Source organism: Amblyraja radiata, chromosome 13 (genome assembly GCF_010909765.2).
Source record: "Amblyraja radiata isolate CabotCenter1 chromosome 13, sAmbRad1.1.pri, whole genome shotgun sequence".
In the NCBI taxonomy this organism is placed as follows: domain Eukaryota; kingdom Metazoa; phylum Chordata; class Chondrichthyes; order Rajiformes; family Rajidae; genus Amblyraja; species Amblyraja radiata.
In genome coordinates, this window is record NC_045968.1 from 5436365 (window position 1) to 5563914 (window position 127550).

Here is a 127550-nt window from a genome sequence, read left to right on the forward strand (position 1 = left end):
GTCTCTAACAGCAGCACAGCATCTGATTTTGGCACCGTCGGTCAAGAAAAGATTGTGTAGAAAGAAACTCCAGATGCTGGTTTACACCAACGATAGACACAAAATGCTGGAATAACTCAGCGGGACAGATGAGAAGGAATGGGTGACGTTTCGGGTCGAGACCCATCTTCAGACTGAGAGTCAGGGGAGAGGCAAACTAGGGATATTGAAAGGCACAAAGAGAATGTTCTGAAGTTCTGAAAAGGACAGATCATAGCAGACAGTGATCAAGGAAATATACAACGGTTCATTGTTGGCTGAGGGGAAGTTGACAACGAGGCAGACAAACAGTAAAATGAATCAGGAGGACTGTGAAACTAGCCGGAGAACTCGGGTGGGGGAGGGACAGAGAGAAAGAGAAAGCAAAGATTATTTGGAGTGAGGGTTCCTCCAATTTACATTTGGTTCACACTCTGACAGTGGAGGAGGCCCAGGACAGAGAGGTCAGTATATGAATGGGAAGGGGAGTTAAAGTGTTTGGCAACTGGGACCATAGGCCCAGGCGGACTGAGCGAAAGTGTTCAGCGAAATGATCGCAGAATCTGCGCTTAGTCTCGCCGATATATAGGAGTCCACACACACAGAGGAACAGGAGAACTCCCTGTTTGTTTTATATTGTTTAATACAACAGTTCCTTAGTATTAAGGGGATGTGTCAGTGAGTTAGTCGATCTTGAACCCTCACCTTTTTGGCAGAGAACAGTTGATCAGGAACAGAAGTGGACAGGCATTTGTATTTGTGTTAGAGTTTCACATGACAAATGATCTCGGACTCTGGCAATCCCAGAGCAAACCAGCAAGCTCTCAATTTCGCAGGGGTACGGCATTGTGAAGGTTGAACCAATGACCACATTAACCCAAAAGTAGGCCAGATCGGAACTCTCAAGCACAAATTTGAAACCCAGCCAAATCTGAAACCCAACCTAGACAGTTCTCCCAGCTGTAAATTTGATACAGATAAATATTCAGTTTTGAGAGGAATTAGATTCTTGGATCAGATACTATGGTGTTTTCTTCATTTTAAATACTCTGTCACTTGAAATCAAATGAGAACACATTTTATTCTTTCCATTTTAAATGGAAATTATATCAATTTTCCCACAAGGTTCTCCACATAATTCCCATTGAAATTGACAATGAATGCCATGCATTTGTGAATGTCATCAGCATTCTATCAGTGGTGTTAAGTCAGACATTTGAGAGTAAACAAGGAACATGTCAAGACTTTCCAACTATTTAAAGAGGTGGCTGGATTTAAGGCATAGGTTTAAGGTGAAGGGGAAAGATTTGATAGGAATCTGAGCAGTAATATTTCCGACCAGTGGGTGGTGGGTGTATGGAATGAGCTGCCGGAGGAGACAGTTGAGCAGGGACTATCGCAAAGTTTAAGAAGCAACAGGTTCAATGATAGTCCTTATGGCATTAACATTGAATTCTCCCAATTTGGCTAGCCCTTGCTGTCTCCTCCCCTTCCTTAACCCTCTAGCTGTCTCCTCCCACCCTCCCATCCGCCCGCCCTCGGGCTCCTCCTCCTCCTCCCCTTTTCCTTCTTTCTTTCCCCCCCCCTCACCCCCCGTCAGTCTGAAGAAGGGTTTCGGCCCGAAACGTCGCCTATTTCCTTCGCTCCATAGATGCTGCTGCACCCGCTGAGTTTCCCCAGCAATTTTGTGTAGGTTCAATGATAGGACAGGTTTAGAGAGATATAGGTTAAACACAGGCGGGTGGGGCTAGTGTGGATGAGACATGTTGGACAGTGTGGGCAAGTTGGGCCGAAGGGCCTGTAGCGACACAGTATATGACTCTCTATAACTGTAGTTAATTGCAACAGAGGTAATTCACTTGATACTTCTGAAGATACTCTGATAAAACTACACATGTGAGCCATCTAGGAAAAAAAGCTAGAGACACAAGGAACTGCAGATTTGTGTTTACAAAAATTGCACGATGCGCTGGAGTAACTCAGCGGGTCTGGCAGCAAACATGGATAAATGAAATCAGGTTGGGTCACTTGTTCAGACCCGAACTCGAAATGTCACTTCTTCAGACTTCATGCTCTCCAGAGATGCTGCCTGACCTGCTGCTGAGATACTCCAGCACTTTGTGTCATTTTCTTCAGAAAAAAGTTATTTGTTAGTGAATTTTTTTTTAAATTAATCTGTAAGATTTGAAGACTAATGTGTTAATAAGAAACAGAATGTGGGGTCGTATTTGAGGATAATGATGATGTTGCTTTGTACTTGTTGAAAGTGAAATTGATTTAAAGAAAACTCTGATGTAAAACATGTGGATCAAGCCAAGCTTGAGTAAGCAATACTATCTGCAGTTCCGGAGGAGGCGCTGTCCTGAACGGCTGCCTGTCCTGCAGCTGTCCGTTTTTTCCCCTTCTTTATTTAGTTTGTTAAGTGTACAGTCAGGGGGTCTAAATCTTTTTATGTGTGGGGGGTGGTGGGGGGGAAGCGGGAAACTGCTTTTCTAAGTCCCTACCTGGTCGGAGGGGTTACCTTCCTCCGAGCAGCGTCTTCGACCTGTCCTCACGGCCTACCAGCAGGTCCTGGAGCGATGTTTCCCTGAGGGGACCTGGCCAGGACATCGGCTTTGGTGGCGGCGCAGAACATCGGCTTTGGCGGCGGCGCAGAACATCGGCTTTGGCGGCGGCGCAGCACTGGAGCGCTGTCGTGGAGCGGGCGATGCCTTTCCTGGGTCGCCGCGCTGGGACTCCAGTATGCTTGGTACCGCCGAGGAAAACATCGTGGAGCCGCGGTTCTGCGGAGCGGCCAGCTGCGACGTTGAACTTACATCTCGCCGAGATCACCAGTGTGCGGAGCTCCGTCTGGCGTGGTCTGTTGGCTTGGAAGCCGCAAGCTCCGGTGGGAAGGTGGCCGTTCCTGGCACCCCAAGCTGCTGAGGGTTCTCCCGACGCCGGAGTACCATCACCCGGCGAGAACATCCGGCGCCGTGGCGGCGACTGTGGAGGCCTCAATTGGCCCGACTTTGGGTGGACAAGGGGATGGGGACTGGACTTTGTGCCTTTTGTTTTCATATCCCTACATGACCTTCATGAGAGACATCATGGAAACAGGCCCTTCAGCCCATCGAGTGTGCGCCAACCCTGTACATTAATTCTATTCTACACAACAGGGACAATTTAAAGAAGCCAATTAACCTACAGAACTGCACGTCTTTGGGATGTGGGAGGAAACTGGAGCACACGGAGAAAACCCATGTGGTCACAGGGAGACCGTAAAAACTCCGTACAGAAAGCACCTGCAGTCAGCTTCGAATCTCGGTCTCTGCTGCCGGAAGGTAGCAACTCTACCGCTGCGCCACTGTGCCACCTTTGTGGTTCAAATTCTGGCCTGCCCACCTAGAGAGAGTACAGAGGAGATTTACTAGAATGTTGCCTGGGTTTCAACAACTAAGTTACAGAGAAAGGTTGAATAAGTTAGGTCTTTATTCTCTGGAGCGCAGAAGGTTAAGGGGGGACTTGATAGAGGTCTTTAAAATGATGAGAGGGATAGACAGAGTTGATGTGGACAAGCTTTTCCCTTTGAGAATAGGGAAGATTCAAACAAGAGGACATGACTTCAGAATTAAGGGACAGAAGTTTAGGGGTAACATGAGGGGGAACTTCTTTACTCAGAGATTGGTAGCGGTGTGGAATGAGCTTCCAGTGGAAGTGGTGGAGGTAGGTTCGATGGTATTTAAAAATAAATTGGATAGGCATATGGATGAGAAGGGAATGGAGGGTTATGGTATGAGTGCAGGCAGGTGGGACTAACGGAAAATAATTGTTCGGCACGGACTTGTAGGGCCGAGATGGCCTGTTTCCGTGCTGTAATTGTTATATGGTTATATATGGTTAATTAAACCAGGTCACCATTGGCTACTGCCTTTAAATTCACTAGCCCCTTTACTCTGAAATCCCTTCCCTAAATCACTCTCCCTTTCTGTTCTCACGTTAAATATCATGCCTCTGACTAATCTCTTGCTCATCCGTTCTAAGTTCTTCAGGAGGCTCAACAACAAACTTTGTTTGAAATTGCTGCTGCAGAGTGCCCCAGTAATACTGTGGTGATGAAGGCTCTATGAAAAACAAGGCATTAGTGGTTATGAATATTAGAGAAAGAGCAACATTTGAAGTCATAAATGGACTAAGGCTTGGTTGATGGGTTTTCAATGTAGGAGTAACCAATGGGATATTGAGAGACAACCTTTTATAAGATGATTCCATGGCTGTTTATGTGGTGAAGAGTGCTTAATTGAGGGCCCTGATTGTCTCTCTCGTAATGCTATCTTCTGAAATGTGGTATTATTATTTACCACATGTTTTTCTGATACTTTTTATTCCTTCACAGTTGCTAAAATTGAGCTTCCAAGGACAAATTGCAAGTTGAACGAAAACTAGGTTTCAGCAACATTACAATAGGGTCAAAGTGGGTCTAACGTGGTGGAAACGCTGGAGTGCAGGAGATCTCACTGACATTTGCCTGCACTGCTGTTTCCATGAGAAAATTGGCCCCTGCATGTTTTGCCTATTCATCATGTACTTCCGTTCTCTCAGCAGGCTGGCTGTCTCAGAAGATAGTTCCAGACCTGCATCCTGAGTTTACTAGGAAGCTTAATTGACAAAAGGCAAAGACTATAGTGAAATCTAGGGGTCCAGATGATGCACGCCCAGATTTACTGAAGAAGTCTTGAGGAGGTAGGTGCTCCATGAAGGGGGGTAATGGGCAGCTTCCTCGAAAGAAATTCCAGAGCAACCATTGAAAACCTGAGGAAACCTGTCAAGATAAGGTTAGTACGGACACCAACTAGTTATCCAGTGTATGCATGTCATGGTCTTCATTGTTCCCAAATTCTTCACACTCCTAAAATGTTCTTTTTCCATTGCTTTCCAAGTACTCAGAATTATGGCTATTTGAGTGCTTAGCAAAAGTTCACGTTAAAGGAGCAGAATTAGGCCATTCAGCCCATCCAGGCTACTTCATCACAATCATGGCTGATCTGTCTTTCCCCATTCCCCTCTTTCCCCAACCCCATTCCCCTGCCTTCTCCCCATAACCCCTGACATTCATACCAATCAAGAATCGGTCGATATCCGCCTTAAAAATAGCCATTGACTTGGCCTCCATGAATTCCACAGATTCACCACCCTCTGACTAAAGTCATTTTTCCTCATCTCCTTTCTAAAAGTATGTCCTTTAATTCTGAGGCAAGTATGGCCAAGCCATAGCAAGGCACAAATCTAACTTACAACTAGAGTCTTGGTCTCACTGACTTGCATTTTATTAATTGCAGACTAAAGGATCTTTAGGATTATTTGGACACAAGGAACTGCTGATGCTGGTTTTCAAAACAAAAGACACGGAGTGCTGAAGTAACTCAGCAGGTTAGGCAGCATCTCTTGAGAACATAGATAGGCAATGTTACAGGTCGGGACCTTTCTTCAGACTTATTGTAGTGGGCGGGTGGGGGGGGGGAGAGGTGATGGGTAGCTTCCCCGATAGAAAGTGGGGGCGGGGCAAATTCGAGTGATGGGTGGATACAGGTGAGGGAGTGGTTTTGATTGGCAGATGGTGAGGGAGGGTGGGGTGGGTTGATTGGCCAATGGTTGGGTAAGGGGGGTTTTGATTGTCTATATTTGAACCCCCCCCCCCCCCCCCTCTCCCCCTTCACCTCCGCAGTCTCTGGTCACATGTGGAGCAAGAGGTGCCTGATGTGGAAGATATGTACCATGTGAGGGAAATCGAGGTCCTCATTGCCATCCCCAAATCTCTTTCCCAATCTTGAGAGGGATCAGAAATTCCCATGAAATGTTGGAATGTTACAATGTTCCAAGGAAGCTTTGAAACTGGAGGCCAAGTCCGGATATTTTTAAGGCAGTGATAGCTAGATTCTTGATTCGTACGGGTGTCATGGATTAAGGGGAGGAGGCGCGAGAATGTGGTTAAGAGGGAGATATCGATCAGCCATGAACGAATGGTGGAATAGACTTGATGGGCCGAATGCCCTATTTCTGCTCCTATCACTTATGAACTTATGAAACTTCATAGTCACAGAGTCGTACAGAGTGAAAACAGGCCCTTCGGCCCAAGTTGCCCAGGCCGACAAACATGCCCCATCTACACTAGTCCCACCTGCCAGCGCTTGCTCATATTCTTCTAAAACCAATCCTATCCATGTAACTGTCCATATATCTCTTAAACGTTATATGACCTACAAAATTGAATCGCTTTCTTCATTATCTCTTGTAAACACACTTCATATCTTTGGATCTCTTTATGTAACATCTTTTAAATACCTGTTAACCATATAACCATATAACAATTACAGCACGGAAACAGGCCATCTCAGCCCTACAAGTCCGTGCCGAACAACTTTTTTCCCTTAGTCCCACCTGCCTGCACTCATACCATAACCCTCCATTCCCTTCTCATCCATATGCCTATTCAATTTAAAGGTGTTACCTGTTAAAGGTGTTTTATATATATATATGCAACCTTTTAATTGTTAAATTTGTTTGATACACCATCCGATTCAGAAGATATTTGTTTAGGAAAGAATGCACGTTCTTTTGGAATGATTTTATTTGCATTTAAAATAAAAGTACAATGAATGTTCAGAAAATCCTTTTTTTTTAGCAAATATTAATTTCACAAACAAAAGAAAACTGCTTGGAGCATCTGTTCCTCAGCTGTAAAAAACATGGTATATTTTCTGTGCACCTTTATCAGAGGTTGGGCTTAATGGTGTCCATGGGGATAACTACTACCAACAGTTGCTATAGCAGATGAATAAGTTCCCTCCCCTGAGCTGGAATAATCTTGTACTCATATAATTTCCATCTGAAGTAATCACTTTTTATTTCACCAGTTAACCTCATCGTGAAAACAGCCAGGACCCTTCTTCAGACTCGACTCCAAACGGCACCTAGTCCTTTTCTCCACAGATCCTGCCTGACCTGCTGGGTTACTCCAGCATTTTGTGTCCATCTGCAGTTCTTTGCTGCACATAAAACAGGCATTCGGTTCAACTCGTCTACGATGATTTTTTTTTAAAAACAGCAAATGCTGGATTTCTGAAATTAAAAATAGAAAACATCGGATACAGCTAGCAAGTCCGGCATGGAATAAAGTTAATCAGGCTTCAGGTCTGGACCAGGTCGAACTGGTCAGAACTGGTAGGGTCTATGATGATGTTCATTGTTGATTTAGATAAACAGCTCCACCTCCAATGGTTTAGGTTTGTTATTGTCACATAAAAGACAAGATACAGTGAGAAATATTGTTTTGCGCGCTGTCCAAACACGTCAAGAGCTGCTGCCTCAGAGTGCCAGAGACCCGGGTTCGATCTGGGCCTGGCCTTGGGTGCTGTCTGTGTGGAGTTTGCACGTCCTCCCTGTTGGATTCCTCCGGGTGCTCCGGATTCCTCCCGTATCCCAAATATGTGCATGTTTGTAAGGGTTAATTGTCCTCTGTAAATTGCCCCTAGCCTGTAGGGCATGGATGAGAAAGTGGGGTAACATGAGACTAGTGTTAACGGGTACATACACAAAGAACTGCAGATGCTGGTCTACACAATAAGATACTATCTAACTATCTATCTGTCTGACTTTGATCCCAATGAGGTAGAGGAGTTTCTATCATCTGGCCCATGAAGTGCTCGAAGGGCCGAAGGGCCGAATGGCCTACTCCTACACCTCTTTTCTATGTTTGGAATTTTCTATTTTCTATCTGTGGAATTCTCTGCCACAGAAGGTAGTTGAGGCCAGTTCATTGGCTATATTTAAGAGGGAGTTAGATGTGGCCCTTGTGGCTAAAGGTATCAGGGACTATGGAGAGAAGGCAGGTACAGGATACTGAGTTGGATGATCAGCCATGATCATATTGAATGGCGGTGCAGGCTCGAAGGGCCGAATGGCCTACTCCTGCACCTATTTTCTATGTTTCTATCACGGTAACCTTTCGACCTTATGTACATATCCACCCTACCCTTAAAGGCGTCAACCAAAAGGCTGTTTTTCCCCAACCTATGCCCACGGGATACAGTCACACGCTCCGTTGCTGGCTCTCCACGTCTTCAATCTGCAGTTTACTCAGACTTCCACTTCACGAACCGTGAGGAAATCCAGACCATCGGACAGGAGGAGCCGCTGCTGCCCGGCTCTGTGGACAATAGGGCTGGCGCGGAGCCAGGTTGAAAGTCCCTGTTGCTTTGCTACGGGGATTTTTTTTTTAAACAGACTCGTCTCGCCGGAGCTGAAGGCAGCGTGAGATCCACCTTAACCGTGGATCATTTGCTTTCCCGGAGCCTACGTTTGGAGAGCACACACACACACACACCATTGCATACATTGAATGATGGCTTATTTCATCCCGTCCTTGCAAGATCCTCGCCTGGTGGCCAGTTTCCAGCGAGTTTGTGGTCTGTTTCTTCAGGTTGAAGACGTGGGCTCCACCAATAACTCTTGCGGCAATGGTGCTGGAGCGGACAGTGAGCAAGTCCTCCGGACAAGACCCAGCATGAATGGACAATGGAGACACACAGCCGAAGAGGGATCACTACATCTGCAAGGACAGGTTAGTAAGGAGGCTCCTGGAGTAAATGCATCCACATTAACAGTGAGACTTGTAGTTACTGTATAGTATTTATTTCATGTAAAGATCCGATTAGTCCGGGTGACAGGGGTTATGGGGAGAAGACAGGAGAACGGGGTTAAGAGGGAGAGGTAGATCAGCCATGATTGAATGGCGGAGTTGACTTGATGGGCCGAATGGTCTAATTCTGATCCTATCACCTTACGAGAGACTCCGGAAACCTCAGTCATTTGTATAGAAACGTAGAAAATAGGTGCAGGAGGAGGCCATTCGGCCCTTCGTGCCAGCACCGCCATTCATTGTGATCATGGCTGATCGTCCCCTATCAATAACCCGTGCCTGCCTTCTCCCCATATCCCTTGACTCCACTAGTCCCTAGAGCTCTATCTGACTCTCTCCAGCTCCATCTAACTCATAATCCGAGGAGCTCTCTTTCCCCCAGACCGTGTTTAAAATAAATCCTGTTTGGACTTTGGACCTAGGAGTATTGGATGTGAAGGCGTACCTGGGCATTCTTTAGCCCGGGGAACAGCTCATTCCAGTCAGTCAGGTTTAACAAGTGGAGGGAGGAAGTAAAAATGTCGTGGGAGGAGTTGAACAAGCTGAGCAAGTGCAGGATTTATTATTCACTCACCCAGTGCCAAAGCAATTTAGGTGATCGTCCACAAACGGTGAACCACTGATTTATATTCTCCGACAATATCGGAAGAATTTTTTTAGTTTCTATATTGTACCTTTTGTTTTACATTGAATAAAGTATATTTTTGATTTTTTTCTAAAAGATCCTGCACACCTGTGCGCTGTCACTGCCGGCTAATGCTGGAAGGAAAACAAGCGCAGGACCAATCTCATGGGGATTATGCCAAATGAAACATAATGAACAGTCAGTTCAAGTTTAAACCAAAACTGCCACGACATTTTATATTGCATTTTGGATTGGAATGCTGTTTTCTTAAACGGTTTGGTTAAAAAAAACGTCCATATTTTAGTCTGATATGCCAGTCTAATGAAGGGTCTCGACCCGAAACATCACCTATTCCTTTTCCCCAGAGAATTACTCCAGCATATTTTGTCTACGACATTTTATATTGTATATTACATTAGCTCGTTTTTTTTCTTAATTGGTTTGGTATAATATTGTCCATACATTAAAAACCCGATTTCGGTAAATTGCCCAAAACCTAAACGCCCATTTTAGGTAGATTCGTCGTTACTTCGGATATCAAGCCAAGTTGCATGGAGCAATATTGTTTTCCTCTAACGGATAGACTGGGATCTGTACACGTACAAATTATATCGCCAGCGATGAATATGTGTGCGTTCTCACTGTACTTTTTCCAGTATTTTGCCAGAAGCAGAGACCACGTTAGTCATTATAATTTCCCATCGAGGTTGGCTGCAGAGGTTTTGCAGGGCAATCGCTCTACAAAGCCTAAAGTGCACTGGGCATCAACGGAGTGGCGAGGAGAAAGGCCATCAAGAACACCACAGAGGCAGCGGAGAAGGCCTCGAGATGGCTCTGGATCAGGAGAGGATGTCCATGGGGAGGAGTGAATGCCACCTGAACACAAGTCGTGGTCTGATCAACCACGGCTGGGTCACCTGGGTGAGGGTGTCTGATGTTGAAAGACCTGAAACACCCAATGACCCCAGGTTACATCACTGATGATGTGTTCAGGAGCATCTATCGATGTATTTGTTTCAAAGCCCACCGAGTTCATGCCGACTAGCAACCCCCACACACTAACACTATGTTACACACAAGGGACGATTTACAACTACACCAAGCCAATTAACCTACAAAACTATACGTCTTTGGAGTGTGGGAGGAAACCGGAGATCCTGGAGAAAACCCACAGGGTCAGTCCGTACAGACAAGCAGTCAGGATCAAACACGGGTCTCTGGCACTATAAGGCAACAATTCTACTGCCACCCTTGTGCATATGATGAACAACTGACTCTTGCTTCTACTTCCTATGTACTTCTGCACTTATTATATAAGGTTATGACAGCACTTATCCTGGAGATGGAGAGCATTGTCCGATACTCATTTACTGGGGTATATAAGCACTGATATCTACAAAATGCGAATAATTTCACATTTAACATAATCACACACTCGACTATTTCGGTTCAAGGTCCAAATGATTAAATTGAATGCTAATTAAAATGGAGCAATTTAATATCTTTGCTTTAATCACCCACATGCAACAGTGTTGCAAGACCTAAAGTCGTGCATTCATTTCAAGAGCAAGTTATTTTACTTCTTGGAAACATCCTCTAATTTGTGTGCTTAAGCAGTTAATGACCAACACCCATAATCGAGCATATGTTGGATGTGCGAATTCGCTCAAATTGTGCACTTTGTGCATTCGATGGAAAATTGCACTGTGAAATGTAAACATGATAAGCTGAAAACACAGAAAGAGTTGGTCAGTAACTATGTTACCAAAAGCCAGATGAATGTTGAATGTGTTGGCCGTTTCTTCAAAGTGAATTATACTGTATTCACAACCTAAGTTGTAATTATAGAGATGAAATTTAATGCTGATTGTCTTTTATTTATCAACATTAGGTGAGGTCAGTTTTTTCGTAAGTGTGAGGTATTGGGAGCTTTGCTGAGATAAAAAGAATTAGGAAGTGTTATATAAAAACTACGAGCTTCATTATATGAAAAATCAATTGTGTAAATGTGTAAGGAAAGGCTAACAGTTAATGATTCTCAAGTATCCTAGCTGTAGCAACCATTAATTGATATATCAACATTTACTGAGGACTCCTAATTTGGTGCTTTAATTAAAATAGAAAATTAAAATGTACAATGTTGTTAATCATGGAATTATGATTGGTAAATTAATTTCAACATAGATAAGAGTGAAATGATACATATTGGTAAGGAAGCTAAATAGACCATAAAATAACAGGTGTTGGATGGAACTGCAGATGCTGGTTTAAACTGAAGATTGACACAAAAAGCTGGAGTAACTCAGCGGAAAGGCAGCATCTCTGGAGAGAAGGAATGGGAAACGTCACCCATAAAATAAGAGGTGCTTTGGTGGAGTGAGAAGAAAAGTTGTAGCTGGGGGTTTAGGTCCGTAAACCACTCAAGGTAGTGATGCAGGTTAATAACCCTGTGATGAAACCAAAGACAGTGCCAGGCATCATTTCTGGAGAAAAAGCACAGAAAAGCAGAGGTTACATTAAAGATGAACAGAATGTTTGGTCACTACATTTGCAATACAGTGTGTGGTTCATGTCTGGAAATAAATTGTGGTCACTGGAGATGGTGCAATAAAATTACAAGACAGTTATTCATGTTCAAAATAAAATTCAGAAGAAACTTTGTCGGCCAGATAATAAGTACATGTCATTAGCACCAACTATCATTAATACATGAAGGGGGAAGCTTGGTAAACACATAAGGGGAAAGAGTTATGAACATAGCCCCTGACTCTCATGCAAGTCAACTTCCCTTCCATTTACTCCATCTACACTTGAAGCTGCATCAGCAAGGCCACCAACATAATCAAGGATCACTCCCCGGTCACCCCCTCTTCTCCCCTCTTCCATCAGGCAAAAGGTACAGAAGTTTGAAAATGCATTGCTCCAGTTTAAGGGACAATCTCCTCCCAGCTGTTATCAGGCAACTGAACCTTTCTCTTACCAGCTAGAAAGCGATCCTGACCTCCCATTTACCTCATTGTACTTTATCTTGCACAAAACATTATATCCCTTATCCTGTATCCGTGCACTGTGGATGGCTTGACTGTAATCATATATGGTCATTTTGCTGACTGCATAGCAAGCAGCAAAAGGTTTTTTACAGTACCTTGGTACACGTGACAATAATATACAAAACTAAAACTCTATTTTGTCACTGTTCAGACTACCATCCTTTAAAGATGAAAATGTTGAGTTAGCTGGGGAAGGGCCAGGCTACTTTGGGTTGTAAACACCAGTATGAACCTGCTGCTTCACGTTTATGTGGCATGTTTATCCTAATAATATATCATCATAAATCTTGTTGAACATGCAATCACACAGTGATAACAATATTGTTATGTATTATATTAATGGTGACATAAAATAATATAACATTCACCAAGGCCCAACAAAACGGCTTCTGAGTATTCAGAAATTCCTCAGTTGCTCTTACTGTTGGTGGCGTAGTGGTCGAGTTGCTGCCTCAAAGCGCCAGAGACCCGGGTTTGATCCTGACTATGGGTGCTATCTGTACGGAGTTTGTACGTTTTCCCTGTGACCGCATGGGTTTTCCCCGGTAGCTCCGGTTTCCTCCCACACTCCAAAGACGTACAGGTTTGTAGGTGAATTGTCTGGGTAGCATTGTAAATTGTCCCCAATGTGAGTAGAATAGCATTAGTGTATGGGGTCCGCTGGTCGGTGCCGACTCAGTGGGCTGTTTGCGCGCTTTATCTCTAAACTAGATTATACTTAACTAAACTAAACTAAAGTGAACTTAACTAAATACTGATGTAGCAAACATTCAGTGGAAATCTCAATGACACTTGCACACAGGTTTATTGCACCTTTCTGGAGAAATAGTGCTGGTGAAATGGGAGCAGCTGTAAGGAATTTCTTGGTTTATGGATTACAGTTGCCGTCTACACTTCATTTCCTCTTTAGCACCTTGTTGAATTTAGTCAAAATCAAATTTGTTTCCAATTCATTTAAATTAGTAAAATAAAAATGATCTTACTTTAGGTTGTGTGTTATTTTAACAAAAACATTTTTAGATAAACTGGAACAAATTTAAATCTTATCACATTAACCTTTGTAATATTCGGCAAGCTACGTTAAACTCAATACTTAGAGTCCAAAAGAAACTCAATACTGTACTGTATATTTGATCTATACTTTCTTTGCCTGTGTCACCTTAATTTCCTTTAACTACTCATTTATGAAGTATCTCTTTGGAAAAGACAAGTTGAGATGATCGGATCAAATAATTTTCGTGTTCACTTGAGCACCAAGATGTTAGAGACATCTGTAGAATTTGGGACATGGGCAAACTCTACAACCTAGAAACAGAGAATGAAGCTCGGAGATTCATGGAGTTTTACATTTTCACAGGGAAAGCCAAGATACGTTGTGAAGAACTATTTCTTTTACTACTTGTTCCGATTTGCTGCTGCCTTGGGTCAGGAGATCTTTTACATCACTTTCCTCCCATCCACCTACTGGAATTTTGACCCCTATGTTACCAGGAGGCTGGTTGGTGTGTGGGCAGTAAGTACCTCCAAATTTCTATACTATTTCAGTGTAACTGTGACAAGCAGAATACTCCAAGGCAACCACAATGTTTTTTTCTCAATCGGCTTTGGAGTTGCTACGATACTTTAATATTGGTGATTATCTTGGTGAATATTGGTGTGTACTAAATAATTTCTGTTTCACATAATATGAGTTGCACATGATAGATCAAAATTACAACTGAACCCATCCTGAAGTGAAGATAGATACAAAAAGCTGGAGTAACTGAGCGGGAACAGGCAGCAACTCTGGAGAGAAGGAATGGGTGACGTTTCGGGTCGAGACCCTTCTTCAGACCTGAAAGGTCACCCCTTCCTTCTCTCCAGAGATGCTGCCTGTCTCGCTGAGTTACTCCAGCTTTCTGCGTCTATCTTTGGTTTAAACCAGCATCTGCAGTTCCTTCAATAGACAATAGACAACAGACAATATGTGCAGAAGTAGGCTATTCGGTCCTTTGAGCCAGCACTGCCATTCACTGTGATCATCCACAATCAGTACCTCCTTCCTGCCTTCTCCCCATATCCCCTGACTCCGCTATTTTTAAGAGCTCTATGTAACTCTCTCTTGAAAGCATCCAGGTAATTGGCCTCCACTGCCTTCTGAGGCAGAGAATTCCACTGATCCACAACCCTCTGTGTGAAAAAGTTTTTCCTCATATCCGTTCTAAATGGCTTACCCCTTATTCTTAAACTGTGGCCTCTGGTTCTGGACTCCCCCAACATTGGGAACATATTTCCTGCCTCTAGCGTGTCCAAACCCTTAATAATCTTATATGTTTCAATAAGATCCCGTCTCATCCTTCTAAATTCCAGAGTATACAAGCCCAACCCCTCCATTCTATCAACATATGACAGTCCCGCCATCCCTGGAATTAACCTGGTGAACATGTGCTGCACTGGTGAAGTTTGCCTCCAAATGTGCCACTTGTTTTTTTCCCATTGAACATTATACAAGTCAGTACATTTTCACTCTGAATTTAACTCTACGTGGACTCTTCAGATAAAATGTGGTTGTTTGGAAAGTAGTAATTCTGCTCGGTCTTGCAGCAGGATTTTACTTTCAATTTTAAAATCAAAGATTCTGCTCCTCATTTATAGAATACATTGATTTTTTTAAATCATTAGTCAATGTGCACTGCTGCTAGATTTGAAGAGTTAAGACATGAAGTCAGGGAAATAAATGTGCACCAAACTACCTAGGCCCATTATGTTATGGTTTACAGATTGTGTGTACCATTTTAATAGGAAGATAGACTCAGCAGGACAGGCAGCATACCTGGATAGAAGGAATGGGTGACATTATGGGTCGAGACTCTTCTTCAGTGAATCAGGGGAGAGGGAGATACGAAGATAAGAATGTTTAAGGTGTGAAAATGAGTCAAAGAGGATGGAGATCAAGGACAATAGATCATTGTTAGCAAGGAGAAAGTAACAATAAAGCAAAAACAGAAATAAAATGTAATCATTGGTCGGCAAACTGGGAAGGGAGGAAGGATGGAGAGCGAGGGAAAGCAAGGGATACTTGAAGTTGGAGGTCAATATTCATACCGCTGTGGTGTAAAATGCCCAAGCAAAATATGAGGTGTTGTTCCTCCAATTTGCACTGGGCCTCACTCTGACAATGGAGGAGGCCTAGGACAGAGAGGTCAATGTGGGAATGGGAGAGAGAGTTAAAATGTTTAGCAACCGGGAGATCAGGTAGGTTTAGGTGGATTGAGCGGAGGTGTTCAGCGAAACGATCGCCGAGCCTGCGGTTGGTCTCGCCAATATATAGGAATCTGCTCCTGAAACAGCGGATACAGTAGATGAGGTTGGAGGACGTGCAAGTGAACCTCTGAGTCACCTGGAGAGACTGTCGGGATCCTTGGACGGAGTCAATAGGAAGTGTATTGTGGCCCATCATGGGGTAGGGATTTGCAGATGGGCAGCTGATAGCGCAAGGAACCATGCAGGAAAGGTTGATCTCAGCAATCACTGCACAGTGCTGTGGAAGAAGGAACTGCAGATTCTGGTTTACAACGAAGATATACACAAAATGCTGGAGCAACTCAGCGGGTCAGGCAGCATCTCTGGAGAAAAGGAATGGGTGCTGTTTCGGGTCGAGACCCTTCCTCAGGGTCTGAGGAAGGGTCTCAACCCGAAACGTCACCTATTCTTTTTCTCCAGAGATGCTGCCTGACCCGCTGAGTTACTCCAGCATTTTGTGTCTATCTTCACTCTACAGTGCTGATTTGGCTTCATTGCTGGATGGACTGAAAGTTGTTGCGTGTGTGTATTTGTACATGTGCGGATTTGTAACTGACGCATTAATGTTTGACAAACATCCTCTGGCCTTCTGCCAATATTTGACCTGTTCACTGCAAGTGTGCGGTGGAGTCTCTACAACACACTTCCTTATGCCAGAAATGAAAATGTAGGGCCTGCAAGAGTGCCCATTAATTGAGGCTAAATGTAATATAAAGATTAAGTCCTGACTAATGAGATTGTGAATTAATATCAAAATAACCATTTTCACTGAAACCCACCTATCATCTGCAAACTTTAAAGTAATAATGTGGCAAGAAGGGCAGGATCTATGTTGATTTGATATATTGTTAAGCAGTAATAATATTGCCCGACTATCTGGAAACCCGAAGCGGGTAGCGGTGGGGAGGGGGGGGGGAAGGACCAGGATTGGAGCGGTTAGCAGCGGGAGGGGCTTGACTTCACTCTCCGCGCAGGCCGTGAGGATAAAGTTCTTCAAAAGCTCGAGAGTGCTGGTGACCTCCGGTGATCTCCGGTGACCTCGGGATCTGTAGAACTTGCTAGCTCTTTCTGCGCCTTTTGACGGGGGGGGGGGGGGGGGCTGGACCACGAGCCAGGTGGGCCACGAGCAAAGGCATTGTGACATAATCAGCTGGCCAGCAGTTAGATTTGAAAATAAGTCAGATTTGTGAAGAACAGTTTTAGTGAAGAACAGTTTTAGTAAAGAACTTGGGAAATAATGAACCAAATTTACAGATGAGGGGCTTTTTGAAAATATGAGGCAAATCTCTACCAGAATATGTAAAGGTTTCACCGTTTGGCATCGCGTTTTCGAGAAGATGTGACTCAAAGGCAAAATCTCACACACACACACACACACACACACACACACACACACACACACACACACACACACACACACACACACACACACACACACACACACACACACACACACACACACACACACACACACATACACACACACACACACACAGAGTTTTAATAAGTACTAGACCAAGTGCAGTCCCGTTGGGTCTGTTCCCCCAACGCACATTTGCGAGGGGAGGGGGGGAGGCGGGGCAGCACGCAGCATCACACACACTAACCACCCCCGCACACACACTAACTACCCCCCTTGATATTATATTAATATAGTTCATTGGCTCCTTTTACCCCATAACCGCCCTATCCACTGACGCATAGCCCCCAACTCGCAGGCATGTTAGAGAGGGCGGGGGGGAGGGTAGAGATTGAGGGCAGAGAGAGAATGGGGAGAGACAGAGAGAGAGGCAGAGACAGAAGGGAGAGGGGAGGTGGGTGAGGGGGGAGGGTGGGGGAGGAGGGGAGCGAGAGATGAGAGGAGAGAGAGAGGTGGAGAGGTTATCAGGCAACTGAACCATCCTCTCACTGACTAGAGTGTGGTCCTGACCACAGATCTACCTCATTGGAGACCTTTGAACTATCTTTAATCGGACTTTACCTTGCACCAAACATTATACCCTTTATCCTGCATCTTTACACTGCCGACGACTTAATTGTGATCATGTATAGTCTTTTTGCTGACTGGATAGCAAGCACCAAAAAGTGTTTCACTGTACCTCGGTACACATGACAACAATAAACTAAATTGAACTAAAATTATCTACAGACTTGAAGGTAATATCAGGAAGGACATAAGATCGAGACCTTGTCCCTCTGCTTTTCAAACCATCCTTTTCCAACGGGGATGTACCTCACCTTATGCACGTAGTGCATGTTATTGATTGCCTAATGATAGCACACAATCCATGTCTGTAATTTAAACTGTTGGGAATCACAGATCCAAATATAGAGCTGTCAATATCTGAAAAATTGAATATCAAAAATGAAAGGCAAGTGGGACAGGGCTTAATCCTGTTTTAATATTCATGTGTGTGTAATTTTAAGAATTAGTGTGAATAGCTGACAAATTCATCTAATTTCAGTCAGTTTGTGAAGGTGAGATGTCGAGAGGTGATGAGGTGTCTTTGTGTGAAAAGATTATGTAAAACTGGTGAGAGCATTCGGGAGTGAAGAGCCACATGGCTGGAATGGAAGAATGGCTGACCGGGGCCTGTAGAGGGAGCAGCCGAGCCGGCTCCTGCTCGTCCTGTGGTGACGATGATGGCGTACACGAGAGTAAGGGGCTGGTGAGAGAGTGAACCGGGGTCTTACCTTCAAGGTCAGCTGTGGGAGGCGCCGCCGAGGCTGAAAATGGCCGGGCGAGTAGAGGGCCGATGGTCCACTGGACGATCTGAACAGAGGCAGTGGATGGAGGCCCTGCAGAAGCCTGGGACTCGCCTGGATCGGACTCCGCTCCAAGGGGACCGAGCCCAGGGACTGGACTGGACTCTGAAAATAGCGCCAAAAACCTGGTGCTAGCATGCAGCGGTCTCAATGGTCTTTGCTCTTCTATGCTCTTTGTACTAATCAGGAATTGTGCTTAGGTATGGCACTACTTTACTGAACCATATACAAAGAAAGAATTTCACCGTACTTGTGACAATAAAAAACCATTGAACCATTGAAAAGCTTCTGCTGCTGTAAACCTATTCGAGCAGATCAATGGAAGTTAATCTTCTACTTGGGGATCGACTGAGATCCAAAGAGGTCTGAGGAAATAAGAAAATAATTTGCAGCATTGGAGGAAATATATATTTTCATACAAAAGGCATCCAAGGAAGTTAAATATTACTGATTTGGTAGTAGCTATAGCATTTCACATGTCTCTGGCTCTGACTCACCTGGACTCGACAGGGCACATCCGTGAGGATGCTATTTGTAGACTACAGTTCTGCTTTCAATACTGTTATCCCCACCAAGCTCACTTTCACACTACACCAGCTAGGCCTCAGCTCATCACTATGCAACTGGATCCTGAATTTCCTGTCAGAGCTTCCTCAGGCAGTGAGACTGGGCCCCCACCTGTCCTCCACTATTACTCTGAGTACTGGCACACCACAGGGCTGTGTACTGAGCCCCATCTTCTACTCCCTCCTCACACACGACTGTGTTCCTGCATTCGCCACTAACACCATCGTTAAATTTGCGGATGACACAACGGTGATCGGGCTGATCTCCAATGGCGATGAATCAGCCTAGACAGCGGAGGTGCGGAACCTGGCGAGCTGGTGCTCAGAGAACAACCTGTCCCTAAATATAGCTAAGACCAAGGACCAAGATCATCAATTTTAGAAAGTCACAGGATGATGAGTATGCTCCAGTCTTCATCAACGGGGACAGAGTGGAGAGAGGGTCCAGCTGCAGGTTTCTGGGCACACACATTTCAGAGGACCTTGGACACGCTAGAGGCAGGAAACATGTTCCCGATGTTGGGGGAGTCCAGAACCAGGAGCCACAGTTTAAGAATAAGGAGTAATCCATTTAGAACGGAGACGAGGAAACACGTTTTCTCACAGAGAGTGGTGAGTCTGTGGAATTCTCTGCCTCAGAGGGCGGTGGAGGCAGGTTCTCTGGATGCTTTCAAGAGAGAGCTAGATAGGGCTCTTAAAAATAGCGGAGTCAGGGGATATGGGGGGAAGGCAGGAACGGGGGATGATCAGCCATGATCACATTGAATGGCGGTGCTGGCTCGAAGGGCCGAATGGCCTACTCCTGCACCTATTGTCTATTGTCTATTGACCTCACGTGGTCCAGTAACACCGCTGCACTGGTCAAGAAAGCGCAGCAATGGCTGTTTTTCCTGAGGATGCTGAAAAAAGCTGGACTGCCCCAACAGATGCTGTTGACTTTGATGGATAGGAGTCATCTCCAGAGCACAGAAGATCATTGGGAAACAGTTCCCAGCCCTGGAGGACATCTACAACGCACGCTGCCTCAGAAATGCCATCAGCATCCGCTAGGACCTCTCACACCCATGCCATCGTCTGTTTGAACTTCTTCCATCAGGCAGATGTTAGAGGGCCTTTTACGCCCACACCTCCAGACTGAGAAATAGCTTTATTCCCTAGAGCTACAACTGCACTGAATCAGTCTGCTAAACGTCCCCCATAATCTGTCTTTGCCCCCATAGTCAACTGGCACAACTGACATCACAACACAGTGACAGCTGCTGTAATGTTTAACCTCAGTGTACATGGATTTTTACCTTATTTATTTTATAGCATCGATACGGAGGTTGCAATCTTAATCTCGTTGTTCTTGCACAATGACAATAAAGATTTATTATTATTATTATTATTATTATTATTATTATTATTATTATTATTATTATTATTATTATTATTATTATTATTTAAGCTCATGTCATTAGAGCAGTTAGGCCATTCAGCCCATCAAGTCTATTCCGTCATTCAATCATGGCTGATCCGTCTTTCCCTCTCAATAGTATTCTCCTGCCTTCACCCCATAACCTTTGACACCTTTACTAATCAAGAAACCATTGCCAAGGACCAATCCACTCACTCTTCTGTGTGCTGCTTTGGGCATTATTTACTACCAATGTGGGTCAGGGGTAGCAGAGTTTACAACTTGGAAGTCAGGGTTGCACAGTGGCACAGCAGTAGAGTTGCAGCCTTACAACGCCTGAGACCCGGGTTCAATCCTGACTACGGGTGCTGTCTGTCCGGAGTTTGTACCTTCTCCCTGTGACCGCGTGGGTTTTCTCCATTTTTCCAAAGACGTGCCGGTTGTAGGTTAATTGGCTTCTGCAAATTTCCCCCTGGTGTGTAGCATAGAACTAGTGTATGGATCACCTCTTCTTCTTCTTCTTCTTGCGTATGGCGTGCACAGCCTAAAGTTGTAGGACAACTTGTTCTATTTGATCTTATTTGATTGTGCACGGCAGGTAGATTGCATTCGTTGAAACAGGGCGGACCACGTGAAGGTTGCAATCTCACACCCCTACGGATCACTGGTCAATGCAGACTCGATGGGCCAAAGGACCAGTTTCCACACTGTATCTCTACACTAAATTGCTGCCTAATAGCTGGAGTGATCCGAGTTTGCTGCTAACTAGGGTTGCTGTCTATGTAGTTTATGCATGTACTCTCCGTAACCATGCAGGTTTTGGATAGGTGCTCCAGTTTCTTCCCACGTCCCATTGACACACTAATGGGTTAATTGGCTGCAGCCAGTCATTCCTTAATGCAGCTCAATGAGAGAAGGATATGAGAGGGAATGAGCTACAAGTGAACAAGAAATGGCCTCCTTCTGTGCTATAATAATCAGCTTCATCATGTATGCCCAGCTCTATTTTCCCTCCATCTTTCTTTACCCCCCCACTGTTTCAAACAGCTTGTACATCATCGAGCTGCTCGTACATCATCTAAAACTGTTTCTTTACTGCATATCGTAAAATCTATCAATACCAGTGACCAAACAATTTCCCTCAGGCTTCTGTTTGTAATTAATACTTCTTAATAAAACTGCTTATGACATCTGATGCCAACATCCTGGAAATCTCTGTGCAAACTGTAGTCACATACCCCTCCAGTCAGAAAGCTACTGAATTGGTGCCATGCAATGCTCATCTTAATACATATCAATCACATTTTCCACATGCAACCTATCTATTGTTAAAACAAATTAAGAAATGTTACGTGCAATATTCACAAGTCATTATAAATTTGGTCAAACATTCAATAATCTTTCTTTTTTTTTTTTCTTTTTTTTTTTTTTTTTTTTTTATTAAAAAGATTAGAATAAGAAAAAGAAGTTAGATTGTAAAGGATAGAAAGATGTGAAATATATAGTGTGTGAAAAAAGAAAACGAGTAAATGAAGAAAGTTGAGAGAGAGAATAGAGAAAAGAAAATAAAATAAAAAAGAAAAGGAGATCATTATTTATAATCTTGACCAACCCTCGCCCAGTCCTGAAACAGTTATTTTTTACAATTGTGTTGCACCATATGATTCCAAAAAAACGACGAATGGAGACCAACTCGTTATGAATTGGTCTGATTTATCCATAATCTTTCTAAATTATATATAAGTATTACCGTGCTGATACAAATTTGACTGCCAAAAATCTGTTCAAGGTAATTCAATGTCAGTGAGAGCTTAAGATCAGACAGCCTTGTTAAAGCAATTCTAAAGCTTTAAAATAAAAAGTCATGACTCTTTAATTGCTACCAGGAGATCATTTAAATAAAGTTTACAATTAATTTATCAAAAATTTGTTAAATGATATGCGACAGTTAATTTGAATGAATGATTGATGGTAAAAATGTACTTTGCCCATTGATTTTTGATCATTATGAACAGAAACAGCAAGTAAGGATTTTTTAAGAAAGCACAAATTGGTTGGCTGCAGTAGATTGTTCAATGTGTGATGCTGATGCCAGTTAGTGGGCTGCCTATTGTTCAACAGTGTCATCGATTATCTTGTTATCGTCCAAAATTGCTTGAGTTTAGAGATACTGGTGTAGTACAAGTGGAAATAGGCCCCTAGTACTACACCGACCATTAATCACTCTGAGAAAAGTTCTATGTTACCCCAGTTTGGCATCCTACACACTAGGGGCAATTTACAGAAGCCAATTAACCTACAAACTTGCACGTCTTTGGGATGTGGGAGGTAACCAGAGCACATGGAAAAAACCCATGCGGAGAGCGTGCAAACTCCACACAGATAACTTGGAACTGGTGTCTTTCTGCTGCCTGGTTAACATGCAACAAAAGCTTTTTACTGTACCTCGGTACACGTGACAATAAACAAAACACAACTAAACCAAACTCAACAGATAGTTACTTGTTGTCCGGATTGAGTCTCAGCCTTTGGCGTTGTAAGGCAGCAGCTCTATTCAATATTAATAAATTAATTGCAGACTTCTATGGAAAGTTGTTGATCATGTGAGAGAATCCGTTACTGTCCAAATGGTTGACGGTCATGTTTCTATGATAAGTCTGTAAGAGTTTTCAGTCAGAGTCAGATCTGGAGCCAGCAGTTCAAATCCCCAATGTTATTAACTATTATGTGGACACATCGAGGTGAGACTGACCTCCCTTACATTTGGAGACAAAGCACACTGATTGTGTTATTTTCTGCAAGTATGAGGAGATTGGAGAATACGTTTAAAGTATTTTACCATATTGAATTCATTCACCTGTTTTGTTCAGGCAGACTGTGTGTTGGGCTCATGTCTGAGTCTTGGTCTGGTGTGTACCTTTTAACGCCAAGTGAAAGATGCATGGCTTTCCATAATGCATCTCAGTCACCCAATCTGTCTCAATTATAATCCCTAATCATCCATATTGGAACATAGAACACAGTTTAAGGATAGAGGGGAAATCCTTTAGGACCGAGATGAGAAAAACATTTTTCACACAGAGAGTGGTGAATCTCTGGAACTCTCTGCCACAGAAGGTAGTTGAGGCCAGTTCATTGGCTATATTTAAGAGGAAGTTAGATGTGGCCCTTGTGGCTAAAGGGATCAGGGGGTATGGAGAGAAGGCAGGTACAGGATACTGAGTTGGATGATCAGCCATGATCATATCGAAGGGCCGAATGGCCTACTCCTGCACCTATTTTCTATGTTTCTATGTTTCTATAAAACAGTACAGCACCGGACAGCCCCTTCGGCCCCGAAAGTTTGTGCCAAACATGATGCCTAGTTAGACTGATCTTATCTATCTGTACACGATCCATATTCCTCTATTCCCTGCACTTCCATGTGCCTCTCTAAAAGCCCCTTCAATGCCACTTATTGCATCTATATTCTTCAGACAGATGCTAAATAGATTACCAGGCTAGCAAGGCCCACTAACTGGATAGGCTGATAAAAGTCTGCCTTGATGTTAGTTTCATACAATCTTCAGTTGTATAAACTGTTAAATTGCTTTGTTTTCGATTCCCTCAGTCAGTCAGAGGCTGCAGCCAAATGTGAAAGATTTCCAAATTTCTGAGACTGGGATTAGAATGTGAATTTTCTCATTGTGAATTCACACAGTCTTGTAATTTACGGAATTCTTCTTCCTAAAACGGAATGTTTTCATTCCCCGGCACTAATTTTGGCATTTAAAATAAAACATAGATAAATAATCAGATGATCAAGCCTGCACTGTCCCATTTTGCACAATCAATTGCGATAAGCATGCTGTTTGATTAAAAATAATAACACAATCATTTTAAAGCAAACAAATTGAAGCACATTTTGAATATAAATTGCCGCTAAATCAAAGTTAAACCATCCAATTGAAGGCAATGGGACAAAGGGCCTAATGACAGAGGTATTTTCTGTTTGTAGACAGCATCGCCTCATGATCATAAGTATATTTTTTCTTTCCTTTTCCTATGAGAACAGATAACAAAATTATTAACTGCAGCCTGCCGATTGATGGAAGACTAGGCATTATTAATGAAAACAGCAAGGTTGTTGCTAGGGCTGGTCACATGATATTAGTTACAAGACTAAAGTCAATACTCCCTTGGCAGCATACTTTCTGGTTCCATCTGGTTTTGTTAGCCAACTCCTAAGCTGTAGAGTGCTCTCAAAGTCACACAAGCGAAAATGTTTCTAACCCCTTGGGTCATCTCTAATTCAACCCCGTTCAAATCTTCTCACCACTATCCGTCTGAAGAAGGGTCCCGACCTGCAACGTCACCTAACCATGTTCGCCAGAGATACGCTTGACCCGCTGAGTTACTCCAGCATTTTGTATCTTTTTTTTTTTGTAAACCCGCATCTGCAGTTCTTTGTTTCTCCATTATTCAGGATATATCTGGCAATTCTTTATCTCATATTTTGGAATTTAAAAGACTATTTAGCTTTCCATCTGGCATTTGTGGATATTTACTATCCACTAGGCTAGTTACCAAGCCTAGCACAAAAGCCAATGTTGGTGGCTCTTATCCAATTTGTAGCAAAGTTCCACAAATATTTCTCTTCTTTTGATCTTTCAAATCAGCTGAGCAGTAATATACCAGTGTCCCCAGGATAACATATGTGAATATTGTTATGAAGGAAGGTGAACTGAAATTAAGTTGACATCAAATAAAGTGAAATCTCACGATAGCCATGACCTGGAAACTTTTTCAGTCGATTGAAATAGCAGCTGCAACATACTCCCTTCCATTTACTCTATTTACACCTCACGCTGCCTTAGCAAGCTCACCAGCATAATCAAGGACAAGTCTCACCCCGGTCACTCCATCTTCTCCCCTTTCCCATCAGAAAACACACACCTCCAGATTCTTTTTTTTTTTTTTTGTATTTTTATTAGAATCAATGCACAGTAGTATAAACCGTGGCATAAGACATAATACATTTCATGTACAACTTCTTGTTTTAAATTTAACAATAGAAAAGTCACAGAAGAAAGAAAAAGAGAGTATCCCGCTTGGAGTGCATACTGTCGTTGTGTCCTTGGGCAAGACACTTCACCCACCTTTGCCTGTGTGTGAATGTGTGTGAGTGATTGGTGGTGGTCGGAGGGGCCGTAGGCGCAGATTGGCAGCCACGCTTCCGTCAGTCTGCCCCAGGGCAGCTGTGGCTACAGAAGTAGCTCACCACCACCGAGTGTGACTGAGGAGTGAATGAATAATGCGATGTAAAGCGCCTTGAGTATTAGAAAGGCGCTATATAAATCCCATCCATTATTATTATTATTATTAAAGAATGGAAATAGTGAAGTGTCGTTTGTAGAAGAATAGAGAGAAGAAATCCCATAGAGTTGTGGAGAACGGAAAAACAGAAAAACCGAGATGGGATATACCTGCTTCATATTTTTCCACACCCCTCACCCAGTTCAGAAACGGTTAATTTCCAGTTGTGTTGCACCATATTATACGTAATAAATCGATGAAAGGGGACCATATCTTTAAGAATTGCTCTGATTTTCCTGCTAGGACGAATCTCATATCTTCAAGATGTAACCTCCAGATTCAGGGACAGTTTCTTTCTGGCAACTGAATCATTCTATCCACAACTAGAGAGCGGTCCTCAGCTACCATCTACTCATTGGAGACCTTCAGACTCTCTTTAACCAGACTTTACTGGACTTCATCCTTCACGAAACATTATTCCTTTATCATGTATCTGTACACTGTGGACGGCTCGATTGTAATCATGTAATGTCTCTCCGCTGACTGGTTAGCACACAACAAAAGATTTTCACTGTACCTCGGTACACGTGACAATAAACTAAACTAAACTAAATTCTGGGATGTCCTGAGGTTGGGAAAGATGTTAGCAAAGTTCTGGATCTATATTTTGTTTTTTTTTAAACTGTTTTAGGTTTAGGTTTATTGTTTGTCACATACCCAGATACAGTGAAAAGCTTTGCTTTTTTTCAATGCTATCCAAATAGATCAGATAAATACTGTACATCTGCACAATCAGTTCAAACTCAAGTACAATAGATGGAACAAAGGGGATGATACCAAGTGCAGAATAGAGTCTTCATTCCTTAGACAAAGTCCAATGTCCCCAATAGCATAGAGGTAAATCAAACGGTACTTAGTCTAGTGTATGGATTGAACATTCAGAAGCCTGATAACACAGGGGAAGAAGATTTCCTGACTCTGTTGGCGCGCTCTTTCAAACTATGGTGCCATCAGCTGGACGGGAGCAGAGGGAAGAAGGAATGACCGGGATGGGACAAGTCTTTGATTATGCTGACTGCATTTCCGAGACACCGTAAAGCACGTCTGACCAGTGCGATGGACTGAGCTACATCTGCATCTCTCGACAATTCGTTCCCAATGGGTTTGCAAATGAAAAATTAACCAGTGCAAAGAATATAGCAGAACGCAAGTACACTTAATAATGAAATGTATTGTACCTTCATGAACACGTGCATCTTATCTTTCTGTAACTGTTGTGACAGATCGTTATGTATTTGGGTCAGGCTTCCAAAGATATCATCAAGTGGCCACGTCCATTATCCCCGCCCGTTGTAAAGTTGGAGACGAGAGTCGACGCGGAGTATGGAATGCCATCAACCCATGCCATGGCTGCCACTGCCATCTCCTTCACGTTCCTCCTTGCCACAATGTACAGATACAAGGTAGGTCATACATTCAATGTACGTCTGAAGAAGGGTCTTGACCCGAAACGTCACCCATTCCGTCTCTCCAGAGATGCTGCCTGCCCCACTGAGTTACTCCAGCTTTTTGTGTCTATATTTGGTTTAAACCAACATTTGCAGTTCCTTCCTACATAATACATTGAATGCCAGGTTCAAAATTACACAAAATATAACATCAGAGCAGGTTAGTTGAAGGGTTCACTTTTTCTTCAAAGGGATTCCTGGCTTAGTTTTATGATCTTAGTTTAGTTTAGTTGAGTGGTACGGTGCAGAGAAGGCCCTTCGGCCCACAGAGTCTGCACCAACCCACACTTTAACTCTATCCTACACACACTTAGGACAATTTATACTTATTCCCAAGCCAATTAACCTACAAACCTGCATGTCTTTGGAGTGTGGGTGGAAACCGAAGATCTCGGAGAAAAACCGTTGCGGTCATGAGGATAACGAACAAACTCCGTACAGACAGCACCCCTAGTCAGGGTCGAACCTGGGTCTCCAGCGCAGTACGTGCTGTAAGGCAGCAACTCTACCGCTGCACCACCTCTGTGACAGGTAATGAGACAAAGGTCATCCCACAAGATCACTCTAGAGATACAGCATGGAAACAGGTCTTTCGGCCCATCAGGTCCATGCTGACCCGTTCACACTAGTTCTATGATATTCCACTCCTTACATACTAGGGATGATTTACAGAAGCCAATTAGCCTACAAACCCACGCGTTTTCACCTGGAAGAAACCCACGCAGTCACAGGGAGAACGAGCCATTCCAAATACCTGTCAGAACACATTAATATTTTTTGACACCGTATTAAAGGATTTAATTATGATCAAATTTCATTCTATTTACTTAAAAAGTGACCCTTTTTAAAAACTAAAATGCCTCATTATCCAATGCCAGTAATAAATGGTTAAATTAGATTAATACGATTAACGCTTACTAAACTATTACTGATTAGACACTGGCGAGTAGAGCAATCATTACAAAGGCACTTTGTAACTGACTAACATTTATTAAACAGTTAACAAAAGCACAGTCATCTGCTTAAATGAGTAGCAGTGATTTGAATTGTGATTCTTAAATATATTTCAGATTTGTACTATATTCAATATTCCATAGAATCAACACCCAGGTCTTTTTTTTAAGGGGAAACACAAATTGTTAATATTTTTGTCTGCATATAAAATATAATCACATTTTATATTTTAAGGAACTGTCAGAACCTGTAGAAATTCATGAATGTTGGCACTTGGCTGTACACAATGACTTGCAGATCCCAAGGTCATTCATTTTTTATCATCGCTCCATCAGACTCTGCAGTAAGACTGGTTTATCGCAGTGTTTTTATGGCAAAGGGTCAAAATGTTAAGCCATCATTTGGAAAGACTAATTGAAAACACTTTGTTTTTATTAAAGTATAATTATTCTAAAGAAGAATTTGAAATGTTGCCTGCAGGAAAATATTAAGCAGAGCAATAAGCTGTCATTTCCTTTTGTTTGCATCTAATACTGTCATATTAATTTAATAAACATTTATGTGATAAACGTCTCCAGGTCGTGCTTATTATTGATACCCACTGAATAAACAAATAGGAAGAAATACCAACCATACAGTGCTGTCCCTTTCTGCATAGGATTATTAAAGTGTTACATTTAAATAAATGCTGAACCTTTATTAAGGAACCATTCAATATTATAAAGTGCTGGATCTCTTGAAGGAATAAAAAGATGGTGTCTTCAGGTCCATACCCAAAATGTCGACTCTCCATTCCCTTCGCCGATGCTGCCTGACCCACTGGTTTCCTCCAGCACTTTGTGCTTTCAAAAGATTCCAGCGTCTGCAGTTCCTTGGGTCTCCATTCAATGTCACACATGTTAACAAGTTAAAGTACAGTATTTGAATCAGTGACACCATTTTTCCTCTGTTACATCTTTTCTTAAGGAACAGATAACTGACATAATCATCTTAAACAAAAGCAGCAAATGCTGGTACCACTCTTCAGGCCAGGCAGCACTTGTGCAGAGAGAAACAGAGTCAATCTTTTACATTGATTAGCTTGGATCCTGTAGCGGCACCTGCTGGTGTCCGCGCGCGGGTAGTCGAACCCTACGGTCGATTACTTCCGTCATGTGACTGTGGGGAGGGGTTGTGTGTTCGCACGCTTTCCGGGCGATGTCCATTTTGACGACCGTTGTGGTTAGACCGTTTTGTTGGCTGTGTTGTAAAGAGCCATTGTTTTCATCGCTTCGTAAATAAAGCTCGTTTTGAAATCAACCCTCGTCTCAATCCGCCAAAATACATTGTAAATCCATCATGTTTTAAGCTGCAGGGAAGTTGGTCAGGGGTAGGGGGAGGATAGCTGGTGACCGAGGAGTACAAAGGGAATGTGTGTGATAGGGCGAGCTGATGGCTGATTTGTTAATCTTAGCCGATCTCTCTTGAGCACACAAAATGTGTAGGAAGGAACAGCAGATGCTGAATTACACCGAAGATAGACACAAAGCGCTGGTGTAACTCGGCAGGTGGGACAGCATCTCTGGAGAAAAAGGATGGGTGAGGCATCGGGTCGGAACCATTCTGGACTTGAAACGTCAACCATCAGTTTTCTCCAGCAATGCTGCCTGTCCCGCAGAGTTATTCCAGCATAGATGTAGATGCAACAAAATGCATAAGGACAGAGTAAAGATAATAATGAACACAATGCAGAACCTGGTGATGCAAACGACAGCAGTTGCTGGAAATCTGAAACTAAACAGAATTCTGGAAAAATTACAGCAGGTCAGACAGCATCTGTGGAAGGGAAAAATAGGGTGAACAAACTTGAACATTACAAGTTAGTGACATTTCCTCGGAAATGGGAAGTTCTGATACCAAGCGGAAAAGCTGGTTAAATGAATGCTCTGTGTCCTGTGCCCATCCGGAAAATGAGGTGACGTTCCTTGATCTTACATTGGGCTTCTTTAGTACAGGGTTGGATGCTGAAAGGCTCGTGGGACAAAGGGCCTATTCCTGGACTCAAGGCTCTGTTCTAAGGCTGAAATAAGGACTGACCAATGCATCTCAGAAAGACATGGGCCAGTTGCACCTATGCCGTTTCTCCCCTTTGATTTTACGAAATTAGTGGAATTAAAGGAGAAGAAAATGTTCAATCTGATGAAGGACTTGGGAAGGGGATTAGTCCCCTTAGTGGAATGAAATAAAATGTCATTACCACAGATGGCTGCGGAGGCCAAGTCATTGGGTATTTTCCAAGGCAGAGATTGACAGAATCTTGCCATGAAGCAGTGATAAAAAATGAATGACCTAAGGGTGTCAAGGGCTTCGGGGAAAAGGCAGGAGAATGCGGTTGAGAGGGAACGATAGATCAGCCATGATTGAAAGGCGGAGTAGACTTGATGGGCGGAATGGCCTATATCCACTCGTATGACTAATTAACTAATTGGGGATTTGTTCAAAGAATAAGCAAAGTACTTTCATGCCATCGCACCATGAGATAGAGGTGTAGATGTTTTACAATTTAATCTTGATGGGCCGATTGGCCTAATTCTACTCCTATCACTTATGATCTTAAGATCTTATTTTGGTTCGCGACACACCAGCGCCATATAGTTGACTAGCTTACTCTCTGACGGCAACAGAATGCCAAACAACCTAGAATAACTATGAGTTTGATTACCACTGAACCATATTAAATATTTCCAATAAATTATTCATTGTCATTACTAATTATATTTGCTGGCAAACCCAAGGTCAAACTGCCTCTTTAGCCAATGTAGTAAAATGCCAAGTTGTTCCTTTCATTTTTATTTAAAGAAGAGGCATTGGGTGTGACAACTTAGCATCACAAGAGTTGCGTGAATACTTTGAACAGTAGAACATAGAACAATGCAGCGCAGGAACAGGCCCTTCGGCCTACATTTCCTTATCATGGTCTGCTTTGATCTGTCATTTTCGCACTTTACCCTTCCATATCTCTAGACTCTCTCTCCCCTGACTCTCAGTCTGAAGAAGGGTCTTGACCCAAAACATCACCCATTCCTTCTCTCCAGAGATGCTGCCTGTCCCGTTGAGTTACTCCAGCATTTTGTGTCTATCTTCCGTGTAAACCAGCATCTGCAGTTGCTTCCTACACTTCTTGACAACGTTCGCCCCATAATGTCTGTGCCGAACACAATGTGGATTTAATCTTCTTCACCTGAACATGATCTATATCCATCCATTTTCCTGCATATTTAATTCAATTCAATGCCATTCAATTTACTTCATATCCATGTGTCCATCATCAGCGCATTCCAGGCACCACTACTTTCTGTATTTTTATTTTTTCTTACATTGGCGTTCCTTCACATGAAAGTCCATGGACTTCATGTATTCGTGCAAGGGTAACTCAGCAAGTTTGAGTCATTCGTGAACAAATAAATGATTCGTTTTTCTAAAATCATCAAATATTTAATTCCATGTCGTTGCAAAGATTCCACCCTTGTTCTCTTCAGAAACAATCCAAAATGGTGATTGTGTTTACAAATTTGGTTCAAGTTATTTTCTTGGTTGTAATATCGATGTTTTTACACTAGTTATAAGGCGGAGGGATTTCTTGTTAAAACTCTGCTGCCAGAAAGATCAGAGGAAACCTAAATATTAATCACTCTTTTAAACTTGACTGTTCTGAATTATTAATTTATTTCATTGATTCGGACTTGACCTGATGTTTATTTGATTTACAGTATTCATTTGCGTTGGGACTAATGGCGTCTGTACTGATGTCTACTCTGGTTTCATTGAGTAGGCTCTACACTGGAATGCACACTGTTCTGGTAGGAGGTCAAGTCTACTTATAACTATTACCTGATGAAAAAGAACTAATAAAAGCCTGGATGACCATAAGAGCTACAAATTGTGGATAGCAAGTCAATGAGGCTTTAATCATCTCAGCCCTTATAATTTCAGCTCAGAACAAATCCTCTATTAACGCATCCTAACACAGTTTTGACATATTCGAAATGTTTCAATGTATTCCACGTTTTTCTGTCACCATTGTGCCCAAGAATTGGGCAGATTAGGAATCTGAGGGCTAACTTTTAAAAAATGTTTTAAAAATATGTGTTGGAGTTTCCTCGTATTTTTATGTGGGGGGAGGTGGGTTGGATAAGGGGGAAACTGTTTCCCAGTCACTTCCTGGATGCGACTATTCTCCGAGTCGCGTCCTCCCCCTCCCTGCCCCCCTCCCCCCACGGCCTATTCCCCCCCCCCCCCCCCGCGGCCTATTTCCCCCCCCCCACCCGCGGCCTATTCGCCCCCCCCGCGGCCTATTTCGGGTCGAGACCCGAACCGTCACGTATTCCTTTTCTCCAGAGATACTGTCTGACCCGCTGAGTTACTCCACCTTTTTGTGTCTATCTTCAGTTTAAACCAGCATCTGCAGTTCCTTCCTACACTACAGCTGTGCCACTGTGCCACCCAGTGAGGATAGGGAAAGTGCCCTCCTAGTGGAGTATAAGAGCAAAGAAAACTTGGAATTCAAATGCAGCACTGAGGTAGTTTAATTGATCATTATATTCCGTCAAAGAAATCTAATTTGTTTATGTCATTTTCAGGATGTAATCTGTGGAATTCTTCTTACTGCGGTCCTGATGGGCTTGACGTACCCGTTCTGGAACATTCTCGATGACCTCCAGTTAACCAGCCCCCTAACTCCACTCATTGCAGTAGTTTTGCCTTTTCTCATGAGCTATAATTACCCAGCGTTGGATCACTACAGCCCAACCAGGGGAGACACCACCATAATCCTGGCTGTGGCTTCTGGATGTACTGTTGGATTTTGGATGAACTACCAGTACGGTCAAACGTACGAGCCTACAGGACCTCTCCCATTTGAAGTACCTTCTATAACTCCACAAGTTGCATTGATGGCCATCGCCCGCTTTCTCGTGGGAATTAGTATCCTCGTTGCCACTCGCTTAATTGTCAAAACCATTTCGCTCAAAGTAGTATGTGCTTGGTTTCATGTTCCAGATGATATGGAAGCCAGGAAGAGATTGGAGATCGAAGTGCCCTACAAATTTGCAACATATTCTTCCATTGGCTTTGTTGCAACAGCAATAGTGCCCTTGCTGCATCAATACCTCAAACTCTTGTGAGGATTTGAGATTGAATGATTCCCGTGCAAATTTCTAGTCTGAGATGCATCCCATGTGTTGATGAGGACTTCCTGTAAAGAAATCTCCTGCAAATACTATTATGACTCAACCTGTTTAAACAATTTTGGAAGACGCAGTTGATTCTTTAATTTCGTAGAATTGTTGCAAGCCCAAAGCTCCATGACAGTAGCAACAGAAGTAGATGGAGTGGTAAAGAAGGTATTCTGCATACATCATCAGTTGTGATGTGGAGTCTAAAAGTTGGGAAAGTCATGTTACTGCTCTATAAAATGTTGGTGAGGTCGAATTAAAGGTCATTAGGTCATAAGTGAAGGAGCAGAAGTCAACTCCATCATTCATTCATGGCTGATCTATCTCTTCCTCCTAACTCCATTCTCCCATTTGGAGTATTGTGTGCAATTCTGATGCCTAGGAAGGATGTGCAGGCTTTGATTAGGGTGCTGGATATTCATCAGGATATCGCCTGGATTAGAGGGTATTATTAATTAGCTATAAAGAGAGGTTAGGCAAACTTGGACTGTTTATTCTGGAGCGTTGGAGGTCGAGTGGAGATAGAAGTATTGGTTTATTATTATCACATGTACCAAGATACAATGAGAAGCTTTGTTTGTAAGTTATCCGGTCAAATCATACTGTACATAGAAAATAGGTGCAGGAGTAGGCCATTCGGCCCTTCGAGCCTGCACCGCCATTCAATATGATCATGGCTGAATATCCAACTCAGTATCCTGTACCTGCCTTCTCTCCATACCCCCTGATACCTTTAGCCACAAGGGCCACATCTAACTCCCTCTTAAATATAGCCAATGAACTGGCCTCAACTACCTTCTGTGGCAGAGAATTCCACAGATTCACCACTCTCTATGTGACAAATGTTTTTCTCATCTCGGTCCTAAAAGATCTCCCCCTTATCCTTAAACTGTAACCCCTTGTTCTGGACTTCCCCAACATCGGGAACAATCTTCCTGCATCGAGCCTGTCCAACCCCTTAAGAATTTTGTAAGTTATGAGATGAGTCATAAACAAGTACAACATGGCCAGTACAGTCACGATGGGCCAAAGAGTCTCTTCCTGAGCTGTATTGGTCTATGTACATTAGTCTTTGGTACACAGTGATCTAGAACATGCGAGTGATATTACGAACTTATCATTATCCACAAGAAACCTCAACCTCTTCCTGTCCTTTGCCTCTTTCAACAGATATGGCTATAATGACCCACACTCCTTGATGGTACTCACCTTACAGCTGCATAACTTTGGATTGGCAGATATTGAACTTTGAAATTACTTGATGTCAATTTGTAGTTGAAAACCAATGAGGTTTACAACAAAGCAACAGTTTCACTGTCCTCCTGATACATTTTACTCTTTGTATGCCTCAATGTCACCTTCCCCATATCCAACAACGGACCATTGTACATTTCCTTGAAACATCATCTGCTTTGATCCATTCTTTTCACACCTTACATGTTCTTTGTACCCTTCCATATCTTGTTTCCCTCTCCCGACTCTCAGTCTGAGGAAGGGTCTCGACCCAAAACGTCACCTATTCTTTCTCTCCAGAGAGGCTGGCTGTTCTGCTGGGTTACTCCAGCATTTTGTGTCTATCCTCAGTGTAAACCAGCATCTGCAGTTCCTCCCAATACAAAGATATCTCAACAGTGGTTATATTTCAAATACCTCATTGGCTGTAAAATAAAAAATTAGGGATGTACCTAGCTTTTGAAAAGTGCAAGTTTTATTTTCTTGACCAAGCAGATACATCAACAGTAATCATCAGATCCACCTCACTTCCCTAAGTAGATTATTTTTGTCAATTCATTGATTCAAAGATGATAAGTTTGTACTTCCACTAGAACGTATGCAATAGTAACAAGGCTGGTTATCTGATATTGCAGCAATCTTAACGACGTTCTCTCAGAGTGCAAAGCTTTGTGTATCACAGGTATAGCTGGATTATGGCAATCTTTGTCAACCACAAAATACTAAATCATCAGAGGCACATTATTCTACACATTCCACAAATGAATCCTTCCTACACTTAGATATTGTGTTTTGTCCTGATAATTAATAGTCACAACAGCAATCGATTGCATTTATGTAGCACTCTTGACTGAAAAATGTCCCACACTGCTTCAGAGAAAGATTATTGTTGAGATGAAGACGGAGGAACAGTGACATTGTCATTCACTTATGAGTAATTCAGTGTAACTAGGCAAAGATGTAGTGACTATATTATTAATACATTTAATGTCACTATTTAAAATGGGAATATTGAAAAATAAGTTATAGTCAGAGTTATACAGCACAGAAATAGGCCCTTCGGCCCAACTCCTCCATGTCAACCAAGTTGCCCTATATAAGCTAGTCCCATTTGCCTGCATTTGGCCCATATTCCTCTTAACCTTTCCTATCCATGTAGCTAAGTGTCTTTTTAAAATGTTGTAATAGTATTTGGCCTCAACTACCTCCCCTGGCAGCTCTTTGCATACACCCACCACCCTCTGAGTGAAAAAGTTGCCCCCCAGGTTTGTATTAAATGTTGTCCCTCACCTTAAATTATGCTTTTTCCTGCAGCCCCTCTTAAATAGAGGTTCGACATTGGAGGTGGCATTGTGGTACAGCTGCTAGAGCTGCTGTCAAACAGAGCCAGAGACCTGGGTTCGATCCTGACCTTCCGTGCTGTCCGTGTGGAGTTTGCACGTTATTCCTGTGACCGTGTGGGTTTCCTTCGGATGCTCCGATTCCCTCCCACATCCCAAAGATGTGTAGTTTTGTAGGTTAAATGACCTCTGTAAATTGCCCCTAATGTGTAGGGAGTGGATGCGAATGTGGGAAAACATACAACTATTGTGAATGGGTGATCGATGGTTGGCAAAGAGCCCTGTTTCCATGCTGTGTCTCTAAACTAAAACTAAAATTACCCACGCTCCACTCATCCGGTAAAAACAGTTATTAGCAATGATCACATATAATCTTCAAATGGGCTGCACTGAAGGTATACAATGAATCCAAAACAGTTCCTCAGCAAAATATCTTCTTGATTATTTTCAAAATCAATTCTGCTCTACATACTATGAAAAAGTTATTTTGTATGGAATTTATTTACAATTTTTGAATTGTCCTCAAATAATGAAAGCATTTGTGCCTTCCGACAGAATATTGGAATATATTCAAAGATGATTCATCTATACATAGAACTTGTAAAAATATTGTGTGTTTTTTGTTTAGAATTTAAACTACACGGACCGCAGACGCAATCTAGTGCAAGACTGAACATGATCATATCTTTTCATAATTAAATTAAATACATTGTGATTCTTGCTGCATTGTGAAGTCCTTCTCACTGCATTGATCAGTGTTATCTATAACCATTGCAAGTGGTTGCAGAACTATTTAATAAATTAAGGAGAGAAATTGTATGAACAAGAAAGCCAGCATTCTGCCTGTTTAGGGGCATAAATTTAACATTTGTGGGGAAAAGGGTTGCAGAAAGGTATTTAAGGATATGGTTAGACTGGAGTGGGTGCAGAATAGATTCACGGAAATGCTGGAGTAACTCAGCAGGTCAAGCAGCATCTCTGGACAAAATGGAATAACAAGAAGATATTAATGCCCCTGTCCCACTTAGGAAACCTGAACGGAAACCTCTGGAGACTTTGCACCCCACCCAAGGTTTCAATGCGGTTCCCGGAGGTTTTTGTCAGTATCCCTACCTGCTTCCACTACCTGCAACCTCCGGGAACCGCACGGAAACCTTGGGTGGGGCGCAAAGTCTCCAGAGGTTTCCGTTCAGGTTTCCTAAGTGAGACAGGGGCATTAGATGACATTTCAGGTTGGGACAGGTCGAAAATAAAGGACAAATGGACTACTGATTGCAATCTGGGACACAGCACCTTAACAACATGCTGAATTTGCAAAGACTAAACCATGATTCTGACGCAGGCTTAAATTCAAGGGCAGGTTATTCAAGTGAGAATCAAGAAACTCTCTATATAGCAAATGCAAAATGTACCATTCTCTCGCACAAAAAAACAGTAAGCTTTCGTTCAATTCATTATTTTAAATCCATGATGGGCAAGACCTTTTGCTGGGGGAAATGTAAGTGAAGTGGAAACAAGCAATAAAATTAAGCCATTGGCAAATATTGTAAGTATTTACAACAAGCAAATAGCTGTCAGTTATTTTTAACACTAGATATCCTCCCTCAGATTGAAACAGGTTTATTCATTACATCAGGAAGCAGGATAGTCTCAGTTATCTCCGGGAAGAAAAGGTTGTCTTATCTTATTGTTCTTGCAGGTGCATGATCTGAGGCCTCATGATTTAATGATTCGTCTACGTCAGCCCAATTATTTTCCAAAGCGCCTAATGTTTTTTTATAAGTGAGCCTGCTAGCTTGGTGTGAGGGCTGTTAGCAGACAACTTAATTTTAGCTAAAGACCCTGCATTAACTCCCTACGTTAGGGCAGCGCATTGGTGCATCAGGTAGTGCAGCTGCCTCCCAACACCAGGGACTCGGGTTCAATCCCGACTCCTGTGCTGTCTGTGCTTAGTGTGCACCTTCTCCCTGTGTCTGTCTGGGTTTCCTCCGGGTGCTCCGGTTTCCTCCCACGACGTGCGCCTATGCGAGTTGCCTCTAATGTGTAGGGAGTAGATGTGATAGAACTAGTGTGAATGACTTATCGATGGTCGGCGAGGACTCGGTGGGCCGAAGAGACTGTTTTCAATGCCGTTTCTCTAAACTAAACTAAAATTATACATTTCTCTTTGCTACTAGAACAAATCCATGTGGTGTGATTGAAGTATTACCGCAGGTAAGTTACAACTGCATACGTCAACATTTCAGTTTTAATGATTTTGCTTGGTCTCATGTTATACTTATGTTGCACCTGATTGCTATTTCATATATTCATGGTTTTGGTAATTTATGCTAAAGGCCATACTACAATGTTCCAAGCAAATGAAGAAAATTACATTATGGAAACCATATTTAAGGACTAAGCAGACACAGGATCCTTTGCCTTATTAAATATTTCTCTTTACAGTTGAATAGTGTCATGAGCTGCTCTTAGTACAGAAAGGCTGAATGACACTAAAGTGTGATAAGAACTAAGGAGAAGTCTCATCCTTCAAAGAAACGGCTCAATATCAATCTCCAGCGCGGAGCAGGGCATGGTCAGTTCAAATTTGGTGATAACATCAGGGTGAAGAACTCCCAGCTTGCCTATGCTCTCACCTAGAGCAAAGATCTCCGCACAGCGACCCGGGAAGAAAGTGGAATCTATGTGAGGGGAAAGAAGAGAACAAAAAGAGTCAGTATTTCTTCACTTTCAATAACCAGCAGATGTGATTCACTTCCCTCACACTGCCCTGAAGCTGGTAACTGATAACAGCTTTAATTAAATCTTGAACAGCTTTAAATGAAAATTTATAATTGTCTTCCGCGGGTCAGAAGTAAGCTCGGCTTTGATGATGGTGGCCAAAACTCTGCTCTTTTTTCCCCCCAAGAATCTAAATGAGTAACTAGTCTTTATCACATTTTCAAGATAATTAACCATCAAAGACACAAGCTGCTCTTCACCAAAGAACCAAGCAGTATTTGCATTAACAAATAATTACAAATATGCAACCCAATTTCACATCTATTTGAACAAATATATACAACCATGGTATTCTGGTAACAATTCTCAGTAGAGTGTTTTCTACTTTATTCTATTTTGTCCTTCTTTTGGGATCAGCAAACATCCTGTTTACAACTGGGACATTAAGGAATTTAGTTGTTTTTTAATAGACATTTGAACTGTCATTGATCATTTCCACCCCCCCCCCCCCCCCCCCACACTGAAATCCTCACATTCAAGCTACAGCCTATTCCTGCACATTCATCCCTCCTGCCTTCCTTAAACCTAGGATCAGAAAAGATCAAGTAAGTAAGTTTATTAGCCAAGGACCGAGATGAGTAAATCATTTTTTACACAGAGAGCGGTGAATCTGTGGAATTCTTAAGGGGTTGGACAGGCTAGATGCAGGAAGATTGTTCCCGATGTTGGAGAAGTCCAGAACAAGGGGTCACAGTTTAAGGATAAGGGGGAAATCTTTTAGGACCGAGATGAGAAAAACAATGTTCACACAGAGAGTGGTGAATCTGTGGAATTCTCTGCTACACAAAGTAGTCGAGGCCAGTTCATTGGCTATATTTAAGAGGGAGTTAGATGTGGCACTGTGGCTAAAGGGATCAGGGGGTATGGAGAGAAGGCAGGTACAGGATACTGAGTTGGATGATCAGCCATGATCATATTGAATGGCGGTGCAGGCTCGAAGGGCCGAATGGCCTACTCCTGCACCTATTTTCTATGTTTCTATGTTTCTAAGTATTCACATACAAGGAATTTGCCTTGGTGCTCGGCATAGAAAATAAATGTATTGTATTATACACCCCAATGCTTTCACTGCTTATAAAGCTTTACATCAAAAATGTAAATTAGTTGAAAAGAATAAAAAATCCTGGTTTTCAGTCTGTGTTGTCAGCAAAGCCACTCAATACATAAGATCATACTGGCTTTTTATTTATTCATTAATATCTTTAAATATGAAAAATTAAAATTAAAAACATTTAGAGATTAAACGTCTACTACAGAGTGTACTGACATTGCACAGTGTAATGATCGCAGAAATTGTGTACAGTGAAAAGTAATAGTTTAAATTCATTTTGAATTATTCTCCCAACTTTTCTTAAACAGATCTCAAAAATCTTCCTTTGGAAATTACATTATGAAGTAATTTAAACAATATGTTTTTCAGCAATCTACAATTAACTCTCTTTGAGTATGCAGATTTTTACCAATTATTGTTCATCTCTAATCTCAGAAAAATCAGTGTTTCACGAGTACACATTTCCTCGTGTGCATATCTTTGTAATATCAATTGGTCCACTAAATTTAAACTCTTAAAACCAAGGTCCAAAACTTGTGCCAGATCAACAGACTTCCCCTGCTGTTTATTACACGTGCCCTTATTCATTGAATGTCAATGGTACGTGGGCCTGCAAATTGCTGAGCATACAAGGTGGAAATGCCATGGTGTCTGCCACAGGGCATCTGGGCGAAATGTCAAGCAACCCTGCATTACCTTTTTTTACAGTAATTTGCCAAGGAACAGAACATTATTTGGACTGTGACTGAAGAAGGAGTTCAATCTCAGTCCTATAAGTGACAGCATTATTTTACACCCCTAACCCAGTCCATGCACTACTTTGGAAAATGACGAGAAGCCATTTCTTCCAACAATACTAATTAACGGCCCTCAATAGATATAATACATTTCCCCATCAGTGCAGTGGGAGTGAATGTACAAGTACTAGATATTTAGTCACAGAGTCATGCAGGACAGAAACAGGCCTTTTGGCCCAACTTTTCCATCCCAACCAAGATACCCCATCTATGCTAGTCCAACCTACCTGCATTTGGCCCACATCCCCCTCAACTTTTCCTATATATGTACCTGTCCAAATATCAGAACATTTAAAGTTGGATAAAATAGCAACGAGTCACAGAGTGCATCGTTTCCTATTTTGAATGTAGCAAAGCTAAATTGTACTAAATAGCAAAAGTGATCCAGCTTTAGATGCACAAGTATTAAAATGGAACACAGCACAATGCTATACAGTGAACCCCAGAGAAAAGTTCAACAAAAGTGCAGAACCTCTGAAATGGACTGCACCTTCAGGAAGTTTACATTTAATAATCACTTTGACTCTTCACTTGACTCAAGTACTTATTAAAACCTTTCCCAGTAGGGAAAGCAGCAGTTTCCTTAGTGTCTGAACTGCACAGGTGTAAAGCCTCTCAGGTGGTGTGTCTAATCCTTTTACGTTAAGCACCATTTCTACACATCAAAGAACACATCAAGAAAAGTTTGACAGCTCCCAGCCAGAATCCTGCAGTTGAGAACCTGTCCATAACTTCACTATTTCCTCAGTGTTTGCTGAATCTGGGCGGATCGTGGTGTTATCTAGGGTCTGTGGTCAGTGATTATTACATTAGTTTGGTATTAATAAAAACAGTCTGTGTCCCTTCTCCCTATTTCTCTACCACACGAATCACACGACATTTATAACACAGGGAAAGACTATTTGGTTTTCATCAGTCTTCTCTCCTAACCAATCCAAGGCAACACTCAATTTTTGTAATTGAAATTCCAGATTTCTATGGCTTTACATCAGTTCTGTTTGAGCCAATGCTAAATCTTAAAAGAAAAAAGATCACATTCCAAATTCATGATGAACATTTTACAATTGGTTTATTTTTGTACCTACGACACCCAAACTAAGACTTTTTAATTCTGTCATTATATTTCCGTCAAAATCTCAAAAATCTGTTTCAATATCACCATAACCTCTATAGGCTCAATTTTTCCTTGAATATATATTATTTGTTACTGGGTCAGTCAACCTATACCATGAGTGCATTACAAGTTTAAATGATCCTTTTAATTAGAGAGTTGATGTTAACTTTCCAATTGCTGGGAAAAAAATGTCTACAACAGAATACGCAAAATATCCTAAACCCACATCCTGTTTTAGTTTAAGTAGCATTCACACAACAGGGAAAAACAATAGAAATAGACCACAGAAGAGTTTAATGCGTCATTATGGACTATTTAAAACCTCTAATGATTTCATTAACAAATCGTTTAAGGAGAACATAGTCATTTGTGAAATATGACATCAGGATAATGGGACATATACCTTGTATATATATATTGTCTAAATGCCAGGCGAGTGGAAAAATGGATTGGCAATACTGAATATTCTTTCTGAACCTTGAGAATTGCAGTTGTCTATATTGAAGTGGTGCCATATTAGATCTTTAAAAAAATGATCAATGTACTGAGCACAAATTATCTACTTTTACATATATATGCAAAATTATATCACATTGTAATTAATTTTGTTGGATTTGAAAGAATGGCTCGGCCAATTTGTGCTGGAAATACTATTGAACCACAGAAGGTCCAGGTGCATGAACAAACTTCCTGAAAAGTAAATCTTAGAACAGGGCCACCACCGGAATCTTTGGTTCCAGAGCCTTTCTGGATTATCCGTTTCCCTGGACTAACAGAGGTCACGGCCTCTCCTTGAGAGGAGTCCAATAGTAACCCCCATAACTTTTGACGGCCTTACTAATTAAGAAAGTCAAACTCCACTTTAAAAATACCCAATGACTAGGCCTCTACAGCTGTCTGTGGCAATGAATCCCACAGATTCACCACCATCTGACTAAAAATATGTCCTCCTCATCACCTTTCTGAAGGTATATCCGATTATTCTGAGGCTGTGCCCTCTGGTTCTGGACTCTCCCACTAGTGGAAACATCCTCTCCACATCCACTCTATCCAGGCCTTTCATTATTAGGTAAGTTTCAATGAGGTACCCCCTCATCCTTCTAAACTGATTCTTCATTATCCTTCTCTCCATAGCAAGGTCAGACCTGGAGGTTAAAACAGAAAACACTCAAAATACTCAGCAGGCCCAGCACTGCCTGGGAAAGAGAAACAGAAACAGAATGAACGTTTTGGGCCCAATTACCTGTTTTCATCAGGGTCATCGACCTGAATTTTTTTTCCCCCTCTCCAAAGTTACGGATCTGCTGAGTATTTCGGCAGTTTCTGATTTTACTTCGGAATTCCATCATCTGCAGTATTATGCATTTCCAGAAATGGAGATGTTTTCAACTGTTGCTGTGTTGTTACACACACAATTCTTCAGGTGATATAACAGACAAGATCACCCTATTATTTAGGGTGGGACTCATAAGTAGTCGATAATGTTCATGTTATGTCATACTGCCCATGACCACCTACAAAGGAAGAGTCTTTAGATCTCCACTTGGTATTCATTAACATTCACTGTGCCCTGGTATTGACACCCTGAGATTACTGCAGACCATAAGTATATCTGAACAAGCCATAAGGCATCTTTGGCTACCCATGCAGGACCGAGGCAAGATTTCCTGCCACCTTATCTCACCTCCCAAAGCCCCAAACCTTAATTGTATAAGAAGGAACTGCAGATGCTGGAAAATCGAAGGTACACAAAAAAGCTGGAGAAACTCAGCGGGTGCAGCAGCATCTATGGAGGGAAGGAAAAAGGCAGCGTTTCGGGCCGAAACTCAGGTCACAGGGAGAGTGTTCAAACTCCGTACAGACAGCACCCATAGTCAGGATCGAGCCAGGGTCTCTGGCACTGTAAGGCAGCAACTCGACCGCTGAGCCACCGTGCCACCCTGGATAAAGCTCCTGAAACTCTCCAGCCAATAATACTGTGACTGTAATAGTTCAAGGTATAAATTCGATGACAGCTGAGTATTCATTGCTGGTATTACCAATAAGATCCAAATTCCATGCATGAATAGTAAAAGCTCCTGCATCTTTTAAAATAGATTAATAACAAAAAAATATCTGGTAAACCAATTTATCCCAAGATTTTTGCAATTTGTATTATGAAGTTATAGGCTGACATGTGAAACCATGTTACTGTCATCAAACTGATTACATTTGCTGGAGCGAAGGAAATAGGCAACGTTTCGGGCCAAAACCCTTCCCCAGACTGCGGATGGGTTTCGGCCCAAAACGTTGCCTATTTCCTTCGCTCCATAGATGCTGCTGCACCCGCTGAGTTTCTCCAGTATTTTTGCGCACCTTCGATTTTCCAGCATCTGCAGTTCCTTCTTAAACACATGTTTACATTTGCTGCTCTACTTAAACCAAGAATGAGATAATCAACCAGTCCTACAGATGAAGCTTACATTTCCTTGCAGAATCTAACAGGGTGTTACTGTGCTTTAGGTTAACTAAAAGTTAACTTTGACAAAATACACTAAATTAAAATGATGGCGACAACATTTATAAGATGAAAGCTCACACTGTAGCAGAATAGTTTGATGTACGTTTTCAGGATTTGCAACGTAGCCTTGCCTAAAACATATGATTTTATCAAGAGACAATGGTTTTCACAATCAATTCACAAATTATGAAAAATTAATTTTCTTCACAACAGCCCCATTCTGACCAAAATAACCTAAAATACCCCAGTAAATCACGTGTAATCATTTAGTAGCACCCCATGGCGCTAATTACCTAAATTATAAGTGGAAATTCCATATTCTAACGGCAAAGCTGATTGATTTTGTGCTGTGAATGGTTATTATATTATAATGCCATTACACCTCACCGTTCTACATATAATGGACTTAGCTTCACCAGCGGTCCCAGGAGATGGTAACTGAACCAGACTTCTGACTCATGCAAGTCTGTTCTGCTACGCCTGTTTGCTAATGCTGCTGTTCCGTATCCAAGCCTTAACAGGATCACAGAATCTCCTGATGGTACACATTACTCTGAATGGCCACCTACGCTATCTCTGCTCTACTTTCCGTAGCCTGTGCGGGGGGATCATTTTTCACACACTGTCCCCACAAAGGCAAATGGCACTCAACAATTTCATCCCCATATCCCGTCATCTGTATCCACGGACAGGTGGTTCCAAGAAGGCAGCAGAAGGTCAGAATTCAGAAGCAATATGAAAGGAATGTATTTTTTCCAACCATAAAGGTCGCAAACCTTGTTTGACATAAGATAATAAGGCAGGGCGGAGAGGATGGTTAATTAAAGGATGCGGCAATTCCAAGGCAACCTTCAATTGAATTATTTAATTCAACCTAAAATGATTCGCCTCAAAATCTATGAGCACAATTTTTCCTGGCAAATGGTAGAATTTTCAACTAGCTTGGAAAATGGAAAATGTGTGAAGCAGTTACATTTATTCCTTGCAATGGAAACACATACATTAAATTTGCTCAGGTACAAAATGTAAAAGCTAGTCATAGAATTATAGAAACCTACATCCCAGGAGGACGTCATTCTGTCTGCATTGGTGCAGATTCTCAGTTCTATAATACTGCTTTTTAAAAATCCGTAACCTTTTCAACAACTTGTTCAAATCCCCTTCAAAACTATTTATGGAATCATCTATCCGCACCCCATCAGCAAGAGCATTCTCGTCCCAAACGCAAAAAATGAGAACACTTCTCCTCGTCTCACTTCTAGGCCTTTTGCCAAGGGCTCTAAACCCATAGCCCACGATTTACTGGCTCACTTGTCTACCTTCGTTATGGATATTCAAGTAACCCAGAAAACATTTTTCCTGGTTAATCAATGAAATATTTTGGAAACTACTTTTAGTTCATTTTTGCTGCAGAGAGAACACTCAAGTCTTCTAAATTTTCCTCTTAACTGAAACTGCTTATTTTTGCAAACATTCTTCATGTCTTCATGTCTTGTAGTGTTCAAAATTGAACACAATACTCATGATCAATGTCCTCTAGTGTGCCATTATAGTCTCTTTTCCTATTCCCCTTTAGCAATAATCTATTTGTTTCAATCTTCACTTCTTTGATCTCTGTTTAAAATTCCTGTCAGTTCTGCAGTCGATGCCCGACACATTTTATGTCAGAGCGATTGTTGACTTGCAAATTATACAGTCTTGTTAAAATGGTTTTGTCAATACAACCAGGAGAAACAACTGCTGCAAATGTAATTATCCTAAACATGTGCAAAACAAAACCCACATGCCAAATAATGTGTCTGAAGTCTCCCTAGATTGGATGGTTCCTCGTTAATAAACTCCATTTGATGGAGTTCTGCACAAGTGTAAAGGAATGCAAAGATAATGAACGACAGAATAGGCTACCCCCAAGTAGCTCGTGTTCAATGTAGGATCAGTGCAGGGCTAAGCGCAGGCTCGTCGATTGTTTCGCTGAACACCTCTGCTCAGTCCGCCGAGACCTACATGATCTCACCTCATATTTCGCTTGGGTAGCTTACACCCCAGCGGTATGAACATTGACTTCTCTAACTCCGAATAGCCCTTGTTTTCCCTGTCTCCATCCCCTCCCTCTTCCCAGTTCTCCCACCAGTCTTACAGTCTCCGACTACATTCTATCTATTCCCGCCCATCGGTCTGAAGAAGGGTTTCGACACAAAACGGATACTGCCTGACCCGCTGAGTTACTCCAGCATTTTGTGTCTACCTTCGGTATGGATATTAACTTCTCTAACTTCAAGTAACCCTTGCTTTCCCTCTCTCTCTCCATCCCTCCCCCATCCTAGTTCTCAGACCAGTCAGACTGCCCTCCTGATTAAATTTTATCTCAGTATGCCACATTGTCATCTTCCCCTAGCTAATAAAAATCTATTCTACATTTTCATTGACCTTTGTCCACTTTGTTCTGTTTTCACACCTCACCCTTCCACATCTCTGTCTCCCTCTCCCCTGGCTCCCAGTCTGAAGAAGTGTCTTGACCCAAAATGTCACCCATTCATTCTATCCAGAGATGCTGCCTGAGTTATTCCAGCATTTTGTGTCTATCGTAGGATCAGTGTGAAGTTGGTTCATGCAAACAAGTTCACGTTCACATTTATTGACACATGCACCAATTAGTGTACAGTGGGATTTGATTTACCCTGCAGCCATACAAACAAAAAAGTACAATACATAATAGAATATAACATGAACATCCACTACAGTGGAATCAACATTCTTCACTGAGGTGGAAGGCAGTGACTCTGTCAATCCTCCTCCTTTGTTCATCCGTGGTCAGGGCCATGAACCCTCCGCAGTCGCCGCTACGGATGACCCGATGTACAGGCCCTCTCATCGGGATGCTCGAAACTCCGACGTCGGGACGAACGGACACTTGGAGTTCCCGAATTGGCCTCTTCCTACCAGAGACCGCGGCTTCAGAATGTTATAGGCCTCAGGCCGACGGTCGGAGCTCTTAAAGTCCACACCACGCCTGCGGCTAGAAGCTCCGCAGACCACGGCTTCAGGATGTTGTAGTCAGCGGGCCAGCGATCGGAGCACTTCTTCTAGCGACCCCCGACAAGGGATCGCCCGGCTCCGCGATGGAAAGTCCGCACTGTGCCCACTGCTGAAGCTACAATGCAGATTCCAGGTTCAATCTCTGGATGGAGTGCCAAATCAGTTGTTCCCAGTGTAGTTCGCCGAAAGACTCCAGTGTCATGAATGGAAAGTTGGCTTTGAAGGTCACTCTTAACAGAAATCTAGTTAGAAAGCACAACACTGAACGGTGCAAGAATGTGTCAGTGGTGATGTGGTGGCAAGCTGCCATGAACTGCTCAGATGCAGAGCAAGGTTTGCAGTTGAGTAAGATAATGGAGGGCAGCCAGAATTCAGGGAAGGATGTGGAGAGGAGCATTTAACAGAGAACGTGCATAATCTTTCTCTTCTTCTTCCTTCCGAAGGAAATGTTTGGTTTCAGGGCACACACAATTATCAGAGAGATTTATACCCAGAGGGCAACTACACATAAATGATGAAAAATGTACACAATATTATTATTAAATACCTTCAGATATTTGCAGAAAGTATCAATGTGTCATTTACATAGAAACATAGAAATTAGGTGCAGGAGTAGGCCATTCGGCCCTTCGAGCCTGCACCGCCATTCAATATGATCATGGCTGATCATCCAACTCAGTATCCTGTACCTCCATACCCCCTGATCCCTTTAGCCACATCTAACTCCCTCTTAAATATAGCCAATGAACTGGCCTCAACTAACTTCTGTGGCAGAGAGTTCCAGAGATTCACCACTCCCTGTGTGAAAAATGTTTTTCTCATCTTGGTCCTAAAAGGTTTCCCCCTTATCCCTTTCTCATAAACTAACCAATCTGCAGTTGCAAAAACTGAACAAAATTAGTTACAAGCACACAGTGAATAAATCCCCATCAAAGTGTTTAATAACTCTCGATGTTGTCAGACGCTGATTGCCATCCAAAAATGTAACTGGAAATTTCACCATCAGCTACAAGATTTATATTAGGGATTTAGCAAATTTCCCCTTTCTTTCTCCCCATGCAAAGTAGTCTACAGACCAGTTGGCTGCATTGAATCATGGAAAATGCAAATCGATCAATGTTAGCACAAGATTAGTAGAGGTGCAATCTAATTCCTTATATTTGTTGATCAGCATAGGAAAATGTCAACACTTTGTACACAAAATGCATCAGCGTGAAGAAGCATTTTATAATATTTTACTTAATGTTCGCTTTCTTGAAACTCACTCTCGAAGCTACTTGAAACTTACTGAGGAATGTTTAAGATGTAGTTGACTAAAAGGGACCACTGTGGGTTAAATGAGTAAACATTTTTCCACAACATATCAACATATCATGCAAATGAACTTGCATCGGGACAACTGCTTATTGTAACACTACTAAGTGCATCGAATAAAGCAAGTAATTCCTGCCATCCAGAAACATTGGCGCAGCGGTAGAGTTGCTGCCTTAAGCGCTTACAGCGCCGTAGACCCGGGTTCGATCCCGACTATGTTCTCCCCGTGAGTTTTCTCAGAGATCATCGGTTTCTTCCCACACTCCAAAGACGTACAGGTTTGTAGGTTAATGTGTAGGCTTGTCTTAATGTGCGGGGGTGGCTGGTCGGTGCGGACTCGGTGGGCCTATTTTCCGTGCTGGATCTCTGAACTAAAGTGAACTAAACGGCCATGAAAACAAAGAAACACAAAGCAGTCTGCTGAAGCACTGAGTTATTCTAGTGCATATTCACATCATCTGATCATCATAAGGCCATTTCCTTGCCTTATTCAATTAGTTACGTGACTACTTTATGAGAACACAAACGATCCTTTTGGTTCACTTTATGCAACCAGTGTTTTCCTATTATACAAATGAGTCATTTAACGGAGGATAAAAAGGCCCTTGTCTTTGGTCTTCAGACGTCTCAACTTCCAAGTTTGCCGCCCCATGGTATTTCCTTCTCCTGTCATTTCTCTCTTTTTTAATTTTTGTTTAATGAAGTAAGGAAGAAAAACTCACCAACTGACCATGTTGTTTTTATGTGTATATTATTTCAGTCAACACACGTGGAATGTGTGACAAAAAGTAATATATACGGTTGCTACAAAAAAATAAATCTTAATGACTTCATTGATGGGGAACAGCCAAGCACCCCACATCACCAGTGAATGAAATCATATGCTGGAGGCAGGGAATGTTCCAGTTATACAGTATGTTTCCATAAATGTAACACCAGCTATATATTAACTGGCAGTGTACCCGACTTTGCCAGAGGGAGGTGTTTCTGGTTATTTCCTTTGTAATTACCAAGCCTGCTGCAAGCATTGGACAAAGCAACATGCCGGTACACAACCATGCTTGTTCACAGCAAATTACCGTAAAAGCATTTTGTCGGTCACCTGTGAAGTAACTTCAGGATTATAACCACACGAGATTTAATTTTAGAGATCCAGGAAGGAAACAGGCACGTCGACCCACCATGTCTGCACTGACCCACAGATCAGCTTCACACTACATTATCCCAGTTTTGCATCCTACACACTTTACACAGGGCCAACTAACCGACAAAACTGCACGTCTTTGGGATGTGGGAGGAAACCGGAACACCCAGAGAAAACCCACGCGGTCACAGGGATGACATGCAAACGCCACAAAGTTAGTATCCGTAGTCCAGGATCGAAGCCGGGTCTCCGGTGCTGTAAGGCAGCAACTCTAGCAATGCGCCACCGTGCAACCTCTGCATGCACGTGCTCCACATACTTTCAATCTCTGCATATCCATGTGTCTACCTAAAAGCTTTTTAAATGCCGCGATTGTATCTGCTTCCACTGCCAACACTGGCAGCTTGTTCCAGGCACCCAACAGTCTCTGTGTGTAAAAAAAAAATACTCCAGACAAGGGTGGCACAGCAGTAGAGTTGCTGCCTTACAGCGCCAGAAATCCATGTTTGATCCTGACTATTGGGGCGGGTGTTATACGGAGTTCATACGTTCTCTCAAATACAGCGTGGGTTTTCTCTGGGTGCTCCAGTTCCTTCACACACTCCAAAGATTTGCAGTTTGCACATGTAATTGGATTCTTTAAATTTCCCCTAGTGTGTAGGGTGCGAAACTGGGAGAACTAGTGTGTATGTGTAAATTGTCCTTCGTATGTAGGATAGAACTAGTGTATGGGTGATTGCTGGTCGGCACAGGCTCAGTGGACCGAAGGGCCTGTTTCCACACTGTATCTCCAAAGAAAGTACAAAGTTGTTTCCAAAATCTTGCTCACCCTCTGCAGCCTGCATGTAGTATCCGCTCTCCTTTCCCGGTTTCAGGTCAAGAAGTTGCATTACGCGGTCCAGCAAGCCATGGATCACCTCAAAGCCAGGATTTTTGTTGTAATACAAAGCGCAGAGTCGTCTTTCATTCTTCGCACCAACATCTGCATTGCAATCAAAAGTGTAAAGGGATGATTAACAATTTTTAAAATTATCTATGCCAGAAAATTATGCTCTTTCAACAGCAGTGAGTGCAGCAGGATAACCTAGTTCGATAGTACCTTCGAAACTCAGAAAACCTCTGATAGTTACAGCACGGTGGCTCAGCGGTAGAGTTGCTGACTCAGAGACCCAGGTTCAATCCCCGGGTGTTGTCTGTACAGAGTTTGTACGTTCTCCCCGTGACCTGTGTGGGTTTTCTCTGGGAGCTCCGGTTTCTTTCCTCACTCCAAAGACGTACAGGTTTGTAGGCTAATTGACTTGGTGTGAATGTAAAATTGTCCTCAGTGTGAGTAGGATGGTGTTAGCGTGCAGGGATCGTTGGTCGGCGCGGACTTGGTGGGCCGAAGTGCCTGTTTCCACGCTGTATCTCTAAACTAAACTAAGCTGCAACTGGAAAGGACTATAGAGGCTGGCTCGAAGAACATGATCGATTAGTGGGCCAGTGGAACTAAAGGAGTAGTGCCCTCTGCAGACAAGTACGCTGCTAGAATTTGATTGAACTAAGAAGTAATTGTACTTCCAAAATCCAGTCAGTCTTGTTAAATGTCAAATTGAGTGCCTCCCCCCCGAGCTGAAAAAAAAATCAATTTCAGCCAAAACCAAGTTTGAATGACCAAGTTTGAATCACTAAATTAATCATCTTCCCCGTTAATTACACCTGGGCAAATATGCTTTTCATTAGTTTTCGCATGGTTTATGTTTTTGACATAAACATGTGAAATAGAGGGGGCATGGTAGCACAACGGTAGAGTTGCTGCCTTACAGCGCCATAGTCCCGGGTTCGATCCTGACTGCGGGTGCTGTCTGTACACTCTCCCCGTGACTGCGTGGGTCCCCCCCCCCCCCCCGAGTGCCCCGGTTTCCCCCCACATTCCAAAGACGTACAGGTTTGTAGTTTATTTGGCTTCGGTAAAAGATTGTAAATTGTCCCTAGTGTGTAGGATAGTGCTTGTGTACGGGGATCACTGGTCGGCACGGGCTCACTGAGCTGAAGGGCCTGTTTGCGCCCTGTATCTCTAAATTGAAACTGCGCTAAACTAAACTAAACCAAACTATAATGGCATATGATTCAGGGAAGAAATTGGGGGAGATAACCTTGTGATCTTGTTGCTTATTGATAATAAAGATCTCAAGAGTGCCGGTTTATCAAATTAATCAGTGAATTAGTGCGGGTTATCTGCGAAATCCACCATGTAAATGGCCCCTGCACTCTGATCAATAAAGATATGTTCAAGTAATTATAGACAAAGATAGGTTTTTAATCCTGAAGAAGAAAGTATCCTTGAAATTAACTTGTGACTGATCTTCCACTTGATCATTATTCAGTAGCTTCTAAGTGTCATTCCTTCTCAGTATCATTCCGCCCACAAAATCAAATCATCACACACTAGACTTGGATCTTGGATTGAACCAGGCTTTGGGTTGTCAGGAGAAGAGGTGTGGTCACTTAATATACAAGTGGAGAGGACGTTTCCACTAGTGGGAGAGTCTCAGACCAGAGGTCATAGCCTCAGAATAAAAGGAGGACCCTGTAGGAAGGAGATGAGGAGGAATTTCTTTAGTCAGAGGGTGGTGAATCTGTGGGATTTGTCATCACTGAAGGCTGTGGAGGCCACAAGTCAATGGATATTTTAAGGCAGAGATAGATTCTTGATTAGTACGGTAGCAGGGGTTATGGGCTGAAGACAGGAGAATGGGGTTGAGAGGGAGAGATAGATCAGCCACGATTGAATGGCGGAGTAGACTTGATGGGCCAAATAGCCTAATTCTATTCCTATCACTTATGATCTTGTGAACTTTTTAACCTCACTTGCTTTGGTAACCGTGTAGGCTCAGGCTATCACTGACTGCCACCCTCGTCAACCCCAGCCCATTCCAAATCTGATTTTGATATAGTAAGGGACACTACGATTGGTCACAGGCGTACCCAATGCAGTAATAAGCACATTATTACTATAGAGGTTGGCAAAAATGTGCAGTTGAATTGTTGGTGCTAATGGTTTGAGGTAGCTAATGCACAGCACTTGCTATTCTAACACTGCTTTCCCCTTTCATATCCTGTTTATGTGACCTCAGCTATTAAGGCTTTTTGCAAAGCACAAATATTCTCCATGCCTAAATTAAAGCTATCGATTGTTTGAAGATGTGTGCAGGCGTGTGACGATTTTTTTTGTGAAGGAATTATATTCTTATTAATAGAAGAGTTTGTTTCCCGTAACTTAACAAGACTGCACCCTTGAAATTATCTTAAGTGACTCAGTATTCAGTGTTTTGCATTTGATCATTATCCGGTGGCCTGAAGTAGAAAATGCACTTGGTGTGGACAGGATTAGTTTCAACTGCACTGTCAGTATAAAAACACTGCTATATTCAATTTCTAAGCTAATATACAAAAAGGGGGCAAAGTGAGAAGCTGGAGAGTTGCTTAACCTTACAAAGTCACCGGCCAAATGTACAGAATAATTTGCCCTGGCCGGGGCTCAATAGATTGCTACTTAATGCAGAAAATATCAACCTGACTAAAATTCAAAAGAGGAGCAATCGAATATTCAATATTTTTACGTTTAAGGCAGGGAAAAAGTAGAAAATGTCGGGCTCTAAAATATAAATTTTAGACGTTTAGTTTAATTTAGAAACACATTGCGGAAACAGGCCTTCGTCCCATCGAGTCCACGCCGACCAGCGATCCCCGTACATTAGCAGTGTCCTACAAACTACAGTATCCTAGGAGCAGGGAGGTTCTACTGCAGTTGTACAGGGTCTTGGTGAGACCACACCTGGAGTATTGCGTACAGTTTTGGTCTCCTAATCTGAGGAAAGACATTATTGCCATAGAGGGAGTGCAGAGAAGGTTCACCAGACTGATTCCTGGGATGTCAGGACTTTCATATGAAGAAAGACTGGATAGACTCGGCTTGTACTCGCTAGAATTTAGAAGATTGAGGGGGGATCTTGTAGAAACTTACAAAATTCTTAAGGGGTTGGACAGGCTAGATGCAGGAAGATTGTTCCCGATGTTGGGGAAGTCCAGAACAAGGGGTCACAGTTTAAGGATAAGGGGGAAATCTTTTAGGACCGAGATGAGAAAAACATTTTTCACACAGATAGTGGTGAATTGCTGGAATTCTCTGCCACAGAAGGTAGTTGAGGCCACAGTTCATTGGCTATATTTAAGAGGGAGTTAGATGTGGCCCTTGTGGCTAAAGGGATCAGGGGGTATGGAGAGAAGGCAGGTACAGGATACTGAGTTGGATGATCAGCCATGATCATATTGAATGGCGGTGCAGGCTCGAAGGGCCGAATGGCCTACTCCTGCACCTATTTTCTATGTTTCTATGTTTCTAAACTAAGAACAATTTACAGAAGCCAATTAACCTACGTTGTTGGAATGTGGGAGGAAAACAAAGCACAAGGAGGAAACCCACACAGTCACAGGGAGAATGTAGAAAACTCCGTACAGACAGCACCCGTAGTCAGGATCAAACCCGGATCACTGGCGATGTCAGGCAGCAACTCTACCATTGCTCCACCATGAATTGTCTTTCTTCATTTCATACTCATGCATTCCATCTATCCTTCGATCATCTGAATCAATTATTGGTTGCAGTGCACGTTATAGGCATATTTTACCCTTGTATTCCTCCCCTGTACAGTAGAGAACAAATTCCCTCAGATTTAGGAACGTTGCCCACCCATTCTGCTCCCACGAAGAATAAAGCCGCTGCCGCTAATAAAAGAGGGGATTCAATGAGCACAAAATAAATCCTTGCTCAGTGTCAGCACAATGGATCTGACATATCAGATACTTATTCCATATCTTAGTAGTTTCAAGTAATTAAACAAAAATATTGTGGCAATGTCATGAAAGAATTTCACTGCAGCTTAGAAAGAATAAATCGTGTTTACTTAAGATTTTGAACAGATCGCTGGCAGCACGACTGACTTGAGTTTCCAATACATTAGAATTCTGTTCCATTTTTGACAGATGCAGGATATGAGACAATAATGTGGCATGCTTTGAATTTACCTTTTGGTCTACTCCTGTGATTACAAAATGTTAGTTGATTTGCTTGTTCAGCACCAGCCACTGTGTTGAGTATGTCTATATAGCAGTGACTCGATATCTTGCCACATAACATAGCCAACTCAAAATGGAAAAAAAATGTCCTACAATACAGGCGGTGCACAAGCTGAAAGTTTTAGTGAGAAACTGAGTCCAATTTTTGGTAGCGATGCTTTGGTAGGATGGATTTAAGAGAGAGTTAGATAGAGCTCTAGCGGCTAGTAGGCAGGCACGGGTTATCATAGAAACATAGAAATTAGGTGCAGTAGGCCATTCGGCCCTTTGAGCCTGTACCGCCATTCAATATGATCATGGCTGATCATCCAACTCAGTATCCTGAACCTGTCTTCTCTCCATACCCCCTGATTCCTTTAGCCACAAGGGCCACATCTAACTCCCTCTTAAATATAGCCAATGAACTGGCCTCAACTACCTTCTGTGGCAGAGAATTCCAGAGATTAACCACTCTCTGTGTGAAAAATGTTTTTCTCATCTCGGTCCTAAAAGATTTCCCCCTTATCCTTAAACTGTGACCCCTTGTTCTGGACTTCCCCAACATCGGGAACAATCTTCCTGCATCTAGCCTGTCCAACCCCTTAAGAATTTTGTAAGTTTCTATAAGATCCCCCCTCAATCTTCTAAATTCTAGCGAGTACAAGCCGAGTCTATCTAGTCTTTCTTCATATGAAAGTCCTGACATCCCAGGAATCAGTCTGGTGAACCTTCTCTGTACTCCCTCTATGGCAAGAATGTCTTTTCTCAGATTAGGAGCCCAAAACTGTACACAATACTCCAGGTGTGGTCTCACCAAGACCCTGTACAACTGCAGTAGAACCTCCCTGCTCCTATACTCAAATCCTTTTGCTATGAATGCTAACATCGATTGGGAACGATCAGCCATGATCACAATGAATGGCGGTGCTGGCTCGAAGTGCCGAATGGCCTCCTCCTGCACCTATTTTCTATGTTTCTATGCAAGAAACTGCAGATACTGGAGTCTTGAGCGAAAGACAAAAAGTGCTAGAGGAACTCAGCGGATCAGGTTGCATCTATGGAAGGAATGGTCAGATGATGTTTCAGGTCAGGAGCCTTCTTCAGACAGATGAAGTGCGGGGAAAGGGTGGAGAAAGCTGGAAAAGAGAGGTAGGGATGGGGCAAAGCCCAGCAAGTAATTGGTGCAAAGAGGTGAGGAACCAGGGGAAGGAATTGGCAGGTAGGTAAAGAAGTGGCAAAGGCTAGAGTTGTTAAGGTGACAGAAGGATGTCAGATCAGGAAAGAAGAGGCGGAATGCAATGTAAAGATGGAGGGAGTGGGCAGGAGGGGAGGAGAAAGAGGGGGGATAACAGAAAAATCTGGCATTCTGGATGGTGAATCGAGTGGTGGGAGAGAGCTTGCGCATCAGGGTGTGGGGGGGGAGCAGAAGAAAGAGTCGGCAATGGTGATTGTGTTATTTTGGATTTAATTTGTTTGCTATCAATTTATTTTTTAAGTTGCATATAATGCGTTCATTTGTTTAAACAAGCATTTCTGCTCTTTAAGAACCAGACTGGTTTCAGTTTTATTGCATAAATCAATACATGTAGTCTGCTACAGGATAAAGCAGGCTCATATTGTTCCATATATTATGAATGATTTGGTTAAAAGAATCACAGTAACGTTTTTTTGTATATTTTCCAAATATATCTGAAAAAAATGGTTCAACGAGCAGTTGTGCCAGCGTACACCATAATGATTCCAGTCTCAATGTTGGGTCATTGTGGCAAACAATGGTCTCAAGGCAGCAATGGGAAGGGGAATGAGGAAGATCTTCCCCTTGATGTTGCTGAGGGAAGGGGAAGAGCATCTATTGTCCCCATTCTGCTAGACAGACATGGGTGTGAGCATCAGTTGGGTCAACAAAAATATCACCTTCAAATGAGCAGACTGGCATGACTAACTGGGCTGTATTGGTCGAAAATGCCAGCAGTTCCTGGACCTCCATGCATAGTCATAGTCAAAGAGCCATACAGGGTGGAAAGAGGCTCTTCGGCCCAACTTGCCCACACCAACCAACATGTCCCATCTACACTAGTCCCGCCTGCCTGTGTTTAGCCCAAATCCCTCTAAACCAGTTCTATCCATGAACCTGTCTAATTCTTTCTTAAACATAGCAATAGTCCCTGCCTACTCTGGCAACTCGTTCCATACACCCTCCACTCTTTGTGTGAAAAAGTTACACCTCAGATTTCTATAAAATCCTTCCCCCTTCACCTTAAACCTATGTCCCCTGGGTCTCGATTCTCCTACTCGGGGCAAGAGACTGTACGTTTACCCAATCTATTTCTCTTATGATTTTATACACCTCTATAAGATCACCCCTCATCCTCCTGTGCTCCAAAGAAGAGTCTCAGTCTGCTCAAACCCTCAAGTCCTAGCAACATCCTCGTAAAAAAATTCTCTGCATCCTTTCAAAATTGACAACATCTTTCCTATAACATGGTTTAAACATAGAACATAGACATAGAAAATAGGTGCAGGAGGAGGCCATTTGGCCCTTCGAGCCAGCACCGCCATTCATTGTGATCATGGCTGATAGTCCCCTATCAATAACCCGTGCCTGCCTTCTCCCCATATCCCTTGATTCCACTAGCCCCTAGAGCTCTATCTAACTCTCTCTTAAATCCATCCAGTGACATGGCCTCCACTGCCCTCTGTGGCAGGGAATTCCACAAATTCACAACTCTCTGGGTGAAAAAGTTTTTTCTCACCTCAGTCTTAAATGACCCAGAACTGAGCCCAATACTTTAAATGCGGCCTCAACAACATCTTATATAACTGCAACATGGGCTCCCAACTTCTATACTCAGGTGTGAGACAAAAGGATCGAGGAGTTGTGAATTGTGAAGTTAGAGGAAGAAATGAATGTGGAAGGGGAGGGGAATGGAGGGGGAGGGGAGAGGAGGTGGGGGGGGGGGGAGATAAATGAGGGTGCTTTCTACATTCTTCCATGGGTTGATTCTTGACAGGACGTATACGGCAGGCCTATAGGTCAGTGAGATTTGGCCCATCATTGTAAATGAATAATGTGATTGATGCAAAGCTATTATTAAAAGTCTTCCGCTCATGAGTCTGCAAGACTTTCGACTTTCCTCCACATAGCTGAAGAACAAAGACTAAAAACAAGCGAAGATTGATTCCTGACATGCGCTGATTCATTTACTATAAAAGCAAAGTGAGAAAACTATTCCAATTTGAGCCAGCCAGGAAAGAAAGGGACAAGAAAAATACTCGCCAAAATTAGTGGGCAGACATTCTCACAGAACTTAATCTACAAACCCACACAGAACTAATATTACTTTGGCTGACGTCTGTGAACAAAGCATAAAACTATCACTGATCCCGAAATCTTCCTGATCTTCACTGTCCAGTTCTGCTGTGTTAACTTTTTAATAAAATTCTACAGTAATCAACTATAGCTTAATGTTATAAATTATTGTTCGAAACTCTCTCAATATTCATTTTCCTACCTCCAGTTCCCTCCCCTCTACTTCCAGTGCGGAGAAGGGTCTCGACCTGAAACGTCACCCATCCATTTTCTCCAGAGAGGCTGCCTGACCCGCTGAGTAATATTATGCCCCAGTCTCACTTAGGAAACCTGAACGGAAACCTCTGGAGATTTTGCGCCCCACCCAAGGTTTCCATGCAGTTCCCGGAGGTTTTTTATCAGTCTCCCTACCTGCTTCCACTACCTGCAACCTCCAGCAACCACCTGCAACCTCTGGGAACCGCACGGAAACCTTGGGTGGGGCGCAAAGTCTCCAGAGGTTTCCGTTCAGGTTTCCTAAGTGGGACATGGGCATTATCCCAGCACTTTTTGTCTCTCTCAGTGTTCATGCATGTTTAAAATATCATTTCAAAATCATCTTTGCTTTGAGTGTTATTGTGCAATTATTAAAACGTTAGAAAGCACCAGATGACAAAATAAACATGCTGTTTAATCAAGTGTACATACCTTTGGAAGGATCTTTCAGAACAACATCCGAAATTTCGAACAGTTTCAGAGGTAGAGGCATTTTCCTATTTGCTGCCACTGTCTTGAGCAGACCAGAGAGGAGAGTGGTGCGAGCTACCTGAATCAAATTCAAAGGCAGATACAGTGAGGGCTGTTTTCCAAAACATCATACACAAGATCCATCACATAAGACAGGAGTCCCCTTGATCACTGAAAATGCTGCTAGCATCATGAAGCTGCAGCGACTGCAAGAACAGAGACCACATCGTCAAAATGGGGAAAAGATCCTCATTCACAATATAACGTTTTTTAAAGATAATAAAATGGAACAGAGCCTCAGAACACTCATTAACAAATCTTTTGCTGGTTAATAATCACAAGAGAAGGTAGACACAAAGTGCTGGAGTAACTGAGCGGGTCAGGCAGCATCTCCTGAGAGAAAGGATGGGTCGGAACCCTTGAAGTAGGTATGTTGCAAAGCCTACCTGAAGCGTCCTTGAAAATCTGCCGTTGCGGGTGTGCGCGATTTTGGCGCCGTTTAGAGGGGGCGGGTTTAAAACGCGATTTTCTCTAAGCTGTTCCAATCGAAAATGTTCAGCCTAGTTAATTATTAACGAAAAATCGCTGGAAGACCCCGTCGCAAAAGCTATTATTAGGTTTAAAGGCCTTGAATAATAGTTATAGTAGTTTAAAAATCAATCTCTAAACCCGCGACCGCCAGCAACCGCAGGGTCTCATAAAGCAAATAGCAGAAGTTAGGTTGTATATTTTTACATTAAAAAGGGCTTCTAAAGATCCCTTTATACAAAGTTTAATATTGCGAGTAGCTCAATTTGGGCCCATTATATCCCGCAGTATTTTTCTCGGCATTTGAGGCACAAATCTAGCGCAATGTGAACGTTCTAAACCAGCGCGTTCCACAGGGACCCACTGGAAAGCTGATTTAAATGGGCATTTATTTACAGCAATTAAACACTAAATTCCTTCCATTTGGCCTATAAATTAATGTAAATGAGATTTAAAAATCATGTTTTATTGTGAATTATTTGTGAATATTATTTGGACATTTAGGCTATTTAAAAATGTTAATCATTTATTAAGAAATGGATAGATGTTTAGATCTAGTAATTGAAGTCTGAAATTAGCTACAATTAGGTAACTAACTAATTATATGCTTTAATTTCAGGTCATCCAAGTAAGATTATTTTATATTTGTTTCAGAATGCTTCAATCTATGATAACTGAAAATTTCATTCAGTTCTCTTAATTTTTAAGAAAGTTATGGGCTTTTGACTGTTCACGATCACAGCTTTTTTGTTATGTCCATAGAAAATCAATAGGGAACAAGATGCTAATTTCCCAGTATGAAAATGGCCATAACTTTTTAAATACTTGAGATATGAAAGTGAATTAGGTGTCAAATTAAACTTATTTTTATGCTTTATCTGATGGGATAAATTACAGACTTGATTTTTAAAATCTCAAAATTTTGTAACATTGCTACTTGAAGGGTCTGAGTTACTCCAGCACTTTGTGTCTATCTTCAGTATTAATCAACATCTGCGGTTCCTTCCTAATCACAAGACACTTGGCTGAAGGGAGTTCTGCACGGCTGGAGGCACTGTCCTTCTGATAAGATGATGAGTTCAGTGATACAGCATGGAACCAGGTCGATTTGGTCCATGATAAACTGATCACCTATTCACATTGCTTCAATGTTATCCCACTTCACCCTCATCGACTCCCAACACATGCAATTTTACTGAGACTAATTAATCTACAAACCCACATGTTTTGTAGGGAGCTTGTACGTTCTCCTTGTGACCATGTGGGTTTTTTTCGGGTGCTCCAGATTTCTCCCACACTCCAAAGACAAACAGGTTTGTACGTTAATTGGCCTCTGTAAAATTGTCTCTCGTGTGTAGGATAGTGTTAGTGTACGGGGATCGCTGGTTGGCGTAGACTTGTTGGGCGAAGGGCCTGTTTCCACGCTGTATCTCTAACGTCTAAATCACTGGTCATAAATGTCCAGCGAGAGAAATAGCTCAACTACCTCTGCTGTACTGTTCTAAGTTCACCCCCATTCCATACAAATATTACTATTAAACAAAAAAGAAAAAACTCTGATTAACACTCTTTCTGAAGATAAGCACTGCTTCACAAACCATGCGCTATTTAGTACATTGTCGAACTACTAATTCAGCTTAAGAATCAAAAGTGTAGCAACATTTCAGCAAACATTAATTCTCATCGCAGTGAAAGAATTTTGAAACGTGAATTAACGTCGCCACCTTGTGGCCTTCTGAAATAATTTCACGGACAGAAGCACATTAAAGTGAAACATCATCTCAATGTTTAAAATTAACTAAATTGCAGTCCATCGATCATAATTATTACAATTATAAACTGAAAAAGTAGAGTTAAATGGTCAGGTGAATGGCACAAAATCATATTTGAGACAAGACTCCACCACCAGTTATAATGCACCGTGTAGTTTGATATTCAGGTCTCAACTGGATAAGTCACCTGTTCATGTTCCCCAGAGATGCTGTCTGATCTGCTGAGTTACTCCAGCACTTGGTGTCCTTTATTTAATATTGCTAAGCATTTGCTGACTGCCCTGCATTGGACAGTTTGACACGGCACCATTTGTACAAATACAAATTGCCTTTATTGTCATTCAAACAACAGAAGTTGGAACGAAATTTTGTTCCCTGCAGTCGTAGCAGTAAAATAAGCATAACACCCAATTAGCACAGTTTCACACAAATATCCATCACAGTGAATCTCCAAACACCTCCTCACTGTGGTGGAAGGCAAAAGTCTTATCTCTTCCCTGTTCTTTGTTCTTCTCCCGAGTCGAGGCGATCGAGGCTCTTGACATTAAAGCCCCCGGCGGGCGATGGTAAATCCCGCAGCCGATTAAGCCGCGCCGGGCGATGTAAGTCCCTGCGACGGGCCGATTCAAGCCCCGCGATTCGGGGCGGGCGAAGTTGCCGTTGCGGGAGTTCCCGAAAATTGGTCCCCCACCAGGGACCTGCGAGCTCCCGATTTTACCGTCCACAGAGCCTGCTGCCGAAGCCTCCGAAGCCCCGCAGTCGGGTCGCCGCAGCCACCACAGCCTCCGAGTCGGCCAGCCCCACGATGGTAGGTGAGCCCCCAGGTCGATTCCGGTTGGAGGCCGCTCCACCATGTTAGGCCCAAGCGAAACGGAGACACGACAAGGAAAAGGTCGCGTCTCCATTCAAGGAAGAGATCAAAAAGTTCAAAAATTCCCCCCCACACACACACACAACAAAAAATAAACCGGAAACATACACCTAACAAGACAAAAACAAAATAAAACAAGACAGGCGGACGGCAGGTGAGACGCAGCCACAAGGTGCCGCCACAAGAACTGTATAACCAACCATTGCAAAAGGTAAAGAAATGTGAAAACGCAGACCTCCTGAATCAGGGAAACTATGTCCACGCCAACCAGCGATCCCTGTACACTAATAATAATAATAATAATGGATGGGATTTATATAGCGCCTTTCTAATACTCAAGGCGCTTTACATCGCATTATTCATTCACTCCTCAGTCACACTCGGTGGTGGTAAGCTACTTCTGTAGCCACAGCTGCCCTGGGGCAGACTGACGGAAGCGTGGCTGCCAATCTGCGCCTACGGCCCCTCCGACCACCACCAATCACTCACACACATTCACACACACTCACACACATTCACACACAGGCAAAGGTGGGTGAAGTGTCTTGCCCAAGGACACAACGACAGTATGCACTCCAAGCGGGATTCGAACCGGCTACCTTCCGGTTGCCAGCCGAACACTTAGCCCATTGTGCCATCTGTCGTCCCAACTAGCACTATCCTGTACACCATGGACAATTTACAATGTTTTACCAAAACCAAATTAACCTACAAACCTGTACGTCTTTGGGGTGTGGGAGGAAACTGGAGCACCCGGGGAAACCCCACGCGGTCACAAGGAGAACGTACAAACTCCATACAGACAGCACCCGTAGTCAGGATTGAGCATGGGTCTCCAGTGCTGCAAGGTGGAAATCTTCCCCAGAACTCGAGAAACACATCGAAGGCCCATAAAATAAGATTTGTATCACAATTAGGATATAAATCCAGTGAATTCACTTAGGTTAGTTTAATGCATTTCATTCAGATGTAATCCAGATACATCCTGCTCAAAAGAAAAAACGTGAACTGTAATGGTAAACTTGTAAATAATTAATCATCAAAAAGAAAATTCCATGATAGTTAAGTCGCATGACAGTTATATTTTGATATTTAACCAACCTTTGTTTTCAGATAAAATAAAGCTTCCTTAAGTATGGTGGACAGTCAAGTAAATTTATTTCAAATACCTGAGCAAAAAATATCTAGCTTCTTACCTGAAATTCAGCCGTTTTGGGATTGGCTATGTGTACTGCTCTCGTCTTTGCCAGATCCTTGCTCAGCTTGTCAGCAATGTCATCCTGAGAACACTGAGGTAATTAAAAACAACACTGTTTATAGAGGCAATGGCCAAACCATCATAGGATCATATGTTCTAGGAGCAGAATTAGACAATTCAGCCCATCAAGTCTACTCTGCCACTCAATCATGGCTGATCTATCTTTCTCTCTCAACCCCATTCTCCTGCCTTCTCCCCATAACCCCTGACACCCTTACTAATCAATTATCTGTCAGTCTACGGCTTAAAAATATCCATTATCTTGGCCTCCATGGCTGTTCGTGGTGATGTATTCCACAGATTCACCACCCTCTTACTAAATAAATTACTCATCTTCTTTCTAAAGGTACATCCTTTTATTCCGAGGCTATGGCCTCTGGTCCTAGACTCTCCAACTAGTGGAAACATCCTCTCCACATTCACTCAATCCAGGCCTTTCACTATATCAAATCAAATTCACATGCTCCTTGTTAAATCCAAGATACAATGCAACTTGTTCAAACTCATTGAGATCTCACTTTGTGGGGGATTTGGAAATATAGAGAAAACTTTCTTGGGCTTTTTTTAGGGGTAAGTAAGTAGTTTTACACAGAGGGTGATGGGTGCCTAAATGTGCTGTCAGGGGTAGTGGTTGTGGAGGCAGAGATAATAGTAACGTTTAGGAGGCTTTTTGATGAACACGTGGATATGCAGAGAATTGAGGGGTATGGATCATGCAGGCAGATGAGATTAGCTTATTTTGGCATCATGTTCGGCACAGACATTGTGGGCCGAAGGGCCTATTCCTATGCTGTACTGTTCTGTTTTAAGTTTAGCTTAGTTTAAAGATGCAGGCCTTTTGACATACAGCGACAAATTCTCATCAAGAGTGCTTAATAATAATCAGATATTTTAGAAGCATGTCAACATTCACAAAATCTATACACAATCTTCTCCCGATTCTTTCAAGGAACTAACTCAACTCCAACATCCCCACCATTAGAAGGTCACAAAAAGCTGGAGTATTTCAGCGGGTCAAACAGCATCTCTGGAGAAAAGGAATAGGTGATGTTTCTGGTCAAATGCCACCTATTCCTTTTCTCCAGAGATGCTGTCTGTCCCGCTGAATTACTGCAGTTTTTTGTGTCTATCTTCGGTTTAAACCAACATCTTACACCCCACGCCACTGGATTAGATGCAGCAAAATGAACAATTTGCTACTGAGAAAAGGTGCAGGATGAGGGAAGAGAGTGATAATAGAATCTGAATCCAGACATCTGAGGAAGGTTCCAGCTGACAAAGATCCCAGAAAATTGCCGTTTCCCACCCCAGCTTTATTGTTAGTAAATCACCCTAATGTACAGATGATAGATGCATGGCTGTTTATTGGTGAGTTCACCGCATGCATATAATATTTGTTTTAAACTACAGATGCTGAGAAATCGGAAAAATAAAAAATGGTGGAAAACTTAGCAGGGTGAACAACATCTGTGGAAAGACAAGCAGACAATGTTTCATCATCTGGGACCTTTCATCTGAACATGATCATAAATGAGATCATGAATGTGTTTGTCATTGCAAACTGTTTTAAATCTAAACAATTAAAGCAGAACTTATTAATATTATTACAATAAACGTGAACATTAAGAACTCACCAGTGCAAAGGTCAAAGCCTCTGTGAATCCCCCAGCAGCCATGTCTTGTCTCAGCAACTCAGATAATTTGTTCAATGGAAACTAATGAAGACAGAGAAAGCATAGTGTCAGGTTGCAATACAGCTTGCTTTGCTCCTGGGAAATGGAATTGGTGGGGTTGCTGTGAGGGGCAAATATCCTCCTTCTCTGTTGCACAGAAACATGAGAATTGACAAACCTTGCAGCTGACCGTCAACCAACATTGAAGATTCTATCTCAATGTCCATTCACAGAAAGAGAACACTACTACGATGCAGGAACGGACCGATCAGCCATCAACTGATCGACCTTAGACACAGCAACCCGGAGTAACTCAGTGGGTCGGGCAGCATCTCCGGAGAAAAGATAATAGGTGACGTTTCGGCTCGAGACCCTTGTTCGGGCTGAGAGTCAGGGGAAAGGGAAACGAGAGATATAGACAGTGATGTAGATCATGCTGGATATAGCAAGCAGACAGATCACAAATGCTGCTGTTCCAGACACCTACACCATGTTCCAGACTCCTACACTGGGAGTACAAATTATGTTCAGGTTTAATTATGTTAGTGATAGATTTGTATGGTGAAATCTGGCAGGTTGGACCCAACTTGAATCCCAGCAGCCAAGGAAACTGAACACCTCCTAGCCCATAAATAAAACGTTCGGATCTTGTGTCAGGAAGCATCTACTAAAGGACTGTAATTTACAGATTTCAATTGATTGGTGTGCGTTGTATAGCTACAGGAATTAAGTTTCTACAATTATTACTAATGTGCTGTTAAGTTGAATTTAGTTTAGTTTAGAGATACAACACAGAAACAAACCCTTTGGCCCACTGAGTCCGCACTGAACAGCGACCCCCGCACATTAACACTATCCGACACACACGCCAATTTACCGACAAACCTGTACGTCTTTTGGAGTGTGCGAGGAAACTGAAAATCTCGGAGAAAACCCGCGCTGGTCCCGGGGGAAACGTTCAAACCTCGTACAAACAAGCACCCGTAGTCAGGATCGAACCAGCGTTCCTGGCACTCTACCGCTCTAAAGCAGTAGCTCTACCTCTGCACCACCATGCCACCCATATTGATACGATGAAAACCTGTGCAATGTGACATAGTGACCTCACCTGATTAGCCACAGTGTAGGCTTTGGGTAATGTCATCTTGATATTGTTGTAACCAAATGCTATTGCTGCATCTTCCACAATGTCACACGGATGGATGATATCTGCTCGCGTCGGGGGGATTTCAATTTCTATTTGTGCTCCGTTCTCTATCACCTTTGACGTCAGGTGCATCCGAGTCAGCAGCTTGGCAAGAGAATCTGGTGTTTCCCTGGAAGATAAAAAAAATACAAATGTAATATTCTTTCAAATTCAATTGTTGATTATATCTACTACTTTTAATAACTTACCTGATTCCAATTCTTTTATTAATAAAGTCTGTACTTAGAATTTCTTTTCTGTATCCCATTTCCTGCAAAAGAACAATTTTCTGCGTTACCAAAACAAACCTATTTTAATCCAGCATTTTTTCTTTAAAAAAAAAACCTTCAAAATTTTTTTTGTTACCTCTCCTGAAAATAATGCGTTTGGGAAATGATGCCATGAGTTTTGCCTGGCATTTGCCAGTGACAATTGGTTTAGGTGTTGAGCCCAGACCCATAGTATCGTTAGTTTAGTTTAGTTTAGTTTAGTTTATTATCATGTGTGCCAAGGAACAGTGAAAGGCTTTTTTGTTACGTACTATCCAGTCAGCAGAAAGACTATACATGATTGCAATCAAGCTGTCCATAGGTTAGTGCAAGATAAAGTCCTATAAAGAGTGATTAAAGATGAAGGAGGGGAAAGGAACTGGGTGATGGGACAGAGAGGGTGGAAAGAATGTTGTGCGGGGGAGAGAGGAGAAACAGGGCAGATGCGAAGGAGGGGTGAGGGTTTTTCCTGAAACTGGAGAATTCACTGTTCATGCCGTTGAGTTATGGACCACATATACTTAGGTTTTCAATGCAGACGTAAAATTTTAATATCTCGACCATTATTAAAATTACATAATTTCAGATGCAAATAAAAATCCCTCCTCTGCACGTTAAAAAGTTCAATAATATGCATAATATTAGAAAATAAAGAATATTAATACAATAATCTACTCCGTGAATTGAATGTTAAAACTTCGGTAGATTATTCATATTTTCAACAGGGGCGGCACGGTGGTGCAGGGGTAGAGTTGCTGCCTTACAGCGCCATAGACCCGGGTTCGATCCTGACTACGGGTGCTGTCTGTGTGGAGTTTGTACGTTTCCCCCGTAACCACGTAGATTTTCTCTTGGTTCCTCCCACACTAAAGGCATACAGGTTTGTAGGTTAATTGGCTTCAGTAAAAATTGTGAATTGTCCCTAGTGTGTAGGATAATACTAATGTACAGGGATCGCTGGTCGGCGCGGACTCAGTGGGCCGAAGGGCCTGTATCTCCAAATTACACCAAACAAAAAATCAACAGCTTAATTTATGTCTTAAATTATAGGCGGTTTCTTCTATCTTTGATGATGTTTTGTTATTGGACATATTATTGTTATGTTTTGTTATTTTGTCAAAGGCACTAAGAACACAATTTACATAATGAGTTACAAAAGATATCTGATTATACTCACAGGGTAAGTATACATGTCTTCATTTGGATAAATCACTTGAGCTGCCTCAACTCTAAGATAGATGCAAATTTTACATTAAAATCAATTTCCAAAAAGTTAATTGCATTTCATAAGTGTCAGGATTTTCATATGAAGAAAGACTGGATAGACTCGGCTTGTACTCACTAGAATTTAGAAGATTGAGGGGGGATCTTATAGAAACTTACAAAATTCTTAAGGGGTTGGACAGGCTAGATGCAGGAAGATTGTTCCCGATGTTGGGGAAGTCCAGAACAAAGGGTCACAGTTTAAGGATAAGGGGGAAATCTTTTAGGACCGAGATGAGAAAAACATTTTTCACACAGAGAGTGGTGAATCTGTGGAATTCTCTGCCACAGAAGGTAGTTGAGGCCAGTTCATTGGCTATATTTAAGAGGGAGTTAGATGTGGTCCATGTGGCTAAAGGGATCAGGGGGTATGGAGAGAAGACAGGTACAGGATACTGAGTTGGATGATCAGCCATGATCATACTGAATGGCGGTGCAGGCTCGAAGGGCCAAATGGCCTACTCCTGCACCTATTTTCTATGTTTCTATGTTTCTGTCTACATGCTCCACTCAAGAGAAAACATTTCTCTGTTGGAATTCTACAAATACCTTCATAGCTCTCAACACAATTTCTTAATATGGCAAAACATTACTTGATCTTTCTTCTTCGATTTTTTTCTAAACATTTTGTCACATACTGAGAAACAAAATACCTTAAGCACTTACGTAAATGGTTTCTCGCAATATTCACTAAACATTGTGACAATTGTGTCCAGCACTATTTTTGCCTGTTAAAAGAAATAATCCAACATTTAATTCAAGATTGACAAACATTGAAAACACCAACCTAAAATAGCCATAGATCTGACATACACTGATCTACTTACTTTAGTGCGATCAGTTGCCGTGCATTCGATAAAAACATTCCGTGTGTTGAGTGTTATCTTACTGTGGTCCCCTAGCAAATCAAAGACATTAAAAAGGATGATCACAATATCTATACTGTAATTTGCACATCCTATGATAAAAACACACGTATTAATTTAGTGTAAAGCATTAATTTAAACAGTGTACAATGCTTGCTTCTAGTATGGTCATCTTACTCTTTCCTTTATCAATTGTATAATTGCAAATGGAATCGGTCCCAAATCTGAGCACTCTGCTTTAGGAAGGATTTTAAGAACAGAAGAGATTAATTTAATTGTACTGGGTGTGACACGCATCACAACCACAATAATACTTTATTAGCCAAGTATGTTTTGCAACTTACAAGGAATTTCATTTGCCAAGTCAGTCATACAAGTAAAAAGCAACGGAACACACATCACGGTGACTCCTCCACATTCCTCACTGTGATGGAAGGTGAAAAAAAGTTCAATCTCTTCCCTTTGCTCTTCCGCGGTTTCTTGTCGACGGGATGATTTTGACTCATGCAGCCGGCGGCGTTTTGACCCTCCACATCGGGGCGATCAGCTCCTGCATCGGGGGGATGTCAGCTCCCCCGCGCCGGACGATCGAACTCCGCGTCGGGGCTGGTCAGGCCTCTGCGTTCGTTAGAGCTCCCGACATCCACGGCCTCTCCCGAGACTGGGAGCTCCCGATGGAATGTCCACAGGTCGCGTTTGGAGCAATCCCAGGGAAGGGATCGACTACGACGTTAGGTCCACGGCCCGCGGTGGGGCCCCAAGGTTAGTCCGAGGAGGCCTCCAGCTCCATCGATGATAGGCTGCAGAGTGACCGGAGGCACGATCCGGACTGTAATCGCATCTCCGGCAAGAAAAAAAAAGTTTCCCCCTCCCCCACCCCTTTCCCCCACATAAAACAAACCGGACAACATTTACACAAACTTTTAACACACAGTAAGATGTTTTAAAAGACGAATAAACAGACAGACTGTTGGCGGGGCTGCCAATCGTGCAGCACCCCCTGGTGGTCAATCGTGATAATAAGGTTTATAGGAAGTCCAATGTGAGTGTTGAAAAGTATTCAACTGTTTTAATAAGCTAAACAGTAGTCCTATTCCAATGGACTCGTAAATGAATAGCCAGATGGTAAAAATTAAAGACCTTCAGCAAAACTACACAGGGAAAAGTTACAAGGGTTTATTTTAAATGTAAATGGGTACTGGAACATCAAATACCAAAATATAAAGTGACGGAACAGAATTTAGGCTTTCATAAATGAGTGAATAAATAATTGTAAAGTACGGGAAAATCACAGGGAAATATAAATTAGTGGACACCTCCAGAACAGCTCATATTTACACAACAAAATGCAATCGTATTAAAATAATTGAATATGGAAATAACTATATAAATACAATAATATGAATATGATATGAAATGATGTATGATAATATGACTGTACAATTTAGTCAATGAAGGAAGAAATCCAGTTTGTGTCGGAAGGAACTGCAGATGCTGGTTTAAACCGAAGACAGGCACAAAAAGCTGGAGTAATTCAGCAGGACAGCATCTCTGGAGAGAAGGAATGGGTGACGTTTCGGGTCAAGACCCTTTTTTAGTTTCAGAATCATTCTACTTTTTGATGCTTTCGTTAGCAAATATGTGCATTCATAAAGCTGGACAATAACTCAACACCCTCCAATAGCAATAGGAAGGCATTATTTAGTTCTTGTTGTAAAACCAAAACCAGTGCCACGTTGAAATTCCACGTAGGCTGCGGAGTGATATATAAAGATGAGTAAAATGATAGAGGGATTCAATGGGTAGAAACATAAAATAATTTCTCTGGTGGAAGATTCCGTATGATGGAGGAACAAACTTAAAGACAGGCCTGGTAGAAATGAAAGACGAAAGCAACCTTTTCCCATAAAGAGCTGTAAAAATCCACCCCCAAGTTGCGGCATCAACAAAATAATTGAAATATTTACAATAGATCAATATTGTAAGGAGGATAAGGAAAAATATTAAAGATAAATGGTAGGTAGACAAAAGTGCTGGAGAAACTCAGCGGGTGCAGCAGCATCCATGGAGCGAAGGAAATAGGCAACGTTTCGGGCCGAAACCCTTCTTCAGAATGACCAGTTTATTAAAGATAAATATTCAGCAAGCTCAAGCATAAGTTGTAAAGCTGTCCCATTAGAAGTATAAATTGTATTCACACTTCCACATTTTAAACTGGAATTTCAGACTATTTTACTCACCATTTATGATAGGGGGCATGGAAAGAACTATGCCGTTGCTGTCGTAGATAATTGGGTAAACTGGTTTATCCTCAATAATGTGTAAATAATGGCGGAGGTGACTGTCGGTCTGAAACCCAAATCACAATAATCATTTTCAAACTCGGTATCCTTGAAGAAATTATTGATCAAACATATGTCATTATATTGTTTAAGAAGCAACTACAGATGCTGGAAAATCGAAGGTAGACAAAAATGCTGGAGAAACTCAGCGGGTGCAGCAGCATCTATGGAGCGAAGGAAATAGGCAACGTTTCGGGCCGAAACCCTTCGTCAGACTGATGGGGGGTGGGGCGGGGTGAAGAAAGGAAAAAGGAGGAGAAGCCAGAAGGCTGAGGGATGGGAGGAGACAGCCCGAGGGCTGAGGAAGGGGAGGAGACAGCAAGGGCTAACAAAATTGGGAGAATTCAATGTTCATTATATTCCTGCTTCTTTCATTTAAAAACAATTTGCAACATTTCAGCACATGGGGCATCAACAAAGCATGTCAGAGCATTCATAATTTGTAAAGAAAAAAAGCATATTCATTGCAAATGTTTCTTACCCTATAAAGATCCATAAGTTCAATTGCAGTGTATTCTTTTGACTGGTTTAAAGGTTTGAACTTAATCGCTGAGGGTGGCTGTGCTGTATAACTGAAGGGTCCAGATACTGTATCCAGGTCATGGGTTCCAATAGCAACAAGAGCTCGCCTCCTGAAGAAATATTTATTTGCAAGTTATTCTCAAATTTTATTTCTGACCTAACGGTTCAGTATTGCTACTGGAAAAACACCAAAACACAACATCCAAAAATCGAAAGTAATGCAGATAATTAATTGTACATCCTTATTATAACTATTAAACTCTGATCTTGGATGTGTAACCCTGGCTAAAACAGAGCAGCCATAGCACCAAAATTTAGTGAGGACTCATGTATTGTAAGGCCATTTTGGTCAAGTCTGCAGAAATGAGACGAGCTTCTGAGTCGTGCCAGTAAGTCTTGGGCCCAGATCAGTGTTGCATATTCAATTGACAGAATTAATAGGCCTCTGTGGCCCTCTCTGTGCCTCTCTCTGTGCCTCTGCGTCCCTCTCTCTCTACCAGGGGCGGAAAACCCGGGGGGGGCCAGAGGGGACACGTCCCCCCCCATGTTTTGAGAGGTGGGGGACATCCCCCCAAATTTTTGTCATCCGGATTTTAAAATCTCCACTTTCCGCGAGACAGTGGGGGTGGGACTGATGATCGAAGGCGCCGATTTGTCGAGAAAGACGTCAGTCAGCAGGCAATGGGGGCGGGACATGATGATTCAGCGCGATGATTGGAGGAGGGAGGAGTGGGGGGGGGGAGGGGGGAGGGGGTGGGACTGAGGATAGAGCGCGGTGATTGGAGGAATGAGACGTGGCACAGACCTGCGCTTCATCCGCAGCCAGGATCGATCCCGGCCGGGTCTCCGGCGCTGTCCCGAGTGCCCCCCCACGGGTGGCCAGAGAGGTCGGCAGCAAAGATCCTACGCTATATCTTTGGTCGGGAGTCAGACAGGCGCGGTGCCCCCAGGCCCACAGCCAGCACAGAGAAGCTGCGCCTACAGCCCTTCCTGAACTTGCGGGAAATATGGCCAGCGCGGAGAAGCAGCGCTGGTGTCCCGTCAGTCCAGACAGGGCTGTAGTTAACCTGGTGAGACAGGCAGAGTTGAGCTGCATTTAGCGCTGGATTGTGCCTCCGAAGCCTCGCATGTGTGTGTGTGAGTGTGCGCGTGTGGCCGCCAATAAATTGTGTCCCCCGGTCCCCTCCATGGTTTGATAGCGAGTTCCGCTCTTGCTCTCTACCCCCCTCGCTCTCTAGCCATGCCTGCGAGTTGGGGGCGATACGTGAGTGGATAGGGCAGGGGATGGGGTAAAAGGAGTGAATGAATAATATTAATATAATATCAATGGGGGTGGTTAGTGTGTGCGTGTGAGGGGTGGTTACTGTGTGTGTGAGGGGTTGGTTAGTGTGTGTGTGACACCGCAGGCCGCCCCCTCCCCCTGCAACCGCGCGTTGAGGGGATGGGACCCAACGGGTCCCCCTTGGTCTAGTATGATAATAAAAATAGAAAATACTGGAATTACTCAGCGCGTGAAGCAGCATCGCTGGAAAAAGAACCACTTACTCTTTAAGGTTGAAGACGCAAAGTGCTGGAGTAACTCAGCGGGTCAGGCGGCTTCCTGGAAAACATGGATAGGTGACGTTGAGTCAGGACCCTTCTTCGGGCAGTCTGAAGAAGGATCCTGATCCGAAACGTCACTTAACCATGTTTTCCAGTGATGCTGCCTGACCTGCTGAGTTACTCCAGCACTTTTCTTTTATAAACCAGTTTCTTGTTTATAATCTTTCAGGTCGATGGCCTTTCAACCAAATATCCAGACTTCTGTTGACAGCCCGAAGGACTTGAAACGTTAGAAACCTAAGTAGCCTGTGGATGCTGGGATCCTGAGCACAGCCCAAACGGCTAGAGCAACTCAGCAAGTCAGGCAGCATCTGGAGAGGGAATGGACAGTTGACAATTCTGATCTTGACCTTTCTTCAGACTGAAGTTCCTCCAGCACTTTGTGACTTGAAATGTTAACTGCTTCTCCATGTATAAACCGTTGAGTGTTTCTAGCCTTTTCTGTTTCTATAGTTACAGGAACTCTGTCTGTCAAACCACACATACAACTCAAACCTACACGGTAAGATTCAACTTTTTCGTTTTAATCAGTCAGAAAGTCAGAAACTAAGAGATCTCACCTGCAGATGTTCTGATGTAGTTTTTCTTGCAGCTCAATGAAACTATCATAGCGATCCTTGGTAAACGTTATATTGCGAAGAACAGCCGCTACAGCATGGGGTCGGACCTGTGCTGTCTACAAAAGGAAGGAAATCTTTCGAGAATTGGCACTCGCCCATAGTAATAACAAGTATATGGAATAGCATTCACACATATGAGAATGGCCCACTTCGCAGTTAAGTTTAGTTTAGAAATACAGCGCAGAAACAGGCCCTTCGGCCCACTGAGTCCGCACCAAACAGCCATCCGCACACACTAACACTACCCTACCAACACTAAGGACAACTTACAATTTTAGCAAGCCAATTAACCTACAACCCTATACGTCTGGGGGTGGGACCTGAGTGTGGGAGGAAACCGAAGATCCTGGAGAAAACCCATGCAGGTCACGGAGAGAACGTACAAACTCCGTATAGACAGCACCCGGAGTCAGGGCCGAACCCAGGTCTCTGGCACAGGAAGGCCGCAACGCTACCGCTACACCATCGTGCCACCCACTATGATTTATTTTTTTTAATAGATCACACCAGAGATGTTTGCCCACAGTTATAACATCAGAGATTTCCCTAATTTCATTCAAACTGACAGCAACTTCAGAATTACTGTGTGCGCATAATTTAATGTAGGAATCCAGCATTGTTGTCCATGATTCAGTGCTCGTCTTTGCACTGCATTGCTCTGCAACCCCCTTCACTAAAATCAAGGGAAATCTGACATTTGACAGACCATAGACAGAGGAGGCCCTGCAGCGTCCTAGGGTTTACCTGGATCAGGAGCCGCTCCAATACATCGAGTGCATGGACTGGACCGTGAACTTTTTGAAAATGGCGCCAAAATATGGCGATTCACGCACGTGTGATCGATGCAAAAATAATTTCACCGTGCAGTGCACACTTGACAATAAACCATCATTGATTGAATGTGTTTGGAAGGAATTGCACTTGCAGTTATACATCACAAAGCTAGACAAAAAATGCTGGTGTAACTCAGCAGGTTAGGCAGCATCTCTGGAGAAAGGGTGGGGGGTGGGGGGTGGGGGAGCGGGAATAAATTGGAGGCGAGAAAAGGCCACGACAAATCAGGGCCAGCAACAGATGACCTTGGGAAGGGTGGAGCCCACAATGGCCCATTGTTGGCTGGGGATGGTGTGATAACAAGAGGGATACCTGCTCCTTTATACATCAAAGGAGACATGGTGGAGAGAGTCACTGGCTTTAAGTTCCTAGGAATAAACATCTCCCAGGATCTTAAATGGCAAATGAACACCGTCACTCTCGTGAAGAAGTCACATCAGCGGCTGTAGTTCCTGAGGTCTCTGCGGAGAGCAAATGTCTCGCAGCCGCTGCTGTTGTCCTTCTACCGATGCGCCGTGGAGAGTATCCTCTCCTATGGAATCCTGGTGTGGTTTGCTAGCTGTACTGTGGCTGAGAGGAGGGCGTTGCAGGGAATTATAAAAACTGCGCAGAACATTACAAACGCCCAACTGCCCTCCTTGGATGACATATATAGGGCCCGATGCTTGCGCCGGGCCACAAATATCAAGCAGGACACATCCCACCCTGCCAACCACCTTTTTACTCTGCTACCCTCTGGGAGGCGATTCAGGACTAAAGAATAGTTTCTACCCATGTGCGATAAAAGAGCTAAATTCCAACAGAGAATGCTGGGGAAGCAAAATGTAATTTTAAGAAATGCCGCCAAATTCTTTTAAATTCTTTTAAATTCTTTTAAAACACCTATTTATTTTTACTAATAAGTGTACATATGTGTCAATGGTTGTCGTGTTTGTATTGTTTTTAACCGGAGGAGATGTAATGGAATTTCGTTGCACAGTATTGTGCAATGACAATAAACGTATTCATTCATTCATTCATACAATGAATATTTAAGAATAAGGGGTAGGCCATTTTGGAATGAGATGAGGAAAAACCTTTTCATCCAGAGTTGTGAATGTGTGGACTTCTCTGCCACAGAAGGCAGTGGAGGCCAATTCACTGGATTATTTCAAGAGTGAGTTAGACATAGCTCTTAGGGCTAAGGGAATCAACAGATATGGAGTAAAAGCAGGGACGGGGGACTGAATTTGGATGATCAGCCATAATCATATTGAATGGTGGTGCTGGCTCGAAGGGCCGAATGACTTACTCCTGCACCTATTTTCTATGTTTCTATGATGCGAACAGAGGAACTGGTAGGATGACTGGGGTGTGGGACGGAGAGAGGACAGTGGGGTTGTCCTATAAGAAGAGATTAAGCAATAAGTGACCATGGTTTCTACAGTTTAAATGAATGAGAACTGATCCAATTGAAACACAAGATTCACAGAGGACTTGAATAAGTCCTGTTGGTTACCCTGGATGAAGAGCGAAGAACAAGGGACCTGGTCTCAAAATGAGGAATCATCCGATTACGACTGCAATGGCAAGATTTTATTTTTTATTTAGAGGTCATAAATGCTGTGAATTCTCTAGCCAACAGTACCATTATACGTCAAGACTATTGTGTGGGAGTAACGCTGGGTGGAGTACCAGCAACTTTAGCCATATATCCAACTGTTTTATCGGACATGAACATAGAAACATAGAAAATAGGTGCAGGAGTAGGCCATTCGGCCCTTCGAGCCTGCACCGCCATTCAATATGATCATGGCTGATCATCCAAATCAATATCCCATACCTGCCTTCTCTCCATACCCCCTCAATCGTCTAAATTCTAGCGTGTACAAGCCGAGTCTATCCAGTCTTTCTTCATATGAAAGTCCTGACATCCCAGGAATCAGTCTGGTGAACCTTCTCTGTACTCCCTCTATGGCAAGAATGTATTTCCTCAGATTAGGAGACCAAAACTGTACGCAATACTCCAGGTAAGACCCTGTACAACTGCAGTAGAACCTCCCTGCTCTTATACTCAAATCCTTTTGCTATGAATGCTAACATACCATAACATGAACTCCAGAAATAATGACTGATGACTGATTGATATCCTTCATCATGAGCACAAGTAGTTTTAAGTAAATAAATGCAGACATTTCACAGGATCCTGAGAAGTAGTGATAGAATTGAAAAAATAATACCAATGCTGTTGGTTATTATTTTGCATCTTGTACTTCAGTTTGCAATAGTTTTTTTTCCTGCAATTTGCAAAGCAATATTTTGTTTTTCTTACCTCTTCAGTGATCACTAATTTCTCCATGTCTCCATTTAGTGGTCCCACTCGTGTGTACCTTGGAGCTTCAATTCTGTTTTGGAACATGAAAAGTAGACTATAACCGCCACCGACATGCTGGATATTTTGGAATACAGGTCCACCACCGATTTTCTGCCAACTGGTGATCCGGCACCTCCTTTAATCCGGACAAATTACGAGAGCGCACTTGAAATCCTACCTGGATTTCCCCCGGAAAAGGCCGCGCCTCAGCGGGGTGATGCGCCCAATCTCGGCCTCACCGGGACCTCCACGCTGATTAGCGGGTGGAATTCGCACTCTGCGGCTGGGGCCAGAGCCGTCAGATCCGTTCCCATAGCCGACTTCTGAGGCTAACTTTACAGGCTGGTATCTCGGCTCCCCGGCAGTTTAGTTGGGCCGTTCCAGTACCGTTGGGACTCCTCTCGAAGCCCATGACCTTTGGTTGTTTGGCAAAATGGATAATCCAAAAAGGCTCTTGAACCAAGGGTGCTGGAAAATCGGTGTGGGGCCTGTATTAATGGTTTCTTGACAAACCAAACATATATTTAGAAATATCACCTGTTCTTGAAGACCAGCAATCCACGGGTCAATCCCTCCAAACATAAGAGGTCATAGCGATTTGCTGGTACATCAATTTTATATAGTACCACCTCCGATGCCCCATCTGCCTTTCCATCTCCTTGTTCTCTGCTTATTATATCTTTTTCAGATGTCTGCAGATAAAGAATAATATATGTGGTTATGTCAAATAACTTGCGCATTATTCCATTTGGATTAAAAAAGCCTTCCCATCAAGCTAAGAGGGTAAATTGCATAGTTTAGTTTAGTTTAGTTTAGAGATGCAGCGTGGAAACAGGCCCTTCGGCCCACTGCGCCCATGCCACCCAGCGACACCCGGACAATAACACTATCCTATACGCACTAGGGCTCCCCGTTGGATTGCAACCTTGTCATGGTCGGGGAGCTTGTGTGTCTCAGTGACCCCTAGAGTTATGCCAGCAGGAGATTTGTCTCCTGTTAGGATCTCCCATGACAGGTCAAAGGGTAGAGGTGAGACGAAGAGCCTGGTTCTCCAGGTTGGAGGTTGAGCACAGGGCTAACAACCCTGTCTCGTAAAACAAATATGTTATGGAAACAGCAACTGAAGGAATCAACGCTACTGAGTGGAGGACCTTTGTTGCTGCCCTTCATGCCAGAAGGCATAATAGACAGTAAGTAAGTAATACATACTAGGGACAATTTACAATTTTACCAAGCCAATTAGCCTGCAAACCTATACGTCTTTGGAGTGTGGAAGGAAATGGGAACACACAGAGAAAACCCACGCAGGTCACGGGGAGAAGGTACAAACTCCGAACAGACAGTCTATAATAGAATGATACAGACCAATCTTTAATATATTTTTCTATTGTCTATTTATTTGTATTTTTTATATACTGAACTTTTTTTGTAGTTTATTAAGGGTTTTACAGAGTAATAAGTTTACATATCTGTTGTGCTGCTGCAAGTAAGAATCTCCTTGATAGACACAAAATGCTGCAGTAACTCAGCGGGACAGGCAGCATTTCTGGAGAACCGAAACGTCACCCATTCCTTCTATCCAGAGATGCTGTCTGTCCTGCTGAGTTACTCCATCATTTTGTGTCTATCTTTGGTTCAAACCAGCATCTGCAGTTCTTTTCTAAAAATGTCTTTGTTCCGTTTCAGGGCATAGTCAAGTCAAGTCAAGTCAAGTCAATTTTATTTCTATAGCACATTTAAAAACAACTCTCGTTGACCAAAGTGCTTTACATTAGTGCAGGTACTAACTTGCTACATACAGTGGTACATAGATCAACAATGCATACATAGATAGAAACATAGAAACATAGAAAATAGGTGCAGGAGTAGGCTATTCGGCCCTTCGAGCCTGCACCGCCATTCAATATGATCATGGCTGATCATCCAACTCAGTATCCTGTACCTGCCTTCTCTCCATACCCCCTGATCCCTTTAGCCACAAGGGCCACATCTAACTCCCTCTTAAATATAGCCAATGAACTGGCCTCAACTACCTTCTGTGGCAGAGAATTCCATAGATTCACCTCTGTGTAAAAAATGATATTCTCATCTCGGTCCTAAAAGACCTCCCTCCTATCCTTAAACTGTGATCCCTTATTCTGGACTTCCCCAACATCGGGAATAATCTTCCTGCATCTAGCCTGTCCAACCCCTTAAGAATTTTGTAAGTTTCTATAAGATCCCCCCTCAATCTTCTAAATTCTAGCGAGTACAAGCCGAGTCTATCCAGTCTTTCTTCATATGAAAGTCCTGCCGTCCCAGGAAGAGAAGCACACATACAGAGCTCCCTCAGAGGACCTCAAGAAAGGCTTGAGAGAAGAAATAAGTTTTAAGTCTAGACTTAAAAGAGTTGATGGAGGGGGCAGTTCTGATGGGAAGAGGGATGCTGTTCCATAGTCTAGGAGCTGCAACCGCAAAAGCACGGTCGCCCCTGAGCTTATGCCTAGACCGCGGGATGTTCAGTAACCCCAAGTCGGCCGATCTGAGGGTGGTATGGTGGGTAAGCAGATTTTTGATGTAGGTGGGGGCAAGCCCGTTAAGGGCTTTGTATACATAAAGAAGGATCTTGAAATTGATTCGGATCCGCACAGGGAGCCAGTGGAGAGAGGCCAGAATAAAACAAAATAATGACAATAAAACTCCTGACTTGATCTCTGCCATATACAGTGTGAATGCCAATCTAGGCTTCAGCAGCTCTGAGTTACTGTCAGATAAAGAGAAATAAGACCCAACTCATCTCTCTTTTCACGACCTAGTTGGAAAATGCCCAGAAACGGAAAATTTGATCATTTTTGAACATGTATTAAAAAAAACATGTGCCCTTAACATGCATAAGATAATTATGGGTGGGGTGGGGCAATTCAAAGGTGTTCCCTCACCTTCGCATTAGTCCCTCACCCTTCGCATTAGTCTCTGCTATCCTGTTATCTAATAGAAAATGTACATTTGTACACCCAGGGCATGCTACATAATTTAAGAGACTCAAACACTAAAGGCAATCAAGAGACAAACCTATGATCACATTGAATGGCTCAAAGGGCCAAATGGCCTACTCCTGCACCTATTGTCTATTGTCTATGCAGAGCAGACACACCCACTGAACTCGATTCAGTCTTAGCAGTGAACATCTTGAAGAGTGAAACCTGGAAGAAAAAATCCTCCCATGCTTTTCTTTTTACCAACATGCCACCCTTTCTGATAAAAGAATTCTTGACCGCTGGATTGTACATGCACCTGCTGTATAAACTACATTTAGAAACCATAATTTGATACTGTACCACTTCATCCAGCTCCAGACCAAATTCAAAGCACAGTTCATCAAATTCTTCATCAGCTGTAAAACAAAATAATCAAGTTGGACATTGTGGAAACTGATCATTGAACTAAATGCCTGAAATAAGCCTATAATGTTATAGAAGGAAGTTAAGCTATTTGCAAGATATATCAAGCCAATTGGAACTAATCTGTTTTAACACATATTGCTCTAAAAACTGTTATGTAAACTTCAAATGCACATTTCTATTTTAAAGTCAATTTTCAATTGATTATGCCATAGGAAGTCAGAATATATGCTTCAAAAGCTGAGCACTGTGCAATAGCCTCTCTGTGTGCTGAAATCCCCCAAAAGTGGTACCCACTGGTATTGTTAGGTTGGTGAGGAACACATGTGGTATGCTTTTATTCGTAGGTCAGAGCAAAGAATACAAGGTTATGTTGTAACTGTACAAAACACTGGTTAGACCACACTTAGAGTATTATGTGCAGTTCTGGCTGCCACACTATAATAAGGATACAAAGTGCTGGAGTAACTCAGCGCGTCATGGATCCACGCTCTCCAGGGATGCTGCCTGAGCTGCTGAGTTACTCCTGCACTTTGTATCTTTTTTTGTAAACCAGCACCTGCTGTCTGACCAGTCTGACGAAGGGTCTTGAACCGAAACGTAACCTATTTGTTTTCTCCAGATTTGCTGCCTGACCCGCTGAGTTACTCCAGCATTTTGTGTCTACCTTCTCTGTAAGTGAGCATCTGCAGTTCCTTGTTTTCTACACTATAAAAAGCATCTGGTTTTGCTGGAAAGAGTGCAGAGAGGATTCATCAGAATGTTGCCTGAATTTACTAAGCTATTAGTATGAGGAGAAATAGGACAGGCTGGGCTTGTTTTCCCTGGAGTGTTGGAGGTTAAGTAGTGACATGGTAGAGGTATATGAACTTAAATGAGGCATAGATAGGATCGACAGTCAAAATCATTTTCTCATGATAGAAATATCAAAAACAGGTTTAAGATAAGAGGAAGGAGTTTCAATGGGGTCCTGATGGTAAAGTGTTCTTCTTCCCCACAGAGAATGGCTGACATCTGGAACACACTGACAGATGAGATCGTGGGATCAGATATAATAAAAGAGTAATTTAGACTGACACTTGGTTTGATGGGCAAGGGATATAGGTTCACAAGTAACTTTAGATGCTGTACTCAAGATCAATAAAACAAGAACAATGCAGATCAGGTCACGTCCATGGGGGCTGAACAGTGGTTGACATTTAAGGTAGAGACCCTGCATCAAGACCTCTATAAGATCTCGACCATCAACCGAGTTCTAGGCAGCACAGTGGTAGACCCGGGTCCAAACTTGACCTCTTGTGCTGTCTGTATGGAGTTTGCACGTTCTTCCTATGTCCAGGTGGGTTTCCTCCGGGTGCTCTGGGTTTCCTCCGGGTGCTCTGGTTTTCTCACACATCCCAAAAAACATGCAGGTTGATAGGTTATTTGGATGCTGTTTAGTGCAGGTTGATAGGTTGTTTAAGAAGGAACTGCAGATGCTGGAAAATCGAAGGTAGACAAAAGTGCTGGAGAAGCTCAGCGGGTGCAGTAGCAACTATGGAGCGAAGGAAATAGGCAACGTTTCGGGCCGTAACCCTTCTTCAGACAGGTTGATAGGTCATTTGGATGCTGTGAAATTCCCCAGTGTGCAGGTGAGTGGTAGAATCTTGGGGAATTTGTGACAATATGGAGAAAATGAAGTTAGACAGAAAATGCTGGAGTTACTCAGTGGGTCAGGCAGCATCTCTGGAGAAAAGGAATAGGTGACGTTTTGGGTCGAGACCCTCCTTCAGACTGAGAGTCAGGGGAACGAGATACAAATTAGGTTAAATTAGTGTAAATGGGTGGTTGATAGTCAGTGTGGACTCGGTGAGCCAAAGGGCCCGTTTCCATGCTGCATATATCTCTCGCTAGGAAATGTCAACCTTTCCTGCACCTCCATTGAACGATATGGACCCAGTGCGGGTAAACGGCATTGGTGCAGATAGGCGAAAACTGTTGGCATGGAGGTGGTGGGCCGAAGGGTCTGGTAAATAAAGGTGTATTTTGGGAGGGAGGAGGACGCCGGCTACATGATGCAATCACGGGAAGGCAAACACCGACTGCATGATGCAATCGCAGGACTGGATTTGGTGTTTAAATGAATGAATGCAGAACTCCAGCGGCAGTTCCGGGGGGGGGGGTTGCCCAGCTGATGTTGCACATTCATCACACGCTGTCTATTTCACATTGCAAACACCACCCACCCTCCTCCTCCTCTTGCATCCACACATCTGTCTATGCGAGTCTGCCCCATGTGGAAACTTTTCATCCCCCCTACCATCCCTCATTCACCTCTTCCCGGGGACCCTCCAGTCGGTCAAAACACCACCGATCGCCAAGACAATGAATGGATGAATGGACTCACTGTACGTTCGCCCCAGAGCCTGAAATAACAAGTCCCGCTTCACGCTGATGGTCGGCATGGCCAAACCCTGGAGAAATGATACATGCTACACATGCGCACAATACGGAGACTAACTTCCCACAGCAGTTGGCTGGCCCACTCCTGCTTTTATTTTTTGGGCATTTTTGATTTTGCATATACTTCTTTCCAACGCATGCATGCTTTAAAAAAAATTAAAAAGCACTATGCAATAGTTAAAATATATGTTGCTCCCAGCAGCAACCTGCTGGCAAGCAATGCTGTCACCTAGTGTATTTGGCAACATTTGGCAACCCAGAGTTGATCAGGACCTCGGCTGCTGCTGTTATGTGATGTGATGTCGAGGGCGGATCCCGAGGAAGGAGAGAGGCTTTGCCCATAGGGTGTCCCTAGCGGGAAAGTTGTCAGCACCAAAGATCTTACAGCGGAGCTCAAACACAGCTTATGAGCCATGTAAAAAGAAATGATTTAAAAAAACATTAAAAAAAAAAGACAATTACCAGAGTCAAATTTTATTCTTGACAAGAATTAACAGAAGTAGGAACTAACAGAATTATGATTCTAACCCTATATCACACACACACACACAAACTGTTCCCCTGTAACGTTGATTACACTGCGAGTCGGGTCGGGTCCGGTTACTAAAATGGGCGGGGGGAAATGCCCAGGACCAGGATCCCCTCCGTAGCTACTACACGTCAGCCCATTGCATTTCACAGGAGTGGCCCATCTTGCTCCGCTACAGGATCTTTGGTCAGCACCAAGATGGGTGACTCTCGCGCAAACGTGTAGTCCGCTCATGGGCGGATTCATGGGTGATTATAGCGGCCATTTTAGCAACCATCTTGTTCCGCCATCTTGCTTCCGGCCAAAGATCGGATCTTTGTTTCCGCAGCGGGGAGAGGGAGTGTGGGGCCCGGGGAGAGGGGGTGTGTGTGGGGCCCGGGGAGGGGGGGGGGGGGGCCCGGGGAGAGGGAGTGGGGGGCCCGGGGAGAGGGGGGGGGGGGCACGGGGAGAGGGAGGTGCGGGGACAGGGGACGAGGGAGTGTGGGGCCCAGGGGAAGACGGGCGGGGGGGGGAAAGGGAGGAGAGGGTGGGGGGCGGGGAAAGGGGAGAAGAGGGAGGGAGGGGAAAGGGGAAGAGGAACGGGAGGGGGAAAGGGGGCGGAGAGGGGGGGGGGGGGGGAAAGGGAGCAGAGGGGGGGGTGGGGGGAAAGGGGAGAGGGGGGGGAGGGTGGGGCAAGGGGAGAGGGGGTGGTGGGGAAAGGGGAAGGAGGGGGTGTGGGGCCGGGGAGAGGGGGTGTGGGCACGGGGAGAGGGAGTGCGGGGCCCGGGGGGAGTGTGGGTGGGGGACCGGGGAGAGGGAGTGTGGGGACCCGGGAGAGGGAGTGTGGGAGAGGGAGGGTGGGGCGGGGACAGGGGGTGTGGGGCCCGGGGAGAGGGGAGTGTGGGGCCGGGGGAGGAAGGAAGAAGGGGGGGGAATAGGGGAAGGAGGGGGCGGGGTGGGGAAAGGGGAAGAGAAGGTGTGGGGGGAAAGCGGGAGAGGAGAGTGGGGGGGCAAGGGGAGAGGGGGATTTGGTTGAGGCGCAAAGCGGAGAGTGGCCGCGGGGGGGGCGGAGAGGGGAGTGGGGGACGGGGGGAGAGGGGGGGTGGGGGAAAGGGAGAGGGGGGGGGCGGGAAAGGGGAGGGGGGGGGGGGACAGGGAGAGGGGGGGGGGGAAAGGTGGGAGGGAGTACAGGGGGGGGGAGCGGGGGAGGGGGGGGACCGGGGAGAGGGAGTGTGGGGAGAGGAGGAGTGGGGGGAAAGGGGAGAGAAGGTGTGGGGCAAGGGGGAGAGAAGGTGGGGGCAAGGGGAGAGGGGGGGGTGGGGGGAGAGGGGGTGGGGGCCAGGGGAGAGGGTGGGGGGGGGCACGGGAGAGAGTGTGGTGGGGGCAAGGGGAGAGAAGGGGGGAGGGACCGGGGAGAGGGGGCGGGTGCGGGAGGAGGGGGGGGGGGGAAAGGGAGAGGGGGGGTCTGGGGGAGAGGGGGGGGGGGGCCAGGGGAAAGGGGGGTGGGTGACGGAGGAGAGGGGGTGGGGGAACGGGGAGAGGGGGTGTGGGCCAGGGGAGAGGGGGTGTGGGGAACGGGGCACGGGGAGGGGAGTGTGGGGCCGGGGAGAGGGGGGCGGGGAGAGGGGTGTGGGGCGGGGGAGAGGGGGTGTGGGGAGAGGGGGTGTGGGGCAAGGGGGAGAGGGGTGGGGGGGCACGGGGACCGAGGGGCGCCGGACGGGGGGAAAGGTGCGAGAGGGGGTGGGGGGGGGGAAACGGGGAGAGGGGGGGGAGGGAACGGGGGAAGAGGGGGGCGGCAGACCGGAAATAGAGGGGGAGCTGGGCCAACCCCCGGCAGGGAGACCAGAGGGGTGCGGGCCGGGGAGAACGGGGGGGGCGGGTAAAGGGGAGAGGGGGTGGAAGGGTCTTCGACGAAGACCGGGTTGATGAGCGAGGGGCGGGGAAAGCGGGGGGACCGGGGGGGGGGGCCGATCAAAGGGGAAAGGGGCGGGTGGGGAAAGGGGAGAGGGGGCGGTGGGGGGGCAAGGGGAAAGAGGGGGGGGGCGGAAACAAGGGGCGAAATGATGGCGGAAGGCGGGGGGGGACCAAGGCCGGAAAAGGGGTGGCGACGGGGTCCGCTGGGGGGGAGAGGGGAAGAGGGCGCGGCGGAGCTTAGTCTCCCGATGAGGGCGGGGGGGCGGGGAAAGGGGACAGAGGGGGGAATAAGGGGAAAGGCGAGAAGAGGGAGCCGGGGGCGGAAAGGGGACGAGGGGGGGGGGGGAAAGGGGGAGGAGAGGGAGGGGGGGAAGGGGAGAGGGGGGGGGGCGGAACAAGGGAGGAGGGGGGGGGGGGAGACAGGGGGGGGGTGGGGGGGCAACAGGGAGAGGGGCGCGGGGGGGACAAGGGGGCCCGAGGCCGGGGGGGGGGGGAAAGGGGACGCCCGAGGGGGGGCCGGAGCCGGGAGAGGGGGAGAGGGGGAAAGGGGGGGCCTTAACAGGGGGGGACGACCCGGGGGGGAAGGGTGGACAGGAGAGGGGGTGGGGGGAAGGGGGAGGGAGGGGGGGGGGGCAAGGGGGGAGAGGGGGGGTGGGGAAAGGGGAGACCGGGATGAGGGGGTGTGGGGAAAGGGCGGGAGAGGGAGTGGGGGGCCCGGGGGAGAGGGGGTGTGGGGACAGGGGAGAGGGGGGTGGGGACGGGGAGAGGGGGATGGTGTGTGGGGCCCGGGGAGAGAAGGTGTGGGGCTCCGGGGGAGAATGTGGTGGGTCCCGGGGAGAGGGGGTGGGGGCCCGGGGGGAGAGGGAAGGGTCAAGGGTGGGGACCGGGAGGAGAGGGGTGGTGGTGGGGACCGGGGGACAGGGGGTGTGGGGCGGGGGAGATGGGGTGGGGGCCCGGGGAGAGGGGGGGTGGGGCCCGGGAGAGGGAGTGTGGGGAGAGGGAGTGTGGGGCCGGGGACAGGGGGTGTGGGGCCCGGGGAGAGGGGGTGTGGGCCCGGGAGAGGGGGTGTGGGGCACGGGGAGAGAAGGGTCAGGGGGGGAAGGGGGAGAGAAGGTGTGGGGAAGGGGAAGAGGGGGTGGGGGGAGAGGGGGGGGGGGCAGGGGAGAGGGGGTGGGGGGCAAGGGGACGCGAGAAGGGGTGGGGCCCGGAGGAGAGAAGGTGTGAGGGGCCCGGGACAAGGGGTGTGGGGAGAGGGGGGTGGGGCCGGGGAGGGGGGGTGGGGGAGAGGGGTGTGGGGCAAGGGGACAGGGGGTGTGGGGGCCGGGAGAGGGGGGGGGGGCCCGGGGAGAGGGGGTGTGGGGGCAAAGGGAGAAGAGGGGGAGGGGGGGGACAAGGGGAAGAGGGGAGAGGGAGTGTGGGGGAAGGGGAGATGGGCGGACCGGCCGTGTGGGGAGAGAGGGAGGGGTGGGGACAGGGGGGAAAGGGGGGAAAGGGGAGATGGCAGAGGGGAGAGGGGGGGTGGGGGACCGGGAGAGAGGGGGGGGGGCCCGGAGGAAGGGGGTGTGGGGAACGGGGGAGAGGGCGGTGGCCGGAACGGGGAGAGGGGGTGTGGGGCAAGGGGAGAGGGGGTGTGGGGCGGGGCAGAGGGGAGAGGGGGTGTGGGGCCGGGGACCGAGGGGGTGTGGGGAGCCCGGGGCAAGAGGGGAGAGGGGGGGGGGGGATGAGGGGATGAGGGGGAGGGGGGAGAGGGGAGGGGCGAGGGGGAGAAGGGAGGGTGGGGAAAGCGGGAGAGGGGGGGTGTGGGGAACAGGGGAGAGGATGGAGGGTGGGGAAGAGGGAGAGGGGGGGGTGGGGACAAGGGAGAGGGGGCGTGGGGACAGGTGGGTTGGGGGGCGGGGGCAGGCGTGGGAAAGGGGATGGAGAGGGGGGGTCGGGGAAGGGGAGAGGGGTGGTGGGGGGCAAGAGGGGAGAAGGGGGTGGTGGGGACAAGGGGAGAGAGGGGTGGGGGCCGGGGGTGTGGGGCCCGGGGAGAGAGGGGGGGTGTGGGCGCAGGGGGAGGGGGTGTGGGGAACGGGGAGAGGGGGTGTGGGGCCCGGGGAGAGGGGGTGTGGGGACAGGGGGGGTGTGGGGCCCGGGGAGAGGGGGGTGGGGACCGGGGAGAGGGGGCGTGGGGCCCGGGGAGAGGGGGTGTGGGGCCCGGGGGGGTGTGCGGCCCGGGGAGAGGGGGGTGTGGGGCCGGGGAGAGGGGGCGTGGGGCCCGGGGAGAGGGGGTGTGGGGGCCCGGGGAGAGGGGGTGTGGGCCCGGGGAGAGGGGGCGTGGGGCCCGGGGAGAGGGAGTGTGGGGCCCGGGGAGAGGGAGTGTGGGGCCCGGGGAGAGGGGGCGTGGGGCCCGGGGAGAGGGGGCGTGGGGCCCGGGGAGAGGGGGTGTGGGGCCCGGGGAGAGGGGGTGTGGGGCCCGGGGAGAGGGGGTGTGGGGCCTGGGGAGAGGGGGTGTGGGGCCCGGGGAGAGGGGGTGTGGGGCAGCGGGGAGAGGGGCATAGGAGGGGGGGAAGACATTGTAGTGTGGGGGCAGGCGAGGGAGTGCCGGGAGGGGGTGGGGGGGGGGGGATAAGGCCTAGTGTGTGTGAAGTTGCGGGGAGGTTTACAATGTTTCTTATTTAATGTCCCTTGTCTAGTCTGAAATAAAGTTCATCATTGAATCAGAAGAAATATAATTGTGTGTGTTATATGATTATATACATTTATATCACATTCATGTATGTGTGTTTATAAACATTTTATTCTTTAACAAGAATGAACAGAATTATGAACTAACAGAATTATGAATCTAACGCTATATCACACACAAACACTTCCCCCGCAATGTCAATTACCCTGCGAGTCGGGTTGGTTCCGGTTACTACAAAATCAACTCAAACACTGCTTGTGAGCCATTTAAAAAGAAATGATTTAAAAAAACATAAAAAAAGATAATTACCAGAGTCAAATTTTATTCTTGACAAGAAGTATGAACTGACAGAATTATGAATCTAACCCTATATCACACACACAAACTGTTGCCCCACAACATTGATTACACTGCGAGTCGGGTCGGGTCGGGTCAGGTAGGCTCCGGTTACTAAAATGGGCAGTGAAAAATGCCCAGGATCCCCTCCGTAGCGTACTACACGTCAGCCCATTGCATTTCGCAGGAGTAGCCCATCTTGCTCTGCTCTAAGATCTTTGGTCAGCACTCCTCTAGTATCTTTGGTTGTCAGTATGTGGTTGCAAATAGCAGACACTGCGTGGACACAAGCTGCGAAAGAAATTCGACCGATGTACGTCTGCAAATATTTGGAGCGTCCCATCAGTGCAGAGTTTATTTTATTTCCAAAAATAAACTTAATTCACAATTTAAAAAATATATACAGCTTACATACCCAGCGGAAGGAATGTTGATTTTCTAATTTCAAGTAACCATTGCATTCCCTCTCTGTCCCTTCCCCACCTTTGTCATCCTGCTAGTTTTGCTCTTCGTATCCCCTCGTTATCACCTCCATCCACAGCCAACGATGAACGACAGTTCTAGTTTCCCTCTCCCCTGACTCTCAGTCCGAAGAAGGGTCTCGACCCGAAACATCACCTATTATTTTTCTCCAGAGATGCGGCCTGACCCGCTGATTCACTCCAGCACAAGGTGTGTGTTTACAAAAACAAGAATCGTGCAAAAAATCTTCCGACATTCTCAGCGTCTATCTATTAATTAGTGTCATATTCAGTAGTCTTCATAACCATCTTAAACCAAGCTTCCTTGCCACTATTGTAACCCCCTGAAATGTTATCCCTTTACTTGTTTGAAGAGTGTTCCCACTGAAATTTGCCCCTCAATGTCCTGCAGCAGAAGGACCCTATTCTGTTGTGTTTAAGAAGGAACCGCAGATGCTGGAAAATCGAAGGTACACAAAAATGCTGGAGAAACTCAGCGGGTGCAGCAGCATCTATGGAGCGAAGGAAATAGGCAACGTTTCGGCCCGAAACGTTGCAATTTCCCTATTCTGTTTGCAGATATCAGCTATTGTGTAACTATCATCAGTAACAAAAATAAACTTGGCACAAAAGTCTGACATAACAGCAAACGCCCATGTAGAAACTTGGCTGCAGAGATCATGAGGGCTGAAAGAGCCCAGGCACAAGATATTAATAATAAAATCAAAAATACCACATAACACGATGGCTCTATTTTTGTTATGAGCAGATGAAGAACGATACAAATAGTACAAACTCAGGGCCACAAGAGGAGGCTTTGCCAAAAGCTAATCGAAGAGCAAAATACTGCCATTGTTAAAAATCTAATAAAAACGGAAAATGACTCAGTGCATCAGCACGGAGGGAGTAACCTGGCTAATGTTTAAAGTTGTCAGAACTTGGAAATATCAAAAATAAAATAACCCACAAATTCAGAACATGACTAAACCTGCTGGTACATCGAGTGTTTAATTGTCTAATGTACCGAAAGGGAACAATGACATTCTTACTCGCAGCAGCACAACGGCGTGAGGGTCCTTTGCGATGTCTCGATGGGCAAAGCCCACCCGATTGTCCCGATTGCCTGGAGGCGTCGGATTTTCGACACCATCCACAGCCTGGCTCACCCGTCACCATTCGCGCCACCTCTGCCCTGGTCGCGGCCAAGTTTGGCTGGCATGGGTTACGAAAGCAGGTCGCAGCATGGGCCTGCGCTTGTATCCCCTGTCTGACTTCCAATGTGCACCCGCCCGCACAGGATTTCACTGTTCCGGACGGCAGGTTCCTGCACATCCATGTCGACCTGGTGGGTCCCTTGCCATGTTCGCGCGGGGCCACTCACTTACTAATCATCGTAGATAGGTTCACCAGGTGGGCAGTGGCAATACCATTAACTGATACCTCCGCTGAGGCTTGTGCATGCGCTATTGTCTCCAATTGGATCGCTCGTTTCAGGGTCCCTTCAGATATTACTACCGATCGTGAGGCGCAGTTCACGTCCTCCCTGTGGTGCGGTATGGCTCAGCTGTACGGCGCAAAGCTGCACCAGACCACCGTGTATCAGACCGCCGTTGTGGTCAGACGTGTTTGTGAGGACCTGTAGACCAAAGAGTTATTTCTGAAATAAATAAGTTCATAAAATCTTGGTTGCCGTCCTTACATCCGCCAAAATGTCACAGTTGTACCTTCTTCCCATTGCCAGGTGTGAAATGTGGGTGTAGCCAGGGTAGTGTGGGCCTGCACCACATTGAACAAGCTCATGGCTGATCTTCTGCCTCAATGTTTTCTTCTCGATCTCCATATGCCCATATTCTTACAATATCCAAAATCCGTGAATCTACATACAGTTTAGACGCCACCGAGCCAATCACACAAACCAACCCTTCATTCACTCCATTTATACCTCATGCTACCTCAGTTACTCATGCTACTAGGCCAGCAGCATAATCAAGGCTGAGTCGCACCTTAGCCACTCCCTCTTCTCCCCTCTCCCATCGGGTAAAAGGTATAGAAGTGTGAAAACACACCCCTCCAGATTCAGGGACTGCTTACTTCCATCTGTTATCAAGCAACTGAACCATCCTATCAACAAATAGAGAGCAATCCTGAATTACTATCTGCCTCATTGGAGACCCTTGGACTATATCTTTGATCGGAATTTAATGGTTTTATCTTGCACTAAACGTTAATCACGTTATTCCTTTTATTATGTATCTGTACACTGAATGGCTCGATTGTAATCATGTTTTGTCTTTCCGCTGACTGGTTAGCACACAACAAAAGCTATTCACGGGGATTGCTGGTCGGCGCGGACACGGTGGGTCGATGATCCTGTTTCTGAACCGAATTTCTAAACTAAACTGAAGTATGGTTCTAAGGCAGGATTGTGTGTGATTAGAATGATAGCCACAGTTGGTGATGTTCTCTTATGCCTGCTCATAAGGTCTAGGAGCAGAGTTAGGCCGTTCGGCCCATCAAACCTACTCTGCCATTCAGTCATGGTTGATCTATCTTTCCCTCTCAATTCCATTCTCCTGCCTTCTCCCCATAACCCCCGACACTGGTATTAATCAATAAACTATAAATCTCCACCTTAAAAATATCCATTGGCTTGGCCTCCACAAACGTCTGTGGCAATTAATTCCACAGATTCACCACCATCTGATTAAAGAAATTTCTCCACTTCTCCTTTCTAAAGGTATGTGCTGCCCTTGGCCTTGTTCATACAGATCACTTGTTTTGTAATAGCTGTTAGTCCTGTTGAGAAACAAGTTCATAAAGATTGCTCTTTTGCTTACAATTCCAATATTCTTGCTGGCCACCACCTAAGGATGAAGCAGATTGTTCACAACCTCAGCGACCTATTAACCATGAAGATTCACTGAATCTAAACTCAGTGTAGAAAGAGCTAAGGGTGAGGTGTTTTTAATACCTGGGAGTCCACATCTCTGAGGATATGATATGGACATCATACGCTGCAGCACTCGTGAGTAAGGCAAGGCAGCGTCTTTACCACCTCAGGCAATTGAGGAAATTCAGAGTGTCTCTGAGGATCCTCCAGTGCTTCTACTCAGCGGCTGTGGAAAGCATCTTGTCCGGAAACATCACAATTTGGTTTGGGAACTGCTCTGCCCAGGATAAGAAGGCTCTGCAGAGAGTTGTGCGTTCGGCCGAACGCACTATGGGAACTTCACTCGCCCCTCTGCAGGAACTATACATCAGAAGGTGCAACTCCAGAGCCAACAAGATCATGGGAGACCCCTTCCACCCCAGCAACCGACTGTTCCAGCTGCTACGGTCAGGCAAACGCCTCCGTTGCCATGCTGTGAGAATGGAGAGGATGAGAAGGAGTTTCTTCCCAGAGGCCATTAGGACTGTAAACTCCTATCTCTCCAGGGACTAACTTTACTGAACCACTCTACTGTTGTGTGGTGTCTTTTTAAAATTGCTGTTATTTTCCTTTTCTTCCCTCCCCCCCCGACAAATATGTAATATGTGAATATGTGATTCTGTTCCATTCTGTTTGTAGTTTTTTTGTTTTTTTTGCACAATCGCGAGCATTGCCACATGAGCATTGCCACTGCACATCTCGTATGTGTATGTGATGAATAAACCCGACTTGACTTGACTTGACTAAGGAGCAGAGTTTCGGAGTGAGGCATTCATAAAGAGTTCAATATGCAGTTGGAGGAAATTTCTTAATCAATCAATCAATGATTTTTTTAATTGCCTATTATGACGTAACAGTCTGCACCACTAGAAACGTTGAGATGCAGTTGAATGTTAGAATAGAGTTCTACATTTTGCTCTTCTAGTGTTTAGTTGACTAGAGTTTGAGTTTCATTTTGTTTATTGGCACGTGTGGCGATGTACAGTGAAAAGCTTTTGTTGTGAGTTCATCAGGTAGGGGAAAGACAATACATGATTACAATCGAGCCATTTACAGTGGACAAAAACATGACAAAAGAAATAACATGAATAACATTTATTGCAAGATAAAGTCCAGTAAAGTCCAATCAAAGATAGTCCGAGGGTCTCCAATGAGGTAGACAGAAGCTCAGGACTGCTCTCTAGTTGTTAGAATGGTTCTTTTTTTTAAAAGAACATGCTTTCACTCAAGAAATGTGATAACCATAAATGGAAAGGAACAGGATACAATCATTACATAGTGGTGAATCTGTGGAATTCTCTGCCACGGAAGGTAGTTGAGGCCAGTTCATTGGCTGTATTTAAGAGGGAGTTAGATGTGGCCCTTGTGGCTAAAGGGATCAGGGGGTATGGAGAGAAGGAAGGTACAGGATACTGAGTTGGATGATCAGCCATGATCATATTGAATGGCGGTGCAGGCTCAAAGGGCCGAATGGCCTACTCCTGCACCTATTTTCTATGTCGATGTCTATTACTGTGCATTTACAATTCAGCCACATGGGAAAGCCAGAATGAGTTTTCTACTTGCTCTTAAATGTTATAAAATAATATTTCCCACAATGAACTCTTTGTACATAAATTAATCTGCTATATTTCCCAACCCTACAGCCACTCCAGACTATGTATTTCATATATTCATCATCATCTGCAAGAAATAATTCGACATGTTTTCCTTTCCAGGAAAGCCTTCAAGTAATTTTGCTAAAGTCCGTGATATCCAATATTTGGAAATGTGTTTGGCGCAAATGCAAATGCTATTTTCCCACGAATGAGGATAAAGAATTACAAATGGCAACATTTTTCCCATTCACCATTCTATTATATTGTAGCAAACAACTCGGGTAAGAACACACAATGTAGCTAATGTCTTGTTATATTCATGTCTGTGCAGGCACGATGTGACCTATTATCTTAGGTCTCCAATAGACAATAGGCAATAGGCGCAGGAGTAGGCCATTCGGCCCTTCGAGTCAGCACCGTCATTCAATGTGATCATGGCTGATCATCCCCAATCAGTGCCCCATTCCTGCCTTCTTCCCATATCCCCTGACTCCGCTATCTTTAAGAGCCCTATCTAGCTCTCTCTTGAAAGTATCCAGATAACCGGCCTCCACCGCCCTCTGAGGCAGAGAATTCCACAGACTCACATCTCTCTGTGAGAAAAAGAGTTTCCTCGTCTCCGTTCTAAATGGCTCACCCCTTATTTTTAAACTGCGGCCTCTGGCTCTGGACTCCCTCATCATCGGGAACATGTTTCCTGCCTCTAGCGTGTCCAAACCCTTAATAATCTTATATGTTTCAATAAGATATCCTCTCATCCATCTAAATTCCAGAGTATACAAGCCCACCCGCTCCATTCTCTCAGCATATGACAGTCCCGCCATCCCGGGAATTAATCTTGTAAACCTACACTGCACTTCCTCAATAGCAAGAATGTCCTTCCTCAAATTAGGGGACCAAAACTGCACACGATACTCCATGTGTGGTCTCTCTAGGGCCCTCTACAACTGCAGAAGGACCTCTTTGCTCCTATGCTCAACTCCTCTTGTTATAAAGGCCAACATGCCATTCTCCATATTATATACACTCCTAACTAACAAATTGTGGCTATTTTTCTAAATGTATGTATTTTGCTTCCTCATTCAGATCATGTGTGGGTGACCGAAATTAAAGAGAAGCAATTTGTTTTTGTGTACAGTATTGATTTTTACAACTTTTAAATATCTTGAATAGTAAGCAGTCAATTAGTTGCATTTTAAACACTGTTAGTATTGTAATTTAGGAGATATAATCTCTGGACATGCGAACCTTTGACATAGTTAAACGCAATAAGCAATTATAATTATAGATTGGATGTGAATCAGCTCCCGATATTTCAATACAAATAACCCTTGGTGTAATAGACAACACTTTGGAGGGGGGGGATTGTGTCCATTATTGACGATTGTCTGTGGTATATTATTACATTTTGCCCGCAAGGGGTTTTCAGTGCTTATCATGAAGGATAATAGATTAGGAAAATGAAACATCTCTAACGAACACTTTCTGTATCAGCATTTAGAACTGTTAGCATAAAAACAATAGAAACAGTCAGATATTCCATGTAGATAGTCAAAACATGCTGGAGTAACTCAGCGGCTCAGGCAGCATCCCTGGAGAGAAGGAATACGTGACGTTTCGGGTGGAGGAAACATTTTGCATCTATCTTCGGTATAAACAAGTATCTGCAATTTCTTCCTACACAAGTATTCCTTATAGCTCCTCCTGCCTTTATTAAAATGATTTTAAAAATATCATGGCTGATGATCTGAACTTTAGGATCAATTCCACTCTTCTCCCAGATCCAAGTAACCCCTATTTGCGAGAATTGGAAGAGCAAATATGTAAGGAGTTCACAGATATTAGTAGTAAGCACAAGGTAGTGATTGTGGGAGATTTCAATTTTCCACACATAGACTGGGAAACACATTCTGTAAATGGGCTGGATGGTTTGGAGTTTGCAAAATGTGTGCAGGATAGTTTTTTGCAGCAATACATAGAGGTACCTACTAGAGAAGGGGCAGTGCTGGACCTCCTGTTAGGAAATGGGACAGGTCAGGTGGCAGAGGTATGCGTTGTGGAACAGTTCGGGTCCAGTGATCACAATACCATTAGTTTCAATATAATTACGGAGAGGGTCAGAACTGGACCTAGGGTTGAGATTTTTGATTGGAGAAAGGCTAACTTTGAGGAGATGCGAAAGGATTTAAAAGGAGTGAATTGGGACATTTTGTTTTATGGGAAAGATGTGGAAGAGAAATGGAGGACATTTAAAGGTGAAATTTTAAGAGTACAGAATCTTTATGTCCCTGTTCGGTTGAAAGGAAATAGTAAAAATTGGAAAGAGCCATGGTTTTCAAGGGAAATTGGACACTTGGTTCGGAAAAAGAGAGAGATCTACAATAATTATAGGCAGCATGGAGTAAATGAGGTGCTTGAGGAGTATAAAGAATGTAAAAAGAATCTTAAGAAAGAAATTAGAAAAGCTAAAAGAAGATATGAGATTGCTTTGGCAAGTAAGGTGAAAGTAAATCCAAAGGGTTTCTACAGCTATATTAATAGCAAAAGGATAACTAGGGATAAAATTGGTCCATTAGAGAGTCAGAGTGGACAGCTATCTGCAGAGCCAAAAGAGATGGGGGAGATATTGAACAATTTATTTTCTTCGGTATTCACCAAGGAGAAGGATATTGAATTATGTGAGGTAAGGGAAACAAGTATAGTAGCTATGGAAACTATGAGATTCAAAGAAGAGGAAGTACTGACACTTTTGAAAAATATAAAAGTGGATAAGTCTCCAGGTCCGGACAGGATATTCCCTAGGACATTGAGGGAAGTTAGTGTAGAAATAGCAGGGGCTATGACAGAAATATTTCAAATGTCATTAGAAACGGGAATAGTGCCGGAGGATTGGCGTACTGCGCATGTTGTTCCATTGTTTAAAAAGGGTTCTAAGAGTAAACCTAGCAATTATAGACCTGTTAGTTTGACGTCAGTGGTGGGCAAATTAATGGAAAGGATACTTAGAGATAATATATATAAGCATCTGGATAAACAGGGTCTGATTAGGAACAGTCAACATGGATTTGTGCCTGGAACGTCATGTTTGACTAATCGTCTTGAATTTTTTGAAGAGGTTACTCGGGAAATTGATGAGGGTAAAGCAGTGGATGTTATATATATGGATTTCAGTAAGGCATTTGACAAGGTTCCTCATGGAAGGTTGGTTAAGAAGGTTCAATTGTTGGGTATTAATGGTGGAGTAGCAAGATGGATTCAACAGTGGCTGAATGGGAGATGCCAGAGACTAATGGTGGATGGCTGTTTGTCAGGTTGGAGGCCAGTGACTAGTGGGGTGCCACAGGGATCTGTGTTGGGTCCACTGTTGTTTGTCATGTACATCAATGATCTGGATGATGGTGTGGTAAATTGGATTAGTAAGTATGCAGATGATACGAAGATAGGTGGTGTTGTGGATAATGAAGTAGATTTTCAAAGTCTACAGAGAGATTTATGCCAGTTGGAAGAGTGGGCTGAAAGATTGCAGATGGAATTTAATGCTGATAAGTGTGAGGTGCTACATCTTGGCAGGACAAATCAAAATAGGACATGGTAAATGGTAGCGAATTGAGGAATGCAGTTGAACAGAGGGATCTAGGAATAACTGTGCACAGTTCCCTGAAGGTGGAATCTCATGTAGACGGGGTGGTAAAGAAAGCTTTTGGTGTGCTGGCCTTTATAAATCAGAGCATTGAGTATAGAAGTTGGGATGTAATGTTAAAAATGTACAAGGCATTGGTGAGGCCAATTCTGGAGTATGGTGTACAATTTTGGTACAGCGGTAGAGTTGTTGCCTTACAGCGCCAGTAACCCGGGTTCAATCCTTACTGATGGCACTGTCTGTACGGAGTTTGTACATTCTCCCTGTGGGTTTTCTCTGGGTGCTCCGGTATCCTTCCACATTCCAAAGACATGCAGGTTAATTGGCTTCTGTAAACTGCCCCTGGTGCAGAGGATAGAATACGGATGATTGATTGCTGGTTGACGTGGACTCAGTGGGCCAAAGGACCTCTTTCCATGCTGTGTTTCTAAAGTAAACTAAACATGCTTGGTAAAAGCATGTCTACAGTATTATTGGGAAAGTCTTTAGTTTGGATTATATTAAAGTAAATACTTATAAAATCTAATTATAAAGGGAAAAGTAAATATTAATTAATATTAAGCAGCAACATCTTATGATGCGTCAACACAAAATTATGTTGAAACACGTTGAATTTTCCCTTGACCTGTAATCATCTTTCCCCAGTAGATTATCATGGAAAGAAATTGTGATTTTGCTTATAACATTATTTTGATTGCCAAGTGTTGGCTGTTTAGTCTCCATCCAGCTCCTTCAAGGTTATGAGTGGAATGCCGTAACAAGGCTACAAAATGTTACCATCGCGATCATAACACCCTTGCCACGCTGAAATTTAAAACGAGTTTAAAGGAAGAAAAAGAGCAACAAGTGATTGTGGGGGTATAATATCCGTGAGCAGGGCTTAAAGGGGCCTATTCATCAACAGGTGCGGCACCATTTCTACCCCCACAAGATAGACACAAAAGGCTGGAGTAACTCGGCGGGTCGGGCAGCCTCCGTGGAGAAAAGTGATAGGTAACGTTTCGGGTCGAGATCCTTCTTCAGACTCTCTGGGTTAAAACGTGGGCGTGCAGACCAGGAGGAATCGCAGAGGAGGGGGGCAGCGAGAGAGGATGTTGTAGAACTCTGGTCGGAGAGAAGAGGAGAACTTCTTCAAAAAGTAGGCATCAAAGATCCTATAGCGAGCTATAGGATATTTGGTAGGCATTTCGCCATTATCCATCATCCCCTCTGAACCTAACACAGATTTATTCATTTGATTTATCGCTGCAAAAATCGGAATTAATATTTGTATAAATCGCAGCTGTGTTGTTCAAGATTGTGAATGTGATTAGGGTAGAAATGCTGTCAAGAGATATCAATATATGTGGGGTGAAGGAACAAAGTAACGTTACATCTGTAATACTTCCTTCATGGGAACTCTGAACACCATAACTTTTCAATTTTCTTCACGGACGTGTCTTCCACAACTTTTCTCCCAACTTTCTCATTACATTTGATTTCAGATCTCCAACATTTTGACGGGCTTTCTTGAAAAACTCTGTTTTATAAATGTGATGTTTAGCTCCCCCTGTTGTTCCTTCTGAGTTCCCCTCCTTCTCTCCCAAGTTAAAGCACGCCACGTTTTTCAACTCAAGCCAGTTAGTTCCCCTGATCAAGAAAGATTTAACAAAACAACTCCAGCAAAACAACCTCGTCCGCTGAGCACATAACTGTAAAAGATTTCACAATCCCCTCCAATAAAAGTTGTTCCCTTTATATCATCTGGAAGACGCGACCGAGGTAAGATTCGGTTGGAAAGCGTGCAGCACTTTAGCGGAAAAAAATCTTAAACTTGCAAGTTTTGGTTGAACGAATAAGCGTAATTGCATGCGAAGGAAGCGTGGTAACTCGTTCAATGAAAGGAAGTGGAAGTTGGGCGGACTGCGCTCAACCTACCCCTTGAGTAAATCAAAATGTAATATAACGAGTGGCGCTCGCTGTGTTTCAGATCCGTGAAAGTGCCGAGGTAACTGCGAGGAGCTGCGGGGAATAGTTAAACCAATATGAAGATCGAATTTGCTCCCATGAATGTCCCTTTTAAGAGAAGGATGCAAACGTTTGTGGTGCTAAAGTGGATCTTCACCTTTTTGTTCTTGGGTAATTTCTGCTCATTGTAATGTTGGAATGATCTATGACAAAAATGTGCTTTTTTTTTAAAAGTCAGAAAAAAACAAAGACCTTGTTTATGTATACTGTCTCTCGTTATCTTCAGGGCATTCCCTCCAAACGCCTACTCTTCACATAGCTTTATAATGCGGGTTTACGGTTTACCTACTTGTACAAGATCTCCAGGAGAACAAGTGAAGTGAACGCATGCCATATGGGATGGTTTTAATACACAATGTTTCACAACCTATTCCGTGCTGACTTTTTCTTTAAGTTAACAAAAATCTGGGAGGCGGATATCCAGTTCCAAATATATTAATTTCTGATCATCTCAAAGAGTACGATTTTAGATACAGTTCTTGACGATAGAAAAATATTCAAAGTCCAACATGTGGACAACAGTTGAACGTGGGATTGTTTACACCCAGCCACTTATTTCAAATTTCAAAAGGAGTCCTCAATATTTTCATGAAATGGTCACTATCTTTAAGAAGAACTTTTTGTAGAAAAGTATCCCCGCTGTACAAATGATACAGTGTTCTGGAGAATATATTTAAAGGAGTAACTACAGCAAAACGTCAGGAGTCAAGGAAGGTCTTATAAGGAATATAGCAATAAAAGGCAGAGGTTAATGAAGGAAATTCCGCAGTGTCGGCTCAACATGTGAGGTGAATGAAATGAGGAATGTAGAGGAGAGTTTTTGAGGATTCCATGGTTGGAGGAGAGCAGAAGAATGAATTTGAACAAAAGGGTTAAATATTTGATTCAAGTGGTGTTGCTGGCAGAGCTGCTGCCTAGCATCACCAGAGACCTGGTTCAATCTTGGTCTCGGGTGCTGTCTGTATGGAGTTTGCACATTCTCCCCATGACCGCGTGGATGCTCTGATTTCCTCCCATATCCCAAAGATGTGTGGGTTTGTAGGTTAATTGGCCTCTGTTAAAAAAAAATTGCCTCTAGTGTGTCGGAAGTGGATGCAAACGTGCGAAAACCTAAATAATAAACTAGTGGGAAAGGGTGATCAATGGCTGGCATAGTCTCAGTGGGCTGAAGGGCCTGTATTCGCCTTGCATCTTTCAATCAATTCAATCAAGTGGGGTTGGTTGATTGCGATTTCCAATATTGTAGGCGCATTTTTGTATGAACTTAGGTTTTTAAGGAAGACTTACTTTTGCACAGCACTTTACAGCTAATTAAGTAAGCTCTTTATGAAGAGCAGTTGCCAATGTAAGGCAATTCACACACAGCAAACTTACACTAACAGCAGCGTGATAATGATGAGATCATTTTTTGGGGCAATATTAGTGGAAGTAAAAATACAGTTTGGAAGGTCAAGGAAACACACACTTTATTCATGTGACACCAGAATTTGTATGTCCATTCGAAATGATGGGTAGGGCCTTGAATTAATGAGTAATTTGGAGGAAGGCATCTTCAACAATGCAATACTCTCCGAAAAGCTGTGCTACAGACAGCTCATATTTTTGTGCCCAAGCGTTTGGAGTGGAACTTGAAACCACAGCCTTGTGAACTAACAATCTTGTGACTGTGAGTCAGTCTTGTGACTTAGAGGCACAACCAGTTGTGCCAGGACTCCCACATGCAGGATAACCTGGAATCTTGGTCTTGTTTGTTCTGGTGATAACAAAAACATGTGGATTTTATACATGAGCTAAAAACAAAATGGAGGCAGTTGATATTCTGGAGTTTGAGGTAGATGGAGAAGAGGTGACGTTAAAAGCTCGGCTTATAGTCTTTAGATTTTAACGATACAGCATGCAAACAGGCCCTTCGGCCCACCGAGCCCATGCCAATCAGCAATCACCCCATACACTAGCACTATCCTACACACTAGGGACAATTTACAATTTACAGAAGCCAATTAACCTACAAACCTGCACGTGTTTGAAGTGTGGGAGGAAGCCGGAGCTACGGGAGGAAGCCCACGCAGCCACAAGGAGAACGTGCAAACTCCATACAGGCAGGATCAAACCTGGGATTCTGGTGCTGTAAGGCAGAAACTCTTCCACTACCAGAAACTCTACCACTGCACCACCTAATAGAACTTGCCTATAAGCAGGTTATGAAGAGGCTGCTTTTATCTGAGAAAGGGGAATTGAATTATTAATTAGGGTACAGAAGTCCAAGATGGTGCTTTTAGTTTTCCCAATGTTTGGCTGGTGGAAATTACTGCTCACCCAGACTCCATGATGGGAAAATAGACTGAGAGCATGTGCAGTGGAGAGTTAGATGAAGTGAACAGAATATGGATTCAAACAGATGCTTCATTTCTCTCACTGCGGGGTAAGCATGTTGAATAAGAACTGAAAGAAAGTAAGAATAGCTATTCAGGTTAACACAGGTGATTATGGAGGACCTGTGAAGGAAATATTCGTATGTCCATTTGGATAAGTAAGAGGGGACCAAATAAAGGTAGCACCACTGGACACAGGAAAGGTTTTGGAGAAAAAGATGCAGTGGATCATATTAAATCTGTTGATTTTAATAAGCATATCTGAAGGTGCAGAAATTTGAAATTGCACACCTCCAGATTCAGGGACAATTTCTTCCCAGCTGTTATCAGGCAACTGAACCATTCTCTCACCAGCTAGGGTGTGCTCATAACCCATCTATCTCATTGGAGATCTTTAAACTATCTTTAATCAGACTTCATCTTGCGCTAAATGTTGTACCCTTTATCCTTTATCTGTACACTGTGGACGCTTTGATTGTAATCATGTATGATCTACTTTGACTGGAGAGCATGCAACAAAAGGCTTTTCAATGTACACCGGACAATTATAAACTAAACTAAATTATACTAAACTAAAAAGGGGAGCCATTTGCAACTCCAGGTAGCATGAGGATCAGGAGACAGTGATGTTTTGCCAACTTTTAAGTAGATTGTAGCCAAATAAAAAAAAGAGTATACTCTGCAAACATTGTGAGCCTTAAATGATGTGTTGGGCACAGTTAGAATAAGCCAGGAAATTGTGGGTAAGAATGAGGAAATATGAAACATTGAGCAATAAGAAAGAATGTGGCAGATGTGGCTCAATTTTATTAACACATAAAGCTTCTGGCACAATATTTGTTAAAGAATGTACAATGTTTTATATGAATTTAGCAATATCCATTTTATTTTTTAAATCCCAGCATGGTAAAGATTTTTTAACATTTGTATTTATTATACCTTCTTCTTAAAGATTGTCATGTTTAAACTTACTGGTGTAATCAATTTGAAGTTGATTTGATCTCTCCTTAATTTCACATTCAAGATAAAGAAACTTGCAGTTCCACTCATTAAATTTTAACTAACAAGTATTTACTCATCTATTAATGAGTCTAATTAATGGAGCCTTTGGCTCACCGAGTCCGCGCCGACTAGTGATCCCTGCACACTAACAGTAACCTACACACACTAGGGACAATTTACAATTTTACCAAGCCTATTAGCCTGTAAACATGTACGTCTTTGGAGTGTGAAAGAAACCAATGATCCTGGAGAAAACCCACTCACGGAGAGAATATACAAACTCCATACAGACAGCACCCATAGTCAGGATCAAACCTGGGTCTCTGGCGCTGTAAGGCAGCAACTCTCCCGCTGTGCCACCATTCAGTCCTTGAACTTATTTGGCATCTTCAGGGTCCACATGAAATCAATGCAATAATTTACTGTTTATTTTAATGAAATAATCTTGCATGGAGCTAAAGTATAATAGTAAAAACTTGAACACAGTTGGAATTACATTTTAAATGAAAATACGAGACATCACAGGCAGATAATACAAAGACAAATCAAGGCGGGGTGCAGACATTGCCGGATGGTACCAAAAGGAGACAAAAAGGCATGGTTGGCAGAGGTGTTGCTGCACAACTCCAGTGACCTTTCAGTCCTGATTATCAGTACACTCTGTGTAGTCAAAATTTACAAGCATCAATAGAGAATAGCTTGGCTAAATTATGAAGAAGACTCTTGAGCTCTTGTACAAATCTATTTCTACCAGCAATGCCTCAGATAAATGTATAGAAAGGATGCCCATTAAATGAGAACTGACCTGTGTATATGGCTACTTATTGTACTTTAAGTCCACTTTGCTTGAAGATGATGCTTGGTCATAATTCCTAGTGTGCAATGGCAATATATCAAAAAGCATACTTCACTTGGCCTCCTCTCTCTTATTTTCCATAGTATTTTCTGTGCCAATAATTTCTGTGGTAAAATAGAGTAGCAGATATTTTTCTGGATATTTACTCTGAAGCAAAGGATTCATTAGGCAAATTAAATATAGTATAGTAGAAGACTATTAACTGGATGAAAATGGACTTTTGAAACAAGAAGGAAATTGCTGCACTTCACACAATACATTGCAACAGTATTCATTTCATAATACTGTCCTTTTGCTCCGAGAAAATAACTTGAAATATCCTATTGAAGACCCAATAAAATATATTAAAATGTTATTGTGGACGCAAATCAGTGGTCAAAATTTGAATATATTACAGTTGATGTCCAAAGTCGATTACAGCTGTCTAATTTTCAAGGTTTCCTGGATAAACAACAATTAAACTTAAATAATCTGAGGCTCCGACTATGTAATGTCAAATTATATGTTGTTAAAAGGTCTCTGGTTTATTTTAACAGTACGACACATGCACATTCAGCAATTCATGGTACTACAACAAATCTGTCCTCCTAATTCAAATTTCAGGAGGAGATTACAAGAATTGCCAATCTCCACCACGGATGTTCAAATCTATCATTTCAAACTTGGATGTCATATGATAAAAAAATAGAAACAAATAACTGCACATGCTGATTTATACCAAAGATAAACACGAAGCACTGGAGTAACTCCGCAGATCAGGCAGCATTTCTGGAGAAAGGGTGATGTTTCGGGTCGTGACCCTTCTTTGAGGTATCCTTACGGATATTTCTGTCCTTTGCGTGCAACAAAACGCCATGATCACATTGTCCATCTTGCTGGGAAGTATTTTGAAACAAAGCAGGGATATTTGCCCCAGTTTTGTGGCTGATAAATATACTTCAAGCAACCTGTATTTCCTATACTGCCACAGTGATCACACGTTAGAAGTACTTTACTGGCTGGAAAAGACATTAGAACATCTTGAATTCATAGACAAAGAAACATAGAAAATAGGTGCAGGAGTAGGCCATTCGGCCCTTCGAGCCTGCACCGCCATTCAATATGATCATGGCTGATCATCCAACTCAGTATCCCGTACCTGCCTTCTCTCCATACCCCCTGATCCCCTGATCCCCTTAGCCACAAGGGCCACATCTAACTCCCTCTTAAATATAGCCAATGAACTGGCCTCAACTACCTTCTGTGGCAGAGAATTCCAGAGATTCACCACTCTCTGTGTGAAAAATGTTTTTCTCATCTCGGTCCTAAAAGATTTCCCCCTTATCCTTAAACTGTGACCCCTTGTTCATGAAAGGTTTTTTCATAATACCAAGTCTTCTCTTTATAACAAAGCATTGAACAGCCTTTTATTTCACTTTGAATTCCATCTAAACTCAAAATCATACTTGAATTGTATTGGTCATGTTGTGACTGAGATAGAAATGAATTACATTTGATATAATTTCTTCTCTTTACAGGTCAGTGCTGCCTTGCAGTGTTTGTGTTTCTCATCGTTGCTGGTTACTGGTACATAGCTGCAGTTTACACTGTTTGGTTGTATCTTGACTGGGAGACACCGAATCAGGGAGGGAGAAGGTCAGAATGGGTCAGAAACTGGACTATCTGGAATTACTTCCGTGACTATTTTCCAATTCACGTAAGTTATGTTCTTTTGAGTTAACTGGTCAGTGAATGCTGGAGTAAGATATTTGAAAGGTGCAGGAGGGCTTTGGAAAGCCACCTCTTTCCTGTGTAGATCCTACCGACCAACAATTCTCATTGCAGCTCGGGAAATGAGATCCCTGCCCAAAGCAGATAGGAACCTCCAAAATGTCTGAATATCACATTGCATCAAAGAAGTCTCTCATGCGTTTTCGCTAAGGCGGTTAACTATGCTTGGCAACTGTCAAGAGAATAAATTAACTATCCCCAGATCCCTGCCCACTAAAGAAAGGGGAATTCTTCCTTTGGTGAGAGGAGGAGCATGTAACTAGGAAAGTTGAGTTCGCACCTGCCTCGAACCAAACCTGGATTGAAAAAAACCTCCTTGATTTCTTCTCTCTCTTTTATCTGCTGATAAGATTTGGCCATTCATAATTTCTGTCGCACTAAACAGCCTCCCTCGCATTTTGATATTGGCAGCTAATTGCTGGCAGGCAGTTGAGCATAGAAGTAGCAATTCCCAGGATTCATATTTAGTCCTGGAAGTGTGGTTTGGTCTCTTTCCATCTGCCTTGTCACAAATTTGCTGGGAATTAAAATGGATTCAACGCTTTTTTCCCATGCTGATATAAAGTACTAATCCTGTAAATTGCTTTCAATGCCTTGGTGGCCTTGAGAAAGACACTTGGCATGTTCACAGTTTGGCCATTCGATTTTAATACTTTGTATTTTCAATGCTAAAGAATCATAAAATGGCTTAGCCTTGTTGCCGCAGAATGTCCCATTCAGTTGGCTCTTGTCACATCACTTGTTAAAAAATTTAAATGGAAACACATTTGACCGGGGCATTTTTTATATCGGTACGTGCTGCTACGGCATACTGGTACCTCTGAAAAGTTAAACATTATTTTCACATTTTTCGAATTTTAAATGGTACAAAAGGATTATTAAAGTTTTTTTTTAATGTATTGATTAAAATAGCATGCAACAAAAGCTTTTCACTGAACTCGGTACATGTGACAATAAACTAAAACTAAACTGAAAATAAATTATGGAGTCAGTCCCTTAGGCAGCTTAAGCAGTTTATAGGTTGTAATCCGCCATAGACACCAATAGCAAGTAGCAATACATATATATAAAGAAAGCACTAGCTTTGACCTCAAGTCAATTAGGCAGTGGTCTTCATTGGATTCATGAGAGGCCCAGTGGGATGGTTTGCTGCACAGCCTATCAGAGTCATTTGTTTGAATATCTCACCATGAGAACTCTCAAACAAACACCAATATGTCACTTGGCCGTTGGTGAGAAAAGCCCACTCCATCTTTCCTTCATACACAGCCAAAGTATCAATCCTACCGCAAGTTGCCCACAAGATGGCTGTGGAGCAGATGAGAAAGTTGCCACTTTCTTGTGGGCTGTGTGTTTGACATGAAGAAGGGATGCAGTCATCATACAGCACAGAAACAGGCCCTTTGGCCCAACTTGCCCTTGACGACATAGATGTCCCATCTACGCTAGTCCCACCTGCCCGCATTTGGCCATATCCCTCTAAACCCTTCTTATCCATATACCTGTCCAAATATCTTTCAAATGTTATTATAGTACCTGCCACAACTACCTCAATTGACAGCTTGTTCCGTAGACCGACCAATGCCTGTGTGAAAAAATTGCCCCTCAGGTTCCTATTAAGTCTTTCCCCTCTCACCTTAAACCTATGTCTTCTGGTTCTTGATTCCCCCACTCTGGGTAAAATATTCACCCTATGTATTCCCCCTGTGATCTAATATACCTCTTTAAGATCACCCCTCAGTCTCCTGTGCTCCAAGGAACAACGCCTAAATTCTTTGGTCTAAGGTCTTTGTTTATATTCATTCCTAGCAGTTGTGTAACCCAGAATGAATGTAGGAAATAATATATTCCAATTGTACTTACTGTATACTGTATATATGTGGTGTAGGAGATCTGTTTCACATTATGATTATGTTAGATGTCAACAGTTGGCTGATAGCAGATAGACTGGTACACCAACAATTATGTTACTAATAATCTGGCACAAAAATATCTTCAAAAAAAAGAAAAAAATTAGAACCGCAATTGCAATCACGTTTCTTAACTAGGTATAATATTCATAACTTGAAGAAATTAGTTTCATATATCATAAAGAACTCATAAGAAAATTAGTTCTTAGCACAATGGAAGAGGGAATTAGGTGCAACACTAGCAAGTTTGCGGATGACACAAAGCTGGGTGGCAGTGTGAACTGTGAAGAGGATGTTAGGAGGTTGCAGGGTGACCTGGACAGGTTTGAGTGAGTGGGCAGATGCGTGGCAGATGCAGTATAATATAGATAAATGTGAGGTTATCCACTTTGGCGGCAAAAACAAGAGGGCAGATTATTATCTCAATGGGATTAGGTTAGGTAAGGGGGAGGTGCAGCGAGACCTGGGTGTCCTTGTACATCAGTCACTGAAAGTTGGCGTGCAGGTACAGCAGGCAGTGAAGAAAGCTAATGGAATGTTGGCCTTCATAACAAGAGAATTTCAGTAGAGGAGTAAAGAGGTTCTTCTGCAGTTGTATAGGGCTCTGGTAAGACCACATCTGGAGTATTGTGTACTGTTTTGGTCTCCTAATTTGAGGAAGGACATCCTTGTGATTGAGACAGTGCAGTGTAGGTTCACGAGATTGATCCCTGGGATGGCGGGACTGTCATATGAGGAACGATTGAAAAGACTAGGCTTGTATTCACTGGAGTTTAGAAGGATGAGGGGGAATCTTATAGAAACATATAAAATTATAAAAGGACTGGACAAGCTAGATGCAGGAAACATGTTCCCAATGTTGGGCGAGTCCAGAACCAGGGGCCACAGTCTTAGAATAAGGGGGAGGCCATTTAAGACTGAGGTGAGAAAAAATGTTTTCACCCAGAGAGTTCTGAATTTATGGAATTCCCTGCCACAGAGGGCAGTGGAGGCCAAATCACTGGATGGATTTAAGAGAGAGTTAGATAGAGCTCTAGGGGCGAGTGGAGTCAAGGGATATGGGGAGAAGGCAGGCACGGGTTATTGATTTGGAACAATCAGCCATGATCACAATGAATAGCGGTGCTAGCTCGAAGGGCCGAATGGCCTTTCTCCTGCACCTATTTTCTAGGTTTCTACGTTTCTATGTTAATCCAGACATTGAATTGTTCAGCCGTATTTTCCATTTATTTTACACGTGACCTGAATAAAGAAACTTTGTTTCCAAGTCAGGTTGTTACTGATATTAAAATATTTAATTAACACTTGAGGGAGATTCTCTTATTGCAGAAAATTAACTAATTGAACATTTTCATTTATTACACTTCACGTGTCACTAGGTTGTGAGTGATATATGTAATATATAATAGCCATCAAAAATATTATATTTTTGAAATTAAATAGTGGTTTTAATCTCCAAACTAAACTAAACTAACATTAAACACTATGCCATAATAGTCCGTTTGGTCAGGATCACTTGCCACTAAAGAGATTATGTTGTGCCAGACTAAACAAAATGAGGCATGCAGATTAAAACCTCACCAGAAAGATAAATCAACAGGGATGTACCATTTCTCTGGAGTACACAGACTATCAATGTTTGGAGAACTGACCTGAGATATGACCATTAGATCATAAGACAGAGCAGCGGAATTAGGCCATTTGGTCCATTGAGTCTACCTACTCCACCATTTGATCATGGCTGACCATTTGCTAATTTTATGTTTCTTTCAAACAATCCCTTATATATTTTCCTGATGAAAGCTTTGTGTTTTGTGAATTATTTAATGGTGGATTTTCATGTTCTGAAACATTAACGACTATGTTGTTGAAGTAGTCTCGCATTATAGTGTCAATTAATAGGACATTCTGATTTCACTTCATTATCAGCTTAAGAAAACAACAGCTTTGGATCCAAAGTTCAACTATCTGTTTGGATTTCATCCTCATGGGGTGCTTGTAGCTGGAGCGTTTGGAAACTTTTGCACTGAATCTACGAACTTTCGAAAATTGTTTCCAGATTTGACACCATACCTGTGTGTGTTGCCTTACTGGTTCAAGGTCCCCTTTTATAGGGATTACGTCATGTGTGGAGGTAATGGTTTGTGGTTTCAAGTCTCATTCAAATACAGAACATTTTAATAATTAAAACAATCCTTAGCCTGATTTGTGTTTTTATGCCTGTGATCTATAAAAAATGAGTGAATAATTGCTTTATTCATACATTATGGAGACGCAATCTGAAAGGGCATCGAACGCATAATTCAGTCACTACATACTGCAGATAATTATGAATAATACACCTTACGGAACAGCTGGATGGATTAAAGGGAGGGAAGGTTTATTTATGTTTAGTTATGGATATTTAGTCAGAGATCAGCATTAAATATTTGATTAGATGATTTACTTGCATTGAGGTTTCTAATTAGCACCATTTGAAACAAGACGTACAGTTATAGAACATGGAAAAAGCCCCTTTGGCCGAATTTGTCCGTTTTGACTGTTGGCATTTTGTGCTAGTCCCAATTGCATGCATTTAGCACATACCGCTGCAAATGGTTCCTATCCCTCTATCTGTTCAAATGTCTTTTGAAAGCCTTAATTATATCCACTATTATAGCTTTCTCTGGCAGCTCATACCAGATATAGACTCTGATTGCAAAAGTTACCTGAGGTCCCTCTTATATCTCTCCCATCTCACCGAAAGCTTATGCAGTCTAGTTTTAGAATCCACTACCCTGGGGGAAATAGATCACCCCTCAGCCTTCTACACTCCAAAGAAAAAAGTCCCAGTCTATCTTAAATTTGAAACGGCAGGATTGATGTTCTTGACAGGAATAATATTTTGGAATAATTTGAAAGCAACATGACTGGTGATTGTTGTGGTGAGTTTTGTGGAGGAGTGGAAAGGGGAGTGAGCTTTAAAGGTCTATAAAAGCAAAACCTGACCCTACCTAGGTTCCAAGGACCACATTTAATAAAACGTTAATTCCAGGATGGCGGGACTGTCATATGCTGAGAGAATGGAGCAGCTGGGCTTGTACACTCTGGAGTTTAGAAGGATGAGAGGGATCTTATTGAAACATGTAAGATTATTAAGGGATTGGACAGACTAGAGGCGGGAAACATGTTCCGATGTTGGGGGAGTCCAGAACCAGGGGCCACAGTTTAAGAATAGGGGTAAGCCATTTAGAACGGAGATGAGGAAACACTTTTTCAGTTGTGAGTCTGTGGAATTCTCTGCCTCAGAGGACAGTGGAGGCCGGTTCTCTGGATACTTTCAAGAGAGAGCTAGATAGGGCTCTTAAAGATAGCGGAGTCAGGAGATATGGGGAGAAGGCAGGAACGGGGTACTGATTGGGGATGATCAGTCATGATCACATTGATTGACGGTGCTGGCTCAAAGGGCCAAATGGCCTCCTCCTGCACCTAATGTCTATTGTCTATAAAACGTCTTGGATGTCCATTTCTAACTAACTGTTCTGAGACGAGTACCTAAATTAAATAATTTCCAAAAGCTTAGCTATGTAATTTTGTCTTAAGGCCTGCAAGTTCTGTTTCCCAGGTCTTGGAAAACCCAGTGGCCCAGTGGGAGGTGAGAAAGGTTAATGCCACTGATAATCGTCCTGAAGAAAAAATATAGTTTTTCCTGCTTCTAAATAAAGCTGTTTTCCTGTTCTTCCCTTGACTTTTCTGGCTAATCTCCCGCATGCTCCCAACTTTTCCATGATTCAGCCATGACATCTCCCCCAATTCACCCATGATGTATCTCCCTTGACTCAACCCTACCCATAAAGTGAAAACGCAATACAATCGCACATAAGCTCCAGTGTATAATGGGTGCTTGATGTTTTGAGCTGACTTGGAGGTCTGAAGGGCCCATTTCTGTGCTGTACAACTTGATTTATGTCAATAACTTAATCAAATGTATTCTATGTAATTGAACAAGCAGCCAAAGATTCTATTTACAATCACTTGTAATCCGACACAATTTCCATAGAGATTTCACCTTTTATTCTCCCTCAATAAACAGCAAGCGTGTTTTCTGCCTGATTTTAGGTTTGGTCTCCTCTGTGAAGAGTAGCATTTCACACATTCTAAGCAGGGAGGAAGGTGGTAATGTGGCTGTCATTGTAATTGGCGGTGCTGAGGAATCGCTGGATGCTAGACCTGGAGCGCTAACTTTGAGAGCCTTGAACAGGAAAGGATTTATTAAATTGGCTGCAAAATGTGGGTATGTATGCAGACTACCTGAATGGAAAAACATTGCAGCTGCAGGAGTGTCATTATTCATTAAGATGATCGTTAACATTTTGTGAGTAATTTTTTCCCCATCTGTTGAAAAGGTGTTGAATATTATTCATATTTTGTTTTGATATCTTGGTCGTCCTTCTGTTTGTGCCCAATCAGCGATTCTTTAAGTAGTGGCCAACAAAGACAGTCACAAAAAGCTGGAGTAACTCAGCGGGTCAGGCAGCATCTTTGGAGAAAAGAAAAGGTGACGTTTCGGGTCAAGTCCCTTCTTCTTAATATGAAAGGTCACCTATTCCTTTTCTCCAGAGATGCTGCCTGACCCGCTGAGTTACTCCAGCGTTTTGGGTTTAAACCAACTTATGCAGTTCCTTCCTACACACAAAGCCAGCAAAGAGTCTGTGAGAAATGATCGTAAAACACTCCTAGTTCTAATCTCTGAAGCCAGGAAAGAAAAGTTCTTCATATTTATTCGGTCAAACCCTTTCAGAACATTTGTTTTATATAAGGCTACACCTAATTCTCCAAATTACAAAATAATATGTTGTGTTTTGGAGAATTGTTTCCCAGGTTTGTGCAAATGCATACCCTGGCAAATTAGTATTTCTCAAGCCCATTGAGTTCCCTTCTAAAGCCATAAAAACTAACTGTATCCACCACCTACAAATGCAGTGATTTCCAAAACCTGACTACCCCACCAGGAGTAAAATAGATTTTGTTCATATCTCTGTCCTTGGTCCATTTATTAATGGGAACATATTTCCTCTATTTACAACTTAACTAAATTACTATCCAATCGTCAAGAGTTTTATTGTCATGTGGCCCAGATAGAACAATGCAACTCTTATGTGCTGCAGCACAACAGAATATGTAAACATAATACACAGTAAACAATATGATAAACGAGAGAAAAAAGTTCAGTGTATATACACATACCCACAAGTACACACATACACATACATCCACATACATATATATATATATATATGCAGGCACACACACACACTCACACACACATATATATATATATACACACACACACACACATGTTCAAAAAAACAATAGTAGTGCAATAATAATAGTCTATGTAGTTCGGAACTTATTTGAGGTTGTAGTGTTTAATAGCCTAATGGCTGTAGGGAAGAAGCTGTTCTTGAATCCGGACGTTAGAGTTTTCAGGCTCCTGAACCTTCTTCCCGATGGCAGGGGTGAAATGAACGTGTGGCCTGGATGGTGTGGGTGTCTGATGATGCTGGCTGCCTTTTTGAGGTAGCGACTCCGATAAATCCCTTCGATGGTGGGGAGGTCGGAGCCAATGATGGACTGGGCAGTGTTCACAACTTTTCCGCTCCTGGGCATTCAAGTTGCCAAACCAGGCCATGATGCAATCAGTCAATGTGTTCTCTATTGTACACCTGTAGAAGTTCACAGGCATGAGACAGGAAAAATAACTGGAAAAAAATGAAAAAAGAGGAAGAGAGATGGGGGTCCGGGTGGTAGGATTCCAAGGGGCATTGCCCCCTGGTGGGGGTAAATGGGGGCAGCGCCCCCTTTATGCAGATTTTTTTTGATAATTGTACCTTGAAATGACATCGTTTTCTTGCCTGTTTACCCTTAATTTCTCCCCACTCACACTCACAGGGAACCCCTCACTGCTCACACTCAAAGGAAAGCCCTCACCTTTGCTCACTCGCAGGGCCCCCTCACCAGGGCTCACACACACTCCCTCAACTTGCTGTAAAATGCTTATTGACGCCGACAAGGCCCCGGCCATGCAGCCGCGTCACGGCCTTTCCCAGCCAAGTGCCCACTCTCCCGTTGCCATCCCCGGGGCCGCCGCTACCTGCGCTAACTGCCCTCCCGGCCACGGCATCTCGCTTCACCAGGCCCCGCCTTGTCCTGCCCCCGGACGCCTCCCTCCTCCAATCACCACTCTGTAGCCTCAATCCCGCCACCCCACTTCCGCCTCTGACGGACGCCTCCCTCCTCCAATCATCGCTCGGAATCATCATGTCCCGCCCCCACCACTGCCTGCTGACCAACGTCCTTCTCGTCCAATCGGCGCCCTCGATCATCAGCCCCACCCCCACTGTCTCGCGGAAAGCCATTTTTTGATTTATAGAGATTTCGATTTTTATTAACGAATTTCAAAATCCGCGGAAATCCACGGGTACATACCTGAGTTCAAGAGAATCTTCTCTGACATACGAAATCTCCGTAATCTTCTCAGCAAGTAGAAGCGTTAATGTGCTTCATTTATGATTGCGTCAGTGTGCTGGGTCCAGGAAAGATCTTCGGAAATTTGCATGCCCAGGAATTTGGCGCTTTTGATTCTCTCCACCATTGTCTTGATGATATAAACAGGATTGTCTGTCCTCTTCATCCTTCCTCTTCGAAAGTCCAGAATCAGTTCATTGGTTTTACTGATATTGAGAGCCAGGTTATTGTGCTGGCACCATTTGGTCAATCGATCGATCTCACTTCTATACTCTGATTCATCATCATCTGTAATTTATCCAACAACAGTGGTGTCGTCGGCGAACTTGAAGATGGAGTTCGCACTGTGTCCGGCTACACAGTCATGAGTATAGAGTGAGTACAGCAAGGGGGTGAGCACCCAGCCTTGAGGTGCTCCCTTACTGATTCTTAATGGAGAAGAAGTATTTCTGCCAATTCGATCAGACTGTGGTCTGTGGATGAGGAAGTCGAGGATCCAAATGCAGAGTGATGCGCAGAGACCCGTTCCGTGACCTTGGGAACCGCTTGGAGGGGATGATGGAATTGAACACCGATCTTGATACTCTACGGAGAACAAACCAGATTCTCTCTAATAAACTGAAATACTTCATCCCTGGAACCATTAAGGCTCAACAAGTGGGCTTATTTCTTCATTTAAATTGCAGACAGGCCAGTGTAAGTCACTAAACCCAAGAGATAATCTGATCCACGTATTTTTTAATATTATTTTATTGTATAATGCCATCAAGAGAACTAAGTTTTACCCCTGAACCTTATCTTGTGCTCTCTGTTATGTGAGGTGTATTATGCATTCTGCCTGTTAATATCTTGTACATTATTTTGCATTAGGTGAAGTTTCAATGACAGAATCAGAAATATCTGCATGCACCTTAACTGTCACCTCTCTTTAGGGCACATCTGGTTCCAGTCTTTTCCTTCGGGGAAAATGAACTGTTTAATCAGGTGAACAATCCCAAAGGGTCAACTCTTCGAACAATCCAAGAGCGATTCCAGAAGTTCATGGGATTTACACTGCCACTGTTTCATGCCCGGGGCATCTTCCAGTACAACTTTGGGCTGCTACCATTTCGGAAACCTATTTACACAATAGGTATGAGCAAATGTCAGAAAATATTACCAATAGTTGACACATATATATATTTTAATTTTAAATCAAGCAGAATTTGGTGTGAAACTGAGTTGGATGATCAGCCATGATCATATTGAATGTCGGTGCAGGCTCGAAGGGCCGAATGGCCTACTCCTGCACCTAATTTCTATGTTTCTATGAAAGGTTTTCTGTGCACCCAAGTTGCAATTTTAGTTCCCAGTTAATCAATGCACATATTTTCACATTACTCTCTTTCCCCGGGAGAGCTTGACAAACTTGGAAAAACCTTTAATAGTTATAACTGATTCTCCTTGTCCAACAAAATAAGCATTTGAGGAATGGAAATAATTGTACTCCAGCTGCCAGGAAATGATTGGGCATTTTTGTAAAAATGTGGTTAAGTGTGACAATAGACAATAGACAATAGGTGCAGGAGAAGGCCATTTGGCCCTTCGAGCCAGCACCACCATTCAATGTGATCATGGCTGATCAAATCGATTTTCGATTTTATCATTTAAAAATAAATTGGATAGTTATATGGGCGGGAAAGGAATGGAGGGTTAAGGTCTGAGTGCAGGTAGATGGGACTAGGGGAGAATAAGTGTTCGGCACGGACTAGAAGGGCCGAGATGGCCTGTTTCCGTGCTGTAATTGTTATATGGTTATATGTTTGACTTCTGTTCAATGTTTGAATTCATTGTTGGACGTAGCTGTTTTACTTCATGCAAACATTGTAATGTTACTCCATAGAAGATAATAGATGGGAAAGAATCTAAAATCAATAAGCTGCAGATTTTGGAAACCCAAAATAAAATCGCAAAAGGCTGAAAATGATTGATAGATGAGGCAGAATATGATGGAGGGCTTTAACCTGAAACGTTAAACTCGTTTCTTTCCCTTCAGATGCTACCTGACCTGCTGGCTAGTTCCAGCTTGTTCTGATTTTATTTTGTAAAAAATGTATTTGCTTTTGTTTCTGTTCGATTTTTCATTTGAAATTTGGTAACACGATAACAAGTTTACAAATGACAAGTTTAATGCCGATTGCCATTATTGATGAGCAATTCATCTAATGACAGTAAGGAAAGTTTTCTCCGTTGCAAATTGCCACCAATTTTGCGATTTGCAACCAAACATATCAGCCCAAGAAAGTATTAATTGAAAATTATATTTTAAAATTTCTTTATTGCCCTTTGTCCGTCGAATTTGACATAACTTTAGAAAGGAACCATTGATTAAAAATATATATATTTCATGCTGTTCTCTTTTAAAATAATGGAGATAGATTTTTTTTTCTGAGAATTGCTGTCTCACAGAAGGATGTGGAAAGTGACAGGACCTGAATTGTTACTTGTGATTAATGCTCGTTTTGTTTTACAGTGGGAAAGCCAATTATTGTGGAACAGAACCACACCCCTTCAAACCAAGAGATTGAAGAACTACATAATAAATACATTGCGGCATTGAATGAATTATTTGAAGAAAACAAAGCTCTGTATGGAATTCCAGAAACAGACCATTTATCTTTCAGTTGAATTTCAAGTTTGAGCACCTGAATTAACAAGCAGATCCAGGCATGCTGGATGGTTTGAGCTATTGAGTACCTTCCGTAGTTACAGACAGATCCCAATTAATTGAATCATGTTGAAGACCATTTTACACTCTCATTAGCAGTAATGCTCAATATAATTTAACAATTCTATGTTCGCCACAAAATATTAAAGCAGAAAGACTGGTATAATGTCTGCGTATGTGAGTATTTGATGAACAGCACTTTACAAGTTTTAACTAAAGGGATATTCCTTTCCAAGGTCACACTTCAGAAGCTCGCATGCATAAAATGTATTTAATGTTTGCACCATGTTATTGGCTGAAATTGAGATTAAAATGTTTCCTGCAGAATCATTTTAAGACCACATTGCCCATTGCAAAGAACTTCTGACTAGAATTAATTATGGATAGAAAATATGTATCAAAATATTGTTCAGCTGACAGTAATGCAAGAAGTTTAACTATTGCAAGAAATCCCCCTTTTTATCAAGCAAATCTTAGCCACAATACAACCATTGATGTGTCATAAAAGAATATCTCTGTCTATATCATAGTGTCTGACTGTTATCACCTCATGAAATTAAAATCCAAAGATTTGGTGTCTTTTTTAAATGAATCATATTAGTATTAAGGACACCTTTAATCATTTGTCAAATTGAAGTCGAAGTAGCTGTTTTAAAATAAACGGTGAAATAAAGGGAATTATATCATTGTAAGTATTTTCATCAAAAAATAGAAAATTTTATGCTTAAAATAAATCATGTAAAGTTACTGTTAAGTTTATGGCAGGTCTTGTTTTATTTCATTCAAAGGACATTGTTACTGTAAAATATTTAGAACATCTTTCTGTAAAATATCCAATGCTCTTTAAACGTGTAAGTTAATCTGTAACTAAAGTTAATTCCGCAAAACATGCCCAATATTCATTTTATTAAATAAACTCAAAATTATTTGAATTATTCCTATTTGGATTGGGTTGCTTCTTTTGTGGCATTTTCCCTATTTTGCAATTAAAAATACATGACAAGTATTTAATCTAACTAATAATTATGAATTTATGAAGTTACTGGAATTTATATACACTTTAAGATTTCTTGCACAGCTCTGTGCTTTTCCTTTTACATGTTTTAGGTATTATCTGCTTAGACATACAGAGTGGAAACAAGCCCTTCACCCCACTTGCCCACACCAACCTACATGTCCCATTTACACATAGTGCCTGTCTCATTACTACGAGATGCAGCTGATTTTTATCAAATTTTGCTGACACTGATAGAAGACACTGACAATACAATAGACAATAGAAAATACGTGCAGGAGTAGGCCATTCGACCCTTCGAGCCAGTACCACCATTCACTGTGATCGTGGCTGATTATCCGCACTCGTTACCCCGTTCCTGCCTTTTCCCCATATCCCCTGACTCTGCTATCTTTAAGAGCTCTATCCAACTCTCTCTTGAAAGCATACAGAGAATTTGCCTCCACTGCCTTCTGAGGCAGAGAATTCCACAGATTCACAACCCTCTGTGTGAAAAAGTATTTCCTCATCTCCGTTCTAAATGGCTTACCCCATATACAGACAGAGGTCTACGATTTCCAAGGTCTTGCAATGGACTTTTATTGTTGGTATGAGATCAGGCTTGAGGAAAGAGGGCATCTTGTGCTATTGTGAATGTGTTATTTCCGCAATCCTTTTCTTTCAATTCTCCAACGAGCTGCAATAATTGTGGGCAGGTTGCAGAGCTGGAAGCACCAACCAGATTCATTCACTCACTGGGTCAGTGAGGCCAGTTGGCAGAAGCTCTTCCGTCACGGCTGTTTCTGTGATCCTCTCCCACATACTGCTTCTGTTCATTTCTGACGTATGAACAGTTCTCAGGAACTAAACTCTGTCATAATCCAGGGACTTCTGGGAGTTACAGGAAAGATTGGATAGACTGGACTTGTTCTCTTTGGAGCATAGGAGTCTGAAGGGTGGATTTTATGGAGGTTTACAAGATCCTTAGGGGCATAGTCAGTCTTTTCCCCAGCATAAGGGATTCTGGAACTCGAGGGCAGTTTTAAGTACAAAAAAATGTTATGGCATTCTGAGGGATTAGTTTCACAATGCAGAAGGTGGTGGTTAAATGGAAAAAGCAGTCAGAAAAAGTGACAAAGGCAAAACAATTACAATGCTCAAAATATTTTGGACTTGGAAAGGAAAGCTGTAAAGGGATATGGACCATATGCAGGCAAATGGGATTCATGTAGATAGGCATCATGGTCAGCATGGATGAGTTGGACTGAAGGGCCTTTTTCTGTTCTTCACAACTCTATGACTGTATGTATGATTTGCTTTTCATAAAAACACATTGTTGCACGCATTGTGATTCTCCGAGTGTCCCGTTACCAAGTTCTTAAAATTGGATTTTTTGATTTTCTCCACCAATTATATCATGCCAACCAACCTATATTTCCCTTTTTTCTTTTTCATTTTTCTCATTAACGGGGTTTAAATTTCCTGTGAGCTGGGTTCGATCCTGACTACAGGTACTGTCTACTGAGAATGTTTGTTCTCCCTGTGACCAAGTGAGTTTCCTCCGGTTTCCTCCCACATGCCAAAGTCGTGCAGATTTGTAAGTTAATTGGCTTCAGTAAATAGTCCTTAGTGTGCAAGATAGTGTACGGGTGATTGTTGGCCAGTGTGGACTCGGTGGGCCGAAGCGCCTGTTTCCATGCCATATTGGTAAATTAAACTAAACTAAATTTGTTGTATGTTGTTAATAAGAGAACTTACAGTGATTCATAGTCAGCTAGAAGGAATTTGTTCCTGATAAAATATGGTCTAGTAGCCTTGTTTGCTCGCTGACGACCTCAAGGATGCGAAGGGTATGGGAAGAAACTTAAGTCTAGACTGACAGCAGTCTCCACTGGCGTGGTGATAGTGACGGCTATAAACCTATTGTGTAGGAAGGAACTGCAGATGCTGGTTTAAAGCGAAGATAGACACAAAAAGTTGGAGTAACTCAGCGGGACAGGCAGCTTCTCTGGAAAGGAGGAATGGATGACGTTTCGGGCCGAGACCCTTCTTCGGTCTCGACCCGAAACATCACCCATTCCTTCTCTCCAGAGATGCTGCCTGTCCCGCTGAGTTACCCCAGATTTTTTGTGTCTATCTTTGCTATAAACCTATTCTTGTGTCAAGTTAATATGAAGAACAATATACATTTTCAATGACGGCCATTTCAAATTCTGCAATGAGCCACGTGTGTGGGATTGAGCCACCCAATGCTAAATTGTCACATAATAAAACAGATGTAATAATGCTGAACATACAATCCAATTTTATTACTGGAATCCAATTTGCAATCCAACTGCAACATAGAATCCAATTTTCTAATGACTATATAGAAAAAATGAGAATTTATTTTTGTTACAAAAGTTTTCTTTAATCTTCTAATGTGAAGAAATCAAATAATGTTCCACAAATGTTTTACCATATTAATGTGATCATTAAGATATGCTAGCTAGTTTGTTGGGTGAGGCATAGAATTGTAGGCACCATGAGGTAACTGTTGGCAGCATCTCATGGCCGAGCAGCTCGAAGCTGCAGGTTTGGTCGTGTTTCAAACCTCAGTGAAAGGATTTCATCATATCACAGGGTCAATTAGAAATCACTTGGTGAGATTCCTATAGGGAATTCTCTCATCTCTGGAGCAAAGGAAATAGGCAACGTTTCAGGTTGAAAAAGTTGTCTGAAGAAGGGTTTCGACCCGAAACGTTGCCTATTTCCTTCGCTACATAGATGCTGCCTCACCCGCTGAGTTTATCCAGCATTTATGTCTACCAGTGAAGTACTGATGGTCTTTCAGTACTTCAGATGAAGTAAATGGCGCCTGGAGTCTTGCTCACTAGTCTGCGGTTAGCTGAGACATCAAGGTTGCTGGGAACTGATGGGTAACATGAGAGCAAGATTGCCCAGTGTTAAAATATAAGTGGTCACCTCTCTGTAATATGAAGTTGTTGATCCTGCAGGACACAGGCCAAACCAGTTCTAACAACAACAACAAAATCCCACTCCTGGAAACTCCCCATTGTACATCTTATTTGTGGCTTACAAGAAAGTGTGCAGTTTAATATATATCTATATAACTAAAAGTCTCATCTTGACCACTTCCTGTCTGCGCTGTATATTGATTTTAGAAAAGACGCTACCCTATATCGCTATGATTTTTGGCCATCTTACTCACAGTCCTCCTCCGCTGAGGCAGCCCCGAGGATTTTTCCGATCGATAAAAAACAAAAAAGTTATGAGTGTTTAAAAAGTATTGAGATCAGCTGATTGGTCCTCTCGCTTGTCAATCACCACGAGGAAGTTAACGCCCCTTTCTGGGGGAGGGCAGGACTATAAAACCCCCGGATGCCTGGACCTGTCAGTCACTCTGAAAGATCGTGAGGAAGAGGCCACAACTCTAATTCTGCTGTGAGTCTACCCTTTATGTGGTTAACCCTTTATGTACATGCAATAAATGATTTGTTAGTCAGCAATGTGCTTGCAATGAATGATTTGTTAACCCTTAATGTGCTTGCAATAAACGATTTGTAAGCCAGCAGTGTGCTTGCAATGAATTATGATTTGTTAACCCTTAATGTGCTTGCAATAAATGATTTGTTATCCAGCAATGTGCTTGCAACATAGATTCCAATTTTAAAATGACTATATAGAAAAAATTGAGAATTTTTATTTGTTACAAAAGTTTTCTTTAATCTTCTAATGTGAAGAAAGCAAATAATGTTCCACAAATGTTTTACCAAATTAATGTAATCATCAAGATATGCTAGCTAGTTTGTTGGGTGAGGCATAGAATTGTAGGCACCATGAGGTAACTGTTGGCAGTATCTCATGGCCGAGCAGCTCGAAGCTGCATGTTTGGTCGTGTTTCAAACCTCAGTGAAAGGATTTCATCATATCACAGGGTCAATTGGAAATCACTCGGTGAGATTCCTGTAGGGAATTCTCTCATTAGCTTTAAGTTACTTTCCTGGTGCTCTTGCAGGGAAGTCCAGTCCGTAAGTTCTAGGAGCAGAATAAGGGCATTCGGCCCATCAGGTCTCCTCTGCCATACTGTCCCTCTCAACCCCATTCTCCTACCTTCGCCCCATAACCCCTGACACTTTTACAAATCAAAAATCTGTCAATCTCTGCCTGACAAAATATCCATTGACTTGGCCTCCACAGCTGACTGTGGCAATGAATTCCACCGATTCACCACCCTTGTAACTAAATAAATTATTTCTCTAATTTCTAAAGGTACGTCCTTTTATTCTGTGGCTATGGCTTTAACAGCAACCAGTGGCCCAGTGTAGGTACCTCTCAAAGCTGCACAATGTCAACGCATTCTGGATATCTGCATCTGCAGTATACTGATAGAGCTGGAGGTCAGGTGCAGGCACATCTGATCTCCCACTCTTCCTCTGGATTCACAATTGAACCTTGGGTTATTTCACAACTGACTGAGTTGAAGGGATGGATACATGTTGTTTGGTTTTGGTTCCTTGGTTTGTTGAGGCAGGTATTTTGGCTTTGTTCATTTGAATTGTGGATCCCAACTTTCATTAAAAGGTACATTTGGGTTTTTTTGTTTAACTTGTCCTTTATAATTAACAGTACCCTGTACTCGGTCTGAAGAAGAGTCCCGATTCGAAATGTCACCTATCGGTTTTCTAGATATGTTGCCTGACTCACTGAGTAACTTTCAGAACTTTGTGTTTTGTAATGAACGAGCATCTGTAGTTCCTTGTTTCTATTAGTAGCCTATGCCTTTTAATAGTTAATGAATGAATGAATAAGTTTATTGGCCAAGTATTCACATACAAGGAATTTGCCTTAGTGCTCCGCTCGCAAGTGACAACATGACATACAGTGACAGTTAAGAATGATACATAAAACATTAATAATAAAACATTATTGATTAAATATGTGAATTAAATAAAATACCAGAGTAAACGGAGGCTACAGATTTTTGGTTATTGAGTAGAGCCACTACTCGTGGAAAAAAGCTGTTTTTATTTCTGGCTGTGGCAGCTTTGACAGTCTGGAGTTTCCTTCCAGAGGGGAGTGATTCAAAGAGTTTGTGGCCAGGGTGAGAGGGGTCAGAGATGATCTTACCCGCTCGCTTCCTGGCCCTTATAGTGTGCAGTTCGTCAACGGATGGAAGGTTGTAGCCAATAACCTTCTCAGCTGATCGGACGATTCGCTGCAGCCTCCGGGTGACGTGCTTGGTGGCTGAGCCAAACCAGACCATGATGGAGGTGAGGACAGACTCTACGATGGCCGTATAGAATTGGAGCATCATTGCCTGTGGTAGATGTACTTCCACAGCTGCCACAGGAAGTACATCCTCTTGTTATGCCTTTAAATAAATGTTTATTACTTAAATCAATGCCAACAATTTTTACGTATCTGATCGTGAGTTATTTTGGACCTTGTGCCGTGAAAGACTATCAGTGAAGTTCTGATGTTTAAGAAGGAACTGCAGATGCTGGAAAATCGAAGGTAGACAAAAATGCTGGAGAAACTCAGCAGGTGAGGCAGCATCTATGGAGCGAAGGAAATAGGCAACGTGTCAGGTCGAAGAAGTTGTCTGAAGAAGGGTTTCGACCCGAAACGTTGCCTATTTCCTTCACTACATAGATACTGCCTCACCCGCTGAGTTTCTCCAGCATTTTTGTCTACCAGTGAAGTGCTGATGGTCTTTCAGTACTTCAGATGAAGTAAATGGCGCCTGGAGTCTTGGTCACTAGTCTGCGGTTAGCTGAGACATCAAGGTTGCTGGGAACTGATGGGTGACATGAGAGCAAGATTGCCCAGTGTTAAAATATAAATCGTCACCTCTCTGTAATATGAAGTTGTTGATCCTGCAGGACACAGGCCAAACCAGTTCTAACAACAACAAAATCTGCCTTCCCAGCCACTTCCCCACCCTGACACCTTAAATCCCACTCCAGGATACTCCCCATTGTACATCTTATTTGTGGCTTACAAGAAAGTGTGCAGTTTAATATATATCTATATAACTAAAAGTCTCATCTTGACCACTTCCTGTCTACGCTGTATATTGATTTTAGAAAAAACGCTACCCTATATCGCTATGATTTTTGGCCATCTTACTCACAGTCCTCCTCCGCTGAGGCAGCCCCGAGGATATTTCCGATCAATGGAAAACAAAAAAGTTGTCCCACCTGCCCTGTGCTTTTGTTTTTGCTTTGCCTTTGCCTTTGCTTTGCTTGAGCTCACCTGAAATGAAAACAAATGGATTGTATTGTTGGCTGGCCCCGCCTGCCCTGTGCTTTTCCTTTGCCTTTGCTTTGCTTGAGGTCACCTGAAATGAAAGCAAATGGATTGCCTGCCCTGTGCTTGACTTGACTTGACTTGAAATGGATTGACTTGACATGAAATGGATTGAAATGGATTGTTGGCCCTGCACTCACTGTGCTTGGCTTGACTTGCCCCACAACACCCATGCTAGTGTTCCAGAACCCCCCCAGCCACTGGCCACCAATATTGGAATTGGGGGAGAAGTGAAATATTGCGTTGGGGGACCAGCCCTCCCGTGTGAACCTGGGACCCAACGGGTCCCACTTAGTCTAGTACCTATATATATATAGCAGTGCTGAACTACTAACTACTTCTAAGGTAGACACAAAATAATGGAGTAACTCAGCGGGACAGGCAGCATCTCTGGAGAGAAGGAATGGGTGACAATCTTCTTCAGATTGATGTCAGGGGAGGGGACAGGACAAAGATAGAATGTAGGCGGAGACAGTAAGACTAGTGGAAGAACTTGGGGAAGGAGATGGGGATGGAGTGAGGAAGCAAGTACGATCAGAAGTTAAAGAAGCCAATGTTCATACCGCTGGGGTGTAAACTCTCCAAGCAAAATATGAGGTGCTGTACCTCCAATTTGCGCTGGGCCTCACTCTGACAATGGAAGAGGCCCAGGACAGCAAGGACAGATTGGGAATGGGAGGGTGAGTTAAAGTGCTGGGACACCGGGAGATCAGGTAGGTTATGACGGACTGAGCGGAGGTGTTCAGTGAAACGATCGCGAGCCTGTGCTTGGTCACGCCGATGTAGAGAAGTTGACACCTGTAACAGCGGATACAGTGGAGGAGGTGCAAGTGAACCTCTGCCTCATCTGGAAAGATTGTTTGTGTCCTTGGATGGAGTCGAAGGGGGAGGTAAAGGGACAGGTGTTGCATCTCCTGCGGTTGCTGGGAAAGTACCTGGGGAGGGTGTGGTTTGGGTGGGAAGGGACGAGTTGACCAGGTAGGAGGGAACGGTCTCTGCAGAAAGCAGAAAGGGGTGGAGATGGGAAGATGTGGCCAGTAGTGGGATCCCGTTGGAGGTGGCGAAAATGTTGGAGGATTATATGCTGTATGCAACGGCTGATGGGGTGGAAGGTGAGGACAAGGGAGACTCTGTCCTTGTTACGAATGGGGGGAGGGGGAGTAAGAACAAAGCTGCAGTATATCGAGGAGACCCTAGTGAGAGCCTCATCTATAATGGAAGGGATACCCCGTTCCCTAAAGAGTGAGGACATGTCCAATGCCCTGGTTTGGAACATCTCATTCAGGGCACAGATGCGGCATAGGCGGAGGAATTGGGAGTAGGGGATAGAGTCTTTACAGGAAGCAGGGTGGGAAGAAGTGTAGTCTAGTTAGCTATGGGAGTCAGTAAGTTTGTAGTAGATGTCGGTCACTAGTCTTTCCTGTGATGGAAACGGTGAGATCTAGAAACGGTAGGGAGATGTCGGTCATGGTCCAAGTGAATTTGAGTGCAGGTTGGAAATTAATGGTGAAGTTGATGAAGTACTATCTACTTCTGATGTGCCTCAGACTACCATTTGCTGGATTTACCTTGCACTAAACGTTATTCCCTTATCTTGTGGATTGCTTGCAATCATGTATTGTCTTTCTGCTGACTGTTTAGCACACAACAAATCTTTTCACTGTACCTCGTTACACGTGACAACAAATTAAACTAAACTGATATATAATCAGACAAATGAACAATCAATAATAGTGCAAAGACAAAAATAATCCCAAGTCTATGTAACGTCCAGGTTCAGCAACAAAGTCAACGTCAATTTTATTCGTCACATGCACCCGAAGGTGCAGTGAAATGAATTTGCCAGCAGCAATACACTTAAAAAGAACAATAGAATTTAACACAATTATCCACCACGGCATTCCTCACTGTGGTGGAAGGCAACAAAGTTCAGTCAGTCCTCCTCCTTTATTCATCCGTGATCTGGGCCATGAACCCTGCATAGTCGCCACTACGGATGGCCAGATGTACAGGCCCTCTCTTCAGGATGATCAAACCTCCGACGTCGGGACGGTCAAACACACTTGGAGCGCCCGAATCGGCACTTTCCTACCGGAGACTGCGGCTTCAGGATGTTATAGGCCGCAGGCCGGCGGTCAGAGCTCTTCTCCGGCGATCCCCGGCAAGGGATCCCAGGTAAGTCCACACCACGCCCGCAGCTAGAAGCTCCGCAGACCACAGCCCCATGATGCCAAAGTCACCAGGCCAGCGATCAGAGCACTCCTTTCTGGCGAACCCCGGCAAGAGTTTGGCTGCTCCGCGATGGAAAAGTCCACACTGCGCCTGCTGCTGAAGCACGTGGACCCGATTCCAGAAAAGGCCGCTCCAATCCATGCTGTTCGGCCGCGAGGGGGGGGGGCGACATGGAAAAAGCTTCTTTGCTACAGCCATCGGGCTATTAAAACACTGCAACCTCCAAATAAGTTCTGAACTACATAGACCTGGGGACATTGGTTTTGTCTTTTTGTACTGTTATTGTTTGTTTTATGTATGTATGTGCGTTAGGGTTGCTAACTATCCCGTATTAGCCGGGACATCCCGTATATTGGGCTAAATTGGTTGGTCCCATACGGGATTACTCTTGTCCCGTATTTGACTGTTACTACTCGGGTCAAGGGGACTGTTGGGTCAGAGCACCACGTCCGGCCCCACCTCAACGTCCCTACGTAGTGCAGCCCATGGAGTACAGCAGCTGGGCCTCACCCGTGGCTCCGTACGGTCGGCAGCTCAGCCAGCTGTCTAACAGTGAGACTTTCGCTTACCGCCGACACCACCACCCCTCCTTCTCATGCCCTATCATCGGTTCATGAGTTGGATGGGGTGCTGGACTTTGTGCGCGATGTCGCACGCAAAGTCCGGCACCCGGGCCAAAATATTCAGCTGGCCCATTGTCTGGGCTTTGTGTGCAGTCCAGCACCCAGCCAACTCATCATTCACCCAGCCACGGTCAATGAATCGGCGTCAGGAGAGGCAGCATCTCTGGAGAGAAGGAATGGGCCACATTTCTTCCCTCCAGAGATGCTTCCTCACCCGCTGAGTTACTCCAGCATTTTGTGTTTATCTTCAATTTAAACCAGCATCTGCAGTTCTTTCTTACACATACATGTGTTAGTTTACAGTGTAGGTACACAAAAAAGCTGGAGAAACTCAGCGGGTGCAGCAGCATCTATGGAGCGAAGGAAATAGGCAACGTTTCGGTCCGAAACCCTTCTTCAGACTGATCGGGGGTGGGGGGGGCGGGGACAAGAAAGGAAAAAGGAGGAGGAGCCCGGAGGCTGGGGGATAGGAGGAGACAGCAGGGGGACTGAGGAAGGGGAGGAGATAGCAAGGACTAACAAAATTGGGAGAATTCGATGTTCATGCCCCCAGGATGCAGACTCCCCAAGCGGAATATGAGGTGCTGTTCCTCCAATTTCCGGTGCTGCTCGCTGTGGCCATGGAGGAGACCCGGGACAGAGAGGTCGGAGACGGAGTGGGAGGGGGAGTTGAAGTGCTGAGCCACCGGGAGGTCAGCTTGGTTATTGCGGACCGAGCGGAGGTGTTCGGCGAAACGATCGCCCAACCTCCGCTTGATCTCACCGATATAGATCTGCTGACATCTAGAGCAGCGGATGCAATAGATGAGGTTGGAGGAGATGCAGGTAAACCTCTGTCGCACCTGGAACGCCTGCTTGGGTCCTTGAACGGAGTCGAGGGGGGAGGTAAAGGGACAAGTGTTGCATCTCTTGCGGTTGCAAGGGAAAGTGCCCGGGGAGGGGGCTTACAGTTTACAAGTGTACTATGTTCACATATTCTGTTGTGCTGCTGTAAGTAAGAATTTAATTGTTCTATCTTGGACATAAAATACTTGACTAATTTCGGATGTTATATCTCTACTGGACTCAGCCCCTCACTAAGGGATCTGTATCTGTATCTTTGACAGATAACCACCATCACTGGTTGTCGCATACCTTAGGAGGGTCATGTGCAAAGTCGCAATTAAACACTATCCTACACTATGGACATTTTCTTTACATTTACCAAGCCAATTAACCTACAAACCTGTACGTCTTTGGAATGTGGGAGGAAACCGAAGATCTCGGAGAAAACCGAAACCCACACAGATCGCGGGGGGAACGTACAAACTCCGCACAGACAGCACCCGTAATCGGGATCGAACCCGGGTCTCCGGCGCTGCACTCGCAGTAAGGCAGCAACTCTACCGCTGCGCCACCGTGATCCACGCCTTTCTGTATCTTGACGTACAATCACCATCACTGGTTGTCGCATACGTTAGGAGGGTCAGGTGCAAAGTCGCAATTACATATTAAAGTGGGCCTTAGAAGTCAGCGTCTTAATATCGATTGTTTCCAGCTTAGTCTTGAAGGTCTTGACATCGGGTGCAGTGCGAATGTCATGGTGGGAGGGGGACAAAAGATGCCTGAATTTGTGGAATTCCCTGCCACA

General features: G+C 43.6%; 3 protein-coding genes across 5 annotated transcripts; 2 read left to right on the forward strand and 1 right to left on the reverse strand.

Annotated features, from left to right (window-relative positions):
* Window positions 1-3907: 3907 nt before the first annotated feature.
* sgpp2 (sphingosine-1-phosphate phosphatase 2) lies at window positions 3908-33635 on the forward strand. Of its 3 annotated transcripts, XM_033031122.1 has the most exons (6): window positions 3908-4832; window positions 8477-8617; window positions 13728-13883; window positions 26959-27138; window positions 31887-31976; window positions 32757-33635. In XM_033031122.1, exons 2-6 carry the CDS (start codon window positions 8561-8563, stop codon window positions 33297-33299), a joined length of 1026 nt encoding a protein of 341 aa, XP_032887013.1. In that variant the 5' UTR covers window positions 3908-4832; window positions 8477-8560; the 3' UTR covers window positions 33300-33635. The 3 variants fall into 3 exon arrangements, with proteins under 3 accessions (XP_032887013.1, XP_032887011.1, XP_032887012.1); XM_033031120.1 differs by lacking the exon at window positions 3908-4832 and having other exon boundaries at window positions 8061-8617; XM_033031121.1 differs by lacking the exons at window positions 3908-4832; window positions 13728-13883 and having other exon boundaries at window positions 8061-8617.
* Window positions 33636-38153: 4518 nt separating this feature from the next.
* On the reverse strand, window positions 38154-82683 carry farsb (phenylalanyl-tRNA synthetase subunit beta). The gene is made up of 17 exons (XM_033031124.1): window positions 82519-82683; window positions 80070-80125; window positions 77290-77444; window positions 76711-76783; window positions 73506-73621; window positions 71303-71453; window positions 70720-70828; window positions 68441-68511; window positions 68280-68341; window positions 67528-67579; window positions 66291-66352; window positions 66004-66211; window positions 64857-64937; window positions 63161-63253; window positions 58755-58872; window positions 50490-50642; window positions 38154-38604 (listed from the first exon to the last, which is right to left on the reverse strand). Exons 1-17 carry the CDS (start codon window positions 82574-82576, stop codon window positions 38453-38455), a joined length of 1770 nt encoding a protein of 589 aa, XP_032887015.1. The 5' UTR covers window positions 82577-82683; the 3' UTR covers window positions 38154-38452.
* Window positions 82684-97992: 15309 nt separating this feature from the next.
* Window positions 97993-116694, forward strand: mogat1 (monoacylglycerol O-acyltransferase 1). Its single transcript, XM_033031125.1, has 7 exons — window positions 97993-98389; window positions 98598-98746; window positions 104383-104561; window positions 108475-108679; window positions 110644-110818; window positions 113985-114184; window positions 115565-116694. The coding sequence occupies exons 2-7, from the start codon at window positions 98653-98655 to the stop codon at window positions 115717-115719; spliced, it is 1008 nt and encodes a 335-aa protein (XP_032887016.1). The 5' UTR covers window positions 97993-98389; window positions 98598-98652; the 3' UTR covers window positions 115720-116694.
* The last annotated feature ends 10856 nt before the right edge of the window (window positions 116695-127550 follow it).

Bases quoted from the DNA above. Each gene is read 5' to 3' on its own strand.
- mogat1 (XM_033031125.1), top strand. From the start codon at position 98,653: ATGAAGATCGAATTTGCTCCCATGAATGTCCCTTTTAAGAGAAGGATG. The intron at 98,747-104,382 runs GTAATTTCTGCT...TTCTCTTTACAG, and splicing joins CTTCACCTTTTTGTTCTTGG to GTCAGTGCTGCCTTGCAGTG. The intron at 114,185-115,564 runs GTATGAGCAAAT...TTTGTTTTACAG, and splicing joins GAAACCTATTTACACAATAG to TGGGAAAGCCAATTATTGTG.
- farsb (XM_033031124.1), bottom strand. From the start codon at position 82,576: ATGCCGACCATCAGCGTGAAGCGGGACTTGTTATTTCAGGCTCTGGGG. The intron at 66,212-66,290 runs GTAAGTTATTAA...TTTATCTTCCAG, and splicing joins AATAAAAGAATTGGAATCAG to GGAAACACCAGATTCTCTTG. The intron at 50,643-58,754 runs GTATGTACACTT...ATTGCAATGCAG, and splicing joins TCTGAAAGATCCTTCCAAAG to ATGTTGGTGCGAAGAATGAA.
- sgpp2 (XM_033031120.1), top strand. From the start codon at position 8,396: ATGATGGCTTATTTCATCCCGTCCTTGCAAGATCCTCGCCTGGTGGCC. The intron at 13,884-26,958 runs GTAAGTACCTCC...CTGTTGTGACAG, and splicing joins GGCTGGTTGGTGTGTGGGCA to ATCGTTATGTATTTGGGTCA. The intron at 31,977-32,756 runs GTAGGAGGTCAA...TGTCATTTTCAG, and splicing joins CTGGAATGCACACTGTTCTG to GATGTAATCTGTGGAATTCT.